Raw genomic sequence first — 143,268 nt, 5'->3', positions numbered from 1 at the left:
GAGAATAAAAGTGAGGGACATTCTATACCTCGTTCCGGTAAGCTTTCAATTGTATGTTCGTTGGAATATAAAAATGTTTCAAAAGAACTCTTAGATTCTATAAAGTATTAAAAGATGGTATATGTCTAATACTAATAATATCAGATATTATCGGGATTAACAGGTATACACGCGCGAGTAGCAGGTTTAAACATATAATATAAGGATTATCGGGATTAACGGGTATAGTCGTGAGGGTATAGTTGCGAGGGTAGCGGGTCCGCAAATCTCTAAACTACACTACCCAATCCCGCCTCGTTTCCCATTATCGTCGGGTAACGAGTACCCGATACCTGACGGGTAGCGGTTCTAGATGAAAATTATCCATTATCCGCTACCTATTTTGTCACCCCTAGCTATTAGCTCAAGCTACCACTTATCCAATCTAAGGATCTTTTGGTATCCGGATCAAGATGGCCTAGTGCACAAAAGGTCGTCCAAGTACGACCTACCAATTGGTAATGATGCAGAAACATGTTTATGTGCATCTCAAATTTCAAACATAACTTGAAACCAACAGTAACCCCATGACGTTACAAAAGCCTATAAATAGGACAGTAACTTCTCCTGGTAACAGGAGGCCCCATACCGTGGGTTGAGCAGCCTATAAAAATAGGACAGTCATCTAATTTGCATCAACACACTTATTGAATTGGAGCTCCCTTAGGCCATCCACAACGCTGTTCCTATACCGTTCCTATACCGTTCCTTAAACCACTATTTGAGGGCCCCACTGTACTTTTTTACTTCATTCCTTAACTAAGGAACGGAACCTGCAACCCTCCGTTCCTTAACCGTTCCTTAACCGTTCCTTAAATTACTATTCATTCAATTTCATTTTTTTTTATTTCCAACCCAATTCAATTTAAATAAACACACTTTAAAAAACAAACACACTTTATTAAAAAAACACACAACATTAAAAAAAATTACAACTTAAACGTAAAAAAATAAAAAGCACACAATTAAAATCCTAAAAAAATAAAAGTACACAATTTTAATAATTTCATCCGCCAAAATTTGCCCAAATGTGCTCAATTAGATCATGTTGGAGTTGAGTGTGGGCACTAGAGTCGCGTGTCCTTGCACGAATAGATAACCGTTCTTGTATAGACGGATGCGCTCCACTTCGAGGCGGACTACTTGCGGTTGAGCTTCCGGGGGATTCGTCATCGAACCAATTTCCCGCCTCGGGTCCTTCGTCTTGGACAATCATGTTGTGCAAGATTATGCACGTATACATGATGTCGACCATGTTTTCCATGAACCACGTACGAGCCGGGGCTTTGATGATGTTGAAGCGCGCTTGGAGAACCCCGAACGCCCTCTCCACATCCTTGCGAGCAGCCTCCTGCTTCTGCGCAAAAAGAGTCTGCTTTGGGTTCGCAGACCCACTGCACGTCTTCACGAAGGTAGGCCACTTCGGGTAGATGCCATCGGCGAGATAGTACCCCATTTTATAAAGCCGGTTGTTGGCGACGAAGTTGATGGCCGGCGCTTTACCATCCAAAACTTCGGTCAAGAGGTCGGACTGGTGGAGCACGTTTACGTCGTTGTTTGACCCGGGGACCCCGAAGTACGCGTGCCAGATCCAAAGGCGGTAGTCGGCAACGGCCTCAAGTATAACGGTTGGGTGGGTGCCTTTGTGGCCGCTCGTGTAGGACCCCTTCCACGCCACCGGGCAATTCTTCCATTGCCAGTGCATGCAATCGACGCTGCCGAGCATCCCGGGGAATCCGTGCACTGTTTCGTGAAGGTTGAGCAGGAACTGACAATCGGTTGTGCTTGGCCTTCGGAGAAATTCGTCGGTGAAGGCTGCCCGGACGCCTTGACAGAATTTGAGCAAGCACATTCGCCCAGTGCTGTCTCCGATGTGGAGGTATTCGTCGAACATGTCGGCCGTTTGTCCAGTCGCAAGCTGGCGGATTGCTGCAGTACATTTCTGCAGCGTCGTGTGGCTGGGACGGCCGACCGCGTCGAACCCTTCCTGGAAGAACTCTTCCCGGACTGCCAAAGTATTCACGATGTGGAGAAATAACGGTTTCCCCATGCGGAAACGGCGACGGAAGTACGTATCTCCCCAAACCGGGTTATCGCAGAAGTAGTCGCGTACTAACCTTGCGGCGGCTTCCTCCCGGTTACGATGGATGTACGTACGGGAGCGTCGTTGGGGTGGCGCGGCTTCTTCCGCCTCCCGTCGTCGATCTTCTTCAAGTGATTGTTCCAATATTTGACGCATTTGTTCATAAGGATCCATTAGTTTGATTAAATTTGGGAGAAGGAAAATATAGTTGATTTGAGATGAAAATTGGGGTGGAAATTGAGAGGAATAGATGTGTGTTTGTGATTAAAATGAGTATGAAATAGGAGTATTTATAGAGTAAATAAATAAAATAAAAATTAAAAAAAATAAAAAACGGATATAAAAAAAACGGTCTCATTAACGTTGCAAAAAATTTTTTATTTTTTTTATTAAATTCGAATTTTTAAAAAAAAAATTAATTATTGCGTCACCGGACGAAGCCCACTCGCGGGGCAGCGAGTGGGCTGCACGCGTCGAATGGGAGGCCGCCACGTCGCCTCGGCGCGTGGCGGAACGTTCCGTTCCGCGTTCCTCCGGAACGGAACGCGGCACGGCATAGGAATGGCGACGGCACGGAACGGCGACGGAACGCACCCCGCAACGCGTGCCGCCGCGGAACCGTTCCGCCGGAACGGCATAGGAACCGCAACGGCACAGCGCTGCGGGTGCCCTTATTCTTAAGCCTGCATTTGTATCTCAGATCAATTTATCCTGACAACATTTACATGATTTAAGAAAACATGAATCACTAGTTACTTATACGCACAATATATCAAGATTAGTGGATTTCTAGCATTTAAATGTACTCTATGGATATGAAGCCACACCAAGACGTCCTCCATTAGCTTGTAGCTTGCTTCTCTGCAAATTGATTATCCAAAACATTTGCGATTGCACGTTCTCATCATCGTTTAGATACATGTACCTTAGTTCAACATCTAAACGCTGGAAGAAAACTAAATAGCCAGAAATTAAAACATAGTATGACCAATACCTCAGAAACTTTTAACATCCTCCAGATTATAAACAAATCACAAACTACTTACCTGTACATGAGTGCAGATATAATATGTACCTCACAGGCCAACCCGATTTATACTAATGCCAGCAACACACTATATACTCCTAGACATTAAACCATGCATCCTGCAGGAACAAACCCACACTATTCTTCTGCATGATGCATGCTGGGGATTTTGCAACTGGTGCCTATTTACAGAGGTTGAATATCTGGTGGCACATACCATTCTTAGATAATGTCAAGCAGATTATGTCAAAACGGATCCAAAACTGCAAATTCTTAGGTGCATCTATATATAAGAGCAATCTGGTCGTCACGCTGAAGGGACACCATTCGCTTCTCACCATTCAATGTTCCCAAAATTCAATGGTCAGATGGATTATACAGCCAGACCATGCTTGAACACACCTGTGAGATAGCATAGCAGCTAAAATTAAAGTGCTCTCCAAATTACATATTTACAGAGAATGAGAAATTCATCAATAATAGAACAAAAATAGACAACGAAAATACATAGGAGCATCATGTTCTTGAACACATGCGGACTGACATGATGGAAAAAGCAGTACCTGGATAGAGACAACTAGCAGTCATCTGGGCTCAATGATGGAGAACTCGGGACATTAGCATCTACACCATAGGCGATTGATGAAGTGACCTCTCCTTTTGAGTTTAAGGTCTCTGGCTTCATACTTAGCATTTCCTCTTTTGTAAGGATTAAGAGCTTGCGGACCATGCAACAAAATTCCCTGTTTTCAAGGAGATACCAGAAAATATGAGCATGCGATGATTATAGAAGGAATTATAGTGAAATCAGCATTCTAAAGACATTTAAATTCTTTGAAATGTTCAAGGTAATATCTTACGCCCAAGGATCATCTCCAACAAGCATCATGTCATCCTCATCATCAGTGTAGACAACTAGCCAATTCTTGTTCCTAGCCTTGAGTTCACCCTTAAATTCGAAGAGATTGTCCAACTCAGAGATCAATTCATCATAGTTGTTGAATTTGGCCAGATCCACAGACCTACCAAGGGCGGACCCCTGCTTTTGAACCTGAAATCACAAGGCTGTCAGAAAAAGAGGAATGTATAAATAAGCATTCCTCCAAACAGAAAATATCAAGCTCCAGATGAAAACCTTGGTGCAACTCCTTGTTGAACCAGAATGGCCTATCGTTTCTCTCTCTGGCACTGAAGGATGGAGGAATTGGAATTGATTCTCTTGATCACTGGCAGAAACTCCATGATCTCCCACTTTCAATCCCTTTGATTGATCTGACCTTTGATCTAATTCAAATGCAGAGAAATGACGAGAATGGCCCGAATTTTGAGTAAAACCAGATGAGTTTAGCACATTTCTATTTGACATTTCTGGCTCCAATGATGAAAATTTACTTATGAGGGGAATACCAAAGAGCTTGCAGTCCCCTTCCTTTGGCTTCATAGCACCATGTTGCTCTGCAAATACAGGCTTTGGCATCAACTCTCTTGGCTGAGAAGGCCCCACCTGAAGGTATGTTGAAACGGGTGGAGGCATCGACCAGTTTGATCCCTGATTGTCACCTCTAGGATCACTAATCATGGAAAAGTCTCCAAAGGCTCCATGTCTACCACCCCCACGATCAAGATAAGAAGCGTCAGTGCCCTGTACATGATTCTTCATACTAGAATCCATCAGATTAAGTGAGAGGCCAGAAGGCATCAGAGACCAAATATTCCCCATTAAGCTAAAGTTTGCATTGCACTCTTGTGTTTGTCTCTTAGAATTTTCTTGATTGCCAAGAGGCATACTGAGATCACGGGACACATTAGTTTTCAAACCAAATCCTGATAACAAATCTGTAAATGATGACTCGGAGCACCCTAAAGGCGACCAGTTATCTACTCCGTATCTTCTTGAAGCAGAAACATCAATCTTCTCGTCTTCCAGTGAGGGCTTCCACACAGATGACTTTTCAGAGGAGCCCAACTCATTATTCTCAGAGAGAGTCCCTCTCAAGGTCAAAGATTCTTCACCTTGCAAGACCAGTGGGAATCCATTGTTAACAGGTGCAGGGTCTGCATTCAACTTTGTAGGACCTGTATTGCACCACAGTAGATTGGGTAAGAGATCCACTCAACAGCTGATAATAACATTATATAGCTCTAACAGAAGTTCCTCCAGCAGAGAGAAAACAGAGAAAAAAAACAGACCTTCCCTAGTAAGCACAGAGGAATCAGAAGATGAGAGTAGGGCACTTGATCGAGGCCTTTTTGGTTTGGGCACTGGAACATGATTCAATGCAGGAGGAGAAAGTGTTTGTTCAATTTTCCAGGGTGAAACTCTCTCAGGTCGAACAATTGCTGAAGTTTCATCCCACCGCACCTTAACAAAGAAAAATGCAATAAACTTAACAGAATGATAGGTTGAAAACATTAATAAAGGGATAGCAGGAGTCTTGAATCCTAGTCATCATTAGAGGGAACATAATATACCTTAAGGCATCTCCATTTAGACTCTTGCCACCTATTTGGATCTGCATCCTCGGTACCAACAATAGTTCCAGTAAACCTACGCAGTTAACATCGGAATAAAAATTTCACTCAAGGCTCATTGAATTCTTTGTTGATGTCACAACATGCTAGCATGCTCCCTACCTCTGTTCTGGAGCTTCTTCACCTTCGAATCTCATTTTAAATCTCATTCCTATTGAATAATTTTTTTTAATAGAGTCCATGTATTGATCATATGGAACAATAAATTCAGCTGGGCTTGTCCTGTAACAGATAACAAGACATCATAAGGACATAGGTTAGCATCCATACTGACCACACACAAGAATTCAACATTTAATCGACACTTGACAAAGGTGAATGAGATAGATAAGATAACCTAACATTAAAAAGGAAAACAAGACAGAAGACAGAAACCCTCAGCTGCTTCAAAAACAGCAGAGACATGAATGGGCTAATTGACCAAGATACAAGAGACACAAGTCAATCATGAATCATGTCACATACCTGGGCTTGTAATAAACGGTGAACATAGTATTGGTCTGAATAGCATGCCAAGCTGTTGCTAGGACGCCAAGATGCATGCTGTGGCTAGATATGACAGATGATGGAACATTACCCTGTTGTCTCATGGCACGCCTAACTCCAGCACGTAGCTCTCCATCCTCTCCTCTACAAGTTCAGCACTCATTTTTAGATTATGTATACATTAGTAAAATCATTATACAGCAATATCTAGAGCAGCATCAAACCTCAAAAATATGAAGGCATCCCCAGCAACCAGCCTCTTTGAACTAACAAAGACACTCCAACCACTCTGAAGAAGGTGCCTGCGTGGTTGACCTGAAATTTCAGAACCAAAATTAGTGCATTGCCCTACACAAGTGAACATTTTCCACTCCAAAGTGAAAGTTATATCAGTGAACTTATAGCACAGGTTGCATTCAGTTGTCCGTCTTGCTTTAACTGTGAACTTAGTTTAGTAGATAATTTATGTACCACGAAATATATGCCTGAACCGCCACTCTTGTCCATGCAAATCTTTGGCCACTAACTCCCGGGTTGGAGGTTGCCGTGACATGTCCTATCATAGAAGACAAAACCTTATAACTAGCAGTAAAAAAGATCCCCAGGAAGTGAACTTCACTGAGTTTAGGAGGCGTCATCCTAACCAGTGGTGGCAAACATTCATCTGCATGCCGTCTGAGCACTGAGAATCCACCATGAGTGCTTGTATCTGATGCAGTAAGAGTTTTACAAAAAGAAAAGACACGGAAGTGTGGCGCAGGAGGAGGAGGTGGTTCTTTCCTCTCTACATTTTCATCTTGCTGCAACAGAAAATCTAATTAGTAGTACAAAATAACACGCGGGACATTAAAACTAAAATATGGAAATACATAGCATGTACATTATGCAACACAGATCAGCTTACATCAGTTTCAGGCATCAAGGTAATCTGAGCAAACACTTCATCTGTATCTGCTTCGGCCTAATCACCAACCAAGCACAAGATCATAGTAAGTCATGAATCACAAGAGCCATAAAACAATTTATAGAGTACCTTCAACTGGACATTAACCACTCGGCAAAGGATCTTAGGAGGAAGATTGTACACTGGCATCTGCTGGTCCGAGCTCTGATTAGTGGATGCCTCCACCTACAACCAAGAACCCCCAAACTATGAGCAGAGAGCTAAATAAATAAATACCTTTCCGATTAGGAAAAGCTAACAAAAGAAAAAAAGGAAACCCATATTCAACAACCCCTCAAATATGATTCGACCTAATTAATTTCACATGTGAAACTCAATAACTAAAAATTAAGTCTAAATTAAATCAACTAAAGCTGCAAGACCCCTCGACCTAGCCAATTACCCAAATTAAAAATAAAATAAAAAATAGAAACAGAACAAAAGGGAGGGAACCTGTTCTATGTGCCCCTGTGGGAAGTAGAAAACAAGTTCATTTTCGCGCGGCACCGTCACCAGCGGGCCGGCGCACGCCTTCCACAGCTCTGTGTACAACGCTTTCTCAGCATCCACTGCCAAAACGAAAGAGAGAATTCAGAAAGGCAACAAACACGAGCTATACGCCATCAAAATCGACAATAATACATCCAGAGTTACCTCTCCCGGAGTCGGAAGCGCCGGCGTCGTTGTACCCTTTGATCAAAACCTCAGAAGAATCCATTAGTTCAGGGGCCATAATTCCAAGCCAGATCTCTCAGTTGATAAAACAATATAAATAAATATTCCACCGGAAGAGAAGCGGAAAAGGCAAAAATCCGGAGAATTATAGGCTAGCAATCAGGATATCGTGAAGCAAGGAAGCTCAAAAGGTGTGGGCTACACTGTGAAGTAATAGTTGATGAGATAGAAACTAGAGAGAGGGAGATTGGTCACGGGCTTCAAGACAACTAGGGCGTTGTAAGGCCACCCGCAACGTGTTACGCGGGTGGCCCGAATCTCGTTACTCCGTGATGGAACGGTGGCGGGACGCGTTGCAGCGTCTCGTCCCGTCATCGTCTCGTCGGATCGCCCGTCACGCCGAGACACGGCATGGGACGGCTCGCCACTCGCTCCCGCAACGTGGCGCACTCCCAGGCTGACGACCACTCGCCGGCCCGTGAGTGGGATTCGTCACGTTGACGCAATAAATCATTTTTTTTAAAAAAGAGTGAACTACAAAAGTAGTACCTAGAAAATGGGGTTTACACATTTTTAGTACCCGACGTTTAGAAAATCACATTTTCAATCAAAAAGTTTCATAAATCCCAAATTTAGTCACGATTTTTACTATTATATCCTTCAGCCCTTAAAGGGTGCCTTTGTCATTTTACAGTGATTTGATATCCGCATGTGGCAGCCAACTTTTTCTTGGAATAGACATATGGCGGCAGGCAGGGAAGTTGAAGGGTTTTCATTCTCTCTCTTGGAATTGACATACGTAAAGCTACACCCACACTAAAACATTGCAGTTGAAATTTGAAAGTCTCGCTCACTCTCACGTTTTCTTTATCTCTCATATCTCTTATTCTGCATCAAAAAGGGTTTGGAATAACGCCGTTTGATATTTCTCACAGTCGGAGGGTTTGAAATTCTTCAAAATTTCCAGCTTCGGTGGTTGTAGAAATGCCTGCCGAAGAAGAAAAGTGGTGATAAAAGAAAACGAGAGGAGTCGGAGCCGAGCTGCACGCCACATTCTCAGGGCAGAGCAACGACCGAACCTGAGGTGATCGTTTTGGATGATGAGGAGGAATGGAAGATACGTGGTCCACACATAGATATCTTCCACACCGAATATGAATACGGTTTGTTGATTATGGGTGTCACTCCTTATTAGATTGTGTTGTCTTTATCTTTGATTTGTTCACTCTATTTTTAATGTTTTATATTAATTACTAATGAGAGCAAGAGTTTAGGGATATAGCTTCATGCGAAAATTTTGTATTCATAAATTTATAATCTTTATAATTTTATTTGCCTTAGTAATTTTTTTTAACACGGCTGAAAACCCGAAATTGTTTAGCATTGTCTTGCACCATGGGGTGCTTTCCACAAAGAGGATAACTTGTATGTCAGTGGCGATCTGAATTACGTGGATTATTGCAATTAATTTTAAACTATTAGACCTATTGTCTATGATGGTCGATTTGGGCCACGGAATGAAGCTCATTTGCGCCTTTGTGTATTGTGATCCGAAAAATGAGGACCAGTGTAAGGGGACTGAAATGGGACTCCCTCTGCGTCTTATAACCGATGAGATGCATTTGGCAAGGTTCTTGTCCGTGGCAACAACATATACGAAAATGGTACACGTATATGCAATAGAGGTGACTGTTTCTGATGCAATTTTGCGGAAGAAACGGCGTGCGTTTGAAAAGTTGTGGAAGGTACCTTCTGGTGTAGTCATTGAAGAGTTAGAAGAGGCCGAGCCTGTGATCCGTAAGCCGAAACCGAAATCTCGAAAGCAAAGTAAACCTAGAAAACCTGAAAGACGGTTGATTGGATGGTATGAAAGGGATATTGAATTTGAAGAGTACATGGTAAAATGTCTTGCAGACTATAAGGAAAAAACTAACAGAGAGGATGTCGAAGCTTCAAAAACTGTTGCGGTTGAGGTACATTCTTTATTTTCCATAACAACTTGTTACATTATTCAAAATTCATAACATTGATGTTATATTTACAGGTTAATTGTGCATTAAATGTAGATAAAGGGATGGCAAATGCAGAATGTGCGTTGAATGCAGGTGTAAGTAGTGAAGAATGTGTTGGAGGTGTTGGTGGTATTGCAATGGTTGCAGATGGTGCATGTGTACAAGTTGATGAGGGTATTGAAGTGGACGTGCCTCATGATAAAGAGGTAATCTGTTTTGATATTTCTACATAGTTTGTGTACTTCAATTGAGATATTTGGTGTACTTTGACATATGAGGTGTGATGGATGATTTGTACAGACTATGATGGATGGTGATATTGCACAAGTTGGTGTTGTACAATGTGATATTGTACATGGTGATGCTGTACACTGCGACGGAGGTAGCACAGTGGGTATAGAGCATGATAATGAGGTAAGTGGACATATGTAGACATGATAATAATGCTATTTCTACTTAGGATGTTTTTTATAAATATTTTTGTTTTATTAAGCTTTCATTGTCATTGATGACATGTGCAGACTACGGATGCTCGAGCATGTCCAACACCACGCGATAATGGGAAAGGAATAGTTGTTCTACAAAAGGATGTCTATATACCATGTCTGGATGAACTTCTTACAAACTGCCCTTTACGCAATGACGACGTTGATGATGAGGTGGATGAATTTATTTCTTTGTACGAGATGTGTCGTGATGAGCAGCTGTTCTCGTCATACTTTGATGACATTTTTCAGCAAGAAAATCAAATTCCAAGTGGATGTGGTGGATGGGCGTCTGTGAATGAAGCGTGTGAAGGTAATCTAGATGGGGAATCAGTTCTTGAAGTTGTTGAAAATGAAGTTTGTGATGGTGAAGAATTCCATGATCTCCCAAAGAGAGGTGTAGGTAACCAAGAAGAGACATCCGCCACTCAAGTTTGTGAGGGTACAACCCGACAACAAAAACAAAAGAAACAAGGAAGAAGGCCAGCAGAGACGATGCAAATTGTTGATCCTTATGAGGCAGAACTTCTGCAAGATTATTTGCATTGTCCACTACATGATAACTCGGCTTCTGATGAGGAAAGAGATGAGAACTTAGCATTATACGCCATATTTACGTTCACCGGAGAATGTCCTACCTGGAATGTAGGAGATGTATTTAAAAGCCGAAACTTCTTCCGCGATGTGCTCCGCCAGTATGCAGTTATGTCGAGGAGACCAATGGAACTACATAGGAATGACAAAACTAAATTGAGGGCTAGATGCAAGGGAAATGGATGCAAATGGTTTGTTTCTTTGGCTAAGAATAGTGCATACAACACTGAAGACTACATATTGAAGAAGGTACACAAAGAGCATGCTCATACATGCACTGAGATACAAAAGAATAAGTGGATTAGTGCAAAGTGGTTGGGTGAACAATTCATGGAGAAGATCAAAGCAAATCCACATATTCCAATACAAGTGATACGCCAATGTGTTGATGGGCAGTTCGGTGTTCTGCTAAGTAGGATGACAGCTTATCGGGCTCGAGAAGCAGCACTAGAAGGCATATATGGTAAGACGGGCCGGCAGTACGGCAGACTTTTTGATTACAAAAGAGAACTTCTAAGGACACATCCTGACTCAACAGTTGAGATACTCTACGAGAGCAATAGGGATGAAGGGAGTACGGGTCCAAACTTTGAAAATCACAAATTTGGTGCTTGCCTATTGAATTACAAATCAGGTGTTTTTCAACATTATCACGAATTTGGTTCTATTTCAAAAGTTTGAAAGTACAACAAATTTGTGCTCTTATGTGTTTATATTACTTGAATAAACAGAAAAATTATAGATTTAGAGTTTAGAAACATTAAAAAGGTGATGACCAAAACTACCACAATGCTCAAAACTACAAATCAATCATTAATCTAACCAAATCTATGCAAACTAATGCAAAAGGCGATGAAGCCAAAAAACAAAGCAAAACAAGCTACTACAATGGAGATATAACCAAATCCAAATCCAAATCCAGATCCAGATCTAAGATTATGACCATTTTTACTGTCTGCGTCGTTCGGTCGTTCTTCAACTGAACTATTTCTCGGCGAAGATGTATATGCCCTCGGCCAGCACCATTTGAAGAACAGACATTCACCTTCCCTACCTTTCTTCTCGCAAACAAAATACAGCATCCCGTAAGACTCCTTCCTCACATCAGCGATGATTTTTAGAGCTGCCCTTTCTCGACACCTACGTCTCTCATACTCGAACCTCAGCCATGTGCAACCACTCTTCTTCTACAAATTGGTTGAATTCGACGACGACATTAAAGTGAAAATGAAAATGAAAATAGCCTTCTTCTCTAACTCACTCCCCAAACCCATATATTTATGTATGTGTGTGAAACATTAGAAAAAAGTAAAAATATTTAATAAACAAAAGGGTCTGCAAAAAGTATGTCAGTCTGCAGCTGACACATGCAGATATCAAATCACTGTAAAATGACAAAGTCACCCTTTAAGGGCTGAAGGATATAATAGTAAAAATCGTGACTAAATTTGGAATTTATGAAACTTTTTGACTGAAAATGTGATTTTCTAAACGTTGGGTACTAAAAATGTGCAAACCCCATTTTCTAGGTACTACTTTTGTAGTTCACTCTAAAAAAAATTCGAAATAAAAAAAAATTTTAAAAGTGGAAAACGGTAATATTACCGTTTTCTAGCCGTTTTCCAATTTTTTTTATTTTTTATTTTTTTACTCTATAAATACTCATAATTCATCCTCATTTCACACACAACTACACATCTATTCTTCCCAAATCATCTCCATTTCCTCTCCAATTTTCATCTCAAATCATCTCTCTTTTATTCTTCCCCCAAATTTACTCGATCTCATGGATCCATATGAGTAAATGCGTCAAATAATGGAAGAATCACTTGAAGAAGATCAACGCCGGGAAGCGGAGGAAGCCGCGCCGCCCCAAAGACGCTCCCGGACTTACATCCATCGTAACCGGGAGGAAGCCGCCACAATGTTAGTCCGCGACTACTTATGTGATAACCCGGTGTGGGGAGATACATATTTCCGTCGTAGTTTCCGCTTGCGGCGACCGCTATTTCTCCACATCGCAAATATATTGGCGGCCTGGGAAGAGTTCTTCCATGAAAGGTTCAATGCCGTCGGCCGTCCCAGCCACATGATGCTGCAGAAATGTACTGCAGCAATCCGCAGCTTGCGACTGGACAAACGGCGGATGTGTTCGACGAATATCTCCACATTGGAGACAACACTGGGAGAATGTGCTTGCTCCAATTCTGCAAAGGCTTCCGGGCAGCCTTCACCGACGAATTTCTCCGGAAGCCAAGCACGACAGATTGCCAGTTCATGCTCCGCCTTCACGAAGAAGTGCATGGATTCCCTGGGATGCTTGGCAGCGTCGACTGCATGCACTGGCAATGGAAGAATTGCCCGGTGGCGTGGAGGGGGTCGTACACGAGCGGCCACAAAGGCACCCACCCCACCGTTATACTCGAGGCCGTTGCCGACTACCGGCTATGGATCTGGCATGCGTACTTCAGGGTCCCCGGCTCGAACAACGACATAAACGTGCTCCACCAATTCGACCTCTTCGCTGAAGTTTTGGATGGTAAAGCGCCGGCCATCAACTTCACCGCTAACAACCGGCGCTATAAAATGGGGTACTATCTTGCCGACGGCATCTACCCGAAGTGGTCAACCTTCGTGAAGACGTGCACTAGGCCTGTGAACGCAAAGCATACACTTTTGGCGCAGAAGCAGGATGCTTCTCGGAAGGATGTGGAGCGGGCGTTCGGGGTTCTCCAAGCGCGCTTCAACATTATCAAACCTCCGACTAGTACGTGGTTCATGGAGAGCATGGTCGACATCATGTATACGTGCATAATCTTGCACAACATGATTGTCCAAGACGAAGGACCCGAGGCAGGAAATTGGTTCGACCTTGAAGCCCCCGGAAGCTCAACCGCAAGTAGTCCGCCTCGAAGTGGAGTGCATCCGTCTATACAAGAACGGTTGTCTATTCTGCCAAGGACACGCAAGAGGACCATAGGTTCAGGAATTAACCAGTTCGTTGATACTAAAAATATAAATGAAATGCATTTACAAAGTAGTACCTGACTTCAGTAACAGTAGATGACGATATAACTCTCTTGGAATATTTTCCACGGCCATGGGTGAATTTCAAGGACTTGCACAATCTTCGCAAGCGTGCAGTGCAGTACCTCCTGAAAAATCAAATTCAAAATTCAATATATCTCAGTGATAACATCAATCTCAATTCCCATAATGCTCAGAAACCTTCCTCCCAGCCAAACAGCAGATCCCCAATAAGTACATTGCATGAGTAAGCTGAATTTCAAACAAACACGGCTTAACAAAACCTGTATCGAGCGTAATCACTGGAGCGCAATCCGTGCTGCATTTGTGCCGATTTCAATAGCTGCAGCATTGCGAAATTCACAGCTAAAATAAGAAATCTAATCCACACACACATAGATGAACTGATCCGTACAGAAGGAGAGGGAACCACCATTGATAGAGAATTTAGGGTTACTAATTTGATCTGGGGAGGATGAATCCTGATCGATTTCCATCCTAGCAACGTCGTCTCCCTTCGCTATCAATTGAATTTGAGATACGTGAGCGCCGGAGATAGATTAAAGGTTGATGGTAGAAATAGGGCAAATGGTGGAATATTCCGGCCAGTTACACGGTGCGCCGGCGGGGGCTGTAGCAGGTGCGGATTTTGTGAAGGGGTTCAGTTTCGTGTCACTTGATGTCCGCTTCTACTGTTGATTCTGTATAGTGATTTACGACTACGAGTAGTTTAGCGGGTCGGACCTTTGGATTGGTTGACAGTATCTAGGAGTGAGCATTCGGGTTTCGGTTCGTTTTTTGCCTAAACCGAACTAAAACCTGTTAAGCGATTGATTGTAGCATCTATTGTTGAGCTTAATCGAGCTCATTGGTTTGCTGGTGTGAAGGATCGATGCATGGACTGTGTGGACTGATCTGAGCCGTTAGATGTAGATTAGTGAGATGATATAATCTTAGCCGTTAGATTTTAGTTGAGTAGCTAAGATATGAGTTAGCTAACAGAAGACTCATTGTATTCTACATCATCTGTAATCCCTTTTTCTCTCTCCCAAAATTGAATAAGATTTCATTTCCTTGATCTTGTGTTCTTCAGATTTCTTGCTTTCAATTCTTGTTCATCACAATTGGTGTCGTCTGTGGGATACGATTGTTGTTTTTTCCCAAAATTCTGAGCTGAAAATTGAAGTAGGGTTTCGTCGTGATTCTTGAAGATGGCAGCGCGTCTTGAGGCTGAAAAATTCACCGGCAACAACGATTTCGGACTATAGAGAATAAAGATGTGAGCAATGTTGACACAGCAAGGGCTCGCATCGGCTTTGGAAACGAAGCAGAAAGATCAGAAGGAAAAAAGGGTTCTTGATGAGAAGGTTGTGTTGAAGCAAGCCGAGATCGAAGCCAAAGCCCATAGCACGATTGTATTGTGCCTTGCCGATAAAGTATTGCGGGAGGTGGCAAAAGAAACAACCGCTGCAGGCATTTTGACCAGGTTAAAGGATCTTTATCTCATGAAATCTTTGGCTAATCGGTTGTATATGAAGCGAAGGTTGTATTCCTATAAGTTCTTGGAGAATAAGGGGGTGTTAGAACAACTGGAAGATTTTAGCAAAACCATGGATGATCTTGAGAATATTGATGTGGCTATAGGAGATGAGGATAAGGTAATTCTACTATTAAATGCTCTTCCTAAATCTTTTGATCAACTGCGAGATGCGATTTTGTATGGGAGAGACAAGGCCATCACTTTTGTGGAGGTTCAGACAACAATTCGAGCTAAAGAAATCCACAAAGGGGGGATGGGAAATGAAGCTAGTCCATCTGTTGCAAAGAGCCTCAATGTGAAGAAACATAAGTTCAAGAAACCCTTCAAAAAGGATCAAGATATTCCAAAGGCTGTCCAGAGTGAACAAAAGGAGAGTAGGTCTTGCCATTGGTGCAAGAAACATGAGCACCTAAAGAAAGACTGCTATGCTTGGAAAAGAAAGCAAGCACATGCTGAGGAAAAGCTAGTGAATGCAACTGATAGCATAAATGATAGTGATGAGACTCAGATCCTAAATGTGATGGAAAATGGGGTTGGTGGATCTTGGATTATGGAATCGGGTTGCAGTTTTCACATGAGTTCTAACTTGATGTGGTTTCAAGATTTGGGTGAGAGCTCGGGGTCAGTGATTTTGGGCAACAATCAAGAATGTCAGGTGAAAGGGATTGGCACTGTGAAGCTGAAAATGAATGATGGCTGCATTAGAACTTTAACTGATGTTAGATATATTCCTCAAGTTAAGAGGAACTTGATTTCCCGTGGGCTCCTTGAAAGAAAGGGATGTGTGTTTTCATCTGCTGAAGGCAAGATGGTGGTCAGTAAGGGAGGAAATGAGGTTATGGAGGCTAAGAGAAGGGGAAGTATATACTACTTGCTGGCAGAAGTGCAGGTTTCTCTAGCTGAAGTAAACTCAATAACAGAAGATGTAAAGTTATGGCACAAGGCTTTTTCTTTTTTAGTTCTAGGCTGTTTTATAAATTCCATAAGTGTACTGGGATTTTTTTTAAATTCCGGCTTTAGGAGAGACGTCTGACCCTCACGCGTCGCCCATTAATGAAACGCATGACCGTGATGCGTTTTAGGGTAAGACGCATGACCTTAATGTGTCTTTCATTTTTTTTTAATTGAACGAAGGTTAAAACGCATGACCCTCATGCATCTATCTTTCAAATCCTCCAAAACCATTGTCTTCGTCTTTGAAAGGGCTTCACGTGAGTATCTTGCACGCCCCCATCGGAGTCCGGATAAGAGAGTTATGGCTCAATATACGAAAGTCGCGCATTGAAGCGCGGATGACTCCAAAAGACATGTCCTCGTCATTGGTCGATGAATGTCCTTGGTGGGGTTGATCAAATGATGCGAAATTATTCGTAACAAGCATTAAATGAGAAATTATTATGAATAATTTCGCATCATTTGAACAACCCCACCAAGGACATTCATCGACCAATGACGAGGACATGTCTTTTGGAGTCATCCGCGCTTCAATGCGCAACTTTCGTATAATGGCCATAACTCTCTCATCCGGACTCTGATGGGGGCGTGCAAGATACTCACGCGAAGACCTTTTGAAGACGAAGACAATGATTTTGGAGGATTCGAAAGAGAGACTCATGAAAGTCATGTGTTTTACCCTCATGCATCTAAAAAAAATTGAAAGACGCATTAAGGTCATGCGTCTTACCCTAAAACGCATCACGGTCATGCGTTTCATTAACGGGCGACGCATGAGGGTCATGCGTCTCTCCCAAAGCCGGAATTTAAAAAAAGCCCAGTACACTTATGGAATTTATAAAACAACCTAGAACTAAAAAAGAATTAACCCTATGGCACATGAGGCTAGGCCACCCAGCTGAGGGCAGCATGAGAGAACTTGTAAAGAAGGGAGTTGTGCAAGCACAGATGGATAAGAAACAACTCAAATGTGAGGAGTGTGTTCTTGGAAAGTCAAGGAAGCTATCCTTTCCTAAAGGGAAACATTTATCTACTCAGCCACTTGACTATGCTCATAGTGACCTATGGGGGCCTGCTCAAGTAAACTCCATAGGTGGTGGCAGATACTACATGACCATAATAGATGATTACTCAAGTAAGATTTGGATTTACATACTCAAAGAGAAATAAGATGCCTTCAAGAAATTTCAGATTGGTGTTCTAAAGTTGAGTTACAGAAGGGAGTTGTGTGAAGTGTCTGCGGACAGACAATGGTTTGGAGTATTTGTCAAGGGAATTTGATGATTATTGTAAGAGCAAGGGTATTAAAGGGCACAGAACAGTTCCTATGAATCCACAACAAAATGGTGTGGCAGAAAGGGCAAATAAAACCATTGTTGAGAGAGTGAGATGTATGCTACTTTCAGCTGGAATGGAAAGGAAGTTCTGGGCAGAGGCTGCCTCCACAGCTGTTAAATTGCTGAATATGTGCCCAGCTTCAAGCATAGATGGTGATATACCTGATTTCAGATGGCATGGTACACTTGGCGATTATTATAGATTAAGGGTTTTTGGCTGCAAGGCCTATGCTCATATCAGACAAGGGAAATTGGAAGCTAGAGCACGAAGATGTATAATGCTTGGTTACTAAACTGTAGTAAAAGGATATAGGCTATGGTGTGTAGAGCCTGGGAATGCCAAGATCATCATCAGTAGAGATGTGATTTTTTGGGAAAATGAGATGCCATTTCTCAGGAGCAATACTGAAGATGGTCAGAGAAATATAACTACTGATTTTGAGGTGGAACCTGTGGGTGCACCACCTGAAGTTGAAGGTCCTAATAAGGATCAAGAATTCAGTGAAGATCATGGAATAATACAAGAATTCAGTGAAGATCATGGAATAATACTGATCATAGTCATCCAACTGCTAGTACAGAAAGTCTGGAAAATTAACAACTTGCTAGAGATAGAGTGAGGAGAAAAAATGTGAAGCCACCCTCGAGATACTCTGACTCATAAATGCTTTTCTATGCTCTTTGTGTTGCTGAGGATGTGGAGTGTAGTGAACCAGCTTCCTACAGAGAAGCAATCCAGTCCAAGGAAGGTGATAAGTGGATTTTCAAGAAGAAAATTGAGTCAGCAGCAGGAGGTGACCATATCAGATTCAAAGCTAGACTAGTTGCCAGAGGCTTCACACAAGAGCAAGGTGTGGATTTCAATGAGGTATTTTCTCCAGTTGTAAAACATACTTCCATTCGAATATTGCTTGCTGTGGTTGCTAAAAAGGATTGGGAAATGGAACAACTTGATGTTAAGACTGCCTTCTTGCATGGTGAGCTGGATGAAACAATTTATATGGCTTAGCCTGAGGGTTTTGTCAGCCCAGGAGATGAAGGAAAGGTTTGCTTGCTCAAGATGGGCATTTATGGATTAAAGCAGGCAAGTAGATAATGGCACGAAGAGATTTGATAATCACATGATCAGTTGTGGTTTTGAGAAGTCTCTGTATGATGAATGTGTGTATATCAAGAGAAAACATGGGGTGCATGTTGCTTACCTTCTACTTTATGTAGATGATATGTTGCTATCTGGAGCATGCAAGAAAGAACTTCAGTCAGTTAAGGATGTTTTCTGCTTTTGATATGAAGGACTTGGGTCCGGCCAAAAGAATATTGGGTATGAACATTATCAGAGACAGACAGAGAAGATTGATTTTGCTGACTCAGTATGACTATGTGTCAAGACTTTTGAAGAAGTTTAAGATGGAGAATACTAAGGAGACTGCAACTCCATTAGCCCAACAATTCAAGTTGTCAATAGAGCAGAGACCAAAGTCAGAGGTTGAAGCTGCTGAAATGCAGAGAATTTCTTTTGCAAATATAGTTGGGAGCATAATGTATGCTATGATCTCAACAAGGCCAGGTGTAGCTCACTCCATTAGTGTGATCAGCAGATTCATGGCCAATCATGGAAAGGAGCACTGGAAGGCACTCAAATGGCTGATGAAATATCTGAAAGGGGCTGGAGACTTTGGTATATTGTTCAGAGGTGACGATGAGTATAAGGGTGATGTGATAGTTGGTTTTTGTGACTCTGATTTTACAGGGAACATTGACAACAAAAGATCACAATCTGGTATGTCATCACAATGTTTGGAGCAGCCATTAGCTGGAAGTCAAGTCTCCAAAGTGTAGTTGAATTATCAACTACAGAAGCTGAGTTTATGGCCTTAACTGCAGCAGTGAAGGAGAGTTATTGGCTGAAGGGCATAGCTACTGATTTTGGTTTTGAGCAGACAGCTATTTCAATTGGTTGTGATAACGACAGCGCATTGTGTTTGGCAAAGCACAAGGTGTATCATGAACGAAGCAAACACATTGATGTTCGTTTGCACTTCATCAGAGAAGGCATAGAGAGGGGAGAAGTGAAGGTTTTCAAAGTACGCACAGATGACAATCCAGCAGATATGTTGACAAAGCCATTGCTCAAAGACAAGTTTGAGAAATTCAAGACTTTGGTGAATATCTGTAAGTTGAAGGCAGATTGAACTTCATTCAATCAAGGTGGAGACTGTTAAGTGATTGATTGTAGCATCTATTGTTGAGCTTAGGATCGATGCATGGACTGTGTGGACTGATTTGAGCCGTTAGATGTAGATTAGTGAGATGATGTAATATTAGCCATTAGATTTTAGTTGAGCAGCTAAAATATGAGTTAGCTAACAGAAGACTCATTGTATTCTACACCATCTGTAATCCTGTTTTCTCTATCCCAAAATTGAATAAGATTTCATTTCCTTGATCTTGTGTTCTTAAGATTTCATGCTTTCAAATCTTGCTCATCACAAAACTGAAAAACTGAATTTAGTTCAAAATCCAAATCGAAATGAACCCGAAAAACAAAAACCGAAAAATTGAAAATCGAACTTCAAAAATCGAACTAAACCGAAAAACTGAAATTATATGAAAAAACCAAAAAACCGAAAAATCGAAAAAAAACATATATATATATATATATATATATATATATATATATATATATAAAATATATTTTATTTTATACTCTAGAATATAGGGTTTTGATCTATGCAAAGCCCATTCTTAATACAAAAATGCAGAACCAAGCATACAAAGGTCATTTTTAAGTCATCATAAGCTTATTTTTACGTCATTATAGTAATGATGACATAAAATGATCTTAACATGACCTCAAACTCGAATTTTATAATATGACATAAAACTACTTTATAATGACCCTCCGTGTTTTTATTTAATTATTGACCATTAGATTGTCAAATCTCATGGTCAGGATTTGGTCTGGATTTTGTATTGAAATCAATTTTTGTATTGATCATTTTCCCTAGAATATATATCCATAGGGTCCTCTTCTAATACTTATAACACCATAATCCAAAACTAAGACTAAATCTACACCCTTGGATTTTGAAATGAGTGGATGAGATTAAAGCTCACAAATTTCAATAAATAGTACAAAAATATCAACAAAGGGTAATATCGTCATTATGTTATCATATAATAATTTTCGTAGGTTTTTTTTATGTCAACATAGTGTATTACAAATATCAACAATATGGCATGAGGATATCAACACAAGTACAAGAAAATATCAACACAGCTTTATTGATATTTTACATACACTATATTGAGATTTTACTTACACTATATTGAGATTTCTTTTTACATTTATTGATAAAATCTGCTTATCAATATGTACGAAAATTGAAATATAAATTATCAGATTTCATCACCCGAACATTATTGGAACATATGCAATTGAGATCTCGTTGGAATCCTTATAAAATTATCTTTAATTTGATATATTTTTTGCGAAAAAATAATTTAAATCGAGAGAGTTACGTAAATTTAAAGTTTTGAGATGATTTTGATAAGAGAGAATTAACATTAATACCCTTTAAATTTACTTACTAGATCTTCTAATCTAATGGTTAAGAATTGGTCTCAATTTTGGATTGATAATTAGTTAGCAATTGATCATTACCCTATATCTACAAATATAAAATAAAAATTAATAGAATATATATAATACATACTTATTATATAGAATATATTAAAAGAATATATATAGTATAATATTATATTTAAAATATAATTCGGTTATTTGGTTTTTTGATTTTTTTTTGCCCGGACCGAACCGAAAAATTGAGAAAACCGAACCGAATTTCAAAATTTCGGTTCGGATATTCGGATTTCGATTTTTTTGCTCACCCCTAACTGTATTTGTTTTAAATTTTTAATTTAGGAATGAAGCAAAAATGTTAGAGTGTCCACAGTGGAGCTGCAGGGGGTGGTGGCCCTGCGGCGGCCCACTGCTGGATGATGAGGGAAGCCAGAACGGGGGGCGTGCGCGGCGTGGAAGGGGCGGTTCGGTGGCGACTCTATTGCACCCCGCCTGTGAGTTTTTTTTCTTCATTATTTTCTATAAATATAACCTATTTCTCATTCATTTTTTTTCATTTCATTAAAATCTCCAATCTAAAATTTTACACAAATTCACTCTCATAAAATGGCTGACGACGAGTATCAACACGTGTTGGATATGGCGTTTGACGCAGTGGTTGAAGAGGTGGAGCGGGAAGTCCAGGAGGATGCGGAGCGTGCGGCGGCGACGGTCCCTCATCCAATCCATCGTCGGAGGTTTATCCAGCGTGACCATGCCGAGGCTAACTAGCGGCTGATTTTCGACTACTTTGCCGAAAATCCCTGTTATCCGCCAGAGCTTTTTCGTCGGCGGTTCAGAATGTCGCAACGGCTATTCCTCCATATATCGACGGCATTGGATGGGCGGTACAGGTGCTTCACCCTCGGACGTGATGCCAGCGGCCGGATAGGAATGTCGACTTTCAGAAGCGCGCCGCTACAATTAGGCAGCTGGCCTATGCCGGACCGGCTGACATGTTCGACGAATACCTATATATGGGTGAGACGACTAGCCTGGAGGTTCTGAGGCAGTTTTGTAGGGCATCAGGGCCATCTTCGGTGCAGAGTATCTACGAAAGCCAACCGTCGCCGACTGCCAGATACTGCTAGATATGCACGAGAGGGTGCACGAATTTCCAGGGATGATGTGCATCATCGATTGCATGTACTGGGAATGGAGGGACTGCCCGGTGGCGTGGAAAGGGCAATTCAGTACCGGCTTCAAAAGCAAACACCCGTCGATGATCTTGGAAGTAGTGGTTGATTACCGGTTGCGGATCTGGCATGCGTATTTCGGTGTTGCAGGGTCTAACAACGACATCAACATTCTGCAGTCGCCGCCCCTCTTCAATGAGCAGTGCCGGGGTGAGGGTCCGGAAATCAGCTTCGTGGCCAACGACAGGCACTACAACATGGACTACTATTTGGCAGATGAGATATACCCTCGGTGGCCGGTATTTGTCAAGAGGGTGCGAGGAAGGATGTTGAGCGAGCATTTGGTGTGCTCCAAGCGCAATGGGCCATTATACGGTGCCCGACACGAGTTTGGCACCAAGACGATGTCACTGATATCATATATGCATGTATCATATTGCATAACATAATAATAGATGATAAAGGATCAGCTGCAGAGCGTTGGGCATCAGACGATGGTGCTAGTTCAAGTCACGGTGTTGCCACCGCACCCCTGCAAATGGGTGTACCCAACTTTATATTTATCACTCCAACTTTACTTTACTATGTACCCATTCCGTCCCGTCATAAGCAAACACTTCTTTTGGTCATGGGGTTTAAACAATCTCCAACTATATACTAAATCTTATTTTTAGTATAGAAAACATCTCCAATAAAACTCAAACCTATTTTTTGCATTTTTTATAGAACACCAAATATGAAGCTATTGTAAAAATTTTGTGAGACATATACTCAAAAATGATAAAATGGCTCCCTCCGTTAGTAGTCATTTCGTTGTCTGCGCTCGTTTTGAAAAAATGATAATAAATAATTAAATTGGAGAAAAAGTAAAGTAAAAAAAATAATGTAGATAAGAATGTTCACTACATTATTCTCTCTATTATTTTACTCTTGATTCACTTTAACCATTTATTATTCATTATTTTTTCAAATTCAAAACGAATGCAGAAAATAGAACGATTTACTACTATGGAATAGATGGAGTATAAAATTTAAATTTGGTGCAAATGATTACAGTAAATATACAAAAATAAGTTTGTATTTTGTGTAAATGATTAGAGACGTCTAAAATTGATATTTAAAAAGTTAATTGGGGTTAGTAAAGAATGAGTGAGAAAAAGTAGTCTAAAATTGATATTTAAAAAGTTAATTGGGGTTAGTAAAGAATGAGTGAGAAAAAGTAGAAGAGTGAACGAGAAAAATAAAATAAGTAAAAAAAGATAGAGTAAGAGAAAAAGTGGAAGTATTATTTGTTGTTAAAAATGATTGATATTTAAAAAGTTAATTGGGGTTAGTAAAGAATGAGTGAGAAAAAGTAGAAGAGTGAACGAGAAAAATAAAATAAGTAAAAAAAAGATAGAGTACGAGAAAAAGTGGAAGTATTATTTGTTGTTAAAAATAGAAAGATTATTTCTAGTGGAACATTCCAAAAGGAAAATGACTTATTTATGGTGGTTTATGGTGGGACGAAAGGAAGCATTTTTTGGAAGAGAGAAGTCGCTCCCTATTAAATCTCGGCCTCAATATTTTGTTGACTGTTGAACTTCAAATATTGCAGGAAAAATCCTTGTTATTACTACACAAGAAAAAAGTCATAACTGATCCATGTTTCTCTCAATTCAACTACTACAAGAGAGAGAGAGAGAGCGACAATGATCACATCTCACCAAGGAAACCAGCTGTTTATTCTCAAAGCATTCTGATGCATCCAACATGTCAGGAGCCTTTATTCGAACTCTCTATCGAGCTATTTACATAGGCGTCCAACTAACAAGATCAATGTCCTTCCCGGGCATTGCTCCAGAATGCAGCATGAAAAACCAACTCACCTCGTGTTGTACGGAACAATATCCGGGTTGAAGTCGAGGATGAAGGTCCGTACTTCCATGGGGGCGAGCTCGACCACCAGCTTCACATGATCTATAGGACCACCTCTCAAATCAGAGAGAGATTCTGTGTTGGAGCCTTCTACTTTCCAAGGTAGTCTTTTCCTTTCCATTTTTGCTCTTTCTTGGTTGGCAGATAGACTCATTTCCTTGATTTTGTTGATCTGATGGGAAAATAGACCATTATATGAAAAAATATCTCAAGAGAGAATCATGATAAGAAGGATTATTATCGACTTATGGCATGAACTCCAGAGCATTTTGCAAAAATGTAACGACCTTTCGGACAATGTTGCAAAACACACCAAAGTTTAGGTTTTAAGTATGTCATTTCACCTTCCGATTTTGAAAAACCCGCTTCAATTCCACAGTTGCCAAGCTAGATAAGTCCTTGTCCTCTCCAACCTGACAGCATACGAGAAATAGACAGTGTATGAAGTTATACACCAGAAGTTGATGCTATTTTTCAGAAATTTATTACATTTTGCAGGGGAAAAACGGATCATTAGGTGCACTGAAAGTGGGAACTGACACAGTAACAAAAAGCATGATTTAAGAACAGAAACCTCGTATAAATGCGCCAAACGGAGGAGAACAGCGCCGTCTTGAAGTTCCTGATACGACATAAGAGCAGAGATAACCTCGCATGATAATTCATGTCTTGGTATATATAAAATTCAAGATTCTTCGTACTTTCTTCATTTTGACTATCTTACCTGGAGTGTTATAATTGCGACGTTATCAGGTAGGCTGTAAGAAGGATCCATGGCCGAAAATGTTGGTGTTGGGAAATTTGTCCACTTATCATCCTGCTTGTATACGTATGCAATGTCAAGCACATAAATGTCGATAAATCGGCGACAGGGGCAGCTTATCCATGGCTTTTACCTGCTCACTGAAAGCCAGGAGGAAAGGTGAGTATATCTCCTGTCCAAACGACCGACGCCACTTGGATCCCTCTCCGAGTGGATCAAATCTGAGATAGTACTTTCCTTGGACCTGTGTGAAATATTATTGATAAATCTTATGCAAAATATATAAATCTTCAAGCATGAAAACCAGGCAATATCAAATCATTTGAGTTCTCTCTTTACATCGATGTGGGACATACTAAGACGACGACGACGACGATGATGATGATGCTACCATGATACAAGTCCATGGGTTCCATCTTAAAACCAATTGGTTATAAGTGGAGTAGCACATGAGAGTTAAATAGTGATTCTACTTCTAAGTGGTTCTACTTTCTCTTTACACCAATGTGAGATATGTTTGTATCATTTGCCAACAACAACAACATAAATGGCTGCAAATATCCATCATCTGCTAACATGGCATTCAAAACAAGGATAAAATAAATCCATGTAAGCATTTTATACTTACAGTTAAACCCGTGCATGTATCAAGGGCACACACGGTTTCATTTAGAGCCTCGTCAACACCTCTACCATCATCATGAAGCAACCTCCTGAAAATTGATGCCTAATGTAAATATCTTAAAGCTGCATGCATTTGTGGAAGAAATTATTAATATTTCTATAAACTAGAAAAAAGTGACTAAGTGAGACGGAAGAAAACAAGTTAATGTTTACATAGAAGACAAAAGGAGCAGATTGACCTGTGTAGCATTATCTCGATTTCTCCATCAATAATACTTGACCCTCCAACTGATCTATCCACCAAAACCGACATCTCTGTGCTCGTATCTTTGATGTAAATTCCAAGATTAATCTGAAAGGGAAACAGAGATGTATATAAGATAAACTACTATACACCAAGACTAATCTTAAACTTGCATTCCATGGATTTCCCATTTTCGATTACAGAAATAGTGAGGTCAGATCTATCTTGCTAGGCCAAAATGTGAGTTTTAGCAAGAACTATGCGAAATGAACATTAAGAAATTACAAATGTTGTACCCACATCCAATGAAACTAGTACGACTTTTCTCATGGATTGGTGCTTATATGACATACAACTGAGCAAATCCTTCACGTATGAGTTTCATGGATTCACCTTTTTAAGGCTTTTTTACTAAGCTTACAAAATTTCCTCCGTACATGAACCACAACATAAGAAAAACACAGTTTATGTGATACTTTAGTGCAAACATACTGGGTAGTAATTTCCAGCAATTGGTTGGTCAACTTGAAGGTCCCAGTCAGCTCTGTAGTCTCGAACCTGAGAAGAACCGGTCAAACTTACAACGTCAGCACAAATTTTGATATTAACATTCAACTAGAATGAACACACTTTAGAATGGAATATTTAAAATTTTAACAGCTGATGTACATACCCGTTCCAGAAAATCACGCCCATTTGAGTCTGTATAGAATGTTTTGTTGTTTCCTGTCATGGTTTTGAGTTGAGTCACAATCTCTTTTCCATTCCCATCATCTATGGGTATGGGTCCGACCTGATATCAAGGAAATTAATAAGGTCTCTAATATGAGAATTTCTATTATATTCATATTTTCAACTTGACTTATAACAGAAATAAATTAAACAGACTGATAGCATATAATTTACCGAAGAAAGACTATTAACTTACAGTAAATTCAATCTCAGCATGTTCTTTCTCCTTGTAAACTCTTGTGGTCTATGCAAACACAATTAATCAGTCAATCAAAAACATAATTTTGAACTTTGCTTCAATAATACCAAAATAAACATAGGTATCTTTAATATAGCTATCTATAATATAGCTAGAAGTTATCGTACAACATGAGGTCCCAATTCTTCATAAAGCCCGTCATGTGTTAGAGCGCAATCATTCTCTCTAAATAGTGTTATTATAACTAATCTGTAACATACCTGATGTACCCATGAACTAAATGTCTGATGAACTTCATCATAGAGTGGCCCCCTATATACTGTTAGTGGAATCTACAACACGCGATGAACAATTACAGCATGATCGTGTCAGAATAGAAAAAACTGTAGCACTATCAGAAATACAAATACCTTTTCTTCAGACTGTATTGTATGAGTGCCATTTGGTCGAAAAACATATGCTCCAGAAGCCTTCAAGCAGTAAGAATATGACAGATTAAACTCAACGCAACAACTCTATGAGGGAAGTCTCAACCATGCATAAGGATTACCTGAAGTTCATCAGTACTCCCAACATAATAACTATATGATTGCTCCAGAGAGACATTGACCTTCAACAAAAAAATGTATATCGTTTGGGCACGAGAATGGCTAGTAATAGACAGTAGTAATATTTGACTTTGACCTTGAGCATATTACCAGATTGAATGAAGATGACATGAAAAAGACATTGACCTTCTCTAAATGGCTTACCGAGTTTCTGAGGTTAATGTATTTCATAAGCTTGCCATCCTTTCCAGAGTATATAAGCTTCAAATTGCCTGACCCGACTTCAATGCCACCAGTAACAACGGTGTTTGGTATAAGTTCAGTCGTGGCAGAAGCTAGATTGCAACATGTAAGTATTAGTAATGCACTATACTACACTGCTTTAAAGATAAGATCTAAGGCTTACATTGTCCACTTGAGATCACATAAGAACTAAAACCCAGAGGTGGAACTACTGCTGTGAAAGCGAGCCAATATTTGGGGACAGATGAAGGGGATTCACCCGTATATGCACTAGCATAGAATTTTCTCGTGGATACTGAAGCGTTAACTATAGGAAGAAGCTGCGACAAAATCAATTTTCCAGTAGAATCTGATACGGAGAGATTCTCGTTGATGACCTGGGTGAAGTTGATCAAGAATGCAAATGAACAAGATCTTATTAAACTATACTAATAAATTTAGTAAAAAATGAAGCAAACACAAGAGGCTCACAGGAATCCTGACAACAGATGTTCTTTTCCACCCTAGAGGGTTGTAAACAAGAACTGCCTGCAGATGGAAAACAGACGGCAAGTTATATTATAAAATACAATGAAAAAGAACATGTAAATTATTATTTTAATTAATCGTCACACGGTCAAGTCAATATATTACTTACTATTTTTTTCCCGGCGGAAAGATCAACTTCTGTTGCAGGACAATAACTTATATTCAGCAGCGGGCACTGTGAAAAAAACATTTCATGCATATAATTAATTCCGCAAGAAAAAATATCATATCCAACTAGTAACTGAAATGGTGAGGAAAACATAACAGAAGTTAAAATGAAGTTAAAAAAAACATTTCATGCATATAATTATATTTAGCAGCAGGCACTGTAAAAAAACATTTCATGCATATAATTAATTCCGCAAGAAAAAATATCATATCCAACTAGTAACTGAAATGGTGAGGAAAACATAACAGAAGTTAAAATGAAGACAACACTCAGACTCCATGTATCCATAGATAACAAAGGATAAGTCAGATAGAATGGAAAGTGCATGATTTCTTGCCTGGTTGAAGTTTGTGATAGAAATTTTGCATTCTGAAGACAATGGTGATTGTGTTAGACAACCAAGGGAAGCAGCTACGACATCCTTGGACTACACAATTCAGGTCAGAAGATAATGATTTTACAAAAAAAAAAGAAAGTGGATGTGAGCAACTATACTAATGGCAGATTCATAATATCAGGGGAAACCCTACCTCCTCGTAACCTATTGAAAGTCGTTTTGCATAGTCATCAGCCACGTGCTGCTTCTCAGTACCTGTAGCAGCATCATGATGTTGTGCTATTGCCAAAGCATCAGCTAAGGAGTCGGTTGTAAGACCTGATTTATTTCTTCCTACAAAGAACTCCAACTGTCTTGCTGCCTAATAAGCATACAAGTATAGAATGTCATATAAATCCTTGATGATCCAACACATATAGAGGAGTTTCTCGGCATACCAAATAGTAGCCACTCAGCACTCTGATATATCCTTTACTGGTAGGCCTACTCGTAAAATATCCAGTCCAGTAAGCATTTTCACGGTCGGCGTACCTGATACACAACTTGATGTTGTTACTACAGAACTGAAGTAGAATAATGCATAAACCTCAAATATTTAATATTGAGCTCACGGGAAGAAGTCATCAGATTTAAGAGGCCACGATTCATCCAGAGCATGTTTCACATCAGTGTAAATAGATGGAGTTGAATAGAAGGCATTGACGCGGCCATCCTGCAAGCAGGCTCAGAAATATAAACTACATATCATTGAAAACAGAACAAACACACATATAGTTGATTGTTGGCAATAACACTTCATAAGCAACAAAATAATTTCCTAGCAAATAATATTGGGCTGTTCATTAACGAAAGACAAAAATGACACACTTCCACATGTGTGTAGGTTTCTAATAGAATAGGATATCTTCACGTAAGAGTGTCAGGGAAGGCAAGTAAGAAGTTCAAAATACAGATATTTCTGCCAATAATCATTAACCATCAGGAAGCATCACTAACTTGATTCACATAGTGTATGAGCTTGTCCATATTCCTGAACCACGTATGCGCGTATTGATATTTGAAATCTGTTCCCATAGTCCACATTATATGATTGGAACGAGTAACATTAGCCTGCAAACAAAACCAATTGAAGTTAACAAGTACACCAAGATGATTTTGTTAGAAACGTACTTATTTGAAAAGTTTCAAATCTCAATAACTAAACCAAACAGAAAGGAAAACGACATGGTGAAGATAACAGTGTATGAATTGAATAGGTATCAGCAAAAGTCCACAATAAATGATAGTTTTGCAGCCATAAATGTTAGACCACACCTGAAAATAGGCAGCAGCTACAAAGGCATCGACACGTTCTTGAACATTGTAATCAAACAGCTCGATGTCATCCTTCAGTCAAGAAACATGGAAAATATCAGTATCAGCATAACACAAAAATTGAGGCGACACATGGTCCTCTAAAGAGTTACCTGTACTATAGGGGAATCATCATTGACTTCATAATAAAAACCAGTTGGAGGCTCATAATTTCCAGCATAGAAAGCGCCAGTAAATATCTGAAGTAATTAAAAGAAAATTAGACGGCCTAGTAACTAGTAGTTAATAAGTTGAAATTTTATCAAATTGTTAAAAGTATTGAAACCTGGGAGGAAGAACCACGACTTTTTGAACCCTGCCAGATAACCTCGAGGTTCTTCTCAGCAGACCTCTTGGCTCTATCTTGGTAGTCAATACGTGCAAAGTATAGAGCGTCGAATCCCACCTAAAAGTCCGACAAGAACAGGGATTCAACTTAGATAAAAAAAATATACTGGATTATAATTTATGAATACATTACTTCTGTAATGACTATAAAAAAATCAAGAGCTCAAAAACATGTAAATCAGAAGTCAGAAAACATAAGTGCATATAGGTGCATTTTCTAGAAAATGGTACCTCTGCTCCCAAAAGGTAAGCCTGTACAGCAGAATGACCAAATGGGTCAATCTGCCAGCCAATTCTAGGAGTGACATTGAAGTCCCGTTTTATGTACCAGTGGCCTAGTGTTGTCTGGTCTATCATATCAATGTAATGTGTTGCTGCCTCATCATGCATGCACATACCACCATTTCTGCAAATGCAGATTCAACCGGACATGAGAATGAAAACTATGAACTAAAACCCTCATTAGCTTTTATGTGAATCATGTGATGCTTCTAACACTTACACCTCCACAACAAAACCACAAAAACAAACAAACAGCAGTACATCCTACTGCCCTCATAAGATTTTCTCTTCTTTTCGAATTTGTCATAACAATATATTTTAAAATTAGTACATGAACTCAAGTTGACCCGAGCTAACTAGTTCTTTGACCGTATCCTTCATCCCATCATTCTGCTGTCTCCACCACCGCTGAAAAAACGCCTATCACAACATAAAAGCATCTAACATAAGCAATGCATTCCATCAACTTTTTCATCAAATAAACGGGCTTATATTTGAGAAAACTGATACCTGTTCAACATAAATGAATTTCCGGTTTTTATCAGCCAAAAGCGCTGGAATAAGTGAATCCAACACATTCTGCACACATGCAACCTACACAAACATGCTGGAATCAAGGAATGCATTTTTGCAACTCAACAAATTCCACAGAAACTATTCAATCAGTATATTAAGTCAACAATCTCACGAATTAAGTCAACTGGGAGAAAGAAACTCAAAAACCCCAATTCATCAATAGAAGAATCAAAGTACCTGAATTGAGTTATTCGATCCAACATAGTACTGATCAACAGTCTTCAACCACCCAACATCATCATGCGTGTGAGGAACCAAATGCACATTAATCTTCCCTGGAACAACGCCTCCCGAGGTGTTGTAAACCATATACGTCCCCTCCACCAAAAAACACATACAGTACACACTGAAGACCACTGCTAAAACCCCAAATGCAGGCATGGTATGAAAATTGCAGCTGGAATCGACCCAGGCAGCAGCTAAATAAAGAAATAGAGCAACCCACCCCAGAAAATGGATCAATACCTACTCTTGTCCCATAATCATTTGGTACCAAAGAACAAACGTGGGTTTCAGTGGATTGCGGATGAGGTCTGCAGCAAATGACAAGCAGAAGGTAAATTTATTGACTTGAAAAATGGATTTTGGTGGAGGCGTGTTGGAAAAAGAGGAGTGGAGTGAGGAGGTACAGCTACTCACTGTAATTCTCTTTGTCGAGATAGGGGACTGTCATTTTACTATCAAACTCCACATTTACTGTTTTTATCCTTGATCATAATAGATTATGTTGTTGAATAACCAAACTTTGGCTGATTGTAGTAGTACATTTCAGCTGAGGATGCAATATGTAATCTTCCGTTTTGAATTATGCTAATTTTATTTGTATGTAAAGTAAAGTGTGATATTCTGTTTATCACAAATTTAAAAATAGAATTAAAATATCGCAAACGTGGGACTAAAAGAGACCTACTACTTAGGGACAAAAGGTGATTCGCTCACCCCAGGCGCCCCCATAACCCGGCCCGACATCGCTATGGAGGGGTTCAAACACGGTACCTCAGCTGCCCATTAGGTGGGAGGAACTTACACTGGTAACCAGCACACAAGGAGCCACCACAGTGGTGAAACTCCCACACTGCGGCTGCCAGCATTCGATCCTGTCTGCTTAGGGACAATCTACCACCCAGGAACCAACTGAGTTAAGCCCGTGCGGGCAAAAAAAAAAAAAAAGACCTACTACTACTACTGTAACGACGAATGCGACAGTCAATAAAATATTGAATGATTTAGCGACTTTGTTTCGTCCACACGACTTCTCCTCTCTATTTTCCCGCGCATAATTTATTTTCCGCAAATTCTTTTTAGAATCGAGCGATGGAGCCCTAGAATTTCTAACTCAAAATCTGTAGATTGATTGACTGAGTGTGAGAGGATAGAGAGGGGAAATGGCAAGCGATGTGGAGCGAGGAGAAGAAGAAGAAGAGGAAGAAGAATCGGCCAGCGAGCTGTTAAGGGATCGATTCCGCCTCTGCACAATATCCATTGCCGAAACTGAAGGTTTAAGCTTTTTTTGCGAACAGAATGTTTGCACTGTTAGGGTAATTGTTTTTAATATTTTTGCTTGGGAATTGTGTGCACAGCGAAGCGAAACGGCATGGAAATTTCTCAGCCAATAATGGCGTGTATCTCCGATTTAGCCTTCAAATATGCTAGTAATCCTCTCTCCTGGCTTCTCTCATTATCTCTCTCTGTGTGTCTCCTATTGTTACCTTGAACTCGATGCATTATAAATATTGCTAATTGATTTATAGTATTATGACTTTTATGTAGTGTGTGTGATCCACAAATTGTATACATTGTGGCCCAGACGTAATGTGTACAAGTGTACAATCTTAAGGTGAAGAGATATGATTTCACTTTTTTCTTAGCCTTGAGAGTAGAACTAAAAAGAAGTAATGTCTAAGTTTCAGTCATATGTAAATAAGCTGAACAATATCTGGGAAGGAGATGTGTGGACTGTGGAATGGATGATAATAACTGGCAGAAATGGGACGAGTACAAAAAATTCAAGAAAGTGATTGATGTTGCTCTTAAAGAAGACCTCAGATGGAGCAGTTCTGTCTGATGGATATTATGAAATGAAATTACTTATTACAATTAACGCACCTTTGGCTTCAGTTGTGTTCATGACTATATTACTATTTGGTAAGAGGTCTATATATTTGTAAGAGTCAATAATTTTGTTAATGGTAATAGTAATATAGTCCTATCAGTTCACACAGCTGTGAGAAATCTCCACACATATATGTAAAGAGGACTTGAATTCTTGCTAAAGGTAAACCTACTGTTGTTGGAAATACAGAACAGTTAGCAAGAGACGTAGAATTGTTTGCACAGCATGCTGGTCGCAAGTCTATAAACATGGAAGACGTCATACTTTCTGGTAAGATTCTATGGAGTCATCTAATGCACACTCTAACCGCATAACATACATACACTGTCTAAACTTTATTGTCAGTGGTCGTTGGGTATAACACAGCAGCTACTCTTCATCTGGTTTATCTTTGTTCTTTCACTATTCTTCGTGAATGATTTTTACTTTATATGATAATGGATTCTTTTATTTTGTTGGGATTGCTTTCAGCTCATCGCAATGATCATCTATCTGCATCACTGAGGTCCTTCTCCAATAATCTAAAAGCAAAAGAACCTCAATCTGATCGGAAGAGAAAGAAGATCACGAAAAAAGAAGACAAAGCTGCTAAAGAAGTGCTCCATATTGATTCCTGACCAGGAAATTTTCATGTTTAGATCTGCATATATAAGCTATTTTGCTTCAAGGATCTAATCCCCTTTGAAACAGATGGGAGACAAAGAAAATGTTTGATATTTATGTGATGTGAATCAACAGAGAAACCTAAGATGGTGGTTGAACAGCCCCAGCATATCCATTAAACAGCCAGGAAATTAGTCTTGTTCTTACTTCTTATGTTTAATTTTTTACTTTCACATTTCCTTCATTTCTTCACATTTTGACTTGAATATATCCATGTTGATGCAGAAGGTAGTGATCGATATCTATAAAGACTATAGTTGAGTGGGTCAAGATTTTGTGCCTTTATGATTGTTATATTACTGAAAAGTATTTTTTTGTGTAAATTTGATGTTTGCTGATTGGGGCACTTTTTTATTTCTGTTATGAAGGAGCTGAAACAATGTCGATTTGCTAACTATGTCAGATTTGTTTTATCGAAAATTTAGTCTCTGTTGTAATTGCAAATTTTGAAAATCTTGTACAGTATGAAATTGAAAATCAACCAAAATTGCCCAAAATTGTGATCCATAGAACAGTTGTCCTTAAAAGAGTAATATTCAAGATCTGATTTGAAAATTTGGACGTCAGAGTCCAACACCATTATAATTGGATCCAATATTACACATTTATATAGGAAGAACTCATGTAAAAAAATATTTCCCCAGCCGACCATCCTACCTTAATTGATGCGTTTCTTTCAGACATAAAGATTAAAGAATATACTCATGTTTAAGTTAAGTTGAGTGGCAATGCATACTAAGTACAGTAATAAGTATTGAAAATTAAATGCTTGGATTTTGTAGGAAATACTTTCATATGCAATTGGGACGGGATGGGACGAATAGAATATTATTTATTGACTATATTATTGATATCAACTTCAAAATACAAATATCATTTTATAAAGTGGCAGACAAAACCTTTCACATTGTTGGTATGGTAACATTCACAATATAGAAGGGGGAAAAACCCAGAAAAAAGTGAAATAATGAAACTGAATGAATTTAAAAAAGAAATAGAAAATATATATTTAATCATACATATATAAACTAAAAATTCGCATTTGACTACGGCACTACGCATTCATTACGTTTCATAATAATTGGCTACAATTGTAATTTTAATTTTTTTTAAAGTATTCATTATGATTTTATGGAGTATTATACAAATCTAGTTAAAAGTGAATAAGCCTAAGATACTTATAAATTTGGAATATATTTATTGAAATTAAACTTATACTGATATTTGATAATATATGACAACTTAAATCACATCACAAGACGAAAGTTGAATATATACGAATTAAAATTAATACTATTAATATACTAATAACGTGGAATGTATTTATATTCTTATTACACGTAATCAAATGTGAAAAATATTCTGGAGTAGGTAACTCATCATAATTATGTTTTTGATTGGATACTAGTTGCTACATATATATGATGGGGGAGTGTTGCTAGCTGTCATTTAATTGATAACTACAAATAATTTAAAACCATAGGATTTTAAAATTTTGTCATGTGTAATTTTAATTTTTATTAATTAAATCGAAAAAGATAAAAAAAACTATCAAATTAGGGTTTTGGATGAAGATGTCAATATAGTATTTTGAAAATATCAACACAATGCTTTGAGAATGTCAACACAATGCTTCGAGAATGTTAACACATTGCTTATATTGACATTCTACATGTATTATATTGTCATATTTTATATAATATGTTGACATTTGTTGTTGTACGAAAAAATTTAAAATTTTAGAATTTTTTTTTTCAAATTTTGACATCGGAACATATGCAAGTGAGATCTCATTAGAATCCTTATGAAATTATCTTTAATGTGATATATGTTGTGCGAAAACATAATTTAAATTGAGAAAGTTATATGCATTTTAAAGTTATAAGATATTTTTCAAAAGTTAGTTACAACTAATTTGTTGTAAATTGGCCTTAATATCCTTATTGACTTTTTTATCGTATTGACCTTCCGGGGCTGATGATCTAGGCACATTGATTTGAATATCTAATGACGGTTATTTAATTGCTAACTACAATTAAATAATAGTCATTAAATATTCAAATCAAGGGCCTAGATCTTCAGCCCAATAATGTCAATACGATCATCAAAAAATTTCAATAAGGGTTTTAAGGTCAATTTACATCAAATTAGTTATAACTAACTTTTGAAAAATATCTCATAACTTTAAAACGTACTGTATATGTCACGACCGCATTTTCTAAGGATAGAAAACACGGTTGATCGCGACTAGGGGAGGATTAAAGAAGCGGGGAAGAAAGGGGAAAATCAACACAACTCAACCACAACCCGAAACAAATGGGAATAGCTCGAAATAAATCAGAGTTTTGAACAAAATAGACTTGAGTCTTTTAAGATGCACAACGGAAGCAAATGAACGCGGTTCCATGTATGAAGACATGAACCTCCGAGAGTCAAAATCTGACTGAATAAAATGTCTTGTCTCCATAGCACTTCCTCCACCACTTCGCTGCTCAACCTGCACATTTAGAAATATATGCAGGGCTGAGTACAAAAAGTACTCAGTGAACACATTGCCGAAAATTACACATATACATTTGAACATATTGTCAAGCCATCATCATAGTAACACTCGGGGTGTTGTTGAAAAGACCCGAGCTTACTAAAAATATCACATTGGACTGCAGTCCCTTTTTCCTGTACTTAGCCATATCTGATCACATTGTGCCGTTGAGATGGTGTTCTCACACGGTCACCTTACATACATGTGCCGGGAAGGTGGCCACCTTCCACGGTCACCTTCTCTGCCCAACATGTCAGAGGTATCCTTGTGCCGGGAAGGTGGCCACCTTCCTCGGTCACCTGCTCTGCCCATCATGACAGAGGTAGCTTGTGTACACTAGTCCGAGCGGGGACACCACCCTCACTGGGACCCGAATTCGACTTATATCATCATTCATAATTCACTTGGCCTTAGCCAAACAGATAGGCATCATACACAAAAACATTTATGGCAAGACAACATCTTTAAAAATCACGAACATGTGTTCAAGTTTTCATAAAATACGATTCGTATTTTTTTAGTATAAGAAAGCTCACCTCGTTTACTTAAACCATTCAATATCCATTTAAGGCAACCCTCGTTCCTCGAGCTCACGTACACACAATAATCCTTGCCAACATCACAACATAAGTCAGCCTTCCATAAACTCTTTTTTTTTTTTCCTATGCATGTCCTATCGTTCCTCTCTCATCGTTTTTCTCAATTTACCCAACCCAATGTTCAACACAAGAGGGAAAAACACACCATAACATATTTCAAAGTGCAACACCTAACCACACCAATAAACACACTCCTTGGACATACATGCATCATATAACACCATAAATCTTGAAAATAAGCACTATTTTATTAAGGCATAAAACTGGCAGAACTGCGCGACCGTTTTGTAAATATCACTAAAAATCCATCCGACCTCATATGAAGCTAAAATTTGGTCACAACACAGTAGACACATTCAAGTTCAACCAGTTAAAATTTCACACCGAAATAATATCATTTGGTCAGTCAAAACATTAATACAACACTCTGGTTGGAACATAAAGATTCGGGCAGCATTGCGCAGTTCGTTTGAAAAATTCACCATAAATTCATACAATGTCCAATAAGGCTGAAAATTTTACAAGACTCAGAAGACACTTCAAATTTTCATCTAGTTCAAGAATAACATCAAACGGAGATCATTTGGTCGGTCAAAAAGATTTCGAAACCTTCTGGTCGAGAACACACGTTACTGGCAGAATTGTGCAGTCGACTTCAAACATTTTTCAAAAATTCATTTTTCGACAAAAAGGGCTGAAATTTATACGAGACACAGAAATCACCTTGAAATTTACTCAGTAAAATTTTCATATCAAAATTCGACCGTTTGATAGGACAATCACACATCAGGAAATACTGTTCGAACGTCACAAATTTCAGACTCAAAATTTCGAAATTAGAGTTTCTTTCCCAATCATCCAACCACAAATTCTCATGCTTATAACACACAATCATGCTTGATAAGACTCTTATAAACATGTTTGCAAATAAACTTACATCATTCACCAAGGATTCAAAACAATCTCTACATAAACTCATTCAAAAATCGCATAACTATCAAAGTTCTCACGCAAACTCACTTTCCCACCGATTAATTTTGCGATCTATGATTCCTACACTACTATATGCATGTAGGGATCAAGAACATGGTTCAATGAAGGAGATGAGAAGAAAATCTTAGTTATACCTTTTTGAATCAAGAAAAACGAACGGTAGAAACAAGCGTTGGCACGATTCGTCGGGAACTCTTGAAAATCCACTCCAATTGATGCAAGAAACAAGAATTGAGTGGAGGATTTTTGGAGAGATTGTAGAGAGGGAGGGGAAAAAAAACGTGTGGAGTGAGGGAGAATGGGGGCTAGGGTTTATATTAGAGATAGGGATGAATTTAGAGATAGGGATGAATTTAATTATAGATAAGCTTGGTATTAGAGATAAGGATTACCTTATCCATTAACCACTATATATATGTATGTAACATGTCGTTTCATGGTGTGTGGAATAAGAGGAGCCATATTTTCCTATCAAACAAGAAAGTCTCCCTTCTCTCATATACTTCTACAAATCAACACCAATAAATAAAAACCCACAAATAAAAAGAAGGCAAGGTTTCGAAAATTATGGCTAGAATTTCAATAAGGAATTTATTTGGTATTTACTTGGAGAGGAATAGATTCACAATTTAGGAAATAAACAATGAACATTCCATAAACAAGGGAACAAAATAAATTAAATCTCCAAGTATGAAATACTGAGGGAGGGGGCGAAAATTTGCTTAACTCGCCGCAAGGAAATAATTCAACTCTTAATTTAATTGGGTGGGGGAATAAAATGTGGCAAGATTTAATTGGATTTAAAAAAAAATAGCTAAAGGAAATCAACAAGGTACCAATTAAATCAAAGAAACTAATTCATCCTCCTAATTAAAATAGAGAATATTCGAAACTTACAAAAAAAAAATAATAGGTTAGAGTTCGAATCTCATGTAGCACAATTTAGGGATAATTTGATTTGGATTTAATTTGGATTAATACCCCAAAACAATTAATTAAATCCAAGAAAGAATAAACCTTCCAATAATTGGAGGGGCCGACAATAGCTACTTTATTTGGCTAGAACAAGATGCATGATCTTATTTAAATTGATTTTCCCCGAATTAAAATATAAATATAAAAGTATCAAATACTTCATTCCCTATCACCCACGAGAATTATTTCACATAATTCACTTAATCACATAGAAACAAAGAAATTTCATAATTGAAATTTCAAATCAACTTATTAAATAAAAGTCACAAAATTCTGGGATGTTACATCCTTCCCCTCTTAACAGAAATTTCGTCCCGAAATTTAGGATGTATTTAAACAAAAAGCTCGGGATATTTCTCCTTCATTTTCTCTTCTAGCTCCCATGTTGCTTCTTCCTGTCCGTGGTTTTTCCACAAAACCTTCACTGTAGTAATCGACTTGTTCCGAAGCTGTTGCACCTTTCGGTCTAGTATTTCTACCGGCTTTTCTTCGTAACTCAGGTCAGGCTCTAAAGCGACTTCTTCGTGGCGAATCACATGTTTATGGTCGAACACGTACCTTCGAAGTTGGGAGACGTGTAATACGTTGTGTACGTTCCCAAAGTTGGGTGGTAATGCCAAGCGATATGCTACTGGGCCAACTTCCCTCAGAATTTCATAGGGTCTCACGCGAGGAAAAAAAAATAGAGTTGATCTAGCCGTTGTAACTTTGATAGGAACTGAATTTGGGATTCCAAAAGAAATATTCGAATCGTTCTTGCTTTGTGTAGGCTCCAAGGTAACCATGAAAACAGAACGATTATAATTATTTCAATTACGTGAGTATTTGGTTCACCACAAACTCTCACCAGTTGCTTGCAACAAAGGTTTTTTTTTTTTTTTCACGAAATGCGAAGACTAGGCTCAATTGGGCTCATTATGCTCACCCCCAGAAAAGAAAAGATACAACTTCAAAGGGCTTGAGCTTTACCCATAGAGCTTGAAAATTTTATTGTGGGAAGAGCTTGCCAGAAGGAATAAATTGCGAAAGTGAGAGTATGATGAATAGAATGTAGATGTCAATAATATGTTGCCAATGATATAATCAAAATGAACAGTCAAGTAGAAAAGTTTCAAGTATCCCCAGATGATAACAAGAAGACCTGAGATGGTTGGTTACAAATGGATTTGAAAAGAATGGGAAAAACAAACAATTGAAATTTGCTCAACAACACTAGATAGAAGATCATATCAACGAAATTTTTAGAGTTTATAAGCAGTTCAGGGAAACTAACTAATAAAGAGGGCAACAAGAAGAAATTAGTCAAGGGAGAAGCAATGTGCCAGCTTTAACATAGAGCTTGCAGAAAAGCTCAAATCAAGAGACAACAGTCATATTTGAATTCAGAAAATGAGAGTACTTATGTAAAACAAATAGCTTGTCGATAAGTATGTCTGAAATCACAAAGGGTCAAATTAAATGGTTTAAGGTCTCACCAGATGGCTACTCCAATATAGTAAGACTGAAAATGATTGGGCTCAAGTGGATTTGAGAAAGAAGAATAACAAGGAACTACCCTTTTGGGTCAACAACATCGTGATACTATATCACGTTAACGAATTTACAAAGTTTATAACCAAGTCACGGAAATTAACTAGTAGAGAAGACAATCAGAGCAAACTAGTTCAGGAAGAGAGCAAATTACTTTAGACTTGGAGTTGCTAAAGAGCTCAAAGCATGATGGAATAATTTTTAGTGGAATTAAGAAGAGGGAACTACTCATATAAAATAAAGAGCTTGTCAAGAAGCACTTTTGAAAACAAAAAAAAGTCCACTAATGATCTTTGAAGAATATTATCATTGAAGAGACAATAGTTTAGGGAAACATGTTTATTCTGAAGGCTATAAATAAAGCAGCTCCGAGTATAAGAGTTTGCTGACCAGAATTCAGAGAGTCAAAGTATTGCTTTTATACAGAATGAGTAGACAATGACCGTAGTCACTGGAGGTTATCAGAAAACATGAGGGAGTAAGCTCAAAACTGAAAGTGATTCACAGCCTTGACATAGAAGAGGGAAAAATAATGACACATTACCTCGCAAAAGAAGTCATTTAAGTTCTTAATCCAACAAAATTATTTTGATCAAGGGGGATGCGAGAAAATGGAATTCATGAGAATTCAAGTAAGCGTTGCTGTTGAATCTTCTTGATTAACTACAATGGTGATACTCCCTTTTTAACTCTTTATAGAGAATGGTAAATGGGTTATGTGAAACTTTGGTCACAAGCTACTTGCACCTTATGATCACGTCAGATGACCATATGTGGGGATTACGACTCTTTGGTACTCTCGGTTCGTCAGAACTGTCATCCTCGTAACACGCCGTTTCTGTTTACTTATTATTGTAAAGCTAGATTCTTTGTTTACATTGTAATCATATTCTCTTGCCATGTATGTGTTCATCGCTTAGTTGGATCAAAGGTATGATCCTTTGGAGTGATTGGATTGTCAAGAAAGACAATGGCTAACCCAGATTATTCATGTCATTGGGACGTAAAAACATCATTTTGTTCTATGTTGGATTACTTTTCTCGTGACGAAACTTCTTTCTTATCGTGTACTTTCTTATCGTCGCTCGGAAAAACGAGAAATGTTCATACTGTACTTCTAAGTTCGAGTTCATATTGTGTTCTAGAAGGAACGCATAACTAAGTATTCTAAGTTCTTGGAAATTTTGATTTCCTCATTCTAGCAACATGATTCAATGACTAACTCAAAAAGAGATGTCATTTCACCAATTGGTACCAGACTCGGATACTTTATACTTCCATATTTCATTACCTTTTTTCCATTTAGGAAAGTTACTTCTTTTATTCATACATTCACAGTCTTTAGCCAAGAAAAGACATACTAACTCTTTCTTTAAGCACGCTACCAAATCAAGAAACATCAACTCTTTCTTTAAACTTGGTATTTTCATTTGTTCACTCAAATTAACTGCATGAGTTATTTCTCCATTTCAAACTTTTAAACATCTTGACTTTCTTTTGAAAAAGAACAAGTTACCTTTTTCCTCGTTGAGCGCGATTGGTGGGGGTGCTAAGAGCATTTTCATCAATTATACAGTCTAGTGGAACAAGGCTAGACCAAAGATTTTCAAAGAAGACTCTCGGGTTCAGAGCGAGAAAGAAGGCTTTGATACCACTCTGTCACGACCGCATTTTCTAAGGATAGAAAACACGGTTGATCGCGACTAGGGGAGGATTAAAGAAGCGGGGAAGAAAGGGGAAAATCAACACAACTCAACCACAACCCGAAACAAATGGGAATAGCTCGAAATAAATCAGAGTTTTGAACAAAATAGACTTGAGTCTTTTAAGATGCACAACGGAAGCAAATGAACGCGGTTCCATGTATGAAGACATGAACCTCCGAGAGTCAAAATCTGACTGAATAAAATGTCTTGTCTCCATAGCACTTCCTCCACCACTTCGCTGCTCAACCTGCACATTTAGAAATATATGCAGGGCTGAGTACAAAAAGTACTCAGTGAACACATTGCCGAAAATTACACATATACATTTGAACATATTGTCAAGCCATCATCATAGTAACACTCGGGGTGTTGTTGAAAAGACCCGAGCTTACTAAAAATATCACATTGGACTGCAGTCCCTTTTTCCTGTACTTAGCCATATCTGATCACATTGTGCCGTTGAGATGGTGTTCTCACACGGTCACCTTACATACATGTGCCGGGAAGGTGGCCACCTTCCACGGTCACCTTCTCTGCCCAACATGTCAGAGGTATCCTTGTGCCGGGAAGGTGGCCACCTTCCTCGGTCACCTGCTCTGCCCATCATGACAGAGGTAGCTTGTGTACACTAGTCCGAGCGGGGACACCACCCTCACTGGGACCCGAATTCGACTTATATCATCATTCATAATTCACTTGGCCTTAGCCAAACAGATAGGCATCATACACAAAAACATTTATGGCAAGACAACATCTTTAAAAATCACGAACATGTGTTCAAGTTTTCATAAAATACGATTCGTATTTTTTTAGTATAAGAAAGCTCACCTCGTTTACTTAAACCATTCAATATCCATTTAAGGCAACCCTCGTTCCTCGAGCTCACGTACACACAATAATCCTTGCCAACATCACAACATAAGTCAGCCTTCCATAAACTCTTTTTTTTTTTTCCTATGCATGTCCTATCGTTCCTCTCTCATCGTTTTTCTCAATTTACCCAACCCAATGTTCAACACAAGAGGGAAAAACACACCATAACATATTTCAAAGTGCAACACCTAACCACACCAATAAACACACTCCTTGGACATACATGCATCATATAACACCATAAATCTTGAAAATAAGCACTATTTTATTAAGGCATAAAACTGGCAGAACTGCGCGACCGTTTTGTAAATATCACTAAAAATCCATCCGACCTCATATGAAGCTAAAATTTGGTCACAACACAGTAGACACATTCAAGTTCAACCAGTTAAAATTTCACACCGAAATAATATCATTTGGTCAGTCAAAACATTAATACAACACTCTGGTTGGAACATAAAGATTCGGGCAGCATTGCGCAGTTCGTTTGAAAAATTCACCATAAATTCATACAATGTCCAATAAGGCTGAAAATTTTACAAGACTCAGAAGACACTTCAAATTTTCATCTAGTTCAAGAATAACATCAAACGGAGATCATTTGGTCGGTCAAAAAGATTTCGAAACCTTCTGGTCGAGAACACACGTTACTGGCAGAATTGTGCAGTCGACTTCAAACATTTTTCAAAAATTCATTTTTCGACAAAAAGGGCTGAAATTTATACGAGACACAGAAATCACCTTGAAATTTACTCAGTAAAATTTTCATATCAAAATTCGACCGTTTGATAGGACAATCACACATCAGGAAATACTGTTCGAACGTCACAAATTTCAGACTCAAAATTTCGAAATTAGAGTTTCTTTCCCAATCATCCAACCACAAATTCTCATGCTTATAACACACAATCATGCTTGATAAGACTCTTATAAACATGTTTGCAAATAAACTTACATCATTCACCAAGGATTCAAAACAATCTCTACATAAACTCATTCAAAAATCGCATAACTATCAAAGTTCTCACGCAAACTCACTTTCCCACCGATTAATTTTGCGATCTATGATTCCTACACTACTATATGCATGTAGGGATCAAGAACATGGTTCAATGAAGGAGATGAGAAGAAAATCTTAGTTATACCTTTTTGAATCAAGAAAAACGAACGGTAGAAACAAGCGTTGGCACGATTCGTCGGGAACTCTTGAAAATCCACTCCAATTGATGCAAGAAACAAGAATTGAGTGGAGGATTTTTGGAGAGATTGTAGAGAGGGAGGGGAAAAAAAACGTGTGGAGTGAGGGAGAATGGGGGCTAGGGTTTATATTAGAGATAGGGATGAATTTAGAGATAGGGATGAATTTAATTATAGATAAGCTTGGTATTAGAGATAAGGATTACCTTATCCATTAACCACTATATATATGTATGTAACATGTCGTTTCATGGTGTGTGGAATAAGAGGAGCCATATTTTCCTATCAAACAAGAAAGTCTCCCTTCTCTCATATACTTCTACAAATCAACACCAATAAATAAAAACCCACAAATAAAAAGAAGGCAAGGTTTCGAAAATTATGGCTAGAATTTCAATAAGGAATTTATTTGGTATTTACTTGGAGAGGAATAGATTCACAATTTAGGAAATAAACAATGAACATTCCATAAACAAGGGAACAAAATAAATTAAATCTCCAAGTATGAAATACTGAGGGAGGGGGCGAAAATTTGCTTAACTCGCCGCAAGGAAATAATTCAACTCTTAATTTAATTGGGTGGGGGAATAAAATGTGGCAAGATTTAATTGGATTTAAAAAAAAATAGCTAAAGGAAATCAACAAGGTACCAATTAAATCAAAGAAACTAATTCATCCTCCTAATTAAAATAGAGAATATTCGAAACTTACAAAAAAAAAATAATAGGTTAGAGTTCGAATCTCATGTAGCACAATTTAGGGATAATTTGATTTGGATTTAATTTGGATTAATACCCCAAAACAATTAATTAAATCCAAGAAAGAATAAACCTTCCAATAATTGGAGGGGCCGACAATAGCTACTTTATTTGGCTAGAACAAGATGCATGATCTTATTTAAATTGATTTTCCCCGAATTAAAATATAAATATAAAAGTATCAAATACTTCATTCCCTATCACCCACGAGAATTATTTCACATAATTCACTTAATCACATAGAAACAAAGAAATTTCATAATTGAAATTTCAAATCAACTTATTAAATAAAAGTCACAAAATTCTGGGATGTTACAGTATATAACTTTCCCGATTTAAATTATGTTTCCGCACAACATATATCAAATTAAAGATAATTTCATAAGGGCATGTTCATTTTAATTGATATGGATAACCTAGAATATATCTTGATGAGAGTAGTCACTGTTTAACCATATAATTTTTTGACAATTGCTGTTGTTCAACATTCAATAATTAGACCTGTAATAGATTTATCAGTTTTATTTTATTATTTAATTAAAAGACAATAAGGAGTGTTCTGCCTAAAATGTCCTCACCCAAAAAAATTCACATCCCGCCACCTCCAAATTCGCAGGACAAATATGGTATATGTCCCTCATTTCTAGGCACAACTCTCAATGCAGGAATATAATACCACCAAAATGTCGAGAATTCAAATAATGGTATTTGTGGCTCAAACAGTGCGGGCCCAAATCTATTTCTCGGGCTGACTATAAAATCAATAAGAAACATGAACAAAGGTTTAAACCCAGAGATACACCATTTTCTGCTCATATATAGCAACTTGAACATGCCCTAAGGATTCTAACAAAGATAATGTCACAACACAGAAACCCTAAAAGATCTCACTTGCAAATATTCTGATGTCAAAATTTGAAAAAAATTTAAAAAATTTTCATAAATTTCGTTAACAACTTTATATCAATACACGACACATAATATGTCAATACAATGTTTGTACAATGTCAATATGAAATTGTATTGACATTATCATGTCTTTGTGTTGATGTATTTCATACACTGTATTGACATTGTGTTTCTAAACCCTAAATTTGATAGTTGTTATGAAATTACACGTGACAAATTGTAAACCGCAAGATTTCTAAAATACTATGGTCTTAAATTAGTTATAGTTAGTAATTAAATGCCAAATTAGCAATTGATCACTTCTCTACAATTATTATTATTTTTTATTGTAATTATCATCCACATACAATAATCTACTTAAAAGTCACTAAGTTTTTAGTATGAACAATATTTTTATACTAGTATTTTATATTCTGTAATTAATTTGTACGTGTATGGTTTCGTATTCTTTAGATAAGCAACAGAAGAAATTAACTAGTTTGATTACAATCCACTTAAATTTTGGGGGTTTAGGGTTCTCAACCCAGGAAACAGAGAGACATAGAGAGACAATGGATCAAGAAGAGATCGATAAAGTGGTACTCGCGTACTTGGACAAGAGGGGTTTCAAGCAAGCGGGCCTCGCTCTTCAGCAAGAGAAGCAGCAAAACAGTAAAGGCAGCAACGCCTCCTCCAATGCACAGATTGATCCTGATATTGCGAAACAAATTCTCTCTCTCTCCGAGTATTAACCAAAATTTACTCATTTTTGCTCGCATTCTTCAATTATCGCTGAATTTTAGTTATATTTGGTTAATATAACTCTCTGTTTGGTAGAGGACAGAATTCAAGTGTGTCTTGTGTGTGTGGTTTTTAGTTGCTCTTCGGCTCGAGTTGTACGACAGTTATACTGAGCTGCAAAATTGACAACTATTAGCTATCCTGATTATATTATTGCCTTTTATTCGCTTTGATATCAAAAGTTCTTGGATTGTGATGTTTCTATTGAATTCATGAATGTAAAATTGAAGAAGAGTGTCCATTCTCGTTGATCGGTGTTTGGCATTTGACAGTTTTATGTATATCATGATTTTCAGAGTGGATGGTCCCGCTCAGTACCAGGAAGGTTATAGCAAGCTACGGTCTTGGGCTTATAGTTCTCTGGATCAGTACCAGGTGATTAATGCTTATCTTCTTGTGGTTCTTATTGCTTCCTGCACTAGTAATAATTTGTTAGTCGTGTAAAAAAGAATTCCTTCTGCTGGCATGTACACATTGTTGGTGTTTTTATTCAACTGTTAATGCACCTTTGTTTGCGGTAAGTCCATTTGACATTTATTGGAGGCTCTAAGTCTAATATAGCAATCTATGCTTCTCTTGGCACTTTTATTGTTTTAAGTTATCTTCCTATGTTTAACAAATAGGCTTCCCATTATCTGTTTTATTTTGTGCGACTATGACTCAGTATCTCTTTGAGAGTTATGGTTGGTTTTCCTTCAGTAATATGGTACAATCAAATAAAAAGCATTGACTTGCATGAAATTGAAGAGAGAGTGAAGATGAGAAGGAGGGTATCATAACTTAGAAGGAGTAAAGGTGCTTGTTTTAAATAGTTTACAACAAGGTTGAAGATTTGGGAATGCCCCTGATCCAATCAGGAAGGCCATAAAGTATACATTCCAGTTTGAAGTTTGTTTTTTTCATTTTGAAATTGTATCATCTGCCCTTCCGAAGATTACTGCAGGTTGCCACCCCCTATTTTGCTATTATGGATTACATTTCCAATTAAAGCTTATGTTGGGACAAAGCTGTTGTTTAACAGCAATTTTTAATTCGCTCCAGTAACCAAAGGGTTGCAGCATTGTTATTTTGAACCCCTTAGATGGATAGACTAATTTGACTTTACTCTGTAACAATGCTTCCCATTTCCATGCAGCACGAGTTGGTTAGAGTCTTGTATCCAGTATTTATCCATGCATTCATGGATCTTGTTGCAAAGGGTCATATCCAAGAAGGTGAGTTAAATATTTTTAAATTTAAAAAAACATCACGAATGCAACCGCTTGAGATCATCGCTTGCTTTCCAGCCCGGTCTTTTTTTAATAGCTTTCGAGGAGACCATGAAGTCATGCATACACGTGACCTTCAAAAGTTAGAAGGTGTTCTTTCTCCCTCACATCTGGAGGTCCATCACTTTCCTAGAATGATAACTCAAATTCTGTAAGTTGATGCATTCATATGCAAGCGCAAACCTTCCTAAAATCTCCACTTCTCCGTAGGAAATGGAATTTGCACATTCTCTAAGACAGAGCAAAGTTGGCATCAAGATCTGCCAAGTAATATCTCTCTCTCTCTCTCTCTCTCTTGCTAGTTCCTTTTAGTGTTACATGTATTACATACTAGAGTAGAAACTAACTGATACTCTAAACATGAGTTATGTATAATTACATAGCAAGAGTGTCTGGTCCATGCTTAGTTTTTCAATTTTTCATTTCAGTATTCCTATGATCTACTTCTACAATACTTGCACAAATCTCAATCAATTACAATGCTTGGAATTGTCAATGAACACATCAACTTTCAAGGTGCAGTTCCCTCGTCTTCCTGGTTCTTTATTATTTTATTGGTGCTTTTTTATCTGCTTTGACCTCCCCTTTTGTGCACTTTTTTCATGGTGAATAAAGATACTAACTGTTAACCTGGTTTGCAGTTTCTCCTGGGCAACCGAACTCCATTGCTGATGATGCTGAATACGTCACGTTTTTTGGAAGTGAACAGGACGCTGCTAATTTAATTAACCAGAAAGAAATTCACTGGGGGGTGAGTCAGCAGTAGCCATAGAGCTTCTTTTTTTAGTCATTTTGCACTTTGTCCCCTTAATTTTAGCATGACATGCGGATTATTTACAAAGTTAATGCTATAGATAGCACTATTTGGAATACCATGGAGGGGAGATTTAACTCACTGCAGTATTCACTTGGACTTATTATGAAGTGGTGATAGCAGATGGTTATGTTATGTCCTCAACTATTTACTTCTTTAAGAACGGATAAATCTCTAATTGGTTTTGGTTCTAGAATGCATTGGTGATCATGCTGGATCTTACTTATCAATATTTCAAGTTGTTGCTCTATTTTGTTGGTAGTGTAGAAATGAGAACTTTTTCTTTCTCTATATGCTGGATGTTTAGAAAGGCATGTGGTTGATACTTGATAGGTTCAAACAACTGGTATCTAATTAAAAATGCTTGAGCTGGTATTAAGACATTAAGATTTTTTTTATCTGTATTTTTTCTGTATCTTTGGTACAGTTCCTTCCCCTTATTGCTTATAGTAAAGAGCATATGTTAGCTGGAAGAGTATCTTATCCTGGCATTCTTATACTGTATAAATATAACAGTTGCTTGAAGATTCTTTGGAAGAAAGGTTGGAAAAGATGGGGGCGCCAAATATGGATTCCGACAAAGCAGATGGAGAAGTAAGAGAAGGTGAACTGGAAGAAAATAAGGTTGTTTGCTTGTATAGAGGTTCTCTCAAACTGTATTACTGGCAGAAGCAACCTTATATTTTTTCGTCTAGCTGACAAATGTTTTCTGCAATTTATTTCCAGAAAAGGTCTGATGGTGGCAAGCAAGGCACTACACCCAAAAAGTTGAAAAAGGATAAGGTTGTTGTTGGTGCCACAGCAAAAGCTCATCGTTCAGATAGTGTTGCTGCGTCTGGAGCACCGCGTGTAAAACCTGAGCTCGCATTGCCAGAAATGTATATCTATATAATAACCTTGTCGAGCTGTGCTTTATTCCTATAATAACTTAATCATTATAGGGAGCCTTTTAATTTAGACAATTGTTATTCCTGACATCAATTTGTTCATTTAATGCCAAGTTGCCAAAACAGTTTATAAATACTGGTATACATCTGGAATTCCATGGTTCATCTTAAGTGAATTTTCTAGCTAATTTGGGTAGAGATTTTTGACTAATTATTAATTTTCTGCATATTTAGACCAGTAGAGGTGGAACAGTCTATCCTTGAAGATTTGAGAAACCGTGTGCAGCTGAGTAGCATGGCATTGCCTTCTGTTAGCTTATATACTTTCATCAACACTCATGACAGGTATGCTTTTCATAAATAAATAAATATTATAATTGTATTTGCAGTCTACGGGTATTGACATTATAGTGATAACTAAAACCGTTAATTTCTGTAGCTTGAATTGTGCTTCAATATCTCATGATGGGTCATTGGTAGCTGGTGGATTTTCAGACTCATCATTGAAGGTTGCTTATTGTTCTATGCACTTTATTATCATAATCAGTTGTCTTTGCTCATTGGTGTGCTAATCAAAGTTCAATGGACAGGTTTGGGACATGGCAAAGCTCGGGAAACAGAATGTAACCTGTAAGTTGATTTATTAGTTCTCTACTTTTTTTAATTAAAGGCCAATTACACTTTCCCACCCAAAGTATTCCCAATTTTCAGAATAGACCATGCGTGATTTTGACATATAACTACCCATTATATGTATTCTGTTTTCCAAATCTAGACCGGTTCCACTTTTCTAGTACCGTATACCCCACGTGACAGTCTGAACTTCTTGTGGAATTTATATAATATGATAGTATGATAGATCTGCATCACTATTTATTTTGCTCAAATTCCATGTGGATGTCAGACTGCCAACACAACTATCTGGTACCGAAAAAGTTGACCCTGTCCAGGACTCTAGATTTGAATAAGGAATGCATTTACTGAGTACTCCCTCCGTCCCAAGATATTAGACTCATTTCTTTTGGCACAAGAATTTAGGAGGTGTTGTTTAGTGGTGTAAGTGGAGTTGGTAATAAAGTAGATTTTTACCCTAAATAGAAATGACTCAAGTATGTTGGGACGCCCCAAAATGGTATACAAGTCTAATATCTTGGGACGGAGGGAGTACTAATTTGTAAAAAGTCGGGAGTATGTTATCTATAGTTTTTTAAATTTGGCAAACTTGGGGTGTAAAAATATAATTATCCCATTAAATAAATTTTATGTGTCTTTATGGTTCTACTTTTAATATCTGAGTGATGAATTTACCATAAGTGAAAAATGCTTCAGTGTAGGTGGATATTTGTTCATGCTTACAAGGTATAGTATTGTGATTAGTGAGTGTTTACCCTTGTCAGATTTCTGGCTTTGAGTTGCTTATTGTTGATCTCATCCCCCTTTCAATTTTTTTTTTGTGATTTTGGTCACACATATAGATAGAGATAAGCTTGAGATTCTAGGGACACTTTTGGTGAAGATTTTTAATGTTATCTCTGAAGTTATGTTGGTGATTTTCTTGCCATTCTTTACCCTATGGTTTATATGTAGGAGTCTTCTCCTTTTTAATATCAAAACATTATGTATGTACATTTATCAGTGTATGTCGATATTGACTCTAGAACGTCAGCTCCTTTGCAGGGTGACAATGATTTGGCTACCAATGAGACAAGCTCAAGTGCTGGGGGAAGAAATTACACATTATTTCGAGGGCACGCTGGACCTGTGCATTCTGCCACTTTTAGTCCGTTTGGGGATTTCATTCTGTCTTCTTCATCAGATTCTACAAGTAAGTTATAGTAGTAGTTCACTATTATTCTTTCCTCTGCTTCTCTACTCATTTCCCTTAAGCAAGCAATGTCATCAAATTGCAGTTCGACTATGGAGCTCAAAACTGAATGCAAATCTTGTCTGCTACAAGGGTCATAATTACCCTGTATGGGATGTACAGGTAGGAGTAAAAGCTTAAAGCTCCAATTGTTATGACAACCATCTCTTCTCCTATTCATATAGTATTGCAGTAAATTGCTATTCCTCTCCCGTTCACTTTATTGGATAAACAGAAGAGAAGATCTATATAAATTTTGTTATAATCATGCCTGAACTAATGTATCTGTGATAATTTTATGCAGTTTAGTCCACTTGGCCACTATTTTGCTAGTGCTTCACATGATCGCACAGCAAGGATCTGGTCAATGGACAGAGTACATCCTCTAAGGATCATGGCAGGTCATTTATCTGATGTGGATGTAAGTATTTCATTTGGTGGCTAAGCATGCTTGTTCTACTCGTACAATCTTCAGTGTATTGGAGAAGTTATATTGCCTTCTTTGGTTTCCATCTTTCAGTGTGTGCAATGGCATGCAAATTGCAACTATCTTGCTACTGGATCTAGTGATAAAACAGTGCGCCTATGGGATGTACAGAGTGGCGAATGTGTTAGAATATTCATTGGTCACAGAAGTATGATCTTAAGTTTGGCAATGTCACCTGATGGTCGCTATATGGCATCTGGTGACGAAGATGGTGCGATAATGATGTGGGATCTCGCATCTGGTCGCTGCGTTGCCCCATTAGTCGGCCATGGCTCTTGCATTTGGTCACTGGCTTTCAGGTACAGTGTGCTTCTCTTGCATCCTCTACTTTAAATATGTAGTCTTGTATCAAGTAGAAAATGACTTCTCAATTTTTTTACCGCTAACTACCTTCATTTCAGCTGTGAAGGTTCGCTTCTAGCTTCTGGTTCTGCTGATTGCACGGTGAAAATATGGGATGTAGCTACAAGCTCAAGAGTGCCAAAATCAGATGAGAAGTAAGTTTAACTACAAGATTATACTATATAGTAGTAGTATATATATATTTTTCATCATTATCGTTTTATGTATAATTGGGTCTTCATCCTCAGTGGCAAAAATGGAAACGTAAGCAGACTGAGATCTCTGAAAACTTTGCCCACCAAATCTACTCCCGTTTATGCTCTGCAGGTAAAATCCATCACTTCACCTTTAATCCTTTGCTTTATCTAACCGGATCTTCTCTTGAATTGCTTAACAGTTCTCCAGAAGAAACCTTTTATTTGCTGCCGGCACTCTCTCAAAGCAGTCGTAGATCAATTATGTGGCTCCTCAGGTTTGGAAAATCTTCAAACGTCTGCACTCTATTCAAGTTGCTTTATTTGAGTATCAGTTTCGATAACTTCGCTATTTTATTTGTGTAATCTTATTTTATTTATGGTGTAGAACTAGTTTCTGTTGTATACTGATCATATTCTTAGTGCTAGTTTTTATGACATGTAGCTATATTTTTGTAGCCTGAATCAATAATTTGGTATTGTAGCCAACCTTTTGAATATTTGCTCCTCTACCTATGTTAAAATAGGGTGAATTCAACATCTAAGTGCATGATTTTTTGAATTAGGCGTTCTGCATTTTGTCGGCTTAGCTTAAGGTGGTTTACTTATGTACGTGATATGTTCAGATGAATAAATATGTAAATTATTTACTCTCCATATTATTGTAAATTTAAATTTTCTAGAGGACTAGAGTCCTATATAAAAAGAATATTGTTTTCCATTTTTACATTTCTTAAAATCCATATCGATTCAAAGTGAAATTCTAAATCGTGGATCCACAGAGCTACTATTATTTAGAGAGAGAGTATCGTTCGAGCAAGAGTAATAACAAATGCCAAATGTTGTGAAAGTATGTGTACTTTCAGCTGATACCCCCATATTTGATCTAGTTCAACCATATTCAGTTGTTCGATCATCACATTTTTAATACTACTATTATTTTGTAAATGAGTAGTACTCCTATATGACCAGTCTACAGAATTGAACATATGCATGTGTATGTGTATGTGTATGTGTATGTGTATGTGTATGTGTATGTGTATGAGTATGAGTATGAGTATGAGTATGAGTATGAGTATGAGTATCCACAACAGATAAATTGATGAGCAATCATAACCTGAGTATTATATTGGTATATAATCTGGAGTATATATTATGAAAACACACTTGAAGAGGAAGGGAAGGGCATAATACTGCAAATCATATAGGTGGACATGATTAGCCAAAAAAGGAAAGAATACCATTTTTAAGACTTTTTGCACTAATGGTTGACTTCTTGACCTTGACTTAATTACATCCGTATTTCGGGCTTTAGGGCAATAAGAGTGTCCACTATAAGGCGGACACCTAATAGCCTCGCCCCAGTTTTTTATCACAGCCCCAAAATTATTGTCCACAGCCCCAAAAATTTGTTTTCGCCACTATGGTGGACACTTCTAATAGCCCCAATCTTTTTTCCATTTATGTTAATTCAATTATAATTAAATTTATCAGAGTATACGTAATTGGAAGAAAACGGTTATACGTGAAGAAATTAAAATTAAACACTAAATTTTTGTCGTATTAAAGTATAGAAAAAATTATACAATGAATTTAATCTAGTGCAAATCACAAAGGTGTTCACACTGCGCCGCCTCCCCTACGTGCCCAAACTTCTTCAATCAAATCGGCCTGGAGCGTGGTATGTGCTGTGGTCCTGCGCATATCAGTAAAACGTTGGATCAAATATTCATTGCTCCGTGGTACGCCCATCTGGATCGGCGCGGATGCAACACCATGACTTGTACTTGCGCCCTCTTCCGGTGCCCAGCGCTCTGCCGCAAATCCTTCGTCTTCTATTATCATATTATGCAATATGATACATGCTAACATAATATTCGCGACATCATCTTCGTGCCAAACTCGTGCCAGACATCGTATAATGGCCCACCGCGATTGGAGGACACCAAAAGCCCGCTCAACATCCTTCCTAGCACCCTCTTGATTGCGCGCAAAATATTATTTCTTCGGTCCAACCGGTTGGCGAATTGTCTTGACGAATACGGGCCACCGCGGATATATCCCATCTGCCAAATAGTATCCCCTACTGTACTGCGTGCCGTTGGCTACGAAGCTGATCTCTAGACCCTCCCCCCGGCACTCATCGTTGAAGAGCGGCGATGACTGAAGAACATTAATGTCGTTGTTCGAACCTGCCACACCGAAATACGCATGACAGATCCGCAAACGGTAGTCAGCAACGGCTTCCAGAATCATCGATGGATGCTTGCTTTTGAATCCAGTTGTGAACTGGCCTTTCCAGGCCTCGGGGCAGTTCCTCCACTCCCAATGCATGCAATCGATGCTTCCTAACATTCCTGGGAACCCGTGGATCGAACCGTGCATATCCAACAGTCTCTGACACTCATCAGGGGTGGGCTTCCATAGGTACTCCCCACTGAAAATTTTCCGGATCCCTTTACAAAACTACCTAAGCACCGTTAGGCTAGCCATCTGTAGGTATTCATCGAACATATCGGCTGGACCGGCGTAGGCAAGCTGTCGGATTGCAGCGGTGCACTTCTGATGCGTAGACGCTCGATCCGGCCAGCGCAATCACGCCGGAGGGTGAAGCACCGGTAACGCTCTGCCAAATTCGTCGTTATATGGTTGAAGAGCCGTTGCGACATTCTGAATCGCCAGTGGAAAATCTCGGGTGGATAACGGGGGTTATCCACAAAGTAATCAGCCATTAGACGCTGGTGCGCACCGACGTGGTCTCGTTGGATGGTCCGCCGATGAGTAATCGCACGAGGGATCGCAGCCTCCGCCAAGCGCGCCGCATCCTCCTGGGCGGCCTGGTGTTGCACTTGTTGAATCAGAAAATTTCATGCGTCTTTCCACAAATTGTCCATTTCAGACCACAAATTCTAGTTAGAGAAAGTTGGAGTGAAGAAGAGTTGGAATGGTGTGAAAATAATGAATGGAATGGGGTGTATTTATAGGTGAATTAAATTGAATTAAAAAAAATAATTTCGCCGTTCACCGGCGCGCCTATTCGCCGCGTCCGCCCCGGACCGGTGCGTCCTCGCCTCGAAGACGCCGATTGATCGTCCGCCCCGGAAATTTCATCCGCCTCGGGGCGGACGTGCTGCCCACTATGGATAGCCCCGAGATCGCCCCGGTCAGGGCTATAGCCGCACCTGACTTATAGTGGATACCTAATACTGTTGTATATCTATTAAATATTTTATTTATATGAATTGATTATATTATTATGCTACTTCACCCCTCCTGTAAAAATAGCTTATTTCCATTTATGAAAAATGCTCCCAACTCATTATCTATATATATCAATTTATTTACAATTTATATCACTAGAGTCTATTAAAAAACTAATAATTACGTGTGTCTCACTATCCATTAACACTATTTTAACTATTCTTCTCATCTTCTTCTTTCTTACTTTAATATATATTAATTCTTGTATCGTTTCAAATATTTATATTTTTATGGGACGGAAGGAGAATGTTACAAATGTCTATGGGAGCATGAGTTGGATACGAATCTTTTTGACTATTCAGTTGTACACAAATGTATACTCCTATTATATGTACATTAGGGCTGGCAATTTTTGACACGACACGATAACACGACACGAACCGGCACGAAAATAATAGGTTTGGGTCAGAGCTTATTGAGTTCGTGTCCTTATCGGGTCGACCCGTTAAGGACACGAAAATTTCATGTCGTGTTCGTGTCGTGTTCGTGTCGGGTTCGTGTTATCCGTTAACAATACGTGTCCATGTCGTGTTCGTGTCGTGTTCGTGTTATCCGTTAACAAATAATATTTTAATATTATTAATTCTTATTATTTTCATTTTAATAGGTTTAACCGTTATCAGGTCGTGTTGTTATCGAGTCGTTATCGTGTCATCTCGTGTACGTGTTGTTATCGTGTCGTGTTGATCCGAATTGGTTCGTGTCGTTAATGGGTTCGTGTCGTGTTCGTGTCGTGTTAGTGTCTGAGGGTTTCGTGTCGTGTTCGTGTTCGTGTTTGAGGTTTTCTTAACGGGTCGCGTTCGTGTTTGTTGTTATCGTGTCGACACGATAACGACCCGACACGCACGATTTGCCACCCCTAATGTACATGTTAGATATCGGACAAACAAGCATTTTAAGAATTTCTTACTATTATTTGGTTGGGTGGGTTTGTGTTTACCGAGTGCTTGTTGTCGTCGACATTTCCACTTAATATTGGTTTAGATTAAACACATCGTGTCACTCCAATAACATAGTTCATGTAGTATTGCTTCATCAACATTAATTACAAAACATTAGAGCATTCACATCCGTAATCTTCCCAATGAGCACGGATATGAGTCCGAACCCATTTTTATTACTTTTGTTACTCCCTGCTCTTCTCCAAGAGTACAACACCCATATTTATTCTCTTCCGCAAGGACATGTTCAAGGGTCTCACCATTCCATTATTTAATTTAAATATTTCAATTACTAAAAATATTTCCACAATATTAAATGCATTAAAAATATCCGATACCATTACAAATTACTAAAAATTAAAAATTGCATAATTAAAAATTACATAATTAAATTCATAATATTAAAAAAAACACACTACTCGTGGCCGAATTTCACCCAAATATGTGTTAACCGATACTAGAAGAATTAGGGACATAGAAGATGATACTTTTTACTGTGTATTTTATTCATTGTACAATAATCCTCTTATAGAGGTTGATACATTGATATACAAGGAAGGTTTCTATTCTCCTACAATTATGCTATCAATCTTCTATAATCTTCTAAATTGATTTCCAAATCATCGTGATTGATATTAAGAAATCTTTCCATTCTAACACTCCCCCTCAAGCTTAGTAGTGGGGTCACCAATACTTAGCTTGCCCAACGCGTCTTCAAAACTCCTAGAACTGACTGCTTTGGTGAGAATGTCCGCCAACTGATCTTCTGATCTTACAAATGGAAATTCCACGACTCCTTTCTCAATTTTCTCCTTGATGAAGTGTCTGTCGACTTCCACGTGTTTGGTTCTGTCGTGCTGCACAGGATTCTCAGCAATGCTTATTGCTGCCTTATTGTCACAATACAGTTGGCTTCTCTGAGGTTGAAAGCCAATCTCTGTCATCAACCTTCTTAGCCACAGTAATTCCGTCAACCCACTCTTGATCCCTCGGAACTCCGCCTCCGCACTAGATAGTGCTACTACCTTCTGTTTCTTGCTTCTCCATGTTACCAGATTTCCTCCAACGAAGGTGAAGTAGCCGGAGGTGGATCGTCTATCTACTGGGTTGCCAGCCCAGTCTGCATCTGTGTACCCACTTATCTCTAGATGTCCTTCCTTTTTGAACAATACTCCATGTCCAACGGTTCCTTTCAAGTACTTCACAATTCTCAACGCGGCTTCCATATGGTCAGTTTGCGGCGAGTGAATGAACTGACTCACAACTCCGACTGCGTAAGCGATATCTGGCCTAGTATGGGAGAGATAGATGAGCTTCCCAACTAAACGCTGATACCTATCACGATCTGCCCGTTCAGCACCTTCTACGACCCTCAGCCCATGATTTACTCCGATTGGCGTGTCAGGAGGTTTGCAATCTAATAGCCCTGTTTCAGCCAGGATGTCGAGAATATATTTCTTCTGCCTCAAGAAAATCCCCCTTTTGGATCTCAACACCTCGATCCCTAAGAAGTATTTGAGGTCGCCCAAATCTTTCATCTCGAATTCCTCAAACAAACTATCTCTTAACTTCTTGATTTCCTCTGCATCATTACCAGTAATAATCATATCATCTACGTAAATGATTAAACAGGTTACCTTCCCTTCTTGTCTTTTGATGAACAACGTATGGTCCGAGTGACTCTGGTGGAAACCATACGAAATCATAGCATCAGTGAATCTTCCAAACCATACCCTTGGTGATTGTTTCAGTCCATACAAGGTCTTCTTCAGGTGGCAGACTTCTCCCTTTTTGAATCCTTGTGTAAACCCCGGCGGTGCCTCCATATATACCCTCTTCTTCAATTCTCCATGCAGAAAGGCGTTCGTGACGTCGAACTGGTAGAGGGGCCAGTCTTGATTAGCTGCAATCGATAGAAGGACTCTAATTGTGTTCATCTTGGCGACTGGTGAAAAGGTCTCTGCGTAGTCCACCCCATATGTCTGAGTGTACCCCTTTGCTACCAGCCGTGCTTTGTACCTTTCGATGGACCCGTCTGGTTTCCTTTTAATTGTGAACACCCATCTGCAACCAATTGGTCTTACTCCCTCTGGTAGCTTGCTCTTATCCCACGTCTGATTTCGAGCTAGGGCATCCATTTCTTTCTGCATGGCTGCTCTCCAGTGTTTGTGTCGCATAGCTTCCTCTGCTGAATAAGGTATCTCTTCCTCCTCACACAGTGCAGCTTCAAATGCTCGTGCCATCTCCGACAAGTGACTGGTGGCACTATTTGCTATAGCATAGCGTGCGTTCCTGCCAATTTTCTCTGGGGAGTACCTTTTTGGTGGGACTCCTCTGTTCGCCCGTGGTGGCAATATGTACCGTCCGGTATCTTCATCAACGGTAACCTCCTCAGCACTGGAGATGTTGTTGGAGACTTCTTGCGACTCATCTCCCCCTGTCTCATTACTAGTTCCGGACGAGTTATCAGAGTTAGCAGCATCAGAGATGGGAAGAATACTTACATTGGATATCAGGGGAGGATCTTGTTCGTCGACACTGAGTTGGCTGGATTGTTCTACTGAGACCTGCTCGGTGGTCCCGACAACCTTCTCGGGTGGGTCCGCGGTGAGGTAGCTTGGTAATGGCAACCACCTTAGTGGGTCACTATTTCTGCTCTCCCCCTCTATCCTGTCACTCTCCCCCTGACCACTAAGGTGGTGGAAAAAATATTCCGACTCCAAGAAATTACAATTCATTGTGACATGGATTCGTTTGGTTTTGGGGTCATAACATCGGTACCCCTTTTGACTTACCCCATACCCCACGAAAACACATTTTACAGCGCACGGTGAGAGTTTGGTACGTTCGTGTTTCGGAATATGGACAAAAACGGAGCTTCCAAAGATTCTAGGTCTAAGGGTCAAAGGTTGTGGAATTTTAGCCTGTGTCGAGAGGATTTCCAGAGGGGTTTTAAATCCCAAGGTTCGGGTAGGCAGACGGTTTATTAGGTAGGCTGCGGTGGCTAAAGCTTCAGGCCAAAAGTGTTTCGGTGTTTGGGATTCAAGGAGCATTGCTCTAGTCATTTCGAGGAGGATACGGTTTTTCCTTTCTGCTACACCGTTCTGTTCTGGTGTGTGAGGACAGGTGGTTTGATGAAGAATCCCATTATCCCTACAAAAGGTTTTCATACTCGAGTTGACAAATTCCCCCCCATTGTCAGACCGAAGAGTTTGGATATTTTTTTGGTACTGATTTTTCACAAGTTTACAAAAGTGTATAAAATGAGACACGACTTCAGACTTATGCTTCATAAAATAAACCCATAACATACGAGTGCAATCGTCCACAAAAATCAAGAAATATCGAAAACCTTGTCCCCCCACTACAGGTGCGGGTCCCCATATATCAGAATGAACTAGAGAAAACAAAGTCTCAACCCGTGTGTTACTTAACTGATAGGATTGTCTACGGCTTTTGGCCAAAATACAGGTTTCACAATGTAAATTCTTGGAAAAATTGGGAAATAACAAATTTAAATAACTTGCAGAAGGATGACCTAGACGACGATGCCACAACCAAGCTTCTCGATTTGCAGACCCGTGAGTCAGCAACGCGGTTCCTTTTTGAGCTATCTCGTCGACGTAGTACAACCCGTCCTTCTCAGTGCCACGTCCAATAATCTCCTTCGTCCTGATATCCTGCAGTAGACAAAAATTGGGCTGCATTAGTAAGGAGCAATTAAGTTCTCGGGTGACATGGCTAATCGACAATAGCTTGTGTGATAGGGACGGGACATAGAGACAATTTGACAATTTTAATGTTGATGATATGTTTACTGTCCCGGCTCCCTCAACATTCGACACCTCTCCACTGGCTGTCTGAACGTATGCCTTCCCCGGTTTTGTGGGTTCAGTGATGTCGGAGGCATCATAGGTCATTGTATCCGTCGCCCCACAATCAAAGATCCACCTGTCATTTTTTTCCTCACAAGTAGATACTGCACAAGCAGTTGACAATTTTCCGAGTATTTCAAAACGATTCTTACATGAAATAAAATTGACATCATCTCCTTTTTGACAAATAGGGGTGTTACTTCTATTTTCGAAAATATTGGGGTCAATGTGCAAGACTTGTAAAGTTGAGGGATCTGGAGGTAAACAGTGGGGTTCAATATATGGTACTTGAAAACTTGAGGGGCTTGATTGCAAACATGCATCAAGCCCTAATTTGTTACCTCCTTTCGGCGCCGATTCCTCATTCGCCCGATTTGCCAAATTGGCACTTGCAATTCCTCCGTTCATCTCTTCAGGCTGTCGCCGGTCGCCGCTGTTGCCTCGGGTTGGTGCGGCCTCGGTGTTGCCCCCGATGGCGGCGGGCGCTCCGTCTCCAGCCACTGATACCGCCGCGCGACCGCTGCCTCTCCCCTGCGTCGGTTGTCCTCCTCTGCTCGAGTTATGGGGCGGTGGTCGGCCGTATTTGGTTTCCCACCACTCTGGGAAACCCACCACTTCGAAGCAGTTCTCCTTGGTGTGCTTCTTCCGACCACATACCGTACACACCATTTTAGATCTATCTTCGTCCGTCCGTCGGTTCCAGCCATTACCGCCGCCACCGCCACCGTTTCTTTGAGATTGGGGTGGCCTACTTCGCACGGCGAGTCCGGCACCTACTCCCTGCGGGGTGCTCTTCTCCTCGCTGTAGGCAGGTTGAAGGACCCTCATCCTTGCATCCTCCCTCCTTATCTCGGAGTATGCTTCATCCAAAGAGGGAAACGGTTCCATCTTGAGTATTTCCCTCTTAGTATTTTCATACTTGTCATCTAGGGCAGTGAGTAATTGATACACTCTATCTTCTTGTGTACAATTGTCGTAGATCTCGACATCCTCCTGATACTTCATCGGATTTGGTGATTTCTGATCGATTGCTAGCCATATCTCTTGTAATTGAGTCCAGATCTCCTCTAACGTTTCTCCTTTCTGTTTCAGAGTGCTTGCTCGGCGGCGGAGATCGTAGACTTGTATTCTGTCCCCGCCGCTGGAGTATGTCACGGCTAGACTCTTCCACACTTCCCTGGTTGTTGCGTGTTTGGAGATTCGGGTTACTATCTTTGGTTCCATATTTTGAACCAACCACGTGAAGACGCAATGGTCCGCCTGTTGCCACCGTGCAAAGGCTGGATCAGTCTTCGACGGAGGAGCGGGATGCCCGGTGAGGTGGGAGATCATTCCCCTGCCACTGACGGCTCTCTCCATCAATACGACCCACAACGAGTAATTCTCGCTGGTCAGTTTGTAGCCGATATCCAACGGCTTGGTGTCCACCACGATCTCCTGTGGTGGGTTCGGTTCCGGGTTGGCATCTGCTGTGTTCGTCATGGCAAAACTGCTGCGCATGAAGTTTGCAAACATCCTTGCAAACTGCTCTGTCTCTGTTCTGTCGGTAACAATCTCTTTGTGTTCATTGGATTCTGACATCCTTTTACTGATTTTTCACAGGTTTTGGTTACAATTGGTCGGGAAAGGTAAGTTTTTGGTTACAATTGGTCGGGAAAGGTATAGACGATGATGAGATTTCTCTGAGTCACAGGAAAACATCCTGCTCTGGTACCATGTTAACCGATACTAGAAGAATTAGGGACATAGAAGATGATACTTTTTACTGTGTATTTTATTCATTGTACAATAATCCTCTTATAGAGGTTGATACATTGATATACAAGGAAGGTTTCTATTCTCCTACAATTATGCTATCAATCTTCTATAATCTTCTAAATTGATTTCCAAATCATCGTGATTGATATTAAGAAATCTTTCCATTCTAACAATATGTTTGATTAAGTCTTCTTGTAGCTCAGTGTGGGTTCTGGTATCGCGCATTGTGTGTCTTGTTTCGATCCTCTCGCCCACTGTCGTATGCACACCTCGGGGTGGGGGAGACCCCGCGGTTGAGCTTTCGACTTCATCCTCGTCGTAAAAGTTAGCCGCCCTCGGTCCTTCGTCAGCTATAATCATGTTGTGCAAGATAATACACGTGCACATGATGTCGGCGATATTCTTAACGTACCACAGCCGAGACGGGACCTTCACAATGTTGAATCGGGCTTGAAGGACCCCAAAAGCTCTTTCGACGTCTTTCCGAGCAGACTTTTGACGCTGCGCAAAAAGAATCCGTCTCGGGTCTTGCGGATTGCTGAACGTCTTCACGAAAGTAGACCACCTTGGGTAGATACCATCGGCGAGATAGTAACCCATGTGGTATGCATTTCCGTTGACGGTGAAGTCGATCGCCGGTGCTACATCATTCAAAACATCATTGAAGAGTGGTGAAGAATATAGCAAGTTCAAGTCGTTGTTGGATCCGGTAGCACCGAAATATGCATGCCAAATTTATAGACGGTAGTCGGCGACCGCTTCAAGGATAAGCGTTGGGCCTCCGCCTTTGTGGCCGCTTAAGTATTGCCCCCTCCAAGAAGTCGGACAATTCTTCCACTTTCAATGCATGCAGTCAATGCTGTCAAGCATACCGAGAAAACCGTGGATTGTTTCGTGAAGATGAAGCAGTCGTTGACAATCTTCGGTGGTGGGTGCTCGAAGGAATTCCTCACCGAAAGCAGAATGAATGTCGTCGCAGAAATTTTTGAGGCATATGATTCCAGTTGACTCACCCACATGCAAATACTCGTCGAAGAGGTCAGCCGTTTGCCCAGTAGCAAGTTGTCGGATGACACAAATACACTTCTGCAACGCCGAGAGACTTTGCCGACTGATTGCGTCTCTACTTGATTGAAAGTATTCAACACGGGCGGACAATGTGTTGACAATACGCATAAACAACCGTTTTGACATGCGAAAATGGCACCGGAAGTAATCTTACGGAAACCGCGACTGATCGGAAAAATAGTCGGCAACGAGCCTTTCGTTGGCTCCCTCCCGGTCACGAGGTATGTAGCGGCGAATTGATCTAGTTGGCCGAGGAGGAGTGATGGGGGTGGTGGCGGCGACATAGGCTTCATAGGCGGCACGATATTGTTCATAGTATTCTTGTTCTTTGCGCTCCGCTTTAGCCATGATATCGGTGAAATCCATTTTTAGATAGGGCTTGAGTGAGAGAGGAAGATGTAGAGGAAGATGTAGATGAATTGTATGAAAAAGGATGAATGAGAGATAAATTTGATGTGAAAAATGGATGATGAATGTGTGTATTTATAGATGATTTTGGGGTTTTAAAAAATAAAAAAAATCAAAAAAATTCCAAAAAAATGGCTATATTTTTGGGAATCTGAAAATATTTTTTTTAAATTTTTGGTATTATTTTCTATTTTTCAAAAAAGAATAATAATTCCAACGGAAAATTCGTTGGCGAATAGAAACGCGCCACATCGCCTGCTCAGAGGCACGGACGAGCTCGATGCATCGAGCAACGCCGTGCCAGCGGCAAGACGCCGTCCGTCCCAGCGAGCACCGCTGCGGATGCTCTTATTAGCTGATTATTTTTTTTTTGTTAAACTTGAAAAAAAGATCACTATTACAAAATATTCGAGCTAATGGTAGGTATGTATTGCTTAACACTGTACGTAACACAAAGTTGGAGTCAATATAAGTAAAAAAAAAAAATACTTTTATACTATATCGGAAAAAGCGGAAGGGATCACCTCATACTTTGCATAATACATTTTATAATACACCATTAAATAGTTGACAAGTGGAATCTATTTTATGGTTAAAAAAGTTATTTCTGGAAATTATTCCCTTCACTTTCTTACTACCATATTTAATCAAAATAATTTTGTTAACTCTTGTTAAACAAATATCATAAGTCAAATTTTACTTTTTTTAAACAAAATTATATGAGAAAATGTAACTTTTACGTATTCTGAAAAATATAAAAATATAAAAAATTTCCCTTTTTATTTCTTATTTTTATTTTACTTTGATGATTTACCTTTTAATATCACCAAAAGAATGTCGCTCTTATATAAAATTGTGAATAAACTAAAGCTTGATCAAATTTTATGTTTTATATAGCTATTATCACAATATAAAATTTATATATATATTCTATAAAAATAACTGCAAAAATGTATTAAGTTAAAAAAGGTTGACATAATTAGTTGACTATATTTTTTTAAAAATTCGGTTTCATTATAATAGAATCAACTAATTATATATATAAAAAATTAATTAATTAAAATTTTGCAATTATTTTTATGGAGTACTATATTTTTTATATTATTTTATATTTCGATAATAGCTATATAAAACATGATATTTGGTCAAATTCTAGTTAATTGCATTTTTATATAAGATCGACATCTTTTACATATATTAAAAATTATATAATCTCAATAAAATTAGAAAAGAAATAAAAAAGAAATTTTAAATTTGATAGAATACATAAAAAATTAATCTTTTTATATAAATATTTTGAAGTAAATAAAATTTGACTTATTAAATATTTTTAACAATTTACGTAGCTTCTTTGATTAAATATAATAAGCTAAAGTGCATGAAGTAACAAAAGTAGGGAATAATTTCCAGAAATAACTTTTTTAACCATAAAATAAGTTCCACTTGTCAACTATTTAATGGTGTATTATAAAATGTATTATGCAAAGTATGAGGTGATCCCTTCCGCGGAAAAAGGGTTAAAAACACTTATATTTACACCAGAACTCAACTAAACTTTTCATATGCTTTTAGGTATACTTAATCCTTTAATATTTGTACAGTAATTCTTAAATGTTTAAATTTCTCTCATTTATTTTTCTATTTATTTGTAAATTATATTTTGCAGCAAAATGTTATACTACTACTAAATTCTAATGACTAATGAGTTTGCATGGAATAATTGTTTTCGACGATATGACTTGTAGTATTATTGTTCTTCTTCTTATATTTAACCCAGTTTTAATTGAAACATATTCCCTCTAGGTAGGGCCGAAGTGTCCACAATAGGGGGCCACAACGGACTATAGCTGGACGGGAGGGAGCCGCATTTGCGGCATGGAAGGGGCGGTGTGGACGGGACCGCGGCGCCGCCACATGGTGTTTTTTTTCCTATAAATACAACCTATTCCTCTCATTTTTTCAATATTTATAATACAACGGATATTTGATTTTTTTCCTAATTAAATGATATTTTCTTTTTTAATTATTTTCGTCCGATAATTTTTATTCTAATCCAATTAAAATATATCAACAATTAATAAAATAATGTGACTTGTGTTAGACTTTGTTTTAATTTAATTTAGTTGCTTTTGGTTCGGATTGTATCCATATCTATATACCCCTTCTTGATTCCGTAAAAGATGAGATCAGTAAAAGGCAATCACTGAAATGGGATCTTTGTAGGATCGTCAATATTGTACCAAGGGCATCTTTAGAGTATAAGTTTTTGTGTTAGACAAGTTTGTAGAGGTAGGTCGAACATTACACTGATACAGTGATACCCATGACCACAACTCAATGATGAATGAATCCACACCAACGGGCAGCATTGAAAATAGAATAGAGTCCTTAAATTTTAATGCAGAAATCTCTTAGAAGTTGTTCAAATGGAAAATACACTATCAAATTGTACTTCACTTGATTATCGTCTCCGTCTCTTTTCTCTTTTGCGCCATGTAGATGAAGGATGCTACTTGCGCTTCTTCAATGTTGCTCCAGATGGTGTTCAAGTGCAACGGTTTAATGGGAATTCATGGCAACCAAAAATCCTCAATAAATATAGACAACATTATTAATACGTCGACAGGGTAGGAAACCCCCAAAATTTTGCAAATCAATGAAACCTAGAACTAGAAATACATAGCTGCACACTGAAACGAAAAGAAGATTATGGTAGACTGTTCTTAGTTGGTGGTAAGGAAAGAAGATTATTAAAGTAATTTCCACAACTTTTCAAGGGAATTGAGATTTCAGAAAGTGTTTTCTGGTAAATTGAGTTTTTTGACCTGAGCTAACACAACAAGGTGAAATTTGGAAAGATGAGAAAAGTTGAAGCCTTTAGACTAACCAAGCGAAGCGAGCCCTTATTAAAGTAAAACAACTTATGTTATCTTTGTTAGTTTTCTTTCTTCTCATCAGTCCACGCGCAGAAACAACAAAGACAGGTGGGTCCCCTTCACAGCTGCTTCCACTGACTCTCTTCTCTCTCTTTGGTTGCTCATCTGCGCCTATATTTTTATATGCCAACTGCTCACCAGAATATGTTTACGCAATTTTAGTTCCCCATCCCTATAATTAGGCGACGCCAGCGATGGGAAATTGCTGCTCCGACGTCGCCGGCGGGCAGTCGGCGGTAGGAGGCACCAATTCTAGCTTAGCAGCTAACGCTTCCAACGAAGCAGTTGATGCCTTCTTCATGTCTCGCGGCTACAACGGTCTCTCCTCTGAGATCGAGGTCCGTGCCAATTGTTTGCATCACTGGATATGCCTATTCAATGCCATTTATGTGTTTCTGTGTATGTGTGTGGTTGTTTGGGTTTTGAATCTTTTGATGGCGCATAGGTAATTTAAATTGGATTGCTGCAACTGGAAATGTTTCCTTACTTGTTTTTGTACGCAGTCATGTAGTTTGGAATTCGCGGATTTGGAAACATTGTTGGTGAGATTGAGTAATTGAATGTGATTAGGTTCTGGTAGTAGCCAAAATGAATGAGTATTACTATCTATGGATTTGGCGCTGAGTTATGTTCCAGGATGGGGTGGATTTTAGGTGCTGTTGGTAGCATATGCATACCTTGATCCCTATTGGCCTTGGAGGCACTGGAGAGTGGGTAATGCTCAAGTATCATAGGCCATGTTTCTGCAGAAGTGCCTGACATAAGTGATGCTACAAACTACAAGGTACTTGTGCAGGAACTTGGTGAGGCTGGTCCTTAATGGAGGTATTCGTCTGGGGTTGAGTTTTCCGTGGGAACAGTACGTGATCTACTGGTATGTTTTATTAGGTTCACAGCTGACAAATACCTACGTTGAAATATTTGGAAGACAGGATAGTATTTAAATGTGGATCTGATCCTCATTTCCTAAGCCTTTGAATCAAAATCGGCATGAATAAGCACCTTGAGCTCTGAGTACTATTGACCCACTACTCTGGATTTTACTTTCTTAAGCACACAGTCCTCAAGGTTGCTCATAGCCATGTGCTACAGTAGGATAGTGTGTGGTTAACCGCCTAATCTCAAGCTATTGGTGCAAAGTTGGACTATAACAAATTAACTAGAGACAATTAACTGCCTCTCCTTAGTTAATCTAGGACCTGGACCAGCTTCATGGTTTCTTTCCTTTTCATATCAGAGATTTTGTTTATTTCCTGTTTTTTGCTGTTGATGCTCCATATGTTGTAACAGACTTGTATTGCCATAATATGTTTCATTGATGATCCATCAATCTTGTGATCAAGCTCAAATATTTTTCAGCTCTCTCTTTCTGCAACAGACTTACGTGATCGGGATGTGCTCTCCAAGGTTTGTTTTTACTTTATCAGAAAAAAGAACTATAGCTCTAAACATTTCTTGATATAGAAAATCATATTGTTTTCTGATCGTTTCTGCAGTCTATACTTGTTTGTATACCTATATAAGCTTAAATGTGTTGATTTGGACTTGCCTAGTCTTGTGACTCTAGTAACTCATTTTGTCCTATTTTACATGTTGATGAACATTTTCACTCAAGGTCAGACCTTCTAGTGAGATTGGTTACTGCAATGATACATTACATGTTTATGTTTCTATTACATTCACGCAAAAATGCATATCTGCAAAATTGATTTATAGTTTGTGTACATGTATGTGGGAAATTCTATCACTTCTTGTTCCAAAAAAGTTCACAAACTTTTTCCTGACTTCTTTTTTGTTTTTGTGTCCAGTTTCTTTGGATAATGTTGTACCTCTTTTTCACTGCACCTGTTATTTTTACAATTTGGTTACTTATAGTTGGTGGTGGGTATGCTGTTTGGATAAATTTAATGGATTCACCTTGACACCCTCCACTGACTGCCGTCACATAATTTAGAGTGATCCTATGGCGGTTCTGTATATCAAAGGAAATGATGGTTCGCTACGAGAGCTTGGTCGGACAGAAGTAGTTTTGAATTCATTGAGCCCCAAATGGATTAAGAAATTTTCTGTTACCTACCAATTCGAAATGGTGCAGAATTTGGTGTGAGTTTTATTGTGAATGCTATTCTTCTACCCCAAAAATAAATAATTTGGTCTTATGTATCTCAAGAGCTTCCTCTGCTGCAGGTTCCGTGTCTATGATGTCGACACTCAATTTCATGGCATGGATGTGAAGGTAGGTTGAATACCTTCATTACAAAGAGTAGCAACTTCACTGAATGATGAACACTATTTTATTAAGTACTATCTCTTATTAATATCACATCATACATTTACGTCCCTCATTATGTTATATTCATTGCCTATTTCACATGAACAAGTTATATCTGATTGATTTTATTAGAGTTTTTTTTCTTTTCTTTTCTTGCTTTAGACACTTAAGCTGGAGGAGCAGCAGCTTCTTGGTGAGGCTATTTGCACGCTATCTAAGGTATGCTTATTCTTCATCTCTGTTTTCTTAATTTAATCTATGTACATGTGTAGACAAAATAAAATATTACTACAACTTTGTTACAGTTACACTTACACCTACACCTTACAAACTCCTCTTTTTTGATTGCTCTAGGAGAGATTTATTTAAACTTTATTTCTGGTGGATTGATGATATCTTCCCCATGACTGAAGCCTTAGTGGTACTTGTGCATCTCGTGCAGTCCTTAAACTTTGAGGCTGGAAAATGGGCAATGCTTGACTCTGTTTCTGTAACATCTTAATATGTACTCCCTCCGTCCCATAATAGATGTCACACTTTCCTTTTTAGTTTGTCCCACAAAAGATGTCACATTTCCTTTTTTGGAAAAAGCTCTCTCTCACATTAATATAAATATACTATTTTCTCTTTTCACCTAACACACAAAACATCTCCTAAAATCTCGTGCCATTTCCCAAGTGTGCCATCTATTATGAGACGGAGGGAGTATTAGTCTTCTGATCTTGTAACTTTTTGCAATGGATATATAACATTTATCAGTGGTTTTTTTTGGGTCACTATTTTTTACCTTACTTTCCCTCATTTCATTTTTGTAGATCACCACGAAACTGTACAGAACCGTAACCATAGATCTAGTACATGAAGAAGTTTCTACTCGGAAATGTGGCCAGCTTACAGTTTATGCTGAAGAAAGTGTCACGTCAAAAACTACAGTAGAGTTGGTATTGCGATGTTCAGACTTGGAATCCAAGGATTTGTTCTCAAAAAGTGTAAGAGAGAGAGTTCTTTCTTCCAGTTCATCTCAAAATCAGATTCTGTATAAAGTCAGAAAAGCTCAGTCAAATCTTTGTCATTTTTCTTTTTCCAGGATCCGTTTCTTGTAATATCAAAAGCTACAGAGCATGGAATATTAGTTCCAATTTGTAAAACCGAAGTCCGGAAAAATGATCACGAACCAAAATGGAACCCAATTTTCCTGAGTATTCAGCAAGTAGGAAACAAGGTACAAACGATGGTTCTAGAAACTTCTCTATGTCACTTTTAGTGGTCTGAAGCTTTTCCTTCTACTGAATATATAGCATATTGACTTGCAGAAATGACTGGTTTTGATTCTAGATTTGCTTTCAGATGTTAAACTTTGTGTCGGTCATTGTTATAAAACTTAACATGAATAGTCATATTGGATTGTAATATCTTTAGTTCTCTGTATAGCTGTTCTCTATTCTTTTTCAGTAAGTACATGGAGATTTTTACCTCACGAGGTTTAACTATTGCAGGACAGCCCACTACTTATTGAGTGTTTTAACTTCAACAGCAATGGAAAGCATGATTTATTGGGGTATAAGCATTTGTCTTTATTTGACCATATCTGTAACTGTTTTCTTGCTTACGCTGATTCCCATCCATAATTGTTCAGAAAACTTCAGAAGTCACTGGCAGAGTTGGAAAGGCTGCACTCTGCTGGCTCTGTAGAAAATTTGTTTATCCCAATGTCAGTTGGGAAAAATCACCAATGCAAGGTAAGAAACAGACTGTTTGAGATGAGTTTTTTAGCATATGTATACCTATCTGAATGTTGAATATTTCTTTCCTGTAGGTCTTAAAGAGTCAGTTGATTGTGGATAAGTATTCAGAGACCATCCAGCACACATTCCTCGATTACTTGGCTGGAGGCTATGAGCTGAATTTTATGGTTGCTGTTGATTTCACTGGTACCTTCTTTTAAGTCTGCTTAATATGCTTTTCTTTGGAGTGAAAGTCTTCTGTTTGGTTGAGTTTATATATCGTTGACTTTTATGAACTAATTTGAACTCATTTGGAATGAGTTTATTTTTTTTTGACTGAGGTCAGATCATTATAATATCAAATATGCTGCTATGTTTGTGTAGTTTCCCTTGGTGCTGTGTGCATGCCACTTTTTGTTGTGTCCTAGGATCTTTATACAGTAAACACAAAATGGTCTGCTTACTAAGTTTTAGGTCATGCGGTTCTTGCTGCTGAAAGATTTCTTAGAGTATGTGACAAGAAGTATAATAGAAGAGACTCTGGTGTCATAAGTGAACAAGTAGGCGTCTCAGTGTTAATGTGTAAAGAGTTCTCCTTTTCTTGTCTGCACACTTGGCTGCCCTAAGTTTGCGTGCATTGTATGGACGTCCATACGTGTAGTGCTAGAATTTCTTTTATCCTAAAGTTTGAAGAGGTTGTTACTAACTCAATATCTTTTATTAGCTTCAAATGGTAATCCGCGCCTACCTGATTCATTGCACTATATTGATCCGTCAGGGCGGCCAAACGCATATCAGAGAGTGAGATGTATTCCATTGTACGATTTCAGTTCCTGGTTTTGAGGAATACAACTGATATGCTCTCTCTTTGTTTAGGCAATATTAGAAGTTGGGGGAGTTGTGCAGTTCTACGATTATGATAAAAAAATTCCTGCTTGGGGGTTTGGAGCCCGGCCAATTGATGGTCCCGTATCCCATTGCTTTAGCTTAAATGGCAGCAGTACCTATTGTGAGGTGAACCTGGGACTTGTTAACATACTGTCAAGTTCTCAACTCATTTTCATTGAAAATCATTTCTATTTCCTTCCAGGTTGAAGGAATCCATGGAATTATGATGGCATATACAAGCGCTCTTTCTAATGTCTCATTAGCAGGACCAACATTATTTGGACATGTAGTTACGCAGGCTGCACAGATAGCCAGTGGATCGGTTGCGAGAAATGAGAGAAAGTATTTTGTTTTGTTGATTATAACAGTACGTCAAAAAATTTCAAACTAATAATTTTGTTGTCTGCTCTATCGTCTGACTTCTAGTAAACCTGATCATATGCTATATAGCATGGAGAACCTGAGTGAAGTTTGCATTTTTAGAATCGTGCATGTTATTTCTTCCTGGTTTAATAATTAAATCTGATTATATCCTCACATTTTAACTAATTCATTTGCTATACTAAATTTTTTTAGGACGGGGTTATAACTGACCTCCAGGAAACAAAGGATGCCTTTGTTATGGCATCTGATCTGCCATTGTCAATACTTATTGTCGGGGTTGGAGGAGCTGACTTTAAAGAAATGGAGGTATATGCCTTTCTTTTTATATGGTTTGCACTTGGTTGCCTTAACCAGTGTTAGCAAATATCTACCATCCATTTCCCACACTTCTCAATGAATAATCTGCCGTTCATCAGATATTGGATGCAGACAAAGGGGAGAGGCTCGAAAGTTCATCTGGACGGGTTGCATCACGTGACATTGTCCAGTTTGTTCCTTTCCGTGATGTACAAAGTAAGGAACAAATTCATAGAGTTCCAGAATACAATTTTCTTATTTGAGCATCTTCAATTATCTTGAAGTGGTTGGGGTATTATTGAAATGCAGGTGGAGAAGACTCTGTCGTTCGATCACTTCTCGCTGAATTACCAACACAGTTTTTGACTTATGTGCGAGCTCGAGGTATTGGCCCAACTGCATAATCCAATCAACAACTGTAAATACAAAATTACCCTGGTTATATTGTGAATAGTTTGCTTCCAGAATGATCTGCGCCAAGTTCCTGGTTAGGTTTTTTTCTCACCACGGAAACATGCCCAACTTTGTCAGGGTTCATAAATCTGGAAATAGAAACCATTCTTGTTCATTATGTAGCATGAATCAATTTTTTTTTTCTGAGAACGCTTCTCACGTGGACATGGATTTTGATACAATCTAAACCTTTTGCATCCATTTGTACCTAGTTTCTTGATATCTGAAATATTCGACTAAAGGACACCATTTCTTTTTAACCATCATCGATGTTTTGCCTACGAATGGAGTAGAAATCACACTTATTTCATCGCTAGATGCTGGGATTGATGATTGCTTGCAAGTGAGAGGACTGTATACGTTTGAGAATTCTTTTTGTCTGTGTATGTAAATTCTGACTACAATTTGATGTTTGATCTACATTTTCTTAATTTCTTGGATTCGATTTTGTAAATTCTATGTGTAGTATAAAGTCCCTCAACACTTTAGATGCTATGCCGTAATTGATGAAGCTGTTCAAAGTGCTTAGTATCTTTACTCTAATTTTGTAATCCAATTTAGTAAGATTGCATGTTGCAGTCTCGAGATGAACATTGTACAAGATACAAATAATCGAGAATTCCCCAGAGCTCTGCGATGCCTCACACTCAATTAAAAATTAATGCCTCACATTATTCGTATAGCTTTCATAAAGGAGTTCATGTTCCAGATGGCCCTCCACCGAGTATGAATGTTTGGCTACTACATGATAGATTAGGTGTTTATTATTTGCGATAGATTCTTTAATTTTTGGGCTGTGCCCAGCTTTCTTTACCAAAAAAAAATGAGAACTCTCCGTACTCAGTATGACAAAAAAACTGATAGTACAAATGGAAAATGTTGTTAAATTCAATATATCTACCACAAATTGTGACTATATGTTAAATTTCTAATTAGTTACTAATATTAATTACAGACTAATAGTTAAATCTACCTAAGAGTGTTGTCATTAAGAAAAAATATGTCGCCTGCTTCTCATTATTCTTTGACATGTATCCTTTTTCAATACTCATTTCACAATCAAATGGAGTATTTTATCCATTTTGTAATGTCAATTACTACTACTTTTTATTTTGATATGTTTGTCTATGAACTCCATTTTTCTATTGACATTACATCAACGAGTTTTTACTCCTTGTTGAATGAATTATATTACTATCAAATATTAATAGTAAACGATGAAGTATTTATTAATTAAATGATTTTATATAATGTACAGTATTTCTTGGAGTACAATACTTTTCTAATCTTTTAATACTGAATCATCATTCATATCATTTTCATAGTAGGAGTACAAAATTGAGAGATAACAGAAAAGAAAAATGATTCAGGGTACACCAACGACAAAACCCTTGAGCTGAAAAACTTGTTAGTTCGAAATCGCCATCTCCACTGCCCAAAATCCCATTTGAAGCTGTGTAATTCTGATATTTGATACGTCATAAACTAAGAAATAAACTAAGGAGAAGTGTAGTTTATCCATTTATTTGGAATAAATGGATAAATTAAGGGAATTCTTCAAGAAAACAATTTTCTACGCTAGGGTTCTTTCCGGGTACGAAGAGCGCAGAATCAGATCTTACAGATTGCAGCTTCAGAAACGTCTCCAGCAGGTTTCGATTTGCTCTCATTTGAACTGATCTTCTTTTTTTAGTATTTTGTTATAGATACAGTCAGCTGTTGCTAAATTTCTATATTATTTGATGAAATCAAATGGGCTTGTAGACTTGTAGTAGTATTTCACGTTGTCATTACTGGAATTTAAATAAAATGCGAGCCTTGAGTTGGTGAAGGCGATCTAGTAGGATCGTTCTCATTTGGGGTGAGTTAAATGCGGCTATTGTAAGTTTGATAGTACTGTATCATTTTGTGCTATTTTGATTCGGAAAAAAATTGAACTGAGAAAGCAAAGTGGGTGACAGGATTCTTGGTTATATGAAAATGAAGAATTTCTATATCTGAGTGACTGAAGAGTAGGGTATCAACTCATGTAATTGGTCGTAAATTGCTTTGTTTGAGCTGGTTGTAGGAGCTACTCTTTGATTTGGTTGTCTAAGTATGTGGATGATACAACTGTAGCAAAAAATCAGACCTTTTTTAGTTTAATTTGGTTGTCTAAGCATGTGGATGAAAGCATAATGCCACAACCAGTTGAGTTGGGATCAGAAATTATCCATACTATATGATTTGTCTTGCCAATGGCTTTGCTGGTGATATACTCCTGTTAACGAATTGTTTATTGTGAAGATGGTTCTCATATACTTGGGTGACATTTATCATGGATTACGTGCTCTTGAGTAATGTATATGCACATCTAGATTCAAATGAAAGGTAGGAACAGCTAGATTTCATGTGTTATTAACTTAATAACTTTACGTGCCTATGTATTTTATATGTATCTACCAATTAATGTATTCCTTCAGTTTGTCTCCTTTTTTAGTTTGTTATTCATGTTATTTGACAGGCAGAAGTAAGGAAAGCTGCTCTTAATAAGGTTCCTGAACAAATTATTTTGTCAGAGGTGCGGAAGATGGTTCAGGAAATGCAGGCTTTGAATAAGAAGTTAGAGGACACGGTAAGTTGCTCAACTCTTCAATTTTGTTGCATGAATCTTACAGCTAAAGGCTAGCAATAATGTTGATAGGAAAATTTTAGGATAACATTTTCCTCTAGCCTCTAGACCAATATTACTCATCCATGGATGTTGATTTTATATTGATCCAAACAGGACTTGAATTTGGGATTCAGGGAATCGTACTAAAATTACTATTTGTGAGACTAATTTTATGGAGTATTAGCATAGTTATATTCCATTTTCCATAATCGTCATATCACGATAAGATTGAAATCTGTAATAGGTAACTTATGCTGGAAAAAGGGGAAAAGACAAATTTGTGTCTGTATTGTGCTGCTTTGTTTTATTGTTGCTAGAGAGGGCTGCATTCAATTTCAGGCATAGCATGGTTTTTACAGCTTAAACCCTTATCCTATATCGTTCTCTGGTTGTGAGTGATACACCTGCAGGCCAGAATAAATATTTAGAATTCGTTCTTTGTCAATTCATGTTTTCTCCTTTTTCTCAATTACTGGCTCTTGTTACTGTCAACGGGATTCATGGTTGGCAGATGCTTCCATGAAGCTGTCTGTGACTCTTATAGAAGACTAAGAGGTTTATTCAGAATAGCAGAGTACCATTCATGTACAATGCATCTTGAGTTGTCATCTATAGATTCTATACTACCAAAAGAAAATCCAATTAATTGATCATCAACCCACCCACCTTCCTACTAGGCACCATAACAAAACATTAGAATCTTGATAGATTTTCATCTTCATCCTGTCACGGAAGAGATTAAATACTCTTTTCATTTCTTTAGCTAATTGGTTAATAGGTAGCTAGACTCTTAATTCTCTGTTTTCCTATATGTGCTGTCTAGACAGCTTCCTGGTCTGTGTAATGGGCGAATTTCAGTGTGGTGTCCTTTTTTTGGATAAAATAACATCTTGCATCCTTTCACTACTGTATACTGTAGAAAAGTGTTTTTGCACCTTTAGTTCACACTTGAAAAACAGAAATAATGTGGAGCTCCGTCTTTTTCCTCTTTTTATTCAACTGTAATATTTAGAGGCATGGTGGATAGTCGGGTATCTCTTGTGGCCTATATTTGGTTATCTAGTCAAGTTGATTATATATAAGGCGAAAATTTTGCAGGAAGCAGCTATAGAGGATTACTTCAAGCCGCTTGACAAAGAAGCAGAGGTGATTATGAAGGCTCAGCTTGAAGGAGAGGAAAAGACAATGAGAGAGATGGTGGCAACCATGCAAAGACAGGCTCTACTCGAGAAAGCTGAAGCAGATGCACAAGCGCAAGAACAAGCACTTACACTTTCAAAGAATTCAAAAGCCGACAAAGAGGATGAGGAGCTAGAAACAGAATGCGTTGACAAAAGGGCTGGAATGCGATGAATCCTCAAAACAATTTTTGCACTTGTTTAAATTTCAAGGCATTGCCCCCATTTTTCAGAGGCTTAGTTAGGTTTGCCCAATGGAACGTGAGCAGGCGTTGCCGGTGGCAGTACACCAACACAAAATCAAATGTACGTTGCCAAATTTTCTTAGGTATTCTTTTTTCAAGTTTTGGGATTCTTACATATTTAATGTAATATAAGTATAATTTTATTATTATTATTATTATTATTAATATTATTATTATTGTTAGTATTATTATTATTAATTATAATGTATTAAAAATGATATAAAATTATAAATCATATTTAATTTCGGTATAATAAATAACTATAATTAAAATTATCATAATTACTATATTATTATAATATTTATATATATTTGTTATTATCACAATAATAATTAATAATTTATTAAAAAATTAAAATATAATATATAATATAAATTATGTAATAATTATAATTGTATAAATTAATATTAATCAATAGTCTTAGTGAAATTTAAAATTATAAAAGTTATTTATAATATCCGTAAATATTATAATTATAATTATAATAATCATATTTATTATTATAACAATTTATGATTATAATACTCTATGTAGCTATAACTACAATGATATTATATATTATGATGGATAATCCATAATTAAAATAATACATAAGGAGTAATATAATTATTATCATTTGTAATTAATAATTTATTAAAAAATTTATATTATTATTCTTTTTATAAATAAAAATTTATAAAAAAAATAAGTAGGAGTATATTTTTAGTTTGGTGTTTAAATTAAATAAATAGTAGTACTCCATAAAATTTAAAATCTTGATATTTTCAAAACACGGGAAAGTAAAATTATTATGAATTATATTCCTGATATTTATTTTCTTGTCAACTTTACTTTCTCTGTCAACCAAACATGACAGTAATATTTACTACTTTGACAATGATTCACATTTCACTTGTAATAAGTTAATTCACCTCAAGGATTCTATCAATTAAATTATTACCCTATTTGCTTCTTGAAAAAAATTACTGTCTTTAAATATTTCATTTTGCCATTTCAAAATGTCTATCATTATATATTTCATTTTATTTTTATTATATTTGATTCATACATCTCAGATTTCATTACAACTAATTTTACAGTTAGTATATAAAATGAGTTTAATATTTCACTAACATTTTGACTCACATTTCTTCATATTTTTTTTAAAACTCACTTTGATCTCAAATTGGACAATTAATGGTAAATGGGTACTTTCCTAAAAAGGGTATTTTTCTCGTTTTATATACCCTGATTAGATATGGATTTGTAGTTGAAATTGTACCTCTTTTCATGAAAACTACTCCAGTAGATAGTGAGGGTGTATAATATTTTAAAATTAATTGTGAATATGTAAATTGAGGAAGAATTAAACAAATTTGAGAAGGAATTCCAAACATATCATGCCTATCATATCGCATAGCAAATGGGCCCTAGATAAAACTAATTTTGTAAGAAAGATAAACCAAATTTTGTAAATGGTGCCTATCCCCAAAGATAAGGATTACGAGTTTCTACTACTACGATATGATAGGCATGATAAAATATGCTCATCCTCATAAATGATGTACTGCTTACTAAGGGGTCCAACAGAAATATACTGATGATTACCTCTGTTTCAGATCTAAACATTTAAACAATAATTCACAGACTGAACAGCCTAGAATAGCAAAAAAAAAGCACATATTCAGACAATTTTCCAGACCACCGGCAACGATAAGAAGTTAAGAACAAGTGCAATATAAGAACCTCACAACACTCTGATTTGGTGAGTTGTGCAAAAGCTTGCCAAATGCCTACTTATCTGGAAGAATCGGTTCGTGTTGATGAGTGAGTTACGCGTTTGTAAGCTGGAACATTTTGAGTTGTTGCTGAAGGGGATGAACTTAAGATCATCTTGGTGTTGATGGATGAATCGTCCTCTTTATCTGAGAACGTTTAGGAGCCCTGCAACTCGGAATGAGCATGGAATTCACCCTTTTCGAAGGAAGTCTACTGCTGCTTGTTCCTGTCCCTTGAAGCACATTTGGTCCCAGAGGACTGTCTGATGGGGACTGGCTTTTCTGCCTCAGTAAATCCCACATTAAGCAGTCGTCTTTAGCCTGATCTTCTCTCACTTTTACCGCCTTCGGGTCATGTCAGAGGGAGAAGAAACTATGTTAGCAGCAGCAGCAGACAACAACCACTACATAATGAAAATACGACAACCACAATGTCAGCAGTTGATGCATTTAGAAAAAACAATGTGGTAGATTTTGCTATGTTCTGAATTCATCATACTCATTTGGACTTAGATTGATTTTCTCTTTAGCTGCAACTATTTTTCTAACTGAATTGATCAGAAAAAACAAATGGAAGAAAAACATTTACCTCTTGTTCCAGTTCAGTCCTGTCATCTGATAGTAATCTCAAGGACATCATCAGCTTCTTGGATGTTTCTTCTGATTGCGTTAACATGCTCAATGCCTCAATCCTGCTTTGTTCTGCGTATCTAGTCTGACTTTTTGCTTCCTCCAACTCAAGTCTTCTGACCTGCATTACTTCATGCATCTCCTTAACAGTCTCCAGTAAACATGAGCATGCTCCAGTCTTCATTTCAGCCTTAAGACCACGGACATACTGACACATCGGATTGCACATTTTGTCAGCAAGTCCGGTAATCATGCCTTCTACTCCTACCTCCACTGATCCAAGGGCGACTCCTACTTGATTAAATGTATATTTGAGAACCTTTTGCGTCACTTGAGCTAGGTCATTGCTCCTGCCAGACTGATGTGCCGAAGAAACAACTAAAGAAGCTTTGCGAAAGAGCTTGCTTATGAACGATTGACACTCGGCAAGGTCCTGAACGATGCTTTTTCTGCTTGAATTGACCTGATCTTCAATATTGTGAAGAATGCTAATGATATGAATTATCTGTAGCTTCTGTCTCTCCATCAGCTCATTTCCAGCTTTCATGGCTTTTTCCATATAGTCTTCTGGCTGCACTTAAACAAAAAACAACAAGTGCTGAAAATGGAATACAACAAAGAGAAACAGAGATAATTACTGAAGTGATTAGTTGATACATAAACACATTCAAAACTTCAAGCTACGAGGTAAAATATGCAATAACTGGAACCCATTATGTTGCACCTCAGCAGAGCCTTATATTAATGCTTCACTAGTCACTACACAGTATTTTCCCGTGCTACATGATATTGAGGCCTAAGAGCTTACTGCAGCCTGCTGGGGTCTGAACTTTGAAACATTAAGTACATAGGTTAAAGTGGAAATATCACCCTATTGCAGCTCAACACTGCGTGTTGAGATTTATCTAGTTTAAGTTCCAGAAATTCTCAGTTTACATTAAGTGATAGTACTACAAAAAAACTTCTGTAACTTGGTATCAGTTGGCCTGCAAAACATTATACCAGTAGAACCTTTAGTAAAATATATAGTTAGTCTCAGAATAATCAACACAAATTGCTCAACAGGCAGATCTTGCAGATACTTAATTCAACAATAGTTGTGAAAATATTATGAATTTTCTCAACTCTCCTCTTCCGCCTTACTCAGATAGTCGCATTCACCATAATAAAAATCTAAATAATGTCACTTATTTTATAAGGATCCATATATACAACCATGGCTAACTTTTTCTTATGTGCAAGCTATTTCAGCAAGATTCCATGTAAATTCTATAGATAATCAGGCTCTCATTTAGCATGACAACTTCCATATATATGATCTTCTTCCAATTGTTTACGCTTACACATCTAAAGCGTTGCCTAAAATGTTCAAGCAAGGATCTAAGACTTTTATAGTTTTTCCATATACAAGTATAGATATTCCATTTACTTGAATGGTGATCTTGTATCTAAGCATGAATCCTCGCTATGGAAAATAATGTTTTATGTTCGTCCATGAGAAAAGCATAAATGGCTCTCAGTCCAATTTACTCAAATATCTTCAAAACTTTAACATACACAAATACTAAATTAAGGACCAAAAATTGAGTAAATCAACAAAAGAAGCACTTTAAATTCACACACATGGACTGAACCTTTCTCCGTGTCAAAACCTGCAGTCTGCATCATGATGTGTTTATCATTCGAGCAAATTATGATGACAAGATATCGTGTTCGCGCACAAAAACGAAATGTGAATCGGTAGATAGATTTAAATTTTACGCCAATTACCTGCGGTTGTGAAGTGTCAAAAGAGGACACGATCATGCTAAATTTCCTCTCTTCAGCCATCTCAGTAGTCTTCAGTCCTACCAACTTCATTAGCTGAAGAGCCAGCGACACGAACACATCTTCCGCCTTCCGAAACCATAAAATGACTTTCAGAATAATGAGCAAACAAAGTGTGGAAGAGTCACATAATTAATCGAGGGTTTAACTGGACCTCGAGCAAACCAGCTCCAATCTGAGATCGGAGCTGTTCGAATGAGACTTTGAGCTGCTCGTGGTGGCAGACGATACGCAAGAGCTTCGATTGCGCATCTTTGAGCGACGGCGACGGAGCGCCGGTGGAGCTAGTGGCTCTGCGGCGATTCATTGTGGCATTCTATTTGGCGGGGAAATGAAGGATGCGCGATCTCGATAAAGGAGCTTACGTTATCATTTAACGGTAAAATTGGGAAATATCACAATTGTAATACTACTGCGTAACATGTCTAAACTCGATCAGAAATCATTTATAATCACTTTACATTAGTTTATTTGATTATAATAAATTAAATTGGTGGCACAATTAAAATCATATTTACCACCACTTTCATCAATCAAGTACTAATCAATTAGCATATTTCATATGAATACAAATTGAGAAATAGTATGATGTACATTTTTTTAAAACACTGAATAGGACTTAAGTAGATATTTATAAAACTTTAGGGGCTATAACGAAATTAGCGATAATCCCGTTAAAGACTATATTTGAGGGCTTTTGGTTTGAATCCAAAGACAGAAACTTTCAGTATCACAAATCCAATGGACGCCGCGCAAGAAGCTCAGAGGCGAGAGGCTTTCCGCCACCTCGTTCTCAACGCGCTCGAACGGCGGCTGTTCTTCATCCCTTCCTTCAAGATCTACCGCGGCGTAGCAGGTCTTTACGATTACGGCCCCCCTGGTTGCGCCGTCAAGGCCAATGTCCTCGCTTTCTGGCGTCAGGTCGGCGGATTTCGCTTCTCTTATTGCTAGGGTTATTATTGAATTTTGGAAAATGCATTATCTTTTCTTCCTGATTTTTAGTCTAATTTTTAGGTACTTGCTTCAATTGTTTGTAACATTTTTTAATTTTGTTGTTGGATGGTATGCTGGATTGCTGTTGCTTCTGGTTTCAGAAGCTGGTTTTGGTCCCGTGGATTATGGTTATGGCAATTGATTTTGGTTATGGGTGAATATGATAGTTTATGCTAGATGACGCTTAGATTTTGCTGCTACCGAGTTTAGTACTCCCATAAAATTCTTTGGTACTTCTTCACTATCAGTTGTAGATAGAGTGCAGTCATATTACTACTCGATAACATAATGTGGCTTTGCGATTTGCGGAGCATGTGCTTCTCAAGTTGTTACAATTCAGTTAGTGTGAATATGTTCCAAAATTATTCGGGTGTGCATGCCGCATTGAATTGCTATCGCTAGAAATTTATTCTATACTGTACAGATTTTTTATCGAGTTGCTATTTTTTAATTTTTGATTACCTGTACTATACACTGTATATTGCTGTGTGCTTTCACTTTCCAGTCAATTTATTATAACACCAAGTTTCCTTGTCCAGCCCTTGATTTTGCTTATTAAAACTCATTTCAATGTTTCAGCACTTTGTTCTAGAAGAGAACATGCTGGAAGTTGATTGCCCGTGTGTTACCCCGGAGGCTGTGCTGAAGGCGTCTGGCCATGTTGACAAGTTCACTGACCTTATGGTCAAGGATGAAAAGACTGGAGCTTGTTACCGAGCAGATCATTTGCTTAAGGATTATTGCAAAGAGAAGCTTGAGAAAGATCCTAGGCTGACCGAAGAGAAGGCAGCTGAACTGAGGCATGTACTTGCCATGCTGGATGATCTCTCTTCTGAAGAACTTGGTGCAAAGATTAAAGAATATGGCATCACTGCTCCAGATACAAAAAACCATCTCTCTGACCCCTATCCCTTTAACCTAATGTTTCAGACATCAATCGGGCCATCTGGGGCAAGCACTGGGTGAGAATACAATATGTAACTTTTTAATTGTAAAAGACCTCTAGGCAGTGGAAACAAGACTCCTGGCTGTTTCCCTTATATTTTGGTGTTTTAATGCTCACAGTTGATGCAGATACATGCGTCCTGAAACAGCTCAGGGTATTTTTGTGAACTTTAAGGACTTGTATTACTACAATGGCAACAAGCTTCCTTTTGCAGCTGCACAAATTGGTCAAGCTTTTCGGAATGAGGTTTGTACATTTAAAAAAAAATTTATTTGCTTTACATGCTGCTTAGTTTCACATAATGATAAACATGATCTAAGGTGCTTGTATATGTATAGATAGTTGGAGAGTAGTGCATTCAGTGGAAACACGTCTCACAGATGCTGCTAATATAATGTCATATTTTAATCTGACACTTTATACTTAAGTTGTTGTTGTGTAGTTGTCTAGTACATATTCGTCTAGCTGGGTCAGTCTGTGTGGCAGCATGTGTCTACAAGTTTTTGAAGTGTTCCAACAATGGATCTCCGTTTACGATTGTACTCGAACTGGAGTTTAAATATTTTTAGAAGTTCCCAGCAGGAAGGGCAGAACAGATGATAAGAAGCTTTTGAGCATTTCTTTTATGGGGAATTTTTAATTCTAAGCATACAAATTTTTAAATTCCCATTTGCGCTTCATCATGTAATACCATATTTGTCTCTGCATGTCTGCAAGCTTCTTGTGGTTCATAGTCTGCACTTGATATCTTTTGTATCTGTGTCACATCATGACATTAATGCTTGACATTTCTTTGGTCTGCAGATTTCTCCACGACAAGGTCTCTTAAGGGTTCGCGAATTTACGCTGGCTGAGATTGAGCACTTTGTGGATCCTGATGATAAGTCCCACCCTAAATTTGCTGAAGTTTCCAAGTTGGAATTTTTGATGTTCCCAAGAGAAGACCAGGTGTCTGGACGGCAAGCAAGGAGAATTGTAATTGGTGAAGCAGTTTCTCAGGTCCATGCCTCTCATTTTGTTTTTTAATCTCTACCGTATTGGATAATTTTCCCTTTCCTGATATCAACTTCTCATCCTCTATGCTCAGGGTATTGTCAATAATCAAACACTCGGATATTTTATAGGGAGAGTATACTTGTTTCTCACCTTACTTGGAATTGATAATAAACGCCTGCGATTCCGCCAACATCTAGCAAATGAGATGGCACATTATGCTGCTGATTGTTGGGACGCTGAAATTGAATGCTCTTATGGATGGATTGAGTGTGTTGGTATTGCTGATAGATCAGCATATGATTTACATGCTCACACTGTATGAGTTTGTCAATTTGGTTGTCTACATTGGATTTTTTTAATTTTAAATCTTATACGTGTTATATTTAAGTGCTCCACCTTTGTTTGTTGCAGGATAAAAGCGGTGTAGAACTAGTGGCACATGAGAAGTATGCTGAACCTAGAGAAGTGGAGGTCTCTAATCCGTCTTCTCTTATGCTCCTTGCCTAGTTTATTACATCACTCTGAGCATACCCCAAATGGCTGAAATCAGGGTTCTAGTATATTGATGGCATAATATTTATGTAAATGCTCTTTCAAGATGTTAAGTAATCTGAGTAGAGATTCATAGGTACACTTCTGTTACGATTTTCATCCTTTGGGTGTTACACTCCTGGCATAGCAGGATTGCGACCTTACTGATCTATTTCCTTGACTCTGTCGAGTGTGTCTTATTTAGTGTTTTTTTCATAATGCTCTCTAATTTCTTTTGGTTTATCTTCAGAAACTTGTCATAACTCCTGTTAAGAAGGACCTGGGTCTTGCTTTCAAGGGAAACCAAAAGATGGTGGTTGAAGCATTACTGGTAAATACTGGTTCATTCTGTTAGTTATCATGTTTAACATTCCCCTATTAAGGTACTGCTGAAGTCATTCTTTATGAGGTTTTGACAGTTTCGTAAAGATTTGCTCATTTGCTACTTCTGATTAGGCTATGGAGGAAAAGGAAGCTATGGAGTTAAAAGCAACTTTGGAAGAAAAATTAGAGGCTGAGTTTCGTGTTTGTACTCTCGACAAAGTTGTGACTATAAAGAAAAACATGGTGTCTATCTCCAAAGAAATTAAAAAAGAACACCAGAGGACTTTCACACCGTCTGTGATTGAACCATCTTTTGGCATTGGGAGAATCATATACTGTCTCTATGAACATTCTTTTTATACGAGGTCTAGTAAAGATGGGGATGAACAGCTGAATGTCTTCCGCTTCCCTCCACTGGTAGCTCCAATCAAATGTACAGTTTTTCCCCTTGTCCAAAACCAACAATATGAGGAAGTTGCCAGAAGCATTGCCAGGTCATTGACTGCAGTTGGGATTTCTTACAAGATTGATATTACAGGTAAGCACCTTGGTATATGATATTTATCTGTAAAATAGTAAACATATTTAAGTATGGATATACTAATCCCTGTGTATGGCTTTTTTTGTCTTATACTATTACCCTTTTCTTCCATCTGTTTAGGCAAATACCACCTTTGTAAACATATAGGTGTAGAATGAATTAGCTCCCATCATTTAGCTTACTTTGTGATATAATCTCATAATGTACTCAGGCTTTTGGCCTCTGCTTGCCTTCTCCTGGAAGTTCAACTTGCTTTGTTATGTGAGCTATATTTAAATGAGAACAAGTTGGCCTAACTTGGCTTATACCATTGATAGGGCTTATATTGGTTGTATCAGTTTGAACTAAATCTTGTTCAAGCAGGCTCATTGATCTGAAAAATATACACTTCATTTGTCCCATTGCAGTTGAGTCGTATTCCTTTTTAGTTGTCCCAATGTAGCAGAGTCATTTATCTTTATGGCACATATGCACATTTAATTTCTTTTAATTTATTCTCTCTCCATTCCTTAATCTCCGTGCCCAAAAGAAAGCCTCAACTATGGTCAATTGGAGGGAGTACTTATTTTGGAACTATTGGGAGCTTGATCTGGCATGTAGTTTCTAGCTTTTAATGTAAGCTTTACTGTGCAGGTACCTCTATTGGAAAAAGATATGCAAGAACTGATGAACTCGGAGTTCCTTTCGCCATCACAGTTGATTCTACAACCTCAGTGACGGTGCGTGAAAGAGATAGCAAGCAGCAAATTCGTGTAGATGTCGATAAGGTGGCATCTCTGATGAAAGAGGTAACTGATGGTGTTAGCACATGGCCGGATGTATTGTGGAAATACCCATCTCATTCATCCTGAGTTTAGTCTCGACTACCTTACAATTTATGTGCATCTAGGCTGACTTGTCATTAAGAACAACTTGGTGACGTTATTCCTTTGACAATTTTGTTTTCTTATGTTCCTATCCACATTTTGTATTATCATTGTTATTCAACTCTACTCTACAAGACATTGTTACTGGCTTGATTGCTGTAAGACCTGTGTTGATAAATTCTTTATTTGATCAAATTATTGTAGTATAGTAAATATTTTAGATGCTATGATACCGATGGTTCTCCTGTAGAAGTGAGAGGGTATACCGTATATATAGGTTTAATTATACAAAAAATAAAAAAAACTTATAAATGTGGATCAATCAGAAAAAGTAGTGATTAAAATTAAATTTGAATTGCGGATGCCCGGGTGCAATAAGGCCGCATTCCAGCAGAGAAGCTCCCAGGTTGCCTAACTTTCCAGAAATGCTGCAGTGCCACCCTTTTCATTCCTGCATTGCAATGGTGCTGCGAAGGCGAACGCGAACGCAGTGGTCTCAACTCCACAAAGATTTGGTCTTGAAATAATATGAATAAAATGGCAGGCATGAACAAAAACCAGTTTTAGTATGCCTAGGGAATTGAGGAATATAGCAGGCTAACACCCTAACAACCATTTGCAGATTTTAGTCTGCTGACTCCAACTTGGTTTCCTAATTTGGTGAAAAAGAGGAGCTGTTCACGTGTAATGTCATGGCCTAGGAGTTTTTTTTAACTTATCATCTTTTTTTTCCCTTTTTTATCTTTGTCACAATATATTTATTCCAACTTCAAAATATAGGCCTAATGCTCGTCGCTCAATGCAAAACATTGCATATACATATAATGAAATTAAATGAAGACTGACAAGAATTTATGTTGAATTTATTCAAGTAGATAACAGAGGACAGAGACTCGTCTTCTATCCCATATCCCCACCACCCTTTTCTTCAAAAACCCTACTATTCTTAATAGTTAAATGACAAAGTTGGGGGGAAAGAAGATTAAGACAGTACTTATCAAGAAAATAGTGGAATTAAGTAATACTATTGCATAAATATCTACAGATAAAAATTGAAATTTTGTGAATAATTTGCTCACGGATAATGAAGAAAACACTGTGAAACACACAAGAAGGGTGTGGCAGAGATCAGCCCATTTGCCCACTGATCGGATGTGGTTTTGAATTCTAACCTCCAAAAGCTAATCCTGTATTCCATTCATCACCTTTGTCGTCTTCCTACCCAATTTTTCTTGTTTTTAGCAATTATTTGTCAATATTTTTCTTGGCTCACTGCCTTTGGAGTTTATCTACTATACTAGTACTAGTACTCCCTCCACTTCTCTTTCTTTGCATGCACTCTGCTCATTTTTCTTGAGCCTTCAGGTCTGCTTCTCTCTCCCTCCCTCCCTCTACTTCTTGTTGACTGATAGAAAAGAGGTTTCTTTTTGTCACCCATGTTTTTGATTTTTGAAATTTTAGTTAGTTTAGTGAAGATATCATTTGACTAATGCTTTGGTTGATTAAACAATTTAGTTAGTTTATCTCAATTCTTATATTGATTAGAATATTTGTGTTTTTTAATCATGTATATTTGGTTTGGTATTATGTGAATGAAGATCAAAGGGAGGGAAGTTGTGAAGAAACAAGTGCAGAGATGGGTGAGATCACAAATGTAACCGAGTACCAGGCTATTGCCAAGGAGAAACTGCCTAAAATGGTGTACGATTACTACGCCTCGGGTGCAGAGGACCAATGGACTCTTGCTGAGAACAGAAATGCATTTTCAAGGATTCTGTAAGTGACTGGATGTGAGGTTAGCAAGAGAAAGATTATTAATGGTGTTCTGATGACAAATTCAAACCGTATGCAGGTTTAGGCCCCGGATTCTGATTGATGTTAGCAAAATCGACATGACTACTACTGTGTTGGGCTTCAAGATCTCTATGCCAATCATGATTGCCCCGACTGCTATGCAGAAAATGGCTCACCCTGATGGTAACTAAGCCTTTCCGTTTTATCGACTTATTAGATTGAGAGTTTGTCTGTCTATAAACGTATACTGCCTCGTCTGCAGGAGAGTATGCAACGGCTAGAGCTGCATCCTCAGCTGGAACTATCATGGTTTGGTTTCTTTCTTCAACTCAATGCAAAACTCTGTTTATCAAGTTTTCCAATAGTCTAGATTTCTAATCCAACGACACTTTATTTCAGACCCTATCGTCGTGGGCCACTTCCAGCGTTGAGGAAGTAGCTTCCACAGGGCCTGGCATTCGATTCTTCCAGCTTTATGTGAGTCTGCACTTGAATTATTTATAATCAGAGATGAATAGATAGTTTAGTTGCCCTTGCCCCTCTCTGTGTTTTAGGTCTACAAGGACAGGAACGTTGTGGCTCAGCTTGTGAGGAGAGCTGAGAGGGCTGGTTTCAAGGCCATTGCACTCACTGTCGACACCCCAAGATTGGGACGCCGTGAAGCTGACATCAAGAACAGGTTCCGATCATCACTTTTACACACATGCTACCTAACCTATAAACCTCTACTCATCTGCTGTTGTTTCTAGATTTGTTTTGCCACCTGGTTTGACACTGAAAAACTTCGAGGGTTTGGACCTCGGGAAGATGGATGAAGTAAGTAGACCAACATATCTAGCTAGTCCACATCCTTTTTGTTCGTGCTGTTCGTTCTCACACTGTCTTCACTGTGCAGGCCAATGACTCCGGACTTGCTTCGTACGTTGCTGGTCAAATTGATCGTACATTGAGCTGGAAGGTAATCTTTGTGTTCACCATAGATTGATCAATTTGGTATTTGGATTTATGAGGTGTGAAATTGATTTATGATGCACATGGTGACTACTGAAGGATGTTAAGTGGCTGCAATCAATCACTTCAATGCCCATCTTGGTGAAGGGTGTTCTCACTGCAGAGGATGGTAAGAGCAGAAAGCATTGGAGTTACAGCATTATGTGTATGTGTGTGAATTTATACTAATTTAGCAAGAAACATATATGTGTATATATGCAGCAAGGATTGCTGTTCAGAGTGGAGCTGCAGGTATCATCGTCTCCAACCATGGTGCTCGTCAGCTGGACTACGTGCCCTCGACCATCATGGCTTTGGAGGAGGTACTTTAAGTGTTCTGATTCCACAACTTATTGAACTAAAAGAACTTTGCAAACTCCTTTTTGCCACTGCATTCGAGAGCCAATCTCATTGCTGTCTTAGTTTGGCTTGTCTAGTCTCTAACGAGCAGTCGGTTTTTCAGGTGGTGAAAGGTGCACAAGGCCGGGTTCCGGTGTTCTTGGATGGAGGTGTCCGCCGTGGAACAGATGTGTTCAAGGCATTGGCACTCGGAGCTGCTGGCATCTTTGTAAGTTCAAAATAACTAACACCAACTAGTTTTCGTTTTCCCCCCCGAGCATCAAGAAAGAGTCCAGTAACCGATATATAATTTCCAGATTGGGCGACCGGTGGTGTTCTCATTGGCCGCTGACGGGGAGGCCGGCGTGAGGAAGGTGCTCCAGATGTTGCGCGATGAGTTTGAGCTGACCATGGCATTGAGTGGGTGCCGCACACTCAGTGAGATCACGCGCAACCACATTGTGACCGAGTGGGACGCCCCTCGGGGACTCCCAGCCCCCAGGCTATAAGAGATGCGTGCATCATCAAAACATAGATGTCCAACCCTATATATCATGTTTCATATTGTGAAATATGCTCTCAACTTCTTCATTCTACTCATTTGACAAGCTTTTGAATGATGATGGAACACTTATATTCTTCATAAATGCCCCTTGCTTGTCTCATTGCATGTCAAATATGAGACTGAAATTCTAATCGAAGTTATGAGATATTCAATTTTTATTGTAGTATTAGAGTTGTGAATGACGTTTTTAACTCTCTCTATGATTGTGTATATGGTTGGGCATCTTGTAAGAGAGGATCAACTAAGAAAATTGCAATATAAATTATTTGTTGAACAATATAATTACGAAGAAATGACTAGTGAAAGAGGTTAGAATAAAAAAATAGTTTAGTAAGATTCGCAGATACTCAATGGGTCTTTACCAACATTTTTTCCAAAAAAATTTGAGTTTACAAAATTTTCAAAATTAAAGTGTAGCAACATCCAAAAAGATAAAAGATGATTAAACAAATCTTTTAACAAATTAAGAATAAAAACATCATCGGCATTAGAGGCCCATTAATTGGTGCACTAATTATAAACAATAACAAAAATTATACTCCTCCATATTATATAGCTCAGATAGTCAGGGGTAATGGGCTTATTAATTGCTAAAAAGGCCCATCTTTAGTCAGAGTATCATTATATTGTTAAGTACTTAATTGTTCAAGTTTTGGCTACAGGGAGATTCAATTAACAACTTCAACTTTCATTTCTGTTTCCAAAAAATCTTACTACAATTTTGTTTATTTTTCAATTTACGGATTAGGTCACTCAACATAAAGTTATGTTCTGGAATGTTTTGTAGGTCCTAAATTTAGCAAGCATGAGCTTGTATGCAAGTTGTTATTTTATTCAGTTACAGAGTTTTCTTGGAAATGTAATAGGCGCCTGCTTAGTGACTTAAAAAAATATTCTCTCAATTTTAAAAAATATGAACTTTTAAAATGACGCTAATTTTAATAAAAAAATATTCTCCCCGTAACCTAAAAAAGAGTATGAACTTTTAAATTTTAAGAGAAATAAAAAAAATTATTAGTGAAAAATGGGTTACATCTCATTAGAGAGAAATAGATTTTCTAAAATAAAAAGATTTTATTTTTACAAAATGGACAAAAAAGGAAAGAATATTATTTTTTAAAAAAATGAAGGGAGTGTAATTTTATAACCATATATGTTCAAATGAAAACCTTGTGATTTCATCATTCTAGGCTTCTAGCAAATTTTCGTGCGTTATTTTTGGTAAAAGTAGTTTTGCGAATTAAAAATGGAACATAGAGTTCTCAAAGAAAAGAAATGATAAATTGAATATTTAATATTTTATCGTGTCCTGATGCAATATAAAAACGGCCAGTAAATAATATATGTCCATTATAATGATAATAAAATAAAATAAAACAATAAAGTTCAATAAACACGAGGCCGTATACAAATGAAAAATAAATATTACTGTATTAACCTTAATATAGATAAGACAATATCCGGGCAGGTAGATAAGATTAAAGTTCAGAATTTTATTTTGGTTACATTCCATTAAAAAAAGATTGAAAGATTTCTACATACTACTCCAACAAAAATAGTCTTATTTCTAATCAAGTTTTTGATAATCTATAATTGTTTTTCCATTTTTAATATCTGAAATTTTTTTGCTATATATTTGAATTTTAATTTAGTGAAGTATTATTTTTATTTACCAGGATAAGGTGTGAATGAGATCATATTTGGTGAGAAAATGTGGTAAAAGTCAATTTATATATTTTTTGTATTATCAGTTCAGAGGCGAATTCAAACCCGAATATGAAGGGGTGATGATGATGATGATGATAATAATAATAATAAAATAATTTATTACTATATTTTTAACAATAGTATGTAAATTAGTAAATGTTTAAATTTCATAAAATATTTTAAGAGGTTATTGATAATATAAAGCATTAGATAAAATAAAGAAATGAAGAATGAATGAAGAAAATAAAATATATGTTGTTATTGGGGGATTGACCTACATAACATGTATTAAAACCATTGTATATTTCTATATTAGAAGGGGCAATTATGTTATTTCCAACTCCATGCAACTATAGGGGATATTTAGGCTCTCCGGATGGTCGGGAGAGGGCGAGACCCTCGTGACCCCAAGATCCCCACCGATTAAATTGGCTGTAGTATAATATCAACCATAATCTTGCATACGTATTTTCTTAGGCGCCGTGATGAATGATGATCATGTATAGTTCTAATAAAACAAACTTTTATGCGTACAAGATAAGTCGTGATGTTGTCTAGGTGGAAAAAAGATGAGTAAGATAAAAATTGCTGATGATAATAACATAATATGTTAGAAATTTGGTTTGGACATTGATCAATTTTTTTGTGATTAAGATATTTAATTCATTTTATTGTAATCAAATGGCATAAAATTATTCAATTATTTGATAATTTTGGTAAAGCTAATTGACAAAATTAAATTGATGTTTAAATAAGCGAGAAGTAGAATAGAGGAGTATTAAATTAGGGCATGTATTAAGTGATGTGTGGACTAAGGAGTTACATTCAAATAATCTCACATTGAGCTAGTATTTAGCATTAATTGCGACATGGTGAGTTATATTGCTAACTTTTTAAGTTGCTAACTCATCAATGCAACAATGCGTTAAAAATGTCAACACAGTATTGAAATGCCAACAAAATTATGTATTGACATTTTTAATACACTGTGTTAATGAGTTAGTAACTTAAGAAAGTTAGCAATTGATCACACCTCTAATTGCGATGATATAATTTAGCATTATTTATGATACGTTATTACACCAGTTCGATAAAATAACTAATGTCATATACAAGTGAGCTTGTAATTTACATGGCTGTACTAAACTTTTATTCTTATATATATAGACAATTAAGCATTACATATACAAATAAATAAATAAATAACTGCGTGACAATGGAATCGTTATAATTACTTGTGGTACCTTCGGAATAACAGTCATTTCTATTCATTACAATTGTTGCTATTATAAAATAGGTGATACTATTATTTGAATCAAGTCAAATACGAGATTGGGCTAAGTTCGTGTCATGATCAGGGCCAGTCTAATCCTCTCATAAGAAAATTTGTGTAGTAGGACTAATTATTTCTCCCTTCCTCATTTTTTTATGTTCACATCATCTTGAGCATGCCTCATTAAATAACACTTTGATATATTTCACTAGTAAAACATTAACCATAAGTGTATCAAAGATGCCTAAGGATAGTAAAAAAAGATCTTATTTTATGCTTATCTTTTGTTTAATACCTAAGAAATTTCACTCATAAGCCCAGATTTGTAATATCCACTAAATTGGTGGCTTATCACACAATATATTAATCATTATATTACAATTTTTTTAATCTTCATTTTATATTCACTTTACTATTTTGTCATTTCTCAAATTAAAATTCGTAACCGTACCACTGCGGTAAAACTTTGTGTGGCGCTTTCCCACTTTGATATACTTAGTAATCCACAAATAAAATAATTTCACTGGACCATATATAAATGAATGTTCCGTTGCTCCTTTCAATTCTACGCTTTTCTTACATAAGTCAAACGTTTCATTAACAAAAAATCTCAAATATATAAGGTTTAATAAGTATATGATCCTTATAAATGTTGCTGTAAATGAATTTAATTTAAAGATGATACAGAGGATGGATTGGCATCTCCATAAATAATTGAGTGGTTAATTATTGTAAAATACATAAATATGAAATTAATTTACAGGGCAAATTTCCAAAAATTATCAGTCAAATTCTGAGTAATCTTGTAGTTTTTTTTATAATGGTTAATTATATCATTTTAAATATTTTTGCTAGCTGTTCTATGATGAAAAATTCTAACAAGCTATGTGTCTGATGCATACATGTATGAAAACTAAAGACATGATTGACTAAGTGTATTAAATGACATCATTTAAATTGTTCCATTGTATTTTCTGTTTAACATATTAAACATAATTTTGCTTAAATATAAGATTATGGACTAACCGTGAAAAATGACAAATTTGTGATATGTTCATATATAACATTTCGTTCCTTCAATAATTGCAGCCGATTCAGATACCATATCTAAGTCAAGCCTATTCAATTCACTTTTTAATTTCTAGCTCATGCCTAAATTACGCCATAATTTATTAGTCTAAAATTCAACTCAGCTATCTATTGAAAATATCTCAAATTTTTTTTGTCAAAATTTAAGTAAAGGAGAACTCATCTTCATACAACCACAACATACGGGCAACAAAAGATTTGTGATAAAAACTAATATTATGAAATAAAAACAATAGATTTGTGAAACATTCTATCTTCTACATAAAAAAATACTAGTATAAAAGATAAAAAAATATATAGCTGAGTAAAAACATTGATAATTCGAATTAAAACACTACCAAATCTAAACCATAAGTTTAAACCTTAATCAATTGCTGGATGCAATGTTGCTATCATACGTCCACCAGAGCATCCATGGTCATGCACCAATCATCTCACCAACAACCCATATAAAATACACAAATTTGATAGTACATATTTTATGAAAGAGATCAACTAGAAATTAATATGGATAAAAAAGAATTATTTTTATATATGAAACAAACTACTTAGTAGTAAAATTTACACAAATGATAAACTATAATTTTCTAATTCTACAAAATTGAACTGAATATTGAGTTGGAAATATTTTAGCAGCAAACCAGTTGGAAGGCAAAATCATCATTAAAAATTTTGAAGCATAACTTGAGAAAATTCAAGAAGCTAGTACAATATGAAAGCGTGCGCATATACTATAAATTGAAGTTATGTAGTAGGAGAGCTATAGTTGTGAATATTAATTAAAATTTATAAAAACTGAAGCCAATCAAAACGAATCTTTGTGAGTATCAGCATCGGCACTTTTGCTACTCAATACAGAAAAGCAACACATATATTTTGATTCGCTGATGTGAATACTTGTTTAATATTGTGACGAGAACTACACTTCCCATTTCAAAAAATTATTAGTATATTTTTTGAAAAGTTATACTACTAGCTAGTATCTAATCTTTTGACACTGCAACGGTTATAATTCGATTCAAGAAAAATATTAGCTAAATAGGATCGGAGTATTAAAGAAAACAAACTTTTAAAGATGATACTATTGCAATTTAATTTTCTGGGACGAAATTCTGTACTTAACAAGCTTTCATTTTATTCTTAACTAATGTTTTTACTTTCATCTAATGTTGCTACAACACGATTAAGCAACCTAATGTGTGCTGATGAACATGGTCCTTCCATTTGTTCAAGTGGTGCTCGATAAATTATTTTGGCGGGCAGGAAGCTGACATCTTAAATCACCAACTACATATTTTTAAGGTGATATACTTGAGATATATTTTTAATTTTAATGTAAGTTTCAGAAAATTGATTTCTGGATATTCAGATATTAAGATTTTTATTTTGTTTGTTTTGGATATTTTATGTAAATTTAGAGGACATTTGAAAGCTATGTTAGAACAAGTTACAAACTCTCATCTAGCTTTAATAGTGCGTAAGGTACTCGTATTAACATTAGCAAATAACCCATGTCATTTTTATGACCCGAGAAAGTCGGTCTTCAAGCCTAGATTTCAACCTAGATTATATATCTATAATATTGATAGATTAACTAACAGTATTGAAAGTTAGAGCATCCACAACCGTGCTCTTGCCAGCAGCATGGTTGTGGGCCCGGGCCCACTTTTTCTGTCTGCTCTCTGGCAAGAGCACAACACCCATAGCTGTGCTCTTCCGTAAGAGCGAGCACAATTAATTTAAAATTCAATTAAACAAAAACATTTCCATAATACTAAAATTCATTAAAAAAACCTAAATAATATTACAAATGACAAATAAAATAAAAACAACATAATTAAAATCCTAAAAATTTAAAAAACCACTACTCGTTGCCAAATTTCACCCACATGTGTTTGATTAGGTCTTCTTGTAGCTGAATGTGGGTTCGGGTATCGCGCATTGTGTGTCTTGTCTCGATCCTCTGACCAACCGTCGTATGCTCACCTTGGCGTGGGGGAGACCTTCGTCGGCTATAATCATGTTGTGTAAGATAATACACGTGAACATGATGTCGGCTATATTATTCACGTACCACAGCCGAGCCGGGGCCTTCACAATGTTGAATCGGGCTTGAAGAACCCCGAAGGCTCTTTCGACGTATTTCCGCCCGGACTCTTGACGCTGCGCAAAAAGAACCCGTCTCGGGTCGTGCGGGTTGCTGAGCGTCTTCACGAAAGTCGACCACCTTGGGTGGATACCATCGACGAGATAGTAATAGTAACTCATGTGGTATGTAGTTCCGTTGACGGTGAAGTCGATCGCCTGTGCTACACCATTCATCACATCATTGAAGAGGGGTGACGAATAGAGCACGTTCAAGTCATTGTTGGATCCAGCAACGCCGAAATATGTAGCCAAATCCATAGGCGGTAGTCGGCGACCGCCTCAAGGATAAGTGTTGGGCCGCCGCCTTTGTGACCGCTTAAGTGTTGCCCCCTCCAAGCAGTCGGGCAATTCTTCCACCTCCAATGCATGCAGTCAATGCTGCCAAGCATTCCGGGAAAGCCATGGACTGATTCACCCGAAGGAATTCATCCCCGAAATCTGAACGAACGCCCTCGAAAAAATTCTTTAGACAAAGGATTCCAGTGGACTCACCGATATGCAAATACTCGTCGAAGATGTCGGCCGTTTGCCCAGTAGCGAGTTGTCGGATGGCACACGTACACTTCTGCAACGGCGTGATACTTTGCCGGCCGGCTGCATCTGGACCTGTTTGAAAAAATTCAACACGTGCGGACTATGTGTTGACAATTCGCATTAACAAGCGCTTTGACATGCGAAAACGGCGCCTGAAGTAATCTGCCGGAAACTGCGGCTGGTCGGCAAAGTAGTCGGCAACGAGCCTTTCGTGGGCTCCCTCCCGGTCACGATGGATGTAGCGGCGAGTTGATCTAGTTCGTTGAGGAGGAGGAGCAGGGGTATTCGCCGCGACATATGCTTCGTAAGCGGCACGATGTTGTTCGTAGTATTCTTGTTCTTCGCGCTCCGCTTCCGCCATAAGATGGGTGAAATCCATTTGAGGTTTTGAGTGAGGGATGAATGTGTTGATAGTTTGTATGAAAATTATAAATGAGAGATGAATGAGAGATGATTTGATGTGATAAATGGATGATGAATGTGTGTATTTATAGATGATTTCGGGGAAAAAAATAAAAAAATTCAAAAAAATTCAGAAAAACGGGCCAAAAAACTGCCATATTTTTGGGATTTGGAAAATATATATATTTTTATCATTATTTAAAATTAAAAAACGAATTTTAAATAAAAAAATATATTCAAAGGCAATGGCTATGCCGTTTCCCAATCGCGTGCCGCCACGTCGCCTGCTCGCTGGCACGGCGCGAGCCTCGTCCTTGCCGTTGGCACGGACGGACGCGGGGCCGGCATCCACCATTGTGGATGCTCTTAAACCAAGATAGTAGAACATAATTACTAGCTGTGCGCAGCGGCGGCGAGCCTCGTCCTTGCCGTTGGCACAGACGGACGCGGGGCCGGCGTCCACCATTGTGGATGCTCTTAAACCAAGATAGTAGAACATAATTACTAAATTGACCTTCATCTTTTCCTACTCTTAATTTGTGCATACTTATTATTGAAGTGATTTTAGTCTACGTAAAATTTAGCATGGTATTCATTTTGTACCACTAGAAATATAACCAACACAAACCATGATATATATCATTGTCATTATCATAACTAGCCGCAAAATGAATATTCTACCAAACAAACCCTTAGTTTTTCAGTTCAAACTTCAAAGTCAACTTAGCTAATTTTGATTTCAATTGTTTGGATGATTTGTTTCCATTTGTTTTAAATTTTTAGAAAAATAGATTTTTTTTATCTTATTAGATTCAGGCAAAAAAATCTAACTGAATGCTCACCTCACATATATGTACAAGCATATGTATAAGATGTTTTACTTAGAAGTTAAAATACTAGATATACATTATATATGGATTTATAGATGAGTTTCATTGAGGTGTGTCATGTGCCCGACAATATTTTTACTCAACGTAGTGTGACACATACTGTTTAATGCCTCCTACGACAATGTGCGATGAGTGACACACTTTATGAGCGCATGATGTATATCAATAGTCAAAATTCTAAAGGCATGTGCGATGGATACTTGAAGCATCAATATTTCGTTAAATCCATGTATGAATAGTAACATCATAATATACTCTAGGTTATAACAAATCATAATAGAAACATACGGTTTAAATGCTTCCTGCAACAATGTGCAACAAGTTTTGTGTTAGCATACTCTATAGATACTCAAGGCAATCCGTTTGAATCAGATATAATTGTTACTAAAGCATCAATATTTGTAAAATCCATGTATGAGGAATAACATCATAATGTAGGTTATAACAAATCATAGGAAACGAGTCACGCGGGTGGCCCGTGTTTCGTTCCGCAGTGACGGAACCGGGGCGGGACGCGTTGCAGCGTCTCGTCCCGTCACCAGCCCGTCACGCAACCTGTCCCGCCGCGACGAAACGCGGGACGGCTCGCCTCGCGCCGAGGCAACGTGGCGCGCTCCCAGGGCATCGTCACGCTGACGCAATAATTCATTTTTTTAAATCGGATTAAATAAAAAAACTAAAAATAAAAAATGTTAAACGGTAATATTACCGTTAATAGAGCCGTTTTTCCTTTATTATTTTATTTATTTTATTTTTTTACTCTATAAACACTCCTATTTCATCCTCATTTCACACACAACTACACATCTATTCTTCCCAATTCATCTTCATTTCCTCTCCAATTTGCATCTAACATCTCATCACAAAATGTCCGGCGACAGAAACTCCGGCAGTGGCGGCTCCGGCGTGTGGGATCTCAACGCGTTCGGCGACTGGGGGAGCATGTACAACACATTGGGTGGTTCCGGTTCGTCGACGCCGGGCACCCAGGGTTCGGGCACGCCGGGGGTACCAACCACCCAATTTTGATGTTGATGCATACGCCCGTCCTTCCGCCCCGCGGTATTCGCAGGGATTATCCCAGATTCGGGAGGATTATCCGGTTCAACCCACTCCGGAAGAAGGCAGAGGCGGGGGAGGCTCCAGGGCGGAGGCGGAGGAGGAGGATGAGGATCTAGGCCGGCATCTGTACGACCCCAAAGAAACGCTGGCGGTGTACAACGCCTGGATCAGCGTCTCGTACGATCCCATCGTCGGGAATCAACAACCCCGGAAGTGCTTCTGGGAAAAGGTCACCGAGGCCTACAACGAGATTAAGCCGAAAAAGACCCGCCGCCGCACATATAAGATACTCCGCCCTCACTTTGACCGAGTCGACAGAGAGGTTAAACGATTCTGCGGCATCTACAAGAATGAAGCGGCTCAGTACCAAAGCGGAGCCACGGGAGCCGACATTCTGAGGTCGGCTTTGCGGGTCTACTACGAAGACACCGGCAAACAATTCAAATATGCCGATGTTTGGGAGGTCGTCAGGGACGAGGAAAGGTGGGCCGGCGGTGTGCGGTCCAGCTCGGGCTCGACCTCGAAGCGCACGAAGCACACGGCGAGTGGCCAATACTCGTCTGGTGAGGGCGGTTCGGGCATCGGGCCACAAGAGTTTGCCTCACAGGAGGAGGAGACCCCGACAGACGATGTCGGGGGGTCCTCCCGTGGGCGCCGTCGACCGCAAGGGAGAAATAAGGCGAAGGCGGCCAGAGGGAGGAGGGGCCGAGCCGAATCATGCCAGGCGGGCTCGGGCTCGGGGGGACCCTCGAACTCCCTTATGTCCATGTACATGACCGCCACAATGGCGGACACTTCCCGCTTTACGCCCACCCACAACGAAGCCTGGCTTAACGGAGTCCTGTTTATGGCGGCACAACTTGGTATCCCGCCTCCAAGTGGCCTCAGAGCACCCCCACCACCTTCGGGGGATGATTCGCCGGCGGAGTAGTTTTTTTTATTTTCTATAAAATTGTATTTTAAATTATGTCATTTTTTAAGGATTTTAATTATGTCTTTTTTTATTTTTTTGAATGTTAAGTTGTATTTTTATTTTATGTTGTAATGTTAATTTATTTTTAATGAAGTGTGTTTTTTATTAATTGAATTTAGTGAAAAAAAATAAAAAAATGAAATTGAATGAATAGTAATTTAAGGGACAGTTAAAGGACAAAGGGTTGCAGGTTCCGTCCCTTAGTTAATGGATTGAGTAAAAAAGTACAGTGGAATCCGCAAATAGTGTTTTAAGGGACGATACAGTGACAGCGTTGTGGATGACCTAAGAATCAATTACATGAATAAAAATGAATAAATTAAGGATAAATCTCATGTGATATATAAGGGAATAAGAATTACAATCCCTACAAAAAGAGGCGGTTATAATTTATGAATATATCCTGTCATAGAAAATAACAAACCGCCTTAAATCATCCTTCACATTAAGGTAACCCCACCAATTTATAACGCCCCAAACTTTATTTTATTTTATTTTATTTTATTTTATTTTATTTTATTCAACTCCTTAATTCCTGTGTTCGTGTATAAGAAAGAACACAATGTGTGTGCGAGTGAGGAGCCAAGAGCCTGGCCACCTCTTAGTTTCTTCCCTAAACCACGTACAAAATCCACTGCCACTTGTGTTCAAGAATTTGTTACAGAAAGCCCTTGAATTTATTTTTCTCTCTCTCCCATTGCCAATTTATACCATTTCTGACCTTTTCACCAAATGGGTTTTAGATTATAGGTCCTCTATTTATTAGGTGCGCACACACACATTGAGGGAATCCATCTAGATTATTATGAGGAGATCGCCGTAATCCGTGATAGAGAGAGGAGACCCTTTTCTTACACTGATCTCTGTATTTTTTATTTATTTTCGGAGATATAAGGATTGGGTTTTTTATCGTTGAGATAAGAAGCCTAGTAAAGATTGGATTTTAATTGGCATCTAGACTCTGAATTTTTGTGTGGATAGTGTTTTTGTTTCTTGATTTTTTTTCTTGTAATTTGGGGTTTCTGTGTTTCTGGGTTTTGATTCCATGGCTGCTGGTGCAGAGGTATCTGGTGAGGGAGTGGTTGTTGATTCCCAAATTGCTGTTGTTGAGCCTTCATCGCCCAAAAATCATAGCCCTCCTAGTGAAAAAATCGTTGAGAAAATTGAGAATGATAATGAAAATGAAACTGAGAATTTCGGTTCTGTTAATTCTGAGGAGTCAGATATAAGTAACGGTGTTAAAATTTCTGATTCGAAATTGAATGTGGATTCAAAGTCGGAGCTGCAAATGAAGGAAATTGTTGATATGTTGAAGAAACTCAAGTTGAATCCCATGGCCAAGGAGTTTTTTCCTTCCAATTATTATTATGGCCAAATGGGTGATTACAACTTTGTGCTTTCAGATAAGAATTTGGGGGATGATGGCCCTGATAATCGAAGGGTATATACACTCTCTCTCATCAATTGAATGTTGTAAATTGATGTTGTTTAATTATTTAATCTGTGTGATGCTTGGTGTTGTACTGATCCATACTGTTTTGATTCGGCTTGTTCGCATTTCTGAATCGAATTGTGAGGTTTTAAACATGGACAAGCGTTTTGCTGGTGTGGTTTATGAGTTTGAATGAATTGTGTTCTAATTAACTTATTTGACAACGTGGTAACTTTTTTCATTATCATGATTCTTGACTGAGGTTTTGTTCTTTATGAATGATCTGTTTCTGAAAACGAGATTTTTGTTTTAGCTGTTAAAAAATATTTTTTACCGATGATGCTGTGGAAAATAATTCTATGCACTTGCAAATGAATATATTTGGCGATTTCCCTGATGATCTGATTGTTTCAGAGTATCAGCATGAAAAGCCTTTTAGCTATCCTGACCCTCCGAATACTTCTCTGGTGATCTTAATACCATATTTGTGCTTTTAAGGACTGGGTTGAATCTAAAAATTATGGCCAATTTCGCCTCATTGTTGTCTGAATCTTGCTGCAAAACTGTATTTTTGTATATGCACTCTTTATGTGGTTTGTTGATTTTGCTGCAAAACTGTTTTATGGATTGGCTTAAATCTTAAAATCACAACCATATGTATATTTTCTTCGGAATAGGAATTGTTGATCTGTAGTACATGGTTTCATGAAATAAGCATTAATTAGTGACTACTGGACTAAACCTGCGATTTGACACATGATTTTGTCTCATAAATCATTTTTCATAGTTCTGCTGTAAAAAGAATAGATTTTGACATGTGTACTAATGTTTGGATTCTGACCTTGTATTTTGACATTCTTTTGTATTAAAGGATTAGTAACATCAGGATCTTGTTTGTCAGAATGAGTTTGTTATCTGCACAAGTAATCCTGTTTTTCTGCACATTGATGATGAAGATAATATACATTCATGGATTTGCTATTGGTATGCTAAACAACTAGTAATAATAATGTAATTACCATTTTTCTTATGCACTACTCCGTAATAATTGGTGTCAGTGACTTCAGGTTTCTTTGCCTTCACCTACTCAGTCACTATTGCTAACTGAAATTTTCAACTGTACATTCCTTCGGTTGGGTTGGCTAGTTCTGGCTTGGACCATATCTAACTGCAAATATTTTGAATTTTTCTCCTCAGAGAAGAAATAACTACAACTCAATCAGGAAGAGAATGAGTGGCAGAGCTGCTAGAGCTCAAAGGGAAGACAGCATTAGGCGAACTGTCTATGTCTCTGACATTGATCATAATGTAAGTGAAGTTGATGAACTTCTTCTTGTCTTAGGGCTAGAAACTTGATGTTCACTCATAATTCTAACTTGATTGTTCCTTTGCTTGTTAAATCAAGATTACTGAGGAGCGGCTTGCTGCTCTATTCAGCAGCTATGGACAAGTAAGTTATTCTTCTGACTGACTTTGTCATGTGAATATTTTCTGCATGCTTAATAAAAAAATCATGCCAAATCACTTCTTTCTGGAATATAATTTGAGTCTACCTCTGAATGTTCAATTTTTAACCTTGAAGCGCTAGTTACTTTTCTTTGTAGGGAAATTCTTGGCTATATTGTGCCCTTGAATTCCCGCATGAATTAAAAATACTTGGCCTATTTTAATACTTTCCTTTTGTTTATCACTAGTTTGCAGCCATATTTTTGTATACTGTTTTTCATGCTTCCTTGCAGCAAAAAGGACATCTGGACCGACATTTCTCTCTTGGTTTGCTTGCACATCCTTTTGTATGGAAGCCTTCCATACATGGTTTTTCGGTCTTCCAGTTCTGCTATTGTTTTTTCCTACTTCTTTCTAAGCCATTTCGAAAACCACCAAGTAGGGTCTTAAAAATTATATTTAGCTCGTCTTCAGCTTTTTAGTTGCATTCACTATGAAGCTTATTTTAATTTGAAAATATTATCTTTACTAATTCATTTGGCAAGTTTCTAGCACTATTTAATTTATCTTTTTCTGCTTTAAACATATGACGTGCTGATATCTTGGTTTGACTCAGAAAACCCATATGTCATGTTTCTTTCTTTCTTATTTTGCCTCTTTGTCCGCAATGCATACCTGGAGTCTTTTGGCTTGTGGCTCCACTTTAGAAGCCTTGGTAACTATATATGTTACTAATTGCGTTGTTTTAAGCAAATTTTCTCTATCATTTACTTTATGCAACTTCAACCATCATGAAATGCTACTTCATTTTTTACGGCATGCAATTTCAACACTGTAAACCTCTGTATTTCTTTTGCAGGTTCTCGATTGCCGGGTATGTGGGGATCCACACTCCCGTCTTCGCTTTGCTTTTGTAGAATTTGCAGATGATTGTGGGTCATCTCTTTCCTTCCCCCCTCTTTCATTGGAGTTCCTTACCATGAATCTCTGATCTCTGAAATATTATCGTTTCTCATGTCCTAAAATCAACAGATTCTGCTAGAGCTGCTCTTATCCTTTCCGGAACACTCTTAGGTTTCTCTCCCATCAAGGTGTTGCCTTCTAAAACTGCTATTCTCCCCGTCAATCCGACATTCCTTCCAAGGGTATGAATTAATCATCACTATTTGTATTGTATTCAAGATTTTTTCTTGAATTCCTTTCCTCCCCTCCAGTTGCTTTCACATATATTGTGTTTCTGACATCTATTTTCTAGCAACTAAACTAATCATATCAATTCTGAATCACTTTGCAGTCGGAGGATGAGCGTGAAATGTGTGCAAGGACAGTTTACTGTACAAATATTGATAAGAAGGCATGCAAACATTCTCCTTTTCCGCTGTTATGTTGTGTTTTTGTTATTTTACTAATTGGTGCTGTATTCTGAAGATTCATTATTTACAAATTAAATATTTAATATACTCTGATAAATTTTGTCGTAATGTAGGTTACACAAGTTGATGTCAAGAATTTCTTTGAAACAAGATGTGGGGAGGTATACCTTGAAGTATAGTATGACTATTCACTTTTCCTGGTTGTGCTTGGAATTGGTATGACCAGACAATTCTCTTAACTTCCAGGTTTCCCGTCTGAGGCTCTTGGGGGATCACATGCACTCTACACGAATTGCTTTTGTTGAATTCTTCATGGTATGCTACTACTTTTACTTTCTTTGTGTTCTCATTTTGTTGTATTAGAATATGTTAACCATTCAACGAGGAGGATAAAGTTAAGGGTATTTTTAGATGAAGAGAATTCAAACGAAGCTTTATAACGAAAGGAAAGGGACTAAAAAGAGAAGAAAACAACTTGCAAGTGAACCTGCACAAAATGCGGATCAGGAAATCCTGCCCAAGTAGAATATCCACCTACTCTACTAAGATAGAAAAAGTTAATGATACCAAATCATTCTATCTACTCTTACATAAATAGCATAATAAACTAGGGTCCAGAAACAAAAGCAAAGTCGGACCTTTTATTAGGGCCTGAATAGATTAACTAATTAAGGAAATAATTTTTTTTAAGAAAAATGAGTAGAGGCATTAAGAAATGTGAACGTTATCCATGTCTATAACAGATCAGCATTTCAAATTGTAGGGTGAATGAAAATAATGTTACCAAGGACACTCTCACGAAGATGAACAACTGATAATACTGGCATCTAGCAGTAACAGAACTTGAAGCTTTTCTGCATGAATTATCTTCAATTGATGACTGCTTGTACCTTGCCGAGCTACAAATGTTTAGACTTTTTTGTTAAAAATCATTTGAAGTTGGAATGTTGGATTATGTTTTAAACTCAAAAGGTGGGAGGACACTAACTCTACGAACGACTACTCGTGTGTCAGGGAACCTGTGCATACACTTTTCTTAAAAAGTATCGACAAAACACATCATGTTTCTGTGTTGCCTGTCTATTTAGTTATCACGTATAAGCCTTTAATACCATGAAATCTGTCTCAAATTTGTTGGCTTAAATTAAATTTCAGGCTGAGAGTGCAATCCTGGCTCTTGACTGCTGTGGTGAAATGCTGGGATCCCAGCGTATCAGGTACCTCGTTGCCCTGAGCCTGCCCCACTCATTCAGTCTCAACTCTTTAACTTCTTCAGCATTAACGAGTTTGAGAAACTGTTGTGTAGGGTGAGCCCTTCAAAGACACCGGTGAGGCCGCGGATGCCCCAAGCTGGAGTGCAGTGACGAGATAAACTGGAATCGTCTATCCCTGAAAGGTGAAGTTGCTGTTTGTTCTCTTGGAAGAGAGCCTGCTTCGAAATAGAAGAGGTCATGAAACTTGCTGTGTTTCAACTTTCCAATTTCCTGGCAACAGTGACATTTTTTTCTTTTCCTGCTCCTGGATTTAAATTCTGAGTTTTTTTCGATGAGTGCGAACTCGGCTACGTTATATATATGTTATTTAAACATGAATGCTATCTTGAACTACTACAATGCTGCTTCAAAATAAATGGAAAAATCGATGCTGCCCTTGCCTTGCTCAAGGGGTGGTTTACAATTTACAGGTTATTTGTTTATGGGAAAAAGGTGATAAATGAAATAACATTTGTTTAGATTTTGCTTACAAAATAATTATGTTATGCAGGCATAAAATATCTATGATACTCTATAAAACAGTGATAAATTTACACAGATGTCATAATTCTCATAACTCAGATTTTTGCCCATAAAATACTCATTTTTCTTGCTCTTGGGATGCAAAGACCTTTTACTACTTCTAACTTCTGGGATCCTTATATTTGTGCCATAATATTGTCTTCGTTGTCCTTAAATATCTCTACTCTGAGGGTGAATGATGTATATGTACAACTTACTAAAACTGGGTAAATAATTTGATGTTATCTACTCAAATAAAGTATAATTTAAAAGAAAAGTTAGGACATACTAAAATCTTGGGTTGGAAATTGTTATTCTTTAAGTTAGATACATGAACTGATAAACTGATATGTTTATGTGATGTTAACTAATATGCTCAATTATCATACCAAAATTCCATAAGATTGGGCTCATCAATGTATAATGCAAAAACATCAGTTTCCATCACATACCATATTGATTTTATGAAAAATTTAATTGCTTTTCAAATTATATGAATATGATATAAAATATTTCAAAACTTTTTTATCTGAACATGTGCAGTTAGGATCTTATTAGATTTATCAAGAAAATACTTTTATTTAACATATTTTTTATGAAAACAAAAATGAATAACGTAGTAATTTAAAATTTTCAAATATTATTTTGAACAGAAATTATTCAATTCACACGTGATCTTAGACATTAAAATTGAGATTAACAGAAATGCCTACTATAAAATAAATTAAATCGCAATAAATGTAGTTTAAATTCATAATCACACGTTTAAGGAAGGAGTCATCTCCTGTTGTTATTCATGACCATGGACGATGAGAATGACATATATGGGCGAAATTCGGCAATAGCTACTAAATGTTTAATTTTTAACATTTGTTTTGAGCACCAATTATGTATCTTCAATTTCATATTTCAATTGTTCCTATTTATGTATTTGGTTTTTTATTTACTATGTTTTTAAATTTGTCATTTTTGTGTTTTTAATGAATTTTGCAATAATAAAATATTTGAATATAATAATAATATTATTAAAAATATTACATATAGATACTACTCCCTCCATCCGTGAAATGTTGTCTAGTTTTGCCATTTTAGTCCGTCCGTGAAAAGTTGTTTTTGGTAAATGGACTACACTTTCCACCAACTATTTACACTCACATTCTATTACTCTCTGCGTCCCACAAAAGATGTCACACTAGTTGGACGGCACGAGATTTTAGGAGGTTTTGTTTTGTGTGTTAGGTTGAAAGAGAAAATATAATATTTATATTATTGCGAGAGAAATTTTTTTTTTCTGAAAATGGAAATATGACATCTTTAGTGAGACAAACTAAAAAGGAAAGTGATACATCTTTTATTAGACGGAGGGAATATAAAACTAATATATAAATGTGAGACCATAATTCCACTAACTTTTTTCAACTCACTTTTATTCACATTTTTTAAAACTCGTACTGAGTCAAACTTGAACAATATTTTATGGACGGAGGGAGTATGTAATGTAAGATGGTTGGTTGATTATTGATAAATAATAAAAAGAAGTAGCGTATTAATCATAAAAAAGATGTATTGTTGAGTTGGATAAATATTACAAACGTAAAAGAGAAAGAAATGAATTAAATATTGAAAAGTATGGCTGGATAGTATGCGTAACTGATAAAAATGGTGTAAACATAAATAACCATTTTTTTCTTAAATCTTTGTTTTAGAAAAAAAAATGCGTCAACCATAGTCGAATGAAGAAGTATATGGAGTACTAAATTTATTAAAAAGACGAAAGAAAAAACAAAAAACAAAAATAGAATAAAAATGATAACTTATGACATTCAGACATACGTATACTTAACAATAATAAAAATAACACAAAAATGATAACTTGTGACATTCGAACATATGTATATACTAAAAAGGGCAAAAAATAAAAATAAAAAAGCATAAAAATGATAACTAGTGACATGTAGACGAAAGTGTAAATTTCGCGGGAGGTGGTGTTTATTCTTCCAAATTAGTTCCATTGATTGACTTTGCCGGTCTTGTAAGACTGCCTTAGAAGAGTCAACTCATTCAACGCTTAACCGTCAAAACCACACGCGAAGCCCATGCATATAAATAGGAGAGTAGTATTTCACAAACAAAAACTCACACCCACACTCTCGCTCGCACAAGCATAAACATAAACATAAACATAAACATAAACATAAACAATCTTTTTGTAAAAGAAGAAATGGGTGGTGTCAGCGGCAGCGCTGTGAAGGTAGTAATAATCAACACACAATTCGTGGAGACTGATGCCAGAAGCTTCAAATCCGTCGTTCAGAGCCTCACGGGAAAGGACTCTACTATCCCCCCCGCCGCCCAGCCTCAGCCAGCAGTCGGAGTTTCAGTTTCGTACAATTCGGCGCCGGTTTTGACGCGTGGAATGTCGTTTAGGGATTTCGAGAGAATGATGAACGAGTTGAACTGACAACAACTTAGTAAGCACGGAGACACTATTTATTGTGCAGAGGCAGACCTATCTCTATCTCTATCTCTATCTCTATCTCTATCTCTATCTCATGTATTATGATTATACCACTAGTATATATTTCTTCATTCTTTTCAACCATTTTGTTGTTACCTTAAATCCAACAGAAATAGTATACTGTATATCGTTTTTCAATGTTCATGCAGTATCAGCTGATGATGATGATGATGATTAAAAAAGCATGTTTTGTTTATTTATTTTGAAGTTATATGAACAAAAATGACAACAAATTGTGTATTTTTATCAAGTTTAATTTGTGTATTTGTCTCCCTTACCAAACTGCACCTAAAATGATAACTCCACAATCAATTTTATCAATCATGTTATTTCCGGAAACATTTTTTTCGAAAATCTAAACAATTTACCAAAACTAAACTTTTATCCTACTAAACTTGGCAAAATAATCAAAGTATTAGTAAAAAAGACGGACTTTAATGTGTATCAGTTTTTCCACTTAACTAAGTGGCATCGACTCAAATCAATTTACAGATGACCTTAAAAAATTATGAAAAAAGAAAACGATTTTATTTTTTGAGAAAAAAGAAGTTTTATAAATCAAGATGTTTCTCCTGATACAAAAGTCAAAATATCTTTTGGAATGAAATTTACATCTACAAAGTTTGGACACCTAGATAACAAGTGAGCAACACGATTACAAGTTCTACGAATGAAATTAAAATCGAAGATGTGAACCCTGCTTGCAACTGCCAAAATATCATCATTTACCACCTCCCTATAAGGATCAAGGTCAATGATAACGGCCCATTCAGCAGCAGCTCCTCACTTGCACGATGATGAGGCCGAGGTCGACACCAGGAGTGACAATCTTGAGGATCTTATGTCTGGTATTCAGCCAAGTTACAATGCACAGGAGCCTAGCAAGCGCGACACGGGAACTCGTTGCACAAGAAGGCCACCAACTCGCTTTCAGGATTATGTTAGTCGTTAGTTGTTTGTTGTTCAGTTCAGTTAATGTATTTAATGTAATAGGAGTAGTGAGTTGAGTGTATTTATAAGTTCTATCTCGGGTTTTCTTTGTGGTTCTTTTCCGGGAGATAGGAGGTCGAACCGCCCTAGGGTCCTAGAATATAAAAAGGGGACTTGTCAATATTAAATGAAGGATAAGTTCATTCCCACAATTGTTGTTTTCTCTCATCTTCTCAAAACCAAACGACCTGTTTGACGAAGAAGACCTCTGCACGCAGCACGGACTCGATTGCTGAGCTCCCCTAGCCGTCGATCCTAGTCTCCAATACGATCAACGTCGTATCAGTCAACATCACCATGCAGTCCTCTAATCAAATTTTGATCATCACTTTACGCATATAGATTGGATATGTTTTGCAAAAGGACCATATTCAAATCATAACGAATTGCAATACCTTCCATCAAAGTTGTCACCCGAGCAACTTCAGTTACATGCAAAGACAATCATCCCCTTTTTCATCTCTAATTAAAGATCACACAGATCAACTTGACCGTTATGGAGAATATTTAAATCACTATTCATTAAAAAAGTGTCCGTTATAGGAGATTCTCATCTCTGCAGCAACATGTGTTGTTTGGTCATATTTTCAGCATCCTCTTCAAAAGTATCAGACAATTACATAATTTTTATTGCTAAATAAAGAATTTCTTTCTAACTAAAAACTTCTTGTTCAAAGTAAAATTCATTTCTCCTAACTCTTCCAAAGAGACCAAGCTACTTGTTAGAAAGAAAAACAAAAGCATTATGAAACTGAGATCCAAAGCCTATACCTCCAAATATTAGGCTACTTCAATACATTATAACTTGTCACTTGATTCCCAACCTAAGCAACATATCTTTAAAAAAAGAAAAAGCCCCTGCATCACGGAAAACGAAATCAAACAAACAAAATGTTCTTCGCAACATAAATATAAAACTTAAGCTCCGGCCCAAATAAAGAAAAGAATATCACTATGGCGCTATGATGTAAATTCGGAGGCAATTCAATGGCGGCGCCGCCGCCACCATTGGTGGTATTAAGATCGGACAACCTCCTTGACATCTGTCTCCGCTGTCACTGATTTTAATACCAGCAATGGTGGTAGCTCCGCCGTCTTCGACGATGTGTTGGTCCTTTGTGAAAGATCATACTAATATATATACATATATAGAGTATAAAGATTAGGAGGTTTGTTGTGATTAAGTATTGTACTTTTTGCAGTACTAGTTGTATGTTTAGTTAATGCAGTACATTTCTTACCTAATAGTAGTATTAATTCCTACATTACTCTAGAGGTACAATATTAGAATGCTAACCTAATGTAGTAGTTTTTATACTACTCCATGTTAGTAATGAATAAAAAGCTGTACTTCAAATTGTACAAAATCTACACAACTCAACGTGTTAGGCGAATCTTTAAGAAAACTATTACTAACATCTTAATTATAACATTAAAAAGTAAAATATATATGTATATTGAAACACTATTTTATTTGACGTCCATGCATAAATTGAAAGAACTAATAATTAATTTCTCTTACTAATAGCTCAGAAAATTAGCAACATAGTTTTATATGTCAAGGTTTGGCTATACTTTGTAAAATATGGAGAGAAAATTAAAGCATATGAACCCACTCGCATTTAGTTGTAGCACTACTATATGGCCCCACCATAATAAGGGCGACCGCTTGCATCGAGATGGTACTATTGCTAAATTTATTTCTATTTCAATTTTTCTAGAAGATTTAAAATGGGTGGTCATAGAACAATTGTACTCCTACATAATATGGGACTACGGGTAATAAAAAGATCTACACAAAATGAAGACCTTATATCTTATCTACGACAATTAGATCATGAGTGTTGTCATTGTGAATAATCATATACTACTATCAGACATGATAAAGAGGATTATGAAGTGATACAATACTAAATAAAAACCTTAGCGATCATAAATTGTAAGAGCATAAACAACATGTCTTTTACAAATGAATTAATATAAATGCTAAAAGGCGGAGCAGGCTAGCAGAGTCCATCACAATCGTGACAATGCAAAATGTTGCAAAATTAAAATAGCATCAAAAGTGCTCTAAAAGTATAATAGAGAAACTAAAGAAATAGCAAAAAAAAAAAAATAACCAAAAAACACAAGCATCACCCACCATTATAAGACCCGTGTAGGTATCGATCTTGCAGTACACAACGAATTCGACGACGTTCACATAGCACACAATACAACTCCTCAAACCGAGATATGGTGATCACATGTAGCAAGAAAAAAGAGAACTCACTTAAGAATACAAAACTAAACTAAACCATAGTTCTGAATTGAGCGCTGCCCTACCCAAAACAAAAAACGAAATGTGAAACCCCGAGCCCCTGCATACGCGTTCTTAAAATATGTCTATAAATCGCAGACTGGTCAAGCAGACCAACTGGACCAGCGCAATCCGAGGCTACTTTCATAACCTTAACCTACAAATACTATTAATTAGTATATGGAAGTAAGGATCGAATCCCACAAGGATAAAGGCGAAGATCGTGTGTTCGGGACATTTTGGGAGGTTTTTTGGCTACTGCCACACAACTAAGTGAGTTAAGATTCTACTTGACTTGGCTGATAAAACAGAGATCACTACCTAACTGGTGAACTAGACATGCTACGTACGACACATGCATGGACGACTAAACTTGAAACAAACATTTAAATCTAAGATTAAACAACCAAGAACACCTGCAACTACAAGATCATGCTGCAACTTTCCTAAAATAGACAGACAAAGTGTAAAAGTAAGTGGGGACCATATTTCTTAAACTAACTGGTTTGGCAAAAAAGCTGTTAAAAGCATAAAGCAAGATCAGATCTGTATTCTAACTACCACCTACTTTATCTTCTACAAATTACCAAGAACATAGCAGAAACAAGGTAATAAACAACTTCGACGAAAAGAAACAGAGCATGCTTCAAAATAAGTTGCGAATGAGAAGTTTAAACTAAGAACTAACAGATCTATGCTACTTGGTCAACCAGACAACGAACGAACAAAAGCAAACCATGATCATGCAGATCCAAAACAAAGAACACTAGATCTACGAAATCAAAACACGAGCTAGCATGGATCTACGAAATCAAAACACGAGCTAGCATGGATCTACGAAATCAGACGTTGACAAGCTAGATCTAAACATCCTAACTACTACTAATTGCGAAAAGCATCCAACAAAACACAAATAAAGCTCCACAAAACGAGAACTCAAACGTAAACTTCATAACTTCAGAAATAAGATCAGATCCAACAAAATCTAATGTCAATACTCAAACCCAACAATGAAATACAAAAAGGATCTTTAAGCTAAGATGTTTGAACCACAAAAATACTTAAGAAACGAAACTAAAGTAATGCAAAACAGAATGTAAGATTGTATCTTCGCTCCTCGAAGCAGTGGAACACAATTTCAAATCAAAGAACGGCTGGAACTAAGGATTTCCCCCCTCCGAACTAGGAGGCAGAGAGCTTGAAACTGGAGTTGGAGTAGACTTGCAGCTAAGAACTCTATCTAAAAACTACTGTGTGTGGAGACTCTCCAAAAAGAGGCTCCCATGAGGCTGCTCTTTTCCTTCAATGTTGGTCCCTTTATATAGGGTGGCTTTATGCCCAAATCCATAGGGTATCCTTCCATGAGTTGACATTTGTACCCTTAAAATAAGGGTATCTTCGAGTTCTCTCTCCTCTGTTCCACTCCTTGCACTGCCTGCTCCTTCTGATAATTCCCCTTGAACAATTAGGCGGCTTTTCGGCATTCTCACTCCATTTCTGCTCAATCTACGTTTGCTCGGTCAATTTACACGATCTAACTGATCCAACAACAACCTTCACACTTGAACTCAATTTTTTTTGCATTATCTCCCCCAAAAGCATATAATATCACTCAAAACCAATGCATGAAACAAACCTTATCAACATGAGACAGCTAGGAAATTTAAAAGCTGTGAGGGTTTAGCCCATCATCATACCTCATGCAAACCAACTCGGTAGTTTAATATGTCCAATGCTTATAATTTAAATATGCCAAATGTTGCAGCAGTTGGAATCAATTAAAGTTTTAAAGTTCACTAGAAGCTAACATAGGGAGTGACAGGAAGAAGAGACGGTTGGTTGTAGGTAGAGAAAGAGACTAGGGTTTTAATTTACCTAAATCATTATCAATCTCATTTTATATATCCAAAGATATGAGTACTAATTAGGGAAAATGCAATTGGGTCACATGGGGTGCCAGACTCATGCGTTGCAGTGGGAGGTTCGGGGTGAGGCATGATGGGGGGCAGAGAAATGTTTGGAAGACCTGTCTTAGGGACGGGTCTGGCACCTGGAGCTATCCGCATCGCAGAGCTCCAGGCCGGATCGTAAGTTAATTTATATTTTCTTTATTGTTTAATACTCCATCTGTCATAACATAAGCGATTTGTATTCCTTTTTTGGGCATCTAGGCAGCCTAAATTGAACTATTATCTTTTTGAAAAAAATATTAGCTAGTAGTAATACATTTCTTTTCTTTTACTTTATCGTCTCTCTTTTAGACATCATTTTCTTAAAACTTGTGTCCAAAAAAAACGATTTACTAATGACGGAAAGGAGGGAGTACCTTATTTTCTATCTATACATAATAGTACTAGGAGTAGAACATATCACGGTATCACCATCACAATTTACACAACCTTCACAATTCCTCCCACAAAAATCTCCCTCTGTAAAAAATTCAATGGATCCATACTACAGACAATATCATAATTGGTGATGCTACGTACTATTATTATAATAATACAGCCGTCACTTAAAAACTTGCTACTTAGTGACGGATCCGTCACTGATCAGTGAAATTTCGTAACTGAACAAGGTTAGTGATAGATTGATGTTGGATACAGCCGTAATTAAAAAGCATGTCCGTCACTAAAGTTACTAACCCCCAATGACGGAATACATAGGGCGGCTGGCCGGCTGCCATGGTAAGTTAGTATATTAGGGATGGACTAATCTGTCACTAATTAGTGACTAACGCTTTTCCGTCACCTATTTTTTACTAGTTATTGAGGGATAGAACGCCGTCACTAATTCCATCACTCATTAGCGTTTTTTTGTAGTGCAAACCACGCGTGTGAAGGGGGATAGAGAAGGTGGCTGTTTTATGCAGAGTTGTTGCTATTATTTCACGAGCAAGGTTATAGGTTCATCGAGAATGTGAATCAGCTTCTATACGTGAAGAACAAGTCCATGACCGCTTCCAAATCAATCTCATCTAAAAATTTGGACACACAATTTGTTTCTAATTTTTAATTCATAAGAATTTTAATTTTGAATGTTAAGATTTGTAATTTAAATAAAATTAATTAAGTACTTCTTTTATTTGTAAATGTTATTTAATTTTAATGAAATAAGTAAATGATAATTATAAAATTAATAAAATAAGATTAAATTTGTTGGAATATTAGTACGAGGTGAGAGAGCATCTACATCATCAATAGGCCCTATTAAATTTGTTTTCAAAACTTATTTTTAATTTTTATCGTCTCGTTTAAACTTTTGTTCAATAATTCATCATAAGATACAAAATAAATAGGGCCTCCAATACAAGTTGTAACTAAACGTCAACTCCATCCACAACTTTATTTAATGATTTGAGTTAGCTCAAGTAATAGTCCTTTAATTTTCCCACTCCAACTTTTTCTGTATCCTGCTTCATTAAAATATATGACGACAAAAGAAATAGGAGTAGCTTATTTGAATGACATGAGTTCACTACTTATAAAATAAATTTCTTTACCGACAAAGAGTAAAGCACAAACACAAAAAAAATACCGAATGGATTTCTTTTTATCAAGGAACTGACGATATACATTAAGAAAGTCAGCATTGACAATAATGATATTTCGACTCATGAAATTGAAGCATAAGCCATTGTTTGTTCTTCAAAACCTTTCTGCTGCCAATGTGCGATGTTTGCATTTTTACTTTCATTCTTTCAATATCCTTCTTTTTTCAATTTTCAACTACAAAGAGATACTCGAAAAATATGCTTATTTTCAATTCCAATTAACTTCAACTTTGTTACTATAAAATGTGTCACAATTGAATGTCAAAATTAGAACTGCCTGGCCCACCACTTCATAGATACTAACGACTCCAGTATTGATCATATAATTTAAAAATATTCTTCTACCATAACCACAACTTCAAATTGTATCCCACAATGGATAAGAATCAAATAAACATATCTGGAGAATAGATCTCTATAAAATACCCATACATTTAGAAGGATTAGACATGGAGAATAGTAGTACTAATTAAATTTAGAAGAATTAGAAATGGTATGGCAAAATAGCTTGATAGACAGAAAGAATAACTATTTCCATACAAATAGGAGCTAAGAGCCCATTAGTTATCACCTCTTCTATTTTATCATAAAGCGCATAACAAGTAATCGAAATTGAAATACTAATAGAGATTAAAGACCACCCATAATCAATTAGTACTATGAAAAACACTTTGCAATCTCCGTCCAAAACTTAATCCAAAATTTCGGAAAACAGAAAATCTAATCTGAGAATGAAATTAAATCGCCAAAATTACTTCCCAAAAATGAAAGGAATTAGCGTTATGATGCAAATTCGGAGGTGACTAATGGCGGCGGCGCCGCCACCATTGGTGGTATCAAGGTCGGAGCACTTTCCTTAGCGCTAGCTGATTTTGATACCAACAACGGTGGTAGCTCCGCCGTCGGTCTCGGCTTTCTCGGTAGTGTTCCGCCGCCGCCGCCGCCGCCGCCGAAGATGTTGGAGGTCTATTGTGAAGACTGTAATATATTTATAAAAAGATTAGGATCATTTGATTGTCGCTGGGATGTACTGATTTTGCAGTACAAGTTTCTATGCCTTTATTACTACATTACTTACTTATGCAGTACCAACGTAGCAAAAGTACACTTGCCCCTATAGTTCAATTAAAACCACAAAATAAAATACAATAAAGCAATGGATTTTGATTTGTTATTAAATTAAAAAAATATCGTTTCGTTCTTCATTCTAATTATTTAAATATGCTCTTTGTTTCAGTTTCTTGTATCGGTAACTGGAATAAAACCGAACAATCTTATCCAAGTCATTTGAATTATGTACTCCATATCATCTATAATACTGCTATCAATTAAATCAAATACTACAACACACAGCGTCAACATACAAATGCGAAATCACTGTATAATCAAAGGTGGGAAAATACAATTGCGGATTAAACGCAACTTATTCAAAAATCTTGTGATGTCCCAACTTCGTCACTAGGCCTCATGGCATGATTCAATGTGAGTTTATATGATTGGCATCTCATGTACTTAGTAATGATGTCATTATTTAAAAAGATCTGCAAGTTTTTTTCAAGCAATAGATACTAGGAGAGTAACCAATTATTATGATATAAGTAGGATCAAATTTTCATCTCTTTGAGTAAGAGATACTGTATGGACTATGATCATCAAGTAAGAGATGGGCTGGTTGTCAAAAGTTTTGTACTACTTCGTACTACTAGACAAAGAGTACCAAATATTTCAACGATGTAAGGCACATATTTAATTGATTTCTTTAATTCTTTACTTGGACATTTTATTACCCCATTAATTTAAGGAGTATTTCATTTCGGATTATATTAAGTTATTTAAATCTTTTCTCTTTCTTTAATTACTCCATTTGTCTCAATAAAATGTAATGTTTCCTAAAATAAAAATACCACCATCTTTACTTTTTCCATCACTTTTAATTTATTCTCTATTCATTAACTCACAACACAACACTACATAAAATCTACTCTAAAAAAATAAACATTTCATATTTAATGAGACGGAGGGAGTATATCTTCATATTTGGAAAACTAATTAGATGAGGAATCTCAAAATAGTTTAAACTAATTATAGTAATTTTATCATTTTGGATCATTCACCAAAACTAGATCAATCTTACAGAAGTCGACTTTGTAAACTTACAATAGTTTAAACTAATTATACTAATTTTTATCATTTTGAATAGTTTGTTAATGTTGGAGCTCAATTTTACAGAAGTCGACTTTGTAAGTTATATTCCTTTCTTCCCCGACTAAGCGTCCTAAGTTAACTTGACACAAATTTTAAAACATTTTGGTAGGAAAAAATAGTGGAGTTCGATCCATTACCAAAAATAGTAAAAATTAAATGAGACACTTAATTTTAGACGGATGAAAAAGAAAATTTGAGACACTTAATCATAGACAAAAGGGAGTACAATCTTACAAAATGAAGATCGATCTTATGTAAAAGCTACTCCAATTAAGGATTAAAATGAACTTCTGTAAGATTGAACTAAACTTTGATTTTTTGTCGTCACTCAGTCCATTGTTCATCATCTCTTTCAACTTTCAAGTCCGGTTTAACTTGTCAGAGTTAATAATGACATTAAAGTATTTATTATTATTGGTGGGTCCAGGAAAGACAATGAGAGTGAGGCATGAATTACTCTTCCTAGTAAGAGCATGCACAACGGTGGACGCCGGCCCCGAGTCCGTCCGTGTCAACGGCAAGGACGAGGCTTGCCGCCGCTGGCACAGCGCTGCTCGATGTTGGCACGGACGAGGCTCGCCGCCGCTGCTCAATGCATCGAGCAGCGCCGTGCCAGCGAGCAGGCGACGTAGCGGCACACGATTGGGCAACGGCTATGCCGTTGCCTTTGAATATTTTTTTTATTTAAAATTCGTTATTTAATTTTAAATAATGATAAAAAAACAAAAAAAAAATTATTTTCTAAATCGCAAAAATATGGTCGTTTTTTGGCCTATTTTTCTGATTTTTTTTATTTTTTTAAATATTTTTTTCCCTAAAATCATCTATAAATACACACATTCATCATTCATTTATCACATCAAATCATCTCTCATTCATAATTCTCATACAAACTATCAACACATTCATCCCTCACTCAAAACCTCAAATGGATTTCACCCATCTTATGGCGGAAGCGGAGCGCGAAGAACAAGAATACTACGAACAACATCGTGCCGCTTACGAAGCATATGTCGCGGCGAATACACCCGCTCCTCCTCCTCAACGAACTAGATCAACTCGCCACTACATCCATCGTGACCGGGAGGGAGCCCACGAAAGGCTCGTTACCGACTACTTTGCCGACCAGCTGCGGTTTCCGGCAGATTACTTCAGGCGCCGTTTTCGCATGTCAAAGCGCTTGTTTATGCGAATTGTCAACACATTGTCCGCACGTGTTGAATTCTTCCAAACAGGTCCAGATGCAGCCGCCGGCAAAGTATCACGCCGTTGCAGAAGTGTATGTGTGCCATCCGACAACTCGCTACTGGGCAAACAGCCGACATCTTCGACGAGTATTTGCATATCGGTGAGTCCACTGGAATCCTTTGTCTAAAGAATTTTTGCGAGGGCGTTCGTTCAGCTTTCGGGGATGAATTCCTTCGGGTACCCACCACCGATGATTGCCAACGGTTGCTTTGTCTTCACGAATCAGTCCATGGCTTTCCCGGAATGCTTGGCAGCATTGACTGCATGCATTGGAGGTGGAAGAATTACCCGACTGCTTGGAGGGGGCAACACTTAAGCTGTCACAAAGGCGGCGGCCCAACACTTATCCTTGAGGCGGTTGCCGACTACCGCCTATGGATTTGGCATGCATATTTCGGCGTTGCCGGATCCAACAACGACTTGAACGTGCTCTATTCGTCACCCCTCTTCAATGATGTGATGAATGGTGTAGCACAGGCGATCGACTTCACCGTCAACGGAACTACATACCACATGGGTTACTATCTCGCCGATGGTATCTACCCAAGGTGGTCGACTTTCGTGAAGACGCTCAGCAACCCGCACGACCCGAGACGGGTTCTTTTTGCGCAGTGTCAAGAGTCCGCGCGGAAAGAAGTCGAAAGAGCCTTCGGGGTTCTTCAAGCCCGATTCAACATTGTGAAGGCCCCGGATCGACTGTGGTACGTGAATAATATAGCCGACATCATGTTCACGTGTATTATCTTACACAACATGATTATAGCCGACGAAGGGCCGATGGCGGCTAGCTTCTACGACGAGGATGAAGCCGGAAGCTCAACAGCGAGGTCTCCCCCACGCCGAGGTGAGCATACGACGGTTGGCCAGAGGATCGAGACAAGACACACAATGCGCGATACCCGAACCCACATTCTGCTACAAGAAGACCTAATCAAACACATGTGGGCGAAATTCGGCAACGAGTAGTGATTTTTTTAATTTTTAGTATTTTAATTATGTAATTTTTATTTTTTAAGATTTTAATTATGTCGTTTTTATTTTATTTGTCATTTGTAATATTATTTAGGTTTTTTAATGAATATTAGTATTATAGAAATGTTTTTGTTTAATTGAATTTTAAATTAATTGTGCTCGTCCTTGCGGAAGAGCACAGCTGTGGGTGTTGTGCTCTTGCCAGAGAGCAGACAGAAAAAGTGGGCGTGGGCCCGGACCCACAACCGTGCTGCTGGCAGGAGCACGGTCGTGGATGCTCTAATGGTGTTGTGGTGAGTTGCCCAAATTATTTTTTATAGTATTTCAATATATTTTATTACTATATAATGTATATATGATCGTATGGGAAAAAGGCTCAGTCAAAAACTTTTATTGTTCGAGAAATTGGACGCATTTAATCGCTCCATAAATCAATAATTGGATTGAAATCGTGTCAAATTTGCTATTTAGATTTGTTGTTACATTTGGTGATGTTCTCTAAAATAAAATATGTATTCAAACTGTGCAATTAGTAAGAGCTTCATGCTATATTGTTATTTATAATTTTCGATTTTAGTTTTATTTGTTTAATGTCTACAAATCCTAGTGGACGCCTCGTAGCTGAAGATCCACTGGAGTTACGAAACTACGCCTCTTACATCGAGGCTCATTACCAATACGGCAGTTTCAACATGGGCCCATTTAGATATAAACAGTGGCGAACGCAGGATTTTGACGGTGGAGATCCAAATCAGTGTTCCTAGTACTATAATATTGTTTAGCACCGATGAATTAGAGAATCAATTATAAAAGTTAGAGATATGCGTAAGGTGATTTATGATAGAGATGTAACTCTAACATGAAAAAAACAACTTTGTTGAACAAAATAATTTTAAAAAATAAATAAAATAAAACCTAAGTTATTGAAGAATAGAAAGACTTGAATTGAATTCTAAATCATAACAATGTAAAATGTAGAACAAAAAAGTGATATAAATAAGAACACATAAAATATAGTCCAACTATAAACAAGAAAAACAAGGTAAAATATAGTTGTAAGAAGAATTAGTAAAAATACAATGAATAAAACTAGTGAAGATGGGTTTTGCTGGGAAGAGTCAGTAAAAATACAATGAATAAAACTAGTGAAGATTGGTTTTGCAAGGAATCGATCTCTTACCAATCACTGGTGATGGAGGAAAAAAGCCAACTGGTCTACTGCATAATTTGGTAGCATTGTTTATATTGATAATATATAGTAATTCTTGAAATGGTTGGGGGTTCCATGGCCCCCCATGACCCTCTTTAGGTCTGCCACTGGATATAAGATTTCCATAGAAACATATTGACTACTCCCACCATCTTTCATTAAGAATCTCATTTTTTGACGGCATAAATTTTAAAAATTATTAAAAAAAGTGGATGGAAAAAAGTTAATGGAATATGGGCCAAACAAAAATGTGAGGGGAATGCGTTAGTAAAATGTAGGACCCTATTACCATTTATAGTAAAAGTAAACCGAAACTCTTATTCGCAGACAGATTAAAATAAAAAACGGAACTCTTATTCACGTAAGGAAAGGATTATTGTTTTTTTATACTTTTCCTATCAAATAACAAAATTGGTGCATCGATTCATCTTTAAAGGTAAATGTGACATTCGATTAGTTAAACAAAGATAATAATGAAGACAAGATAATAGTGAGTCATAATATAAGATTATCTAAAATGAAATTTATCTAGGATAAACAACAATAGACTTATAGGGGCACATGAAGGTTAGATATAGATAATAATGAGAATGTAATTTTAGCAATATGGAAATGAACCAAAAATACATTATCACATATTCACATGCTGAACTTTTAAAAAAGAAATCATTAAATAAAATTAGACATAGACTTTAATTACATATAAATATAATCAAACTACTTCAAAAGGGTACAATAAAACAAATATTAATACTCTCTTTGTCCCATAATATGAGTCTTATTTGGTTATGATATGAGTTTTAGAAAATGTAAATAAAAGTAGGTTGAATAAGTTAGTGGAATATCTATTCCTACTTATATTAATACTCCACCCGTCCCCAAATAATATGCACTTTGAGTTCGACACGCGTTTGAATGTAAAATTGGTAAAATAAGAGAGAGGTAGAGTATTGTTAGTGGGGAATAAGTCCCACCTGATTAGAAAGAAAATGGTTTCCAAAAATAAAAAATGCATATTCTTGTGGGACGGACTAAAAGGGAAAGAGTACATGCATATTCTTGTGGTACGAAGGGAATATAATTAGTTTTATAATAAAATGTGAGTGAAATAAGTTGGTGGAATATGAAGCCTACTTACTATTTATGGTAAAAGGTGAAATATGGCTCTTATTTTGGGACGAGCGAAATGGCAAAGCAAGACTCTTATCGTGGGACGGAGAAAGTACATCACTAAAAGGTAATCTAATTTTGTTTCCATCGGCGTAATATTCTTATAGGCATCTGAAAATTTAAAATGAGCCAATTTATTTCGTCAAGCATAACATATATCTTATTAATTCCAATTACCCATGATTATCATCGTCACATAAAATAATTGTGGTTCAACCAAGAAGATTATAATTAGTCTCAATCACAGCAATGCCGCCTTCAACAATACTCACTCACGCACGCTTCAATACCATCACCACTTTTTGTGCCTACATGATCAAATTCTTCGCCGGCACGCCGATGGTCGACACCCAAACTGACTTCCCCCACCCGAAATCCGCCTCGTAGACCGGCAGCCGCCGGCCATGGGCCACCAACTCATGAAGCTGCAAATTTCGACCATTTTCCCCTCCTCCCTCTACACCGGATCGATCATTCTCCTCGCTCATGCCGTAGTTCATCACAAAACGCCAGCAATTAGGAGTCCGTTTTGCCATTTCGATCCATTTATAATTATGAGTCTTGGTTCACTTTTATTACAAATGGTAACTTCATTCTACTAATCTATTTATCTGGCGTTTCATCATGAAACTAATATATAAAAAATAGATTCATATTTCACCAATATTTTTAAAATATTGTTGATAAAATAAAATTATAAAAGATCATGGAGTATATCTTATTTTCATCTGATAAAAATAACAATAAATTCTACAAAAATAAGTAAATATCCTGATCTGTTCAATGCATAGTTGGTAATAAGCAGGGATGTCAATGCAGCCCGCAATTCGTGGGCTGGCCCGAATAACCCGCCAAATTTATAGGGTTAGGGTTGAAAATTTCTAACCCGATAAAATTACAACCCGATTAACCCGCAACCCGTTAGGGTCAGACCCGAAAACCCGATGGGCTGGCCCGAAAACCCGATAAAATTTCTATAATTCTATTTGTTTGACTCCTAATTGGACACTTTCATTGATTATTTTTATAATATACATAACTAAAAAAATAACATTCAATTTATATTAAATATATAAATTATATATTAAATTTTTATTAATATAATAATAAATAAATTAGAAACTTCTAATTCATTAATAAATATTTAAATTTGTAAAACATGTTTTAAAATATTTAAATTTATGTTTTATTTTACACAAATCTCAAATATTAGTATTTGATCATGTTTGTGTTTGAGTTTAAGTATATATCTCAAATTTATCATAATTAAATATTTATATTTTATAAATATAACTAATTATCGTCATTATTTATTGGATTGATCACATGTTAATTTTATCGGTAGCAACCCGATTAACCCGCTAGGCCAGCCCGAAACCCGAGCGTTTAGGGTAAGTGTTGAACTTTTATAACCCGAAAAAATCTCAACCCGATTAGCCCGCACCCGATTGACCCGCAACCCGAGTAGGATTAGCCCGAAACCCGGTGGCCGGCCCGATTGACATCCCTAATAATAAGTGGAGTACAAAATTAAACTAAATTTGTTTGGAGGTGTGTAAGAACGACAGTAAGGCCTAGCCCAAACCAATAATGGGCCAAAAGTATTGGAGCCCACTATCAGATCTGATCCGTCAAGTCGCATTCATTTCAGTATTACTCCATACATTTCATTTCATATTTTACCCGATATTTATACTAACAGCTTAACTCTGAATCATATAGTATTTCCTTATTAATTTCTTTGTCACAAAGAGAGATTTCACATCATGCTGCTAAACCTTTACAGCATTGACAGATTAAATTATTTGAGTTTGGCTTCAGAAAGCAACGGAGAATTTCATAATAGCTGGTTTCGGAGAGCGACGAGAGAATTGATCAAATTACCAACAATTACTAGTAGTACTCTGAGTTTGGTATGAATTGAATGCATTTGCATTTACATTTACTATTACGTACAGTAAATTTATAATTACTTTTCAATTTGCTATTTTTTATAATTGAATTATAAAATTACAATCTTCTAATTTAATTTTAAGTTATTTGTTCGTTAAATTAAGTAATTGAAATAAAATTATCCCTTTAAAATTGAAAAGTGAAAAGTTAATCAATCAAAAATTAATTCAGAGAAAATGAAAATTTAAAAAACAAACTTAAATGTACCATTTAATGAAAGGGAAAAAAACGAAAAAATGTTAAAAATTAAATCCGCCCTAGCCGATTGGCGGGCTCTATCCCAAGGGCGGACATCTAGGCAGGTTTATCGCCCAAACCCATGCAATAGCACCCATAAATCCACCCATCAAGTGGAATTTGTGATAAATGCTCATCTAAACTTGGAGAGAAAGTTCACAAAAGGCTAGTGTTTATACAATGTTCAAAGATGTCTTCAAAATGAATCACACAAGTCATTTATGTTAGGGCAAGAAAAGAAAGAAAAAAAAAGACACAAAACCTAATGGTGTTGCACATATCACCCGATTAGGTGGATTAGTGGGGCTTGAGTCACCTGGTCGGGTAAAACCGATGCCTCCTCGTCTCGCCCGAGCTACCCGGTCGGATGGCTTAGTGGCCAAGGCCTACTCGGCCAGGTAGTGTCCCTTGACTCACCACTATACCACTCGGTCGTGGCATGCATGGTAGTCCACGCAACACCTGGTCAGGTGAAACTCACTGCCCCATTCTGCGCCACTTGGTCGGGCGGCTCGTGCAACATCACAACATCCGGCCGGGCCTTTCCCTTTGGACCATCTGACGGTTCTTCTTGACACGATTCGTCAGTTTGGACTTCAAAAATTGTCTCCGTGCCTTTGACCTCTTCAAGTTGTACTTCTTCTCTTTTCATAATGCTTGTGATGAACAATGAATCTTGCAACCATCATACCAATTCTTTAGCCGATAAGTACACTACAAAGATACATTATGCGTTTCACCTAGATTTGCATCACAATTTCAAATTCGAACATTTTTATCATATCAAACTCTTAGTTTAGAATAAACGACTCCATATATAAAGTTGTACACTTAGGTGGCGTTCGGTTGTCATGACTAATATCATGAGACTATCCATCTAGGATTAAGTTGTGGAATTATTTTAGTTGGAGCGGGGAGGTTATGACTAATTATCATGAGACTATCCATCTAGGATTAAGTTGAAGGGTTCAATCTTATGAACCAAACATAATACATATTTAATAATGAGATTTAATCTTGCCAACCGAACACCCCCTTAATTTTATTGTACGAAATTGATAGGGACTCCTCGAGTCAGCCTCTCGTCGACCCTTTACAACCAACCTCAACGAACACTCAACCAAAGCAGACTGCCACGCGAGCAAGGAAGGAAAGAGAAACCAAAAAGGAAAATTACCATTCCGGAAAAATACGTAGATTACATATCTCATTAGGAGATATCTTTAAGATTTATTTTTCCTTATTTTATGTTTTTGCTTTGAACAATATTTCCTTAGTTTTGAGTCAATCTTCTTGGGGTTTTCTTCTTGATTCTTTCCCGAGTCGTAAGTCCGAATCAAGTAGGGTATTCTATAAATTATAGAATTCCACTAGATCGAGTCATTGAGAATAATGAAATAAAATTGGTTTTCTCAAATCTTGGCAAAATCCTAGAACTTCAACTAGGGCAAACTTCTTCCAATTACTCTCAAGTTCCACGTGTGCTCTTCCAAATAACATAATAGGAGTCGGCTCCTATTAACTGGTGCTTTCTTGACGACTCTTCCCCCACCGATCTCCATGGCGTCCGCTTCAAATCCCGATGACACGTCACCGCCGCCACACATTCCTTACACGGTTGAGGAGCTTGGCACGCTGATGCACGAGTTGCAAGTCCGAGCCGCTAAAGCTGAGAAAACTATGATGAATCACAAATATGACCAGGAGGATTTCGCTCGACAGCAGACCATGGCAAGTCGGCAACCAAGAACCTAAACGACACCCTGACCAAGCTCACCGCAGCAATTTTGAATGGTGCGGGCAGCGTGATTACTCAGGATCGCCCTCCCGATCCGCCGCAACACCGGGGCTGGCGTATTCCACCCTCACTCACGTCCCCACCGCTGAACTATAATGCTGAAACGATGCCCAAACTCAAGTCCGATCCTCCGCCTTTGAACGGCGAGAACGCCTCTGATTGGATCCCGAAAAATACAAAAGTATTACAATCATTCGTTCATGCCCTTAGCTGATCGTTTATATCTGACTTCATTTTTGTTCGACCCTCCGGCGGCCGATTGGATGAGTTTTTGGGAGGAAAACAACGTGGGGCGTCCCTGGGATGATATTCTCCTGGCGGTAAAACTACGTTTCGAGCCTGACCTCTACGAGGACCATGTTGGCAGACTGGCCACCCTCACACAGACAACGTCAGTCAAAGCGTATCAGACGACCTTTGAGTCTTCCCTTCTCAAGGTTTCCAGTGTTGAGGACTCCACCCTCACTTCGCTATTTATTGCGGGACTGAAGCCGGCCATCATGCATGAACTATTGACCAAACGACCGTCGTCCCTACACGATCCTGGGGCTTGGCCCAGCAAGTCGAGGCCAGCCACCTTGCCCTAACCGATCAGGTCCGTCCGTCGACACAAAACTGGAGCAATCGCGGAGCGCGACACACCGACGGCTCCCTCGACAGCACACGGGTATCCATTCCCCACCGTAAGCCGCCACGTTCCACCCAGCCCACGGGCGGCCTACCGATCGTCCGCATCTCCGCGGTGGAACGGGCAGAGAAGAGACGCCGTCTGCAGCAAAAGGTTCATAGCCATGATGGGGGCCAGATGACGAGGAGGAACTCTTGGATGATGGACCCAGTTCAAATATTCCGACTGAGGTTGCAGAGTGTGAGGATGATGGCGAGACTTAGTGGTAGGGAGATTATCCATAATTGAGGAGGAATCAAGGAATAAAAATACATTTTACGCTACTTTCTTCTTCTTCAAACGTTGTTGATCGTCGGGCAAAGATTCCTGCGACTTCACGGAGGAATTTGTGCAAGGTTACAAAGTTCATCCTTAACAAGTGGTGCTTTCATTGAACGTGGGCAGCTGCTGGTGGGTGTATGGAGTTCATCCTTAACAAGTGGTGCTTTCATTGTCGAACTCAATTGTTCATGGCGAATCGTGGAGGGAGCCGCACGGAGCCAATCATAACGACTTCCGCCAATGTCAGCGTGGGGGCGGAGTCGCATTCTTCAGCAACTTTGGTGTTGGATACTCCGGCGCTGACGTTTGAGCATGTCCTAGCATCGTTGGCGAGGCTAGAGGCGAGGATCGACCCGTAGGAACGGGGTGCGGCCATCGCACAACCACCGCCGCGACCCGACCCCGATCCACCATACACGGATTGGCAGAGGGGGAGAGAGGAATCGGGGCGGGAGAGAGCAGTTTTGATGACAGTGTCGGCGGTAGCGTCAATACCGCGATTAGGGTTTGGCAGCGATTCTCCAATTCGTGGGCCGCAGCATGCAGCCCAACCTGGTGCATCTTCATGGGCCAGATACCGGTCAAAGGCGACGGGGATCGCAGCAAGCAGCCATCAGCATGGGATAATCCCGTTCACAGACTCGATACTCGGTCCGGGAGACACATGCTGGCGTGGGACAACTCATGGGGCCGGCATGACGGACCTGCCTATTCCGACACGCCACCATATCAGCCGGATAGACACCGGCCGCTCCACCTCCACCAAACACGTTATCAACTTCCCGAGCACTATCAACCCTTCGACTACGGGCCACCGCCCATGTACAGGGGGTTCCTGTGTCGTTAATTTCTGCAGCCACAGCACGGGCCTTCTCTCCAACCATCCTGTTGGGACCTACCGGGCTCTCGGGTGTCGATGGGTAACCTGGATTATGAAGAGAGCGCATCCATATATTACCTTGATTATTTTTGTGACTCTAAGGGATATGATGAAGCCGTTGATGTCCACCACGGCCCATCTAGCAACTGACAACTAATTGTCATTGTTGTCCCGCCACCACCACCACAATGCTCGCCATCTTGCTTGAGCATGACAATCCACTGCCATTCAGCAGCGACACTGCCCCTGTAGCTGCTGTCCAATCTTCGGATATTCCCCCAACAGTTCCGTCTTGCAGCCCCGACGACGATTGAAAGATCGAGATTTTGCACGCGTGTCGTAGGCACGTGTCCCTTCCTATTCAACAGTATTTATAAGTTCTCACTTTCCAAAATACTATTAATTAGCATATGGTAAGTTAGGGTGTCGAACCCACGAGGAACGGTAGCATCCGTTATGTATTTCCACACTTAGAAAGGTTTTGGCGATGCCGTCACGCTCTAAATTGGGGGTGGGAACTAAACTACGAAATATAAACAACACTTAAGCTAAGGTGGGAACTAAAAGTGCAAATAAAATGCAATTAGAAGAAAGTATTTAAATTGGAAAGCAGACTGGGCAATTTGATAAACTGGTCAACTTAGCAGAAAAATAAAAGCAGTAGCGAGAAAATTACAACACTTAGCGAAAATAAGAACATTCGGAAATAAAAACAGAGCAGCTACATGCATGAACATTACTAAGATTAGAAAGCAAAGAGACTAAACTAAAAGGCTAAGGAAAATGAACTAAGTGTTAGCTACTAAACAAAGCTAGAAATTAGGAAAGTGACCCTTAAAAGTGGCTAAACTAATTAACTCCTAAAAGCTAACCTAAATCATATGTAAGTGGAGGTTGAGTGCATAGATTAACTAAGCTAAAATGGCTGTCAAAAGTGAAAGAAAGCATGTACTAGTTGTCTCCTAAACCCTATTACCCAAGGTGTAAAACCAATGAATAAAAGCCTACAACTAATGGTCCTTCAACTTGACTCCTAAAAGATGATCATGGCTCCTAATTCTACACTAAAGGCACGAAAATAAGAGTAAATAAAAGACTAAATGGCTGCTACACAACTAACCAAGCAAGAGAAACACCAAATCATCAATTAAACTACCTAAACATGCATTGAAAACACCAAATTAAAAGCTGAAAGTTAAAGACTCATTGAAGAAGATAAAGAAAGCTTCATAACACATAAACATGGTGAAAGAACACTTAAGAACCGAGCTTATCAAGCTCATGCAAAATCATACGAAAATCACACCCGACGAGGTGCCGAAAACACAAAACACATGGCTGATTGTTTTGAGACTTTTCTAACTCCTTCTCCACGTTTTTTAACCATAAACTAACTAAGAAAAATCTTGAGAAACTGATTTAAAAGCTTGGAAAGAAATTTTAACTAAACAAGAACATAACCAATACTAGAACTAAACAACAAGCTAAAACCGAAAATCAAACAAGAACTAAACTTTAAAACACATTAAACACAAACACTTAGAGAAATTACTACTTGAAATGAGCTTTTAAAACAAGAACAATAACAATAACTAAGATGAGAAATGTGCAAAAGAACTACAAAGTTAAGAACAAGCAACTAGTGAAACAAATACTACTACTTCAACCCATGATGAACAAAAGATCTTGGCAGCCTTGAAGTTGAAATCTCTCTTCTTAAGGAAGAGAGAAAAGTTTCCTAGAGAGAGAATAAACTAAAACTAAAACTAAGTGATGAGTGACAAGTGGTTCTTGGAAAGTTAAGTACGTTTAATACATATATCCAATAAAAGATATTTTCCTTTCTTTTTTACTCTCCAAGGGATGATATGGGCGTGCGTAGCAAGTGAGAGTTGTCCTTGATAAGTGTGTGGAAGTGGCTTTAAGTATTTTCCCGTCGTGTTCAAACTGGCCAGTCCAACAGCTTGGGCAGTTTGAGTCTTCTTTGCCTTCATTTCTTCTCATTTTGACCTCTTTCTTGAATGTTTTCTTTTTCACGCCTTCATTAAGCAGCTTCTTAACTTAATGATCCATTCCCTGCCAAAATAGCATCTTCTCATGCAAATATTCAACTATTAAGTGCAAAAAGTGATCAAATCCGAGTGACGAAAACTAGCTTATCAACGATAGCGGAGAGGAGAGCGGATTGTTAGATGAACTGCCTCCGCCCGTTGTGATCTCTCCGCCGTGCAGCCCCTATATCAGTGGAGAGAAAGAAACATTGTTAGATGACGACGAGGAGGTTGATTCCATTGAGGAAGTAAAGAAGGTCGTCGCATCTCTCGAGGCTGCTCGAATAACATCACACGATGTTGTAGAGAATTGTTTGAGTGAAAATTGTGGTGCTTATCTATGTGCATTAGTTGTAAATAAAGGTGCATCGTCCTTTCCAATACCTTTGAAGGAGATTGTCTTTATCTGTGGGGATTTTCATGTTAGGGATCCTACACGTTTGAATCATCGATCAACATCTCTCAACACTGTTGCGAGGTTGATCCCTCTGCGCAATGACACGTCATGTTTGAGCATTCTTGGAAGCGTGGACAAGCTTTTCGTTTTGGGATGGAATTTTGCCGACCACATTGGGTATCCTTTGTTGTTTAATGATGGAGGAGATGAAGGGAGACGTTCAGCTATTCGTTGTGCGTTTGATCCAGGAGGAGACGTCTGTCAACAATTTTTGGCTTTCAACTCTAATCGTTGCTTCGTGGTTTCCACCTTGAGGACAAGGTGAATTTCAACCGTGGGGGAGTTGATACGAGACATATCTTCCATATCTCCCATATATTAGTAATTAATATCTTTACATGATATTTTTCTTAGTTGGTTAAGATTAGATGAGATTTATTTATTTGAGAATTCCACATTATAAATATGTGGGAATATTTCATAATTGACAATCAAGAAATAAGATAATTTACGCAATTTACTTTCCTCTTCTCAAAAATCCTAATTCTTATCGTGTGCGATCGACGGGAAAACGATTCCCGCGACCTCACGGAGGAGTTTATCAACAGTTAGGGAGATTATCCTTAACACTACTTTCTCCTCCTGATATGATCCTTAACGCTTCTTTCTTCTTCTTCAAACAACCAAAACCCTAGTTCTTGTCGTTGTTGATCGTCGGACAAAGATTCCCGCGACTTCAGGGAGGAATTTGTGCGAGGTTAAGGAGTTCATCCTTAACAAGTGGTGCTTTCATTGAGAGTGGGCAGCTGCTGGTGGGTGTATGGAGTTCATCCTTAACAAGTGGTGGTTTCATTGACGATCATTGATGATGATGAATCGTATGGAGAGCCGCACAGAGCCGATCGTCGTGACGTCCGCCGGCATCATCCGCAGACTGGAGCAGTTTCCGGCGTCGACGGGTGCTTTGGATTCCACTGCCCTAGCGTTCGAACACGTACTGGCGGCATTAGCCCGCGTCGAAGCGCGCCTGGACGCTTCGGAGAGGCGTACTGACCCCGCGCTACCGCCGCCGCGGCCCGACCCTGAGCCGCCAGGCGAAGAGTGGCAGAGGGGGCGAGGCATCGCCCGATCATGTCTTTAGCGACGTCCGTCGCTTCACATCACCAACTAGGGTTCGTCGTCCCTTCAGCCAGGAGCGCGATGAAGCCGCCGAGAATTGAGCAGCAGCTATGGGATCGAAACGGCGCTGGTGTCGAGGGTTTTTGGAGACGCCGATCCACTGCCTGGGATAACCCCGATCATAGGCTCGACGGGCAGCCGGGGGGTCTTGCGACGGAGTGGGATCGGTACGGTGCAGATTACTACGGATTTCGGGGGAGACGAACGACTGCATGGGATAACCCCACCCATAGGTTCGACGATCAGCCTTACACAGCCCCGGTCTACATAACTCCACCGAACTCTCATCAATTCAGACACCAAAACTGGCACCAAATGGTGCAACCCTCCTATCCACCGGCAAATTCGACACGACAAGTTCGAACACAGCCTCCGCCCCAGCATCCACGCCCACATTCCTGGTATCCACCACCACCACAACCGCCTACATATGATCATCCGCTCCCTCCCGGCTGGCCGCCCCCGCCACCGCAACGGCCTTTAGCATTTGATGACATGATTTCTGACTTTGCAACTATCGATGATGGAAAGAGTCAATCCGTATATTACCCTAATGATTATTGGGAGTCTGATGAATATGAAGACGATGTTGATGTTAGCTATATGAGAAGTGACGATGAGAAGGGGGCAGGACATAGGAGTATTCCAGCCACTCAACTAGAAAATTGTCCTGGGCAGCCGGAACACCTCCGGTCATAACTAAATGCGCCGGCTGACCGAACGTTGCATCCACCACCAGGGCAGCCCTCCTGCCCAACAACAACAACAATGTCTGTTGTCCCGCCTCCCCTAGTCGCGATCTCTCGGTCGTGCAGCCCTGATATCTGTGGAATTAGATTAAATGAGTCGGATAACAAATGGAACTTGGATGGGAGCTTGAATGTTTCGGTTGTAATCTCGGGAGTTGCTGATTTGGACGAGTCAGAGAGTAAAGCTTAAGGTCAAGTCATCAACTTCAAGAAGCCAAAGTCGACTTTGGCAGATGATCGTTTCTTGCTATACACCTTAACTTTGAAAACAAGAGATATATATTCACTAGAGTTATATGAACCTCAGTTTGTATATTTGATTGCTTTATCAGATATTACGACTAAGTGTGTTAGTGATTTGGATAGGCATAAATCACCATTCATTCTCGATATACCCGTTCCGGTTGCTAAGTTGTACGAAGGGAGAAGTTCACTTGTTCTATGCCCATTTGATCCTAGAGGGTATGCCTCGCAAAGCATCTGTAATCTCATCGTTGCTTCTTGATTCCCACCTTGAGGACAAGGTGGATTTTAACTGCGGGGGAGTTGTTACGAGACATATCTTCCATATCTCGCATATATTAGTAATTAATATCTTTACAGTATATTTTGCTTAGTTGGTTAAGATTAGATTAGATTTATTTATTTGAGGATTCCACATTATAAATATGTGGGAATATTTCATAATTGAGGAGCAATCAAGGAATAAAAATACATTTTACGCTACTTTCTTCTTCTTCTTCTTCAAACAACCAAACCCTAGTTCTTGTCGTTGTTGATCGTCGGGCAAAGATTCCCGCGACTTCACAGAGGAATTTGTGTGAGGTTAAGGAGTTCATCCTTAACACTTTGGTTATCACGGCGACGTCTCCAGTATCAATGTCATTGGTCCGGCTCTCCGACCACATTCAATCCGCATAGCTGGCTCCATCAACAATTCTAAGGTGATCGTACTGATTGACGGCGGCAGTACCCATAACTTCATCAAGCCCGCCGTCGCCGAACAACTAAGTCTAACCGTCCACCTGTTACTCCCTTTCGAGTGTTTGTCGGTAATGGTGCATCCTTGAAATGCTCTTATGCATGTTTACAAACACCCATTGTATTGCAGGGTCATAACTTTGATATTGATCTGTTCATACTGAGGGTCGAAGGCCCGAATGTTATTTTGGGCGTCCAATGGCTTCAGGACTTAGGGGATGTAATGAACAATTTCCGCGATCTGACCATGCACTTTACTAAGGGTGATCAGAAAATTCTCTTGCAGGGCGAAGGAGGGCAACCACGCCGAATCTCCTACAACAATTTGTTCTCTCTCTTTGTCGCTGAACCCGAAGCTGAGATATTCGAGATTGTCGCAGTCCCGACCACGCCGGACAGCCCTACGGCAGAGTCTTCCCCTCTAAATGACTGCCTCCTCCATATCCTTGAAGAGTTTAGTTCGGTTTTCAAGAACCCTCCGGGCCTTCCACCGCCTCATTTGTGGGACCACCGCATACATATTCCGAGTCTGGCGAAACCGGTCAACGTGAGACCTTTCCGATATCCATACATCTAGAAGGAGGAAATCGAAAAAAAAATCCGAGATATGTTGGACAACGGATTGATACAACATAGCACGAGTCATTTCTCCTCCCCAGTATTGTTGGTTCGCAAGTAGGATGGAACATTCCATTTTTGAGTGGATTATAGGGCCTTGAACGCGGCAACAACTCCTGACCATTTCTCTATCCCGACAGCGGATGAGTTATTTGATGAATTACATGCTGCGCGGATTTTCTCGAAGCTAGATTTGCTATCTGGGTACCATCAGATACGCATGCATGAGGATGACATCCACAAAACGGCCTTTCGAACACATGAGGGCCACTATGAGTTCCTCGGCATGCCTTTTGGCTTGACAAACGCTCCCTCTACCTTCCAAGCGGTGATGCACAACATTTTTCAGGTCCATTTACGACGGTTTGTTCTAGTTTTCTTCGATGATATCCTGATATACAGTGCTTCTATAGCTGACCACACGACACACCTCCGCACTGTTTTGCAAATATTAGCGGATCACTCTGTTTTCATCAAGGGGTCGAAGTGCGCCTTTGGGGTGACTACGATAGACTATCTTGGCCACATTATCTCGGCCGGCGAGCTCATAGTCGACCAGACAAAAATCTCCCGATGCAACTGTGGCCGACTCCCCGCTCTGTCAAGCAGCTCCGTGGGTTTTTGGGCCTCACATGTTACTATAGCGTTTTGTGGCTAATTACTCGATTATCGCTGCTCTCTTAACTGATTTGCTCAAGAAGGACGCTTTCAAATGGTCCGAGAGCGCCCAGCAGAGTTTCGACGACCTGAAATCGGCCATGAGTTCGACTCCAGTATTACGTCTCCTGAATTTTACTATTCCATTTGTTGTTGAAACAGATGCTTCCAACTTTGGGATTGGGGCAGTATTGCTACAAGAAGGCCATCGTCTCGCCTATTTTAGCAAAAAGTTGGGTCCATGACGACGATTGGCTTACACCTATCATAAGGAGCTTTACGCTATCGTGGAGGCTGTACAGAAATTGAGACAATATTTGCTCGGCAGGGAATTCATTATTCGCAGCGATCAGCGTAGCCTAAAAGATCTACTCTCGCAAGTTGTACAAACCCCGAATCAACAGTTATATGTTCGCAAGCTATTAGGATTTAAATTCAAGATAGAATACAAGTCGGGTGCCTTGAACAAGGTGGCTGACGCTTTATCCCGACGCGATGAAGATCACGGAAGATCACGAGACTGATGACCCAATGCTTCTCACCATCTTTGCACGCCCGACACCGATGCTATTGGAGATAGTGCGACGAGAGAATTCTTCACTGCAGGAATTGATCGACCTCCATGCTGCTGTGACTGTGGCCAAGGATCTGCCCTATGTCTTGACCGTTGATGGCCTGCTATACTTCAAGACACACCTGTACCTCGGCCGTGAGTCATCCATCCGGTCGGCGGTGCTTGAGGAATGCCACTCGGCACCGACTGCGGGCCACCCTAGGGTCAAACGCACGTTTGCGCGAGTGACGACATCTTTTTTCTGGAAAGGAATGCGTACCGACGTCCGATACTTTGTGGCCCCCTGTTTCGTGTGTCAATCAACAAAGTACATTCGCGACAAACCTAATGGCATCATTCATCCATTACCTAATCCCGACAAAGTTTGGCAAGCCACTTCTATGGAGTTCATTGTCGGCTTACTGCCCTCGCATGGGTATTCTGTGATTATGGTCGTAGTGGATAGAGTATCAAAATATGCACACTTTGGTGCTTTAATGGTTGGTTTCGACGCCCAGAAGGTCGCATAGCTTTTCGTAAACACAGTTGTCAAATTACATGGGTTTCCCGAAAAGCTATTATCTGATCGTGATTCAAATTTTATAAGCGATTTCTGGGATGAGTTGCTATCACTTAGCGGCACTAAGTTGCAATTTACGACCATGTATCATCCACAAACTGAAGGTCAGTCAGAGGTTACAAATCGCGCCTTAGAACAGTATCTGCGAGCCTTCACGTTCGATCGCCCGGCGAACTGGTTTCCGTTACTTCCTTAGGCTGAATTGGCGTTGAATTGTAGTGTCAATGTCTGCATTGGGATGTCCCTTTTCCAAGCTTTGTATGGTCGCCCACCGCCGGACTTGTTCGCAACTTATCCGCGGCCATCTCAGAATGTTGCGGTCCAGGATATGTTGATTGAGCGGGAGGAGACACTTGGCCTCCTCAAAGCCAGAATTGCACGCGCGCAGTGCGAATTGGTGGAGTGTGCCAATTGCCATCGGAAGGATGTTGTCTTTGCTGTCGGCGACAAGGTTCTTCTACGCCTTCAACCATACCGACAACACTCGGTGGGTAAGCCGATATCAGCCAAACTTGGGTGCCGTTTTTACGGTCCCTTCACAGTTAGGAGCGCATTGGTGCAGTGGCATACCGCCTTCAGTTACCGCTCGGCAGTCGTATTCATGACGTCTTTCTCGTCTCATTACTGTGTCTATTTGTGCCTCCATTAGCGGAATCGGCGACTGCTGTTTTTCCCCACATTTTGATCACAACCGCCCCATCGACGTCCCAGTCAAGGCGACTGACTCGCGTACGATATTGGTCAACGGTATTCCGCAAGAAGAATGGCTGGTCCAATGGTCGTCGGAGAATGCTTCACACTCGTCATGGGAACCGGTCGATGTGCTCAGGCTTAATTTTCCTCACCTCCGCCTTGAGGACAAGGTGCATTCTATGAAGGGGGGAGTTGATAGGGACTCCTCGAGTCAGCCTCTCGTCGACCCTTTACAACCAACCTCAACGAACACTCAACCGGAGCAGCCTGCCACGCGAGCAAGGATGGAAGAAGTGCAGCACAAGCAACAACAAGGAAGGAAAGAGAAACCAAAAAGGAAAATTATCATTCTGGCAAAATACGCAGATTACATATCTCATTAGGAGATATCTTTAAGATTTATTTTTCCTTATTTTAAGTTTTTGCTTTGAACAATATTTTATTAGTTTTGAGTCAATCTTCTCGGGTTTTCTTCTTGATTCTTTCCCTAGTCGTAAGTCCGAATCAAGTAGGGAAATTCTATAAATTATAGAATTCCACTAGATCGAGTCATTGAGAATAATGAAATAAAATTCGTTTTCTCAAATCTTGGCAAAATCCTAGAACTTCAAACTAGGACAAACTTCTTCCAATTACTCTCAAGTTTCACTTGTGCTCTTCCAAATAACATAATAGGAGTTGGCTCCTATTAGAAATGTACTCTTATTTTCTTAGAACCTGAGGACTAAATTTACATTACTCCCTCCGTATTAAAAAAATGAAAACATTTGAAACGACACTAGTTTTAATGCACAATTGGTAAAGTAAGTGAGAAGAATTTGTAAAGTAAGTGAGAGGAAAATAAAAATGAGTAAACTAAGAGAGATGAAGAGGAAAAGTAGTGAAAGTAGAATTAGTGGATTGTGAGGTCCATGTCCTAAAATAGAAAGATTCTAAAATTTTTATTTTTAAGAAACGATCCAAAATGAAAATAGTTACTATTTTTAAAAAAACAAAGGAAGTATTTATTACAGTATCATATTGCGCTTTCACATAAGAAATATACATATAAATAAAAATTAGGTTGGTGAATTAAATTGAGGTTCCAACGGTCCTCCCTAGATTTAAAACAAAACTACTGTACTAGCTTTTTTCTGTTTCTTGACAATCATGAATGAGGACACACAATTGATGTACAAGTCAGAATTCACTATTCCATTCGTATGTGAATAAGAGTCTCGTTTTTTCATTTTAGTCCATCCCTGACTAGGAGTCTTAGTTCATTATTACTATAAATGGTAAAAGAGGCCCTACATTCCACCAATTCATTCCACTCACATATCATTTAAAACTAACATATACAAGTGGACCTCATATTCCACTAACTTTCTTTCACTCACTTTCTTAACATTTTTTAAAATTCGTGCCGAAATGAAATGAGACTCCTATTCGCACACATAGGGAGTATTCAGTAACACGCCGTAAACAAAATTGTTCACAGTTAAATAATACTCTCTCCGTCCCTGAAAATTTGTTACTTATTTCCATTTTCGTTCGTTAGTCTCATAATTTTTATTTTAAATGAATAAAAATATACCAACAATTAATAAAATAATGTTGTTTGTGGCTGTGGCGTGTCCATTATTGAGCTGAACAAATTTTTATGGCTATGTACAAGTTTTTATGGCTGTGACTTGGGCCCTTCAACGGCTGTGCCATATTACTGTGGACAATCTAATAGTAGTATAAAAATACCGGCATATATATCATTATCTGCATTTATGTAGCCAGTAACGTTTAATGTGCTTAGCGTGGTTATCCATGTTCCACAAGATTTCGGATGAGATACTTTGTCCCAGTATTAACTGTGTTTCATTTGTAAATTTATTACTAATACTCCCTCCATCTCTAATTCATATGATTAATTTTTTCTAGTTAGTTTGAAAAATGATAATAAATTGTTAAATTAAAGAGAAAGTAATTATTCTGTCACTTACTTTATTTTCTCTTCATTTCAACTATTTATTATATTTTTTCAAAACACGTGTTGAAAACAAGTTAATCACTTGAATTGGGACGGAGAGTATGATTTGTAATGAACATACTCGCTTTATTGCATATGCATATTATAATAAAATAAATCCTAATTAATATTTATTACTACTACTAATATCCAGCGATTGATTCTTTGTCACCAGCAAATATGGTAGTTCGCCAAGTATTATATAGATCGGTATAAATTATGATAATGAAAGAAGCAACTACCAAATCTCCTCATTTTATTGTTTGAAATATTCATATCAAACTCCGACTTCTCCCTTTGAGCGCCTACAATTATATTGCATCTTACTATAATATTTCCTTGAACATCAAAATCTCTGCAACTTTTGTGTATTACACGGAGCTAAAAACATTTAATATATAATGTAGTATGTTGATTCTGTATTCGCAAACACTTCACATTTCTTGAGCATGCAAAAAAGCTGAATGAAAAATCCTAAGTGATATATTTGATTTCACTATTCAACGACCACTAAGCGCGCAGAACAGAAACTAGCAAATATTTTTACTGGATCTTCCGTTATGATTACTCATTATCTATTGTCATAGCGGTTATATGTGCATATAGAGTTCTCTTCTAATGCTTATAATATCATAATCCAAAACTAAGATTAAATCTACACCTTTAGATTTTGAAATGAGTGGATGAGATTAAAGCTCACAATTTCAATAAATAGTAGACAAAATATCAACAAAGGGGTAATATCGTCATTATGTTATCATATGATAATTTTCGTGGGTATTTTTTATATCAACCTAGTGTATTACAAATATCAACAATATGACATGAGAATATCAACACAAGTACAAGGAAATATCAACATAATTTTATTGATATTTTACCTACATTATATTGAGATTTTGCATACACTATATTGCGATTTTTTTTGCATTTGTCGATCAAATCTGTTTATCAACATGTATGAAAATTGAAATATAATTTATCAAATTTCATCACCCGAACATTGTCGGAACATATGCAATTGAGATCTCGTTGGAATCCTTATAAAATTATCTTTATTTTGATATATCTTTTGCGAAAAAATAATTTAAATCGAGCGAATTACGTAAATTTAAAGTTTTAAGATGATTTTGATGAGAGAAAATTGACATTAATACCCTTTAAGTTTATTTAATAATTTTTTAAATTAAAATATAATTTATGTGACATTATTTCAACCACTAGATATGTTAATCTAATCGCTAAAATTTGATCTTAATTTGTGATTGATAATTAGTTAGCAATTGATCATTCATTCCCACGTGCGTATATATATTAAAAGTGGATCAACTTAGCCAAGTATACACTGTAAATATCAGAAATGGATTAAGTGCGTAAGTATAACATAAGTTCTGGAATACATTAGAAAATTCAAAATTATGTTGCCTATAAGATTCTGATCTCGAATCATAAATTCAGTTGGCCAAAGTGATGAACTCATGGTAAATGATAAATGTTCTTTGTTAAAATTTTAATTATTCCAGATTTTATGCTATAATCATGATCTTTGTCTATTATTCATATATAAATGTTTCAGAAGTTATAGGTTTGAATGTTTTTAACTTTTAGATCATTTATGTTCCTCATTATGATTGATGTAATTGTGGGGAGTTACTGGTGGTATTGACTAACGTTTGAAACCGAGATAAAACTGAACAATGTGATCGCTCGAGATATATACATATGTGCATTGAGGTGACCACGGTTTCCGGTTCCGGCAGTTAACCGCCGAATCGGAACCATCGGTTCCGGTTCCGAACCGGAACCGTGACAATTTTTACGAACCGGAACCGTCGTATTTGGAACCGCGGGCCGGTTCCGGTTCAAGATTTTACAAACCGAAACCGTCACAGAACTGCCGGTTCCGGACGGTTTCGAACCGTCGGTTAACCGGCGATTTCACGGTTCCGGCAAGGTATCCGAGGCATCAGCCGTTGGCAGCTTTTTCTGGCGGTTTTTTGACCAGAACCGGCAAAAACCGGCGGTTAACCGTGAAACCGGCGGTTTCGGCCAATTTTCAAATTTTTTTTTTAATTCTGATTTTGAATTCAAATTGATTCATTTTCCCCCATTTTTGAGATCTTCGGCGATCGGATCTACTAGCTTTTCGAATTGAGTGTCGCCTTTGGGTGGTGGCGCCGCCCACAGCCTCTTGCATTTTCTCTTATCACTTCCTACACTGGACATAGCTAAGATTGAGCAAATAAAAGAATGATTGTGAAGAGAATGGTGGTTTGAAAAAGTGAAGAATGTGAGTGTAGTTCAGAATCGGCTGAATTTAAGTAATGAAACGACTATATTTATGGTGAGAGAGATGAGAGGGGAATCGGTAATGTACCTTTTTAAAATGACCGTTGATAAAAAAATCAATTGAACCTGCGGTTATAACCGGAACCGGTGGTTTGGATTTGACTATTTGATTTGGATTTATGAGACAAGACAACACTGGTAAAACGTAAAAGCAACCTTACGTATCTATTCTTGGGAACTGATCGGCTATCGAGAGTTTCCGATACTCTCGATAATGGCTAAGGAGATTTTCGCCGTTCCCGCTTCCACCGTCGCCGTTTAGCAAGCTTTTAGTGTCGGCGGTTGTGTCCTAGACGACAAAAGGAGCAATCTCTCCGCCAAAAACATGGAAGTCACTATGTTACTTGATGATTGGGCAAAGGCGGACATGAGAGAATAGAGCCGGATTTCGACTTCCGTGTAGAGAGTGATGGTGAAGACTTTTCCACCTATGACGAGGTCGAAAGTGAGGGCGCTCAACAATATCAATGACGGGGGGGTGAATGGCGAGCACGGCCGACCAAAAAGGTAAGCAAGGTAAGAGAACTACGTGGGCTTTGATTCCTCAATAAAATTGTGAATACGTAGGCAACTCAACTTAAATTTGAAAAGTTTAACTTTGAAAGTTTAAGTTTAGCTCAAGCCTTTTTCAATTTTTTTCCTTTTCCCCCCATTTCATGTTTTTTTATTTATGTTCCGACGACAATTGTAAATTATATCACATTGTTGTATACTTGTATATGTATTGTAAATTGTAATGTATCGTTGTTCGTTACAACTCAAGTTCAATAAAATTGATATGATTTTCACCTTATTCGTTTTATTTCAATTTAAATTATCCATTGTCTTGTTCCAATTTATTGTATAAGTCCGAATTTCAAATTACATAGAAAAAAAAAACCGCCAAAACTGCCAAAATTGAACCGGAACAATGAGAACCGTCCGAAAACCGGCGGTTCGGAAACGGAACCGGAACCGTGAAATAGCCTCACGGTTTGGTTCCGATTCCGCCTTTCTCAAAACCGGAAGCGCCGATTTACGAACCGTGGGCACCTCTATATGTGCACATGTGTGGGGTCATATCTAATTCATTTGTTATAGTGGTCCTAAAAGATTAAGCTAGTCTCGAACCAAGCTCAAGTCCACGACCTGGTACAAAGATCACCCAAAGACCAATTGTCAAGTTCCAAGTTCACGGCACAAAGCACAATGTAAAGTGGTTGGTGGCTGCGCGCGCCTGTGTGTTTTATTAATGTTAGTCACTTGTACACATAATAAATACTCCCTCCATCCATGAAAGTTTGTCTCATTTTTCTATTTTCGTCTATCTCATAAAATTTCTCTCATTTCACTTTTTACCATTTTTTGTAGTGGACCTCATATTCCACTAACTCATTTCTACTCGCATTTTATTATAAAACTAGTATATAAAAACAGGACCCACATTCCACTAACTTTTTCAACTCACTTTTCATTACACTTCTTAAAACCCGTGTCGGGTCAAAGTGAGACAATATTTGGGGGGCGGAGGGAGTATAAAGTCTTTTAAACATTTGATTAATGCAAGACTCATTTATCGATGTCATCAATTAATCTCACAACTCTATAAACTCCATATTCATGCAAAAATCTTTTATTCATGATTTCTCACTCATCTAGAATTGATTTAAAGAAAATAAATACTACCTCTGTCCTCAAAATTTTGTCAACATCTAACCGACACGAGTTTTAAAAAATACAACAAAAAGTGAATTGAAAAAATTAGTAGAATGTAGGTCCTCTTTTATATATTCTCTCCGTTCAAAAGTAGTTGAGTCGTATTCCTTTTTGGGTAGAAACTTTATCATCTCTCATACTTTATTCTCTGTTCATCTCTTTTACTTTATTCTCTTACTTTACTATCTCCACTTTAATCTATAACACACCAATTTCTTAATTCTCGAGCCCAAAAGATATGCCCCAACTAACTTGGGACGGAGGATATTAGTTCTTTAATAAAATGTGAGTTAAAATGAGTTAATGGAATGTAGAGTCCACTACCTAAAATGGTAAAAGTGAAGATGATAAATTTTGTGCGACGGAAGAAAATGGAAGTAAGTGGCAAA

At 38.0% G+C, this 143,268-nt stretch overlaps 11 protein-coding genes across 16 annotated transcripts; 8 read left to right on the top strand and 3 right to left on the bottom strand.

The window, feature by feature from the left end:
* Positions 1–3,083: 3,083 nt before the first annotated feature.
* LOC121804596 (auxin response factor 2B-like) lies at positions 3,084–8,042 on the bottom strand. Of its 2 annotated transcripts, XR_006051180.1 has the most exons (16): positions 7,765–8,042; positions 7,564–7,679; positions 7,201–7,296; positions 7,072–7,128; positions 6,812–6,967; positions 6,639–6,723; positions 6,392–6,482; positions 6,147–6,311; positions 5,784–5,903; positions 5,622–5,697; positions 5,340–5,511; positions 4,285–5,225; positions 4,010–4,200; positions 3,713–3,892; positions 3,367–3,551; positions 3,084–3,268 (listed from the first exon to the last, which is right to left on the bottom strand). XR_006051180.1 is itself a non-coding variant. In XM_042204201.1 (15 exons), exons 1-14 carry the CDS (start codon positions 7,841–7,843, stop codon positions 3,727–3,729), a joined length of 2,511 nt encoding a protein of 836 aa, XP_042060135.1. In that variant the 5' UTR covers positions 7,844–8,042; the 3' UTR covers positions 3,084–3,551; positions 3,713–3,726. The 2 variants fall into 2 exon arrangements, 1 of the variants encoding a protein (XP_042060135.1); XM_042204201.1 differs by having other exon boundaries at positions 3,084–3,551.
* A 1,239-nt stretch (positions 8,043–9,281) lies between these two features.
* LOC121803783 lies at positions 9,282–11,557 on the top strand. The gene is made up of 4 exons (XM_042203390.1): positions 9,282–9,758; positions 9,830–10,003; positions 10,098–10,211; positions 10,319–11,557. The coding sequence occupies exons 1-4, from the start codon at positions 9,282–9,284 to the stop codon at positions 11,555–11,557; spliced, it is 2,004 nt and encodes a 667-aa protein (XP_042059324.1).
* Positions 11,558–24,083: 12,526 nt separating this feature from the next.
* Positions 24,084–32,052, bottom strand: LOC121804594 (probable alpha-mannosidase At5g13980). 2 transcript variants are annotated; one of them, XM_042204200.1, is made up of 29 exons: positions 31,533–32,046; positions 31,290–31,373; positions 31,111–31,199; positions 30,729–30,903; positions 30,436–30,555; positions 30,263–30,349; positions 30,111–30,182; positions 29,793–29,906; positions 29,408–29,508; positions 29,234–29,327; positions 28,990–29,157; positions 28,797–28,886; positions 28,400–28,465; positions 28,234–28,290; positions 27,926–28,139; positions 27,724–27,854; positions 27,522–27,581; positions 27,382–27,441; positions 27,232–27,303; positions 26,969–27,016; positions 26,714–26,833; positions 26,533–26,598; positions 26,036–26,148; positions 25,801–25,885; positions 25,306–25,416; positions 25,134–25,226; positions 24,984–25,031; positions 24,754–24,822; positions 24,084–24,581 (listed from the first exon to the last, which is right to left on the bottom strand). In XM_042204200.1, the coding sequence occupies exons 1-29, from the start codon at positions 31,734–31,736 to the stop codon at positions 24,357–24,359; spliced, it is 3,036 nt and encodes a 1,011-aa protein (XP_042060134.1). In that variant the 5' UTR covers positions 31,737–32,046; the 3' UTR covers positions 24,084–24,356. The 2 variants fall into 2 exon arrangements, 1 of the variants encoding a protein (XP_042060134.1); XR_006051179.1 differs by lacking the exons at positions 24,084–24,581; positions 24,754–24,822; positions 24,984–25,031; positions 25,134–25,226 and having other exon boundaries at positions 25,801–25,919; positions 31,533–32,052.
* Positions 32,053–32,631: 579 nt separating this feature from the next.
* On the top strand, positions 32,632–34,401 carry LOC121802948 (protein MHF1 homolog). The gene is made up of 4 exons (XM_042202642.1): positions 32,632–32,852; positions 32,936–33,007; positions 33,658–33,738; positions 33,940–34,401. Exons 1-4 carry the CDS (start codon positions 32,741–32,743, stop codon positions 34,083–34,085), a joined length of 411 nt encoding a protein of 136 aa, XP_042058576.1. The 5' UTR covers positions 32,632–32,740; the 3' UTR covers positions 34,086–34,401.
* Positions 34,402–46,690: 12,289 nt separating this feature from the next.
* On the top strand, positions 46,691–53,349 carry LOC121801892 (transcription initiation factor TFIID subunit 5-like). The gene is made up of 19 exons (XM_042201348.1): positions 46,691–46,937; positions 47,290–47,368; positions 48,129–48,207; positions 48,280–48,377; positions 48,472–48,528; positions 48,690–48,777; positions 48,903–49,012; positions 49,592–49,699; positions 49,802–49,953; positions 50,197–50,307; positions 50,402–50,471; positions 50,553–50,592; positions 51,629–51,787; positions 51,873–51,949; positions 52,131–52,247; positions 52,347–52,612; positions 52,715–52,810; positions 52,904–52,982; positions 53,053–53,349. Exons 1-19 carry the CDS (start codon positions 46,765–46,767, stop codon positions 53,104–53,106), a joined length of 2,013 nt encoding a protein of 670 aa, XP_042057282.1. The 5' UTR covers positions 46,691–46,764; the 3' UTR covers positions 53,107–53,349.
* A 13,274-nt stretch (positions 53,350–66,623) lies between these two features.
* LOC121804716 (protein BONZAI 2-like) lies at positions 66,624–73,380 on the top strand. Of its 4 annotated transcripts, none has more exons than XM_042204350.1 (17): positions 66,624–67,144; positions 67,259–67,434; positions 68,456–68,503; positions 69,051–69,199; positions 69,284–69,332; positions 69,531–69,587; positions 70,184–70,357; positions 70,456–70,590; positions 70,865–70,926; positions 71,005–71,107; positions 71,185–71,299; positions 71,817–71,893; positions 71,969–72,106; positions 72,183–72,347; positions 72,557–72,670; positions 72,781–72,877; positions 72,971–73,380. In XM_042204350.1, exons 2-17 carry the CDS (start codon positions 67,291–67,293, stop codon positions 73,063–73,065), a joined length of 1,722 nt encoding a protein of 573 aa, XP_042060284.1. In that variant the 5' UTR covers positions 66,624–67,144; positions 67,259–67,290; the 3' UTR covers positions 73,066–73,380. The 4 variants fall into 4 exon arrangements, with proteins under 4 accessions (XP_042060284.1, XP_042060285.1, XP_042060287.1 ...); XM_042204353.1 differs by lacking the exon at positions 66,624–67,144 and adding an exon at positions 67,893–67,970 and having other exon boundaries at positions 67,293–67,810; XM_042204351.1 differs by lacking the exon at positions 66,624–67,144 and having other exon boundaries at positions 67,224–67,434.
* A 1,052-nt stretch (positions 73,381–74,432) lies between these two features.
* Positions 74,433–77,366, top strand: LOC121805940. The gene is made up of 3 exons (XM_042205993.1): positions 74,433–74,766; positions 75,618–75,728; positions 76,866–77,366. Exons 1-3 carry the CDS (start codon positions 74,650–74,652, stop codon positions 77,118–77,120), a joined length of 483 nt encoding a protein of 160 aa, XP_042061927.1. The 5' UTR covers positions 74,433–74,649; the 3' UTR covers positions 77,121–77,366.
* A 1,396-nt stretch (positions 77,367–78,762) lies between these two features.
* Positions 78,763–81,786, bottom strand: LOC121803114. Its single transcript, XM_042202817.1, has 4 exons — positions 81,559–81,786; positions 81,348–81,473; positions 79,537–80,148; positions 78,763–79,292 (listed from the first exon to the last, which is right to left on the bottom strand). Exons 1-4 carry the CDS (start codon positions 81,709–81,711, stop codon positions 79,059–79,061), a joined length of 1,125 nt encoding a protein of 374 aa, XP_042058751.1. The 5' UTR covers positions 81,712–81,786; the 3' UTR covers positions 78,763–79,058.
* A 334-nt stretch (positions 81,787–82,120) lies between these two features.
* LOC121802138 (glycine--tRNA ligase, mitochondrial 1-like) lies at positions 82,121–86,796 on the top strand. Its single transcript, XM_042201716.1, has 9 exons — positions 82,121–82,325; positions 82,977–83,359; positions 83,472–83,589; positions 84,148–84,342; positions 84,431–84,655; positions 84,751–84,810; positions 85,121–85,201; positions 85,327–85,732; positions 86,369–86,796. The coding sequence occupies exons 1-9, from the start codon at positions 82,146–82,148 to the stop codon at positions 86,584–86,586; spliced, it is 1,866 nt and encodes a 621-aa protein (XP_042057650.1). The 5' UTR covers positions 82,121–82,145; the 3' UTR covers positions 86,587–86,796.
* A 1,012-nt stretch (positions 86,797–87,808) lies between these two features.
* Positions 87,809–90,455, top strand: LOC121802159 ((S)-2-hydroxy-acid oxidase GLO1-like). Its single transcript, XM_042201744.1, has 12 exons — positions 87,809–87,966; positions 88,200–88,377; positions 88,454–88,578; positions 88,658–88,704; positions 88,795–88,872; positions 88,950–89,074; positions 89,145–89,211; positions 89,291–89,353; positions 89,446–89,515; positions 89,608–89,708; positions 89,849–89,953; positions 90,042–90,455. Exons 2-12 carry the CDS (start codon positions 88,238–88,240, stop codon positions 90,231–90,233), a joined length of 1,113 nt encoding a protein of 370 aa, XP_042057678.1. The 5' UTR covers positions 87,809–87,966; positions 88,200–88,237; the 3' UTR covers positions 90,234–90,455.
* Positions 90,456–100,925: 10,470 nt separating this feature from the next.
* Positions 100,926–106,299, top strand: LOC121805284 (polyadenylate-binding protein-interacting protein 8-like). Its single transcript, XM_042205089.1, has 10 exons — positions 100,926–101,808; positions 102,997–103,107; positions 103,205–103,249; positions 104,105–104,177; positions 104,278–104,390; positions 104,540–104,599; positions 104,732–104,779; positions 104,865–104,933; positions 105,774–105,835; positions 105,925–106,299. The coding sequence occupies exons 1-10, from the start codon at positions 101,413–101,415 to the stop codon at positions 105,980–105,982; spliced, it is 1,035 nt and encodes a 344-aa protein (XP_042061023.1). The 5' UTR covers positions 100,926–101,412; the 3' UTR covers positions 105,983–106,299.
* The last annotated feature ends 36,969 nt before the right edge of the window (positions 106,300–143,268 follow it).

Source organism: Salvia splendens, chromosome 5 (genome assembly GCF_004379255.2).
Source record: "Salvia splendens isolate huo1 chromosome 5, SspV2, whole genome shotgun sequence".
Classification (NCBI taxonomy): Eukaryota; Viridiplantae; Streptophyta; class Magnoliopsida; order Lamiales; family Lamiaceae; genus Salvia; species Salvia splendens.
The sequence above is the reverse complement of the archived record's forward strand: the minus strand, read 5'-3'. Positions and strand labels throughout refer to the sequence as shown.

Coding starts and splice junctions, on each gene's coding strand:
- LOC121804596 (XM_042204201.1), bottom strand. CDS start 7,843: ATGGCCCCTGAACTAATGGATTCTTCTGAGGTTTTGATCAAAGGGTAC. Junction 7,680..7,764: donor CGCTTCCGACTCCGGGAGAG/GTAACTCTGGAT, acceptor TCGTTTTGGCAG/TGGATGCTGAGAAAGCGTTG. Junction 6,483..6,638: donor GTTCAGGCATATATTTCGTG/GTACATAAATTA, acceptor CTGAAATTTCAG/GTCAACCACGCAGGCACCTT.
- LOC121803783 (XM_042203390.1), top strand. CDS start 9,282: ATGGTCGATTTGGGCCACGGAATGAAGCTCATTTGCGCCTTTGTGTAT. Junction 10,004..10,097: donor ACGTGCCTCATGATAAAGAG/GTAATCTGTTTT, acceptor TGATTTGTACAG/ACTATGATGGATGGTGATAT. Junction 10,212..10,318: donor GTATAGAGCATGATAATGAG/GTAAGTGGACAT, acceptor TGACATGTGCAG/ACTACGGATGCTCGAGCATG.
- LOC121804594 (XM_042204200.1), bottom strand. CDS start 31,736: ATGCCTGCATTTGGGGTTTTAGCAGTGGTCTTCAGTGTGTACTGTATG. Junction 27,304..27,381: donor CAATACAGTCTGAAGAAAAG/GTATTTGTATTT, acceptor CGCGTGTTGTAG/ATTCCACTAACAGTATATAG. Junction 27,017..27,231: donor TTAGTTCATGGGTACATCAG/GTATGTTACAGA, acceptor GTGTTTGCATAG/ACCACAAGAGTTTACAAGGA.
- LOC121802948 (XM_042202642.1), top strand. CDS start 32,741: ATGGCAAGCGATGTGGAGCGAGGAGAAGAAGAAGAAGAGGAAGAAGAA. Junction 32,853..32,935: donor ATCCATTGCCGAAACTGAAG/GTTTAAGCTTTT, acceptor TTGTGTGCACAG/CGAAGCGAAACGGCATGGAA. Junction 33,739..33,939: donor GGAAGACGTCATACTTTCTG/GTAAGATTCTAT, acceptor GATTGCTTTCAG/CTCATCGCAATGATCATCTA.
- LOC121801892 (XM_042201348.1), top strand. CDS start 46,765: ATGGATCAAGAAGAGATCGATAAAGTGGTACTCGCGTACTTGGACAAG. Junction 50,472..50,552: donor TTTCAGACTCATCATTGAAG/GTTGCTTATTGT, acceptor TTCAATGGACAG/GTTTGGGACATGGCAAAGCT. Junction 50,593..51,628: donor CGGGAAACAGAATGTAACCT/GTAAGTTGATTT, acceptor CTAGAACGTCAG/CTCCTTTGCAGGGTGACAAT.
- LOC121804716 (XM_042204350.1), top strand. CDS start 67,291: ATGGGAAATTGCTGCTCCGACGTCGCCGGCGGGCAGTCGGCGGTAGGA. Junction 69,333..69,530: donor TTCATGGCATGGATGTGAAG/GTAGGTTGAATA, acceptor TTCTTGCTTTAG/ACACTTAAGCTGGAGGAGCA. Junction 69,588..70,183: donor CTATTTGCACGCTATCTAAG/GTATGCTTATTC, acceptor TCATTTTTGTAG/ATCACCACGAAACTGTACAG.
- LOC121805940 (XM_042205993.1), top strand. CDS start 74,650: ATGGATAAATTAAGGGAATTCTTCAAGAAAACAATTTTCTACGCTAGG. Junction 74,767..75,617: donor TTCAGAAACGTCTCCAGCAG/GTTTCGATTTGC, acceptor GTTATTTGACAG/GCAGAAGTAAGGAAAGCTGC. Junction 75,729..76,865: donor ATAAGAAGTTAGAGGACACG/GTAAGTTGCTCA, acceptor AAAATTTTGCAG/GAAGCAGCTATAGAGGATTA.
- LOC121803114 (XM_042202817.1), bottom strand. CDS start 81,711: ATGAATCGCCGCAGAGCCACTAGCTCCACCGGCGCTCCGTCGCCGTCG. Junction 80,149..81,347: donor TTGACACTTCACAACCGCAG/GTAATTGGCGTA, acceptor GTTTAAGTGCAG/CCAGAAGACTATATGGAAAA. Junction 79,293..79,536: donor GGACTGAACTGGAACAAGAG/GTAAATGTTTTT, acceptor CATGACCCGAAG/GCGGTAAAAGTGAGAGAAGA.
- LOC121802138 (XM_042201716.1), top strand. CDS start 82,146: ATGGACGCCGCGCAAGAAGCTCAGAGGCGAGAGGCTTTCCGCCACCTC. Junction 84,343..84,430: donor TTGGTGAAGCAGTTTCTCAG/GTCCATGCCTCT, acceptor CTCTATGCTCAG/GGTATTGTCAATAATCAAAC. Junction 84,656..84,750: donor ATGATTTACATGCTCACACT/GTATGAGTTTGT, acceptor TGTTTGTTGCAG/GATAAAAGCGGTGTAGAACT.
- LOC121802159 (XM_042201744.1), top strand. CDS start 88,238: ATGGGTGAGATCACAAATGTAACCGAGTACCAGGCTATTGCCAAGGAG. Junction 89,212..89,290: donor ACCTCGGGAAGATGGATGAA/GTAAGTAGACCA, acceptor TTCACTGTGCAG/GCCAATGACTCCGGACTTGC. Junction 89,954..90,041: donor TCGGAGCTGCTGGCATCTTT/GTAAGTTCAAAA, acceptor TATAATTTCCAG/ATTGGGCGACCGGTGGTGTT.
- LOC121805284 (XM_042205089.1), top strand. CDS start 101,413: ATGGCTGCTGGTGCAGAGGTATCTGGTGAGGGAGTGGTTGTTGATTCC. Junction 101,809..102,996: donor ATGGCCCTGATAATCGAAGG/GTATATACACTC, acceptor TTTTCTCCTCAG/AGAAGAAATAACTACAACTC. Junction 104,780..104,864: donor TTGAAACAAGATGTGGGGAG/GTATACCTTGAA, acceptor CTTAACTTCCAG/GTTTCCCGTCTGAGGCTCTT.